General features: G+C 49.7%; 41 protein-coding genes across 41 annotated transcripts in view; 20 read left to right on the top strand and 21 right to left on the bottom strand.

Moving 5' to 3' along the window:
• VTN77DRAFT_4931 (uncharacterized protein) overlaps positions 1-20,576 on the bottom strand; it is a gene marked incomplete at both ends in the record, with an annotated part of 24,324 nt that extends 3,748 nt beyond the window's left edge. The window contains 10 exons of the mRNA XM_069421045.1: positions 1-611; positions 664-1,324; positions 1,385-1,764; positions 1,815-8,687; positions 8,757-9,807; positions 9,868-11,096; positions 11,211-19,125; positions 19,182-19,484; positions 19,540-19,956; positions 20,019-20,576. The exon at positions 1-611 is cut by the window's left edge and continues 1,023 nt beyond it. Coding sequence (XP_069277306.1) covers positions 1-611; positions 664-1,324; positions 1,385-1,764; positions 1,815-8,687; positions 8,757-9,807; positions 9,868-11,096; positions 11,211-19,125; positions 19,182-19,484; positions 19,540-19,956; positions 20,019-20,576 — 19,998 coding nt within the window. The remainder of the gene's footprint in view (positions 612-663; positions 1,325-1,384; positions 1,765-1,814; positions 8,688-8,756; positions 9,808-9,867; positions 11,097-11,210; positions 19,126-19,181; positions 19,485-19,539; positions 19,957-20,018) is intronic.
• A 1,693-nt stretch (positions 20,577-22,269) lies between these two features.
• Positions 22,270-23,007, bottom strand: VTN77DRAFT_4930 (uncharacterized protein; the record flags this gene model as incomplete). The annotated part of the gene is made up of 3 exons (XM_069421044.1): positions 22,270-22,336; positions 22,489-22,650; positions 22,712-23,007. The coding sequence occupies 3 exons, from the start codon at positions 23,005-23,007 to the stop codon at positions 22,270-22,272; spliced, it is 525 nt and encodes a 174-aa protein (XP_069277305.1).
• A 597-nt stretch (positions 23,008-23,604) lies between these two features.
• Positions 23,605-29,053, top strand: VTN77DRAFT_4929 (uncharacterized protein; the record flags this gene model as incomplete). The annotated part of the gene is made up of 15 exons (XM_069421042.1): positions 23,605-23,823; positions 23,895-24,432; positions 24,488-24,714; positions 24,785-25,064; positions 25,141-25,374; positions 25,428-26,242; positions 26,301-26,463; positions 26,520-26,870; positions 26,945-27,068; positions 27,126-27,197; positions 27,256-27,371; positions 27,485-28,103; positions 28,168-28,248; positions 28,308-28,682; positions 28,747-29,053. 15 exons carry the CDS (start codon positions 23,605-23,607, stop codon positions 29,051-29,053), a joined length of 4,521 nt encoding a protein of 1,506 aa, XP_069277304.1.
• Positions 29,054-30,972: 1,919 nt separating this feature from the next.
• VTN77DRAFT_4928 (uncharacterized protein) lies at positions 30,973-31,724 on the bottom strand (the record flags this gene model as incomplete). Its single annotated transcript, XM_069421041.1, has 2 exons — positions 30,973-31,466; positions 31,520-31,724. The coding sequence occupies 2 exons, from the start codon at positions 31,722-31,724 to the stop codon at positions 30,973-30,975; spliced, it is 699 nt and encodes a 232-aa protein (XP_069277303.1).
• Positions 31,725-33,675: 1,951 nt separating this feature from the next.
• VTN77DRAFT_4927 (uncharacterized protein) lies at positions 33,676-35,852 on the bottom strand (the record flags this gene model as incomplete). The annotated part of the gene is made up of 2 exons (XM_069421040.1): positions 33,676-33,873; positions 33,933-35,852. The coding sequence occupies 2 exons, from the start codon at positions 35,850-35,852 to the stop codon at positions 33,676-33,678; spliced, it is 2,118 nt and encodes a 705-aa protein (XP_069277302.1).
• Positions 35,853-36,304: 452 nt separating this feature from the next.
• Positions 36,305-37,299, top strand: VTN77DRAFT_4926 (uncharacterized protein; the record flags this gene model as incomplete). Its single annotated transcript, XM_069421039.1, has 7 exons — positions 36,305-36,316; positions 36,391-36,489; positions 36,564-36,660; positions 36,729-36,815; positions 36,877-36,940; positions 36,995-37,175; positions 37,252-37,299. 7 exons carry the CDS (start codon positions 36,305-36,307, stop codon positions 37,297-37,299), a joined length of 588 nt encoding a protein of 195 aa, XP_069277301.1.
• Positions 37,300-38,383: 1,084 nt separating this feature from the next.
• VTN77DRAFT_4925 (uncharacterized protein) lies at positions 38,384-39,900 on the top strand (the record flags this gene model as incomplete). Its single annotated transcript, XM_069421038.1, has 4 exons — positions 38,384-38,542; positions 38,624-38,709; positions 38,779-39,226; positions 39,295-39,900. 4 exons carry the CDS (start codon positions 38,384-38,386, stop codon positions 39,898-39,900), a joined length of 1,299 nt encoding a protein of 432 aa, XP_069277300.1.
• An 883-nt stretch (positions 39,901-40,783) lies between these two features.
• VTN77DRAFT_4924 (uncharacterized protein) lies at positions 40,784-42,410 on the top strand (the record flags this gene model as incomplete). Its single annotated transcript, XM_069421037.1, has 3 exons — positions 40,784-40,951; positions 41,107-41,469; positions 41,610-42,410. 3 exons carry the CDS (start codon positions 40,784-40,786, stop codon positions 42,408-42,410), a joined length of 1,332 nt encoding a protein of 443 aa, XP_069277299.1.
• Positions 42,411-42,591: 181 nt separating this feature from the next.
• VTN77DRAFT_4923 (uncharacterized protein) lies at positions 42,592-43,311 on the bottom strand (the record flags this gene model as incomplete). Its single annotated transcript, XM_069421036.1, has 3 exons — positions 42,592-42,745; positions 42,829-43,073; positions 43,180-43,311. The coding sequence occupies 3 exons, from the start codon at positions 43,309-43,311 to the stop codon at positions 42,592-42,594; spliced, it is 531 nt and encodes a 176-aa protein (XP_069277298.1).
• A 1,539-nt stretch (positions 43,312-44,850) lies between these two features.
• Positions 44,851-48,835, top strand: VTN77DRAFT_4922 (uncharacterized protein; the record flags this gene model as incomplete). Its single annotated transcript, XM_069421035.1, has 2 exons — positions 44,851-47,627; positions 47,995-48,835. 2 exons carry the CDS (start codon positions 44,851-44,853, stop codon positions 48,833-48,835), a joined length of 3,618 nt encoding a protein of 1,205 aa, XP_069277297.1.
• Positions 48,836-50,355: 1,520 nt separating this feature from the next.
• VTN77DRAFT_4921 (uncharacterized protein) lies at positions 50,356-51,903 on the top strand (the record flags this gene model as incomplete). The annotated part of the gene is made up of 1 exon (XM_069421034.1): positions 50,356-51,903. One exon carries the CDS (start codon positions 50,356-50,358, stop codon positions 51,901-51,903), a length of 1,548 nt encoding a protein of 515 aa, XP_069277296.1.
• Positions 51,904-54,806: 2,903 nt separating this feature from the next.
• Positions 54,807-55,957, top strand: VTN77DRAFT_4920 (uncharacterized protein; the record flags this gene model as incomplete). Its single annotated transcript, XM_069421033.1, has 5 exons — positions 54,807-54,950; positions 55,016-55,226; positions 55,295-55,483; positions 55,547-55,790; positions 55,852-55,957. 5 exons carry the CDS (start codon positions 54,807-54,809, stop codon positions 55,955-55,957), a joined length of 894 nt encoding a protein of 297 aa, XP_069277295.1.
• A 1,498-nt stretch (positions 55,958-57,455) lies between these two features.
• VTN77DRAFT_4919 (uncharacterized protein) lies at positions 57,456-61,064 on the top strand (the record flags this gene model as incomplete). Its single annotated transcript, XM_069421031.1, has 1 exon — positions 57,456-61,064. One exon carries the CDS (start codon positions 57,456-57,458, stop codon positions 61,062-61,064), a length of 3,609 nt encoding a protein of 1,202 aa, XP_069277294.1.
• Positions 61,065-62,577: 1,513 nt separating this feature from the next.
• On the top strand, positions 62,578-65,960 carry VTN77DRAFT_4918 (uncharacterized protein; the record flags this gene model as incomplete). Its single annotated transcript, XM_069421030.1, has 5 exons — positions 62,578-63,257; positions 63,324-63,587; positions 63,644-64,537; positions 64,612-65,683; positions 65,835-65,960. 5 exons carry the CDS (start codon positions 62,578-62,580, stop codon positions 65,958-65,960), a joined length of 3,036 nt encoding a protein of 1,011 aa, XP_069277293.1.
• A 761-nt stretch (positions 65,961-66,721) lies between these two features.
• VTN77DRAFT_4917 (uncharacterized protein) lies at positions 66,722-68,231 on the bottom strand (the record flags this gene model as incomplete). Its single annotated transcript, XM_069421029.1, has 6 exons — positions 66,722-67,609; positions 67,671-67,703; positions 67,776-67,786; positions 67,865-67,911; positions 67,978-68,017; positions 68,141-68,231. The coding sequence occupies 6 exons, from the start codon at positions 68,229-68,231 to the stop codon at positions 66,722-66,724; spliced, it is 1,110 nt and encodes a 369-aa protein (XP_069277292.1).
• Positions 68,232-68,871: 640 nt separating this feature from the next.
• On the bottom strand, positions 68,872-69,916 carry VTN77DRAFT_4916 (uncharacterized protein; the record flags this gene model as incomplete). The annotated part of the gene is made up of 2 exons (XM_069421028.1): positions 68,872-69,852; positions 69,911-69,916. 2 exons carry the CDS (start codon positions 69,914-69,916, stop codon positions 68,872-68,874), a joined length of 987 nt encoding a protein of 328 aa, XP_069277291.1.
• Positions 69,917-70,711: 795 nt separating this feature from the next.
• Positions 70,712-71,117, top strand: VTN77DRAFT_4915 (ribosomal protein P2; the record flags this gene model as incomplete). The annotated part of the gene is made up of 2 exons (XM_069421027.1): positions 70,712-70,870; positions 70,938-71,117. 2 exons carry the CDS (start codon positions 70,712-70,714, stop codon positions 71,115-71,117), a joined length of 339 nt encoding a protein of 112 aa, XP_069277290.1.
• Positions 71,118-71,690: 573 nt separating this feature from the next.
• Positions 71,691-72,646, top strand: VTN77DRAFT_4914 (40S ribosomal protein uS19; the record flags this gene model as incomplete). Its single annotated transcript, XM_069421026.1, has 5 exons — positions 71,691-71,708; positions 71,793-71,811; positions 72,004-72,061; positions 72,192-72,488; positions 72,577-72,646. 5 exons carry the CDS (start codon positions 71,691-71,693, stop codon positions 72,644-72,646), a joined length of 462 nt encoding a protein of 153 aa, XP_069277289.1.
• A 1,110-nt stretch (positions 72,647-73,756) lies between these two features.
• VTN77DRAFT_4913 (uncharacterized protein) lies at positions 73,757-74,320 on the bottom strand (the record flags this gene model as incomplete). The annotated part of the gene is made up of 1 exon (XM_069421025.1): positions 73,757-74,320. The coding sequence occupies one exon, from the start codon at positions 74,318-74,320 to the stop codon at positions 73,757-73,759; it is 564 nt and encodes a 187-aa protein (XP_069277288.1).
• Positions 74,321-75,073: 753 nt separating this feature from the next.
• Positions 75,074-76,741, bottom strand: VTN77DRAFT_4912 (uncharacterized protein; the record flags this gene model as incomplete). Its single annotated transcript, XM_069421024.1, has 3 exons — positions 75,074-76,021; positions 76,080-76,379; positions 76,460-76,741. The coding sequence occupies 3 exons, from the start codon at positions 76,739-76,741 to the stop codon at positions 75,074-75,076; spliced, it is 1,530 nt and encodes a 509-aa protein (XP_069277287.1).
• Positions 76,742-77,678: 937 nt separating this feature from the next.
• On the bottom strand, positions 77,679-81,436 carry VTN77DRAFT_4911 (uncharacterized protein; the record flags this gene model as incomplete). Its single annotated transcript, XM_069421023.1, has 3 exons — positions 77,679-77,786; positions 77,855-80,907; positions 81,073-81,436. 3 exons carry the CDS (start codon positions 81,434-81,436, stop codon positions 77,679-77,681), a joined length of 3,525 nt encoding a protein of 1,174 aa, XP_069277286.1.
• Positions 81,437-82,407: 971 nt separating this feature from the next.
• On the bottom strand, positions 82,408-84,081 carry VTN77DRAFT_4910 (uncharacterized protein; the record flags this gene model as incomplete). Its single annotated transcript, XM_069421022.1, has 1 exon — positions 82,408-84,081. One exon carries the CDS (start codon positions 84,079-84,081, stop codon positions 82,408-82,410), a length of 1,674 nt encoding a protein of 557 aa, XP_069277285.1.
• Positions 84,082-86,299: 2,218 nt separating this feature from the next.
• VTN77DRAFT_4909 (uncharacterized protein) lies at positions 86,300-87,052 on the top strand (the record flags this gene model as incomplete). The annotated part of the gene is made up of 1 exon (XM_069421020.1): positions 86,300-87,052. One exon carries the CDS (start codon positions 86,300-86,302, stop codon positions 87,050-87,052), a length of 753 nt encoding a protein of 250 aa, XP_069277284.1.
• A 2,213-nt stretch (positions 87,053-89,265) lies between these two features.
• VTN77DRAFT_4908 (uncharacterized protein) lies at positions 89,266-90,431 on the bottom strand (the record flags this gene model as incomplete). The annotated part of the gene is made up of 2 exons (XM_069421019.1): positions 89,266-90,219; positions 90,294-90,431. The coding sequence occupies 2 exons, from the start codon at positions 90,429-90,431 to the stop codon at positions 89,266-89,268; spliced, it is 1,092 nt and encodes a 363-aa protein (XP_069277283.1).
• Positions 90,432-91,381: 950 nt separating this feature from the next.
• VTN77DRAFT_4907 (uncharacterized protein) lies at positions 91,382-93,173 on the top strand (the record flags this gene model as incomplete). The annotated part of the gene is made up of 3 exons (XM_069421018.1): positions 91,382-91,609; positions 91,703-92,050; positions 92,103-93,173. The coding sequence occupies 3 exons, from the start codon at positions 91,382-91,384 to the stop codon at positions 93,171-93,173; spliced, it is 1,647 nt and encodes a 548-aa protein (XP_069277282.1).
• Positions 93,174-93,379: 206 nt separating this feature from the next.
• VTN77DRAFT_4906 (uncharacterized protein) lies at positions 93,380-96,191 on the bottom strand (the record flags this gene model as incomplete). Its single annotated transcript, XM_069421017.1, has 2 exons — positions 93,380-95,836; positions 95,895-96,191. 2 exons carry the CDS (start codon positions 96,189-96,191, stop codon positions 93,380-93,382), a joined length of 2,754 nt encoding a protein of 917 aa, XP_069277281.1.
• A 199-nt stretch (positions 96,192-96,390) lies between these two features.
• On the top strand, positions 96,391-97,616 carry VTN77DRAFT_4905 (uncharacterized protein; the record flags this gene model as incomplete). The annotated part of the gene is made up of 5 exons (XM_069421016.1): positions 96,391-96,442; positions 96,495-96,617; positions 96,674-96,734; positions 96,790-96,926; positions 96,988-97,616. The coding sequence occupies 5 exons, from the start codon at positions 96,391-96,393 to the stop codon at positions 97,614-97,616; spliced, it is 1,002 nt and encodes a 333-aa protein (XP_069277280.1).
• Positions 97,617-97,768: 152 nt separating this feature from the next.
• On the bottom strand, positions 97,769-100,234 carry VTN77DRAFT_4904 (uncharacterized protein; the record flags this gene model as incomplete). The annotated part of the gene is made up of 8 exons (XM_069421015.1): positions 97,769-98,747; positions 98,802-98,923; positions 98,971-99,244; positions 99,293-99,432; positions 99,488-99,722; positions 99,779-99,852; positions 99,909-100,112; positions 100,178-100,234. 8 exons carry the CDS (start codon positions 100,232-100,234, stop codon positions 97,769-97,771), a joined length of 2,085 nt encoding a protein of 694 aa, XP_069277279.1.
• A 219-nt stretch (positions 100,235-100,453) lies between these two features.
• On the top strand, positions 100,454-103,045 carry VTN77DRAFT_4903 (uncharacterized protein; the record flags this gene model as incomplete). Its single annotated transcript, XM_069421014.1, has 1 exon — positions 100,454-103,045. The coding sequence occupies one exon, from the start codon at positions 100,454-100,456 to the stop codon at positions 103,043-103,045; it is 2,592 nt and encodes an 863-aa protein (XP_069277278.1).
• Positions 103,046-103,549: 504 nt separating this feature from the next.
• On the bottom strand, positions 103,550-104,483 carry VTN77DRAFT_4902 (uncharacterized protein; the record flags this gene model as incomplete). Its single annotated transcript, XM_069421013.1, has 3 exons — positions 103,550-103,933; positions 104,008-104,318; positions 104,384-104,483. 3 exons carry the CDS (start codon positions 104,481-104,483, stop codon positions 103,550-103,552), a joined length of 795 nt encoding a protein of 264 aa, XP_069277277.1.
• Positions 104,484-105,334: 851 nt separating this feature from the next.
• On the bottom strand, positions 105,335-110,452 carry VTN77DRAFT_4901 (uncharacterized protein; the record flags this gene model as incomplete). Its single annotated transcript, XM_069421012.1, has 3 exons — positions 105,335-105,795; positions 105,857-108,292; positions 108,346-110,452. 3 exons carry the CDS (start codon positions 110,450-110,452, stop codon positions 105,335-105,337), a joined length of 5,004 nt encoding a protein of 1,667 aa, XP_069277276.1.
• Positions 110,453-111,642: 1,190 nt separating this feature from the next.
• On the top strand, positions 111,643-112,182 carry VTN77DRAFT_4900 (uncharacterized protein; the record flags this gene model as incomplete). Its single annotated transcript, XM_069421011.1, has 3 exons — positions 111,643-111,807; positions 111,891-112,017; positions 112,127-112,182. 3 exons carry the CDS (start codon positions 111,643-111,645, stop codon positions 112,180-112,182), a joined length of 348 nt encoding a protein of 115 aa, XP_069277275.1.
• Positions 112,183-112,435: 253 nt separating this feature from the next.
• VTN77DRAFT_4899 (uncharacterized protein) lies at positions 112,436-117,105 on the bottom strand (the record flags this gene model as incomplete). Its single annotated transcript, XM_069421008.1, has 9 exons — positions 112,436-112,917; positions 112,982-113,129; positions 113,208-113,661; positions 113,721-113,796; positions 113,850-114,048; positions 114,108-114,467; positions 114,522-114,692; positions 114,756-115,057; positions 115,113-117,105. 9 exons carry the CDS (start codon positions 117,103-117,105, stop codon positions 112,436-112,438), a joined length of 4,185 nt encoding a protein of 1,394 aa, XP_069277274.1.
• Positions 117,106-117,657: 552 nt separating this feature from the next.
• Positions 117,658-119,576, top strand: VTN77DRAFT_4898 (uncharacterized protein; the record flags this gene model as incomplete). The annotated part of the gene is made up of 3 exons (XM_069421007.1): positions 117,658-118,207; positions 118,264-119,271; positions 119,383-119,576. The coding sequence occupies 3 exons, from the start codon at positions 117,658-117,660 to the stop codon at positions 119,574-119,576; spliced, it is 1,752 nt and encodes a 583-aa protein (XP_069277273.1).
• A 1,031-nt stretch (positions 119,577-120,607) lies between these two features.
• On the bottom strand, positions 120,608-121,608 carry VTN77DRAFT_4897 (uncharacterized protein; the record flags this gene model as incomplete). Its single annotated transcript, XM_069421006.1, has 2 exons — positions 120,608-121,460; positions 121,520-121,608. The coding sequence occupies 2 exons, from the start codon at positions 121,606-121,608 to the stop codon at positions 120,608-120,610; spliced, it is 942 nt and encodes a 313-aa protein (XP_069277272.1).
• Positions 121,609-121,800: 192 nt separating this feature from the next.
• VTN77DRAFT_4896 (uncharacterized protein) lies at positions 121,801-122,427 on the bottom strand (the record flags this gene model as incomplete). Its single annotated transcript, XM_069421005.1, has 4 exons — positions 121,801-121,850; positions 121,908-121,972; positions 122,030-122,088; positions 122,161-122,427. The coding sequence occupies 4 exons, from the start codon at positions 122,425-122,427 to the stop codon at positions 121,801-121,803; spliced, it is 441 nt and encodes a 146-aa protein (XP_069277271.1).
• Positions 122,428-123,156: 729 nt separating this feature from the next.
• On the top strand, positions 123,157-124,779 carry VTN77DRAFT_4895 (uncharacterized protein; the record flags this gene model as incomplete). Its single annotated transcript, XM_069421004.1, has 2 exons — positions 123,157-123,763; positions 123,815-124,779. The coding sequence occupies 2 exons, from the start codon at positions 123,157-123,159 to the stop codon at positions 124,777-124,779; spliced, it is 1,572 nt and encodes a 523-aa protein (XP_069277270.1).
• Positions 124,780-125,405: 626 nt separating this feature from the next.
• Positions 125,406-127,085, top strand: VTN77DRAFT_4894 (uncharacterized protein; the record flags this gene model as incomplete). The annotated part of the gene is made up of 3 exons (XM_069421003.1): positions 125,406-125,451; positions 125,645-125,836; positions 125,902-127,085. The coding sequence occupies 3 exons, from the start codon at positions 125,406-125,408 to the stop codon at positions 127,083-127,085; spliced, it is 1,422 nt and encodes a 473-aa protein (XP_069277269.1).
• Positions 127,086-127,591: 506 nt separating this feature from the next.
• On the bottom strand, positions 127,592-129,059 carry VTN77DRAFT_4893 (uncharacterized protein; the record flags this gene model as incomplete). Its single annotated transcript, XM_069421002.1, has 5 exons — positions 127,592-128,110; positions 128,188-128,680; positions 128,742-128,817; positions 128,880-128,929; positions 128,995-129,059. The coding sequence occupies 5 exons, from the start codon at positions 129,057-129,059 to the stop codon at positions 127,592-127,594; spliced, it is 1,203 nt and encodes a 400-aa protein (XP_069277268.1).
• A 415-nt stretch (positions 129,060-129,474) lies between these two features.
• Positions 129,475-132,693, top strand: VTN77DRAFT_4892 (uncharacterized protein; the record flags this gene model as incomplete). Its single annotated transcript, XM_069421001.1, has 4 exons — positions 129,475-129,494; positions 129,550-129,692; positions 129,748-131,976; positions 132,131-132,693. 4 exons carry the CDS (start codon positions 129,475-129,477, stop codon positions 132,691-132,693), a joined length of 2,955 nt encoding a protein of 984 aa, XP_069277267.1.
• Positions 132,694-132,972: 279 nt separating this feature from the next.
• Positions 132,973-133,690, bottom strand: VTN77DRAFT_4891 (uncharacterized protein; the record flags this gene model as incomplete). Its single annotated transcript, XM_069421000.1, has 2 exons — positions 132,973-133,346; positions 133,453-133,690. The coding sequence occupies 2 exons, from the start codon at positions 133,688-133,690 to the stop codon at positions 132,973-132,975; spliced, it is 612 nt and encodes a 203-aa protein (XP_069277266.1).
• Positions 133,691-135,382: the final 1,692 nt, after the last annotated feature.

Raw genomic sequence — 135,382 nt, 5'->3', positions numbered from 1 at the left:
GAGATAGTTGTTCCGATCCCGAAGCTGACTGAGTAAGATCCCCTCCTGCGTAGGAGTGCAAGGATAGATATCCTCGACCTGATCCCGGTGCGTGATCCCAGCTTCGGGGAAAGCTTCCTTGACCAGCCTCCTTAATCCTTCGTACGTGATCGGCAGCAAAGGATAGTCGCTGAGAGTTGGTTCTGCAGCGCAACGCCGTAGGCGTATCACGATCTCTTCAAGAGTCCACTTGCATTCAGAAACCCAACGACGGATGTCATTCAGGCGTTGCATGCGACGGTTGTACATGAAAGAGAACTGGAGCTTGCCGTGCACTACAACTGCGGAGATTTCAAATAGAGCAAGTCGGACGGTATCAGGGCCCATGTCTCCCGCCGTCAGGGCGTCTGCACTTTCTGTTACCAAGTCCACATTCTGGAAGAGAGAATCGTCACGCTCGAGCTGCTGCATAGCTCCCAGGTAATTGAATAGTATTTCCATGGGTACATCGGAACCTGCAAACTGAGACCGTCCATTCGACGCCAGGAAGCGATGTGGAAGATACCGTCGCCCGTTGTCAGCTATACTTCGTCTAGTGTCTTTGACCCGCCGGAGGGTATCCAGAACATCATCTTCAGGACAAAATTAGCATGTCCAGTAAAAAGGGCGTTTTTAGAGACATACCGGATTCTAATGTCACCTGCAAAGGTGATATGTTGGTAAACCAGCCGACCGTTCTAGAGGGGTCAATATCGGAATCCCAGGGCTCGCGTCCGTGACCCTCATTAAATAACGTCGGTAGATATCGATCGTTAAACGTTCGACGGAATGAGTGAACTATAGCTGAGATCAGAAGGTCTATAGGTTCAGTCCGGAGGGCGTCGTGGCAAGTGGTCATAGTGGATGTCGTCATCCCTTCATCTAACACGAATGACTCGTACTCGACTTCGCTGTAGGAATTTGGTACATTGTCCATCCCCCAGTAACCGATGTTGGCAGGGATGACTTGGAACGGCAGCTTGCCTCCATCGACATCACGTTTGATGTGCTCTTCTTGCAAAGCACACCAAGTCTGGAAGGACAGTGGTTTGTCGCCTGGGAGTGAGCCAGTCTCGAGAATGTCCTGGAGATCCTGAATGATGACACGCCAAGATACCATGTCGACGCAAAGATGATGGGCAACCAAGAACAAGAACTGTTCTTTGTTTCGAGTCTCGAAAAGATCTGCCGCGAATACTGGCCCGTTCTGGATGTCTAGACTCTCTTGGCTTTTGCCAATTAGGCGAGGCGCCTCACGGGTACTATCCACGTGGTGAACTTGGAAGCGGTAGGAAGAGTTGGCATCCTGGAAATAAGGTGTTAGCCGTTGCGTCTTGAAGAGAGGCTGGGATTCTCAGATACGTACGCTTGTGAAACGCTGCTCCCAGCGTCCATCTTTATTCATACCAAAGCGTGCCCTAAGCATTGAATGCTGATTAACGACTGTTCTGATCGCAGATTCCAGAGACTCCGGTTTAATATATCGAGACAAACGGAGGGTGAAGCTCTGGTTGAAACGACTGCGCCCCTGGTACCCCTTCGCGGCTTGGAAATACAGTTGTTGAATAGGGTACAGGCCGAAAGGTTCATCCACTTTCTCTTCGTGCTGAACAGAGACAAGACCGGATTCAACAGTGCGTGCTAACTGCACAATCGACTCGCTTCTCAGAACATCGTGAAGGGACAACTTCATTTTTTGTCGTCGGCTTCGGGACACAACAGCCATAGCGGTTATACTGTCGCCGCCTGAATCTCAGTCAGCACCGCAAACGTTTTTGAAGTATCGAAAAGCTCACCTAGACTTAGGAACGACTGATTCAGTTTGACTTTCTCGCGCGGAACGTTGAGAACCTGAGCCCATATCTCCTGCAGCATGGATGCCACACCAGTGGCTTCCATATTGGATTCATCGTTTTCGACCGCTCCCACAATCTGCCGATATGTTTCCTCGGGAATGTCCTCGACCCAACATTGAACCTTCTTTCTGTCAAGCTTGCCAGAAACTAGCATTGGAAGGTGTTTAACGACTGCCCAAGCTTGGGGGACCATATAGGACGGCAGCTGTGTTGAAAGACGATTTCGGATCTCGGCCAGCTCAGAATCGACTCGGGCGTCCTTGTTCACCAACTCACATGCTCCGGCTGAGAGGACGGTATACTCTGCAGACAGGCTATTCAGGGACAAGACTGAGATCAGTCGTTCCTGGAAGAAACCCGTCTTAGGCATCAAGACAATGACATGGCGAACGCGAGGATCTGTGTCTAGACGGTGTTCAATCTCTCCGAGATCCATGCGCTGACCGTGGAGTTTGACTTGGTTGTCTTTGCGTCCAACATATTCGAGCGAACCTTCAGGATTATACTTGACAAGATCTCCAGTCTTGTGGATCCTTCGCGGAGCTGAAGTAGGAGACGGGAAAGTCGCTGCCCAAGCAGGGTTCTCAACAAATGCTGCAGTGGTCTTAAGCACGTCGTTGAGATAGCCTCGTGCCAGAGTTGGCCCTTCCAGGGCCAGCTCACCAACGGTGCCCAAAGGACAGAGCTGATCATGATCTTCAGGATCCACAACCCAGGTAAGAGTAGGAGATATGCCGTAACCGATGCATGATGGTTTCTCGCTCGAGACGTTCGCATTGACAGTCGCAACAACTGACGCCTCAGACGGACCGTAGGCATTTATTACTTCGACATGGCCGGTCCACCTTGCAATGACTTCAGGAGACATGGCCTCGCCACCGCACACAAGGACCTTTAGACAAGGGACAGTAGCAGGATCAATGAGGTTTGCGACGGAAGGTGTCAACAAGGTCCACGAGACATGCATTCGACAAATTGCCCCTGAAATGTCTCTGAGACGTTCTTCTTCGCTAGGTACGCATACACAGCCCCCAGTCGTTAAGGTCGTGAAGATTTCCATGAGTGCAGCGTCGAAACTTAGAGATGCAAATTGAAGGACTCGGGACGTTGAATTCATCTTCATGGCGGGTCCAAAGGCCATAGAACTGCTGACGAACGCCCGATGCTCAATAGTGATTCCCTTCGCGCGACCAGTGCTTCCCGAGGTGAAGATAGCGTAGGCTGCATTGGAACTCGTTGCAGAATTTGTATGACGAGAACGTCCGCTGATGGACTGCAGACTCTTAATCATACCTTCATCAATCGGCACAGCCTTTTGGACAATACCAGAATAGCGGTCGCTGTAGTTCGGTGAGTGGAGAATGACATTGGCGTCGAGCTCTTTCACAATCTCCTGATGTCGTGATAATGGGTGGCTAGGGTCAAGCGGAACAACAGCTCCCCCAGCAATCAATACACCCATCATCGTGACAATGGTCCACGCAGACTTATCGAGACACAGCGGGACAAACACTTCTGGGCCAACTCCGAGAGAGCGCAGATGCATGGCAAGCCTAGAAGCGTATTCGTTCAACTCACTATACGTGAGTTCTCCATCCCAAGCACAAACTGCTGGAGCTCCGGGTTGAGATAGACATCTCTGCTGGAAAATCTCGTGGATGCATTGCTCAATGCACTGCGGCCTTCGTATATTCCACAAAGAGATCTCTTCTTTGTCTTCTGGGCTGATCATATCAACCTTATCGAGCTGTCGACTGTCAGACTCTGTGACGGCGCTAAGTTGTCGCAGCACATAGGAGAATTGTTGAAGCAATCTTTCGACCTCCCAGCCAGAAATAACTCCCTCATCATAGTGGACACTGTTTTCAATTTGGGTATTGGAAACTTTGCATTCCACAACAAGCGGGTACGTGAAGAAGTTTTTCATTTGCGCGTCATTTTGAGCTTGCCAGAGTTCGTCATTTGCCTCGTCTTCCGCCGTCTGTACGATCAACAAATTCTGGAAGTCACATGCAAGAGCGGCATCCTCGCTGAGTCTCCTTATGTGCTGCAATCCCGAGTGCTGGTGAGGTATCATCTCAGTTGAGATTCGCTGGACCTCCGCCAAGTAGTCAGTTATCTTCGCCTGGGGGTTGACTTGGATTCGAGTTGGAACAGTCGTCAAGATTGGGCCCGCTATTTCAGTGATACCAGACACATCAACATTCCTCCCGGTGAGCGTTTCACCAAAGCAGACGTCATTAGACCGGGTACGGTTTGCCACTACAAGAGCCCAGGCTGCTCTGATCAAAGCCGGAGTTGTCAGGTTAAGACTGAATATACTCTGGGATATCTCTGTGGCGCCGCAAAGTGTCTTCGTATCATGATCTTGACCCGACGACGGGCGCGAAATCTCCTGTGGGAAGGACACGGGTGATATTGCCCAGAGATATGATGCCCAAAACCTGTCAGACGCGGCAACGTCTCGCTGCTGAAGATAGTCGATAAATGTCGCATAGGATGTGTTGACCTGACCCGAAGATCTCCCGAAGTATATGTCTTCGACTCGTTTGAGAAGGATTGATAGACCCCATCCGTCGTAAAGCGCATGGTGTATTGACCAGACGAAATGGTATGCACTCGAGTCCTTTTCTTGAACGAGTGTGTACCGAGTTAGCAAGCCGCCTTCATGTTCCGGTACCCTGGTTGTCTCTTCTGCGATCTCCTCAAGGCTTTCTGCGGTGTGCCAGGTAATGGGCTGCTCCCTGAGGACTACCTGAAGGAAATTAGCAGAAGCAGTGTGCACAATTCGAGTCCGCAAAATGTCGAATTTGTCAACAAGCTGTTGCCACGCGGCTTTAAATTTCGGGATGTCCACTCCATTGGAAAGTCGGAGCACATTCTGAGCAACGTATGCTCCAGGCTGCTTGATCGAAAGGGTGATAAGGCCTTCTTGCAAAGGACTGCAAGGGTATATATCGGCCACCATCCCCGGGTCAATGCGGCATTGAGTCGAAACTTCGTTAATGATCAGGTCTATTGGCTCTGCTGCTTTCAACAAGCTGAACGGCTCTAGTTGAGACTGGCCCTTTTCCTTGAACGACCCACATTTTCCAGCCATATCTTTGAGAACTGGACAGCGAAAGATATCGACTACGCTTAGTTCGATTCCACGAGAGCGCGCCAGTCCCACAAGTTTCATGGCAGTTATTGAATCACCCCCAAGCTTGAAGAAACTATCGTCGATGCCGATCGAACTGCTGGGAATGTTTAGGACGGCCTCCCATAGACTCTGAAGGGCCTGCTCCATCTTGTCTCTCGGGGTTTCTCGCTTGACTGAATTGGACAAAGTATATGACTTCAGAGAATCCATAGACAATGCTTGAACCTCTCCATGGAGCTTCCGGCGATCCAACTTTCCCGAACTTGTGCATGGCAGGCTGGAAACAGGGAAAAATAGCTGGGGTATCATATATGATGGCAACACCCCAGAGAGAGACTTCTCCAACGTCCTCACCGTATCATGGATTGTCTCGCTCATTGGTAGTAACAGTTGGTCACGATGTGTAGAGCGACCAAGGCCGCCTTGCGTGTCGTCGTTGATCTGAGCCGTAAAGAACATGGCCAGTTTCTTCGCATAAGATTTCGTTCCGGCAGCAACCAAATCTACCGCTAAATGTGTGTGCTCCGGCAAATACCGTCCACATTGATATTCAATCTCTCCGAGTTCGATGCGCTGGCCATTGAGCTTGATTTGCATATCCATACGCGCCACGTAGCTCAGTGTGCCATCTGGATTGTAATGAACGAGATCGCCAGTGCGGTACATGCGTGCGCCCTGCTTGACAAGGCCTCGCAAGCCGTCATGCTTAGTCCACTGGGGATCCTGGATGAAAACTTCGCTCGTCTTCTTTTCGTTGTTGAGATACCCACGCGCAACTGTAGGGCCCTCAATGACCAGCTCCCCAATCGCACCAACTGGTACAAGACGATCAGTACCCAGAGGATCTACGATCCAGGATCGACCGCCGAGAGCTTTTCCAATCGTTGCGGGGTCTGTATCAAGAATTTCTCCGTTCATATTGACCTTAGTGCAGCCTGCACAAACCACCGAACATTCAGTCGGCCCGTAGGCGTCGATGAGACAACGGGATTTCCATCTTTCGATATTGCCTTGTGTCAATTTTTCACCTCCCAAAGTAAGAACCTTGACCGTAGGCACGTGTTCTGGCTTCAGGGTATTTACGACGGAGGGTGTCATGAACAGCCAATTGACGTTCATCCTTCTGATCGCTCCTTGTATGTCATTCATGCGTTCCTCGTCACTCGGCACGCAAACACAACCACCCATAATCAGGGTCGTAAGAGTCTCCATGATACTTGCGTCGAAAGTGTAAGACGCGAATTGAAAGACACGAGAATTTGAATTGACGTGGAATGCTTCGCCATGCGCGAGGGCACTTGTGCAATATGCAGCATGCTCAATGACTGTTCCTTTGGGCTTGCCCGTGGAGCCGGAAGTATAAATGATATACGCGGCATTGGAAGGGTTCGCTGATGCTGACAAAGTCACAGAACGATGGGGTAATTGAGAGACTGTGTTTCCGTCGACAATGACTGCCGTCTTAGAAATCCGGGAAACTTTGTCATATTGCTGCGCTGAGCAGACGACAATATCAGCCCCAACGTCATCGATCAGATTCCGCAGTCGATCCTCAGGGTGCGAAGGGTCCAGTGAAACGAAAGCTCCCCCTGCTTTCATCACAGCGACTTGAGCAACGATAGCCCACGCAGACTTCTCAAAGCACAGGGGAACAAACACCTCGGGGCCCACTCCGTATTGTTGGAGACGACTAGCAAGCCGACTCGATACCGCATTAAGTTCCTTATAAGTGAAGCTTGCATCCCAACCGTGGATGGCTGGAGAAATTGGCTGACGAAGACCATGTTCTTCTATGATTACGTGGATGCACTTCTCGACCCTATTAGTCGCCATGTGATTCCACTCGCGCACTTTGTGGCAGCTGAGGGGCCCAAAGAAGTCGATGTCTTTGATTCTCAAACCAGGGCGTCTGCTCTGGACCAATCCATACAAGACGTGCTCAAACACATCGGCAACGTGCTCAACCTGCTCTTTGGACAGGTAGTCCATCCAGAAGCTGAAGTGGACTTCTGTGGATTGGTCCGACATTTCGACATTAACAGCAAGCTTATACTCGCTCGGGTCGTGAGAATCGAATGACTCAAATGAGATGGCAGGGAGAGCGTCTCCTTCAATGCGCCGCCGTCTCTGGAACGTAAAAGCCGTATTGAACAACGATGTCTCCGAGAGACCCAGCTCGTGCTGCACCTCAGCTAGTGAGACTGACTGATGCTCCATGCTCCGGATAAAGTCCTCTTGCGTTTTCTTCAGCGCCTCTTCCAGCAGAAGATCATCCTTCAGATCAATTCTAAACGTCAGCATGTTGATGAATGCTCCAACAGCGTCTTGGATGCCTTTGACAGGAACATCACGTCCGGAGGAGAGATAGCCAAAGCATATCTCATCAGAGCCCGTGTAGCACCGTAGAACTAAGCCCCAAACAAGCTGTAGTAGATTCGAAATTGTCACGCCAGCTCGTTTGCAGAATTCTTGGATCTCAGACGTTTGCTTTAGAACTAGGATCTGAGAGCCCAGCTTTTTCTCGCTCTGTCGTGCATCCAACAATGATGGGAATAGACAAGGCTCAGTTCCCGCAAGGTACTCTTTCCAATAGAGTGCTCCTCTCTCTTTTGGAACGGACTGTAAATGTGCGATGAAATCACTGTAGAGAGGACTTTCCGAGTCGTCCGGAGCGACATTCATGTAAGCACGAGACAGATCTCGTAGGATAATGGGCATGGAGGAACCGTCAGAAATGGCATTAGTAATGTCGAGTCTGCAAAATACCCTTCCAGACTTAGTCTTGCAAAGAACGAGGCGATAAGGTGGTTTCCCATCTCGGTAGTTCAGAACTTCGATTTCTGACAGAGTTTTCCGGGCATCCGTGTCATCACATTTATATGTGAGTATCCGTCCTTTGGCCGACTTGAACACGACTTGATCCATCAACGAAGACTCGTGAATGCCGTCGATGAAAATTGTTCTTAATGTTGGATGCCGCCGTATGACTGTTTGCCAAGCATCTGCTAGCCGTTGCAGATCAATTGAATGGTCTTCTTGTGGCGATCGAACCTCGAAGATGGATCGATAGCTGTAAGTTTTGGGGTCTTTGAGCTGACTGAGCAATATTCCTTGTTGCATCGGAGAGCACGGATAGACATCCTCAACTTCATCCAAAGAAGAGATGCCAACATTGAGCAAGTTCTGCTTAAGCTTATCAAGACCATTGTATGACAGTGGCAAAAGAGGGAAATCGCTCAGACTTCGCTCGGGTTGGCGGCCTTTCAGACTGGCAACGGCCTCGCAGAGCAGATCTCGACAGTCGACAGCCCATCTCCGTATGCTGGTTTGCCTTTTCATAAATTTGTTATAAGAGAACGACAAGTTCAGGCGGTTCTGAATGACTGCTGCTGAAATTTCAATAAGCGCGAACCGAGGAACACCGGGGCCGATGTCAGAACGGGAGTTCACAGATTGCCCTGTCCCGTTAACTGGTTGCAACAACTTTTCCGTCAATTCCGAACTCTGATGTTGGCCCAAGTAATTGAAAGCCATCTCCATTGGCCAGTGCTGACCAAATTTCTCATGTCCCTCCCAGGTTAGCAAACGGTATGCGAAGTAGGGCAATCCCTTGCCGGGGGTGCTCTTGCGAAGATCCTTGACCCAGGTGATGCACTTGAGCAAGTTACCATCTGTTGGAAGAAATGTTAGTGCACAATACCTGCAGAATTACATTGCGAGTGCGGAATAGTGTGTCTTACCTTGATGAACAGTATGGTCCTTTGGAAGATGCACGGGAGCCATGGTGGTGAACCAGCCGACAGTACGTGAAATGTCAATCGCTGAATCCCAAGGCTCACGGCCATGTCCCTCATTATAGATTGCCGGTGGAGTCGAGCGGTCAGGGAATACATGACAGAATGACATGAGGAGAGTAGCGAGCAGGACATCCACGAATTCGATTTGGAGAGATCCATGGCAGATGGCGAGGAGTTCACTGCTGGTAGTGGACTCAAACTCAATCTCCTCCGTCACGACATCCCCATAGTAATTAGGTCTGCCTTCCATGCCCCAATATCCCAGATCAGCTAATGGAACGTCCTCGACTGGAAGTGTTTTGATCGACTGGTTGCGCTTGGCGTTATCGGATAGGAGTCGGCACCACTTCTGGAAGGATGTTCCAGTTCGACCTGCGATGTTCTTGTGTTGGAAAATATCTTCCAAATCCTGCAAGATTATGCCCCAGGAAACGACATCAACCACCAGGTGATGTACACTGATGAAAAGCTGGAGATCCCCTTGGGAGCATTCAAATAAGCCGACGGCAAGAATTGGACCCTTGACAATGTTAAGACTTCGTTGAATGTCTTCAATCGTCTTCTCCATGTTTTGGGCTTCATAATCTTGATAAACGCGGAAAAGATACGATTTCTCGACATCCTTTGTAATGCGTTGCTTCCAGACGCCGTTTCCATCTCGAGAGAAGCGGGCACGCAGCATGGAATGCCTTTTAACCAGTTCAGAGATGGAATTCCGCACATCATCTGCAGTTATTGGCCTTGTGAGACGAAGCAACATGCTCTGGTTGAAATGTGTCCAGTTTCCTTGCATGCATCGGAAGTAAAGCTGTTGGATTGGCGAAAGATCGAATTCCTGATCGTCTTCCTCTTCATGCAGTACCTCCTCGGGACGTGTCACAAGCGAAGCAAGGTGCCGAATTGACTTGCTCGTGATGATATCCTGAACAGTGACACCCAGATTCTCCGATCGACACTTCGACATCACAGCCATAGCTGACATACTATCACCACCCTGAATTCCAATATTAGCAGTCGTCCAATTGTAAAGCTTGGGAGATCCTTGGGAACTTACGAGATGGAGGAAGGAGCGATCCAGACCGATGCTCTCGGGAGGAAGGTTCAGCACAGATGCCCAAATTGTTCGAAGACGAGCCTCAGTGTCTGTGATCTCCAAACCGATGTGGCGGTCACTGTCCTGTTGAACAGCCATTATCTGTTGATAGATATCATCATCCATAGTCTCAACAAATTGCTCTATTTGCCTTCGGTTCAATTTTCCAGATGGTAGCAGAGGTATCTTCCTCAGAATTACCCAATTCGATGGTATCATGTAAGCAGGGAGGTATTCCCTGAGCCTCTCCTGTATTCGCGGAAGAATCTCCGATGCATCCTTTGAGGTAACAACCTCGAGGCCATGGCTATTGGAAGTTGGAGTTGGTAAATCACGCAGGGATAGGACCGCCACTAGCTTCTTCGCACAGTTACCAGCCTTTGGCATAGTAACTAGAGCGTGCATAATTTTGCCATCCCCATTGAGATGGTGCTCAACTTCCTCAAGTTCAAGCCGCTGTCCGTGAAGCTTTGCCTGGTTATCCTTGCGACCGATGTATAACATCTCGCCAGAGTCTCCTGGCGCGTACTTGACCAAATCCCCTGTTTTGTACATTCTTCTTTCTGGCACGGGGGCATACGAATTACCCGTAGTCCATTTCGGGTTCTTGATAAAAACTTCAGACGTCTTCTGTTCGTTGTTAAGGTAGCCTCTCGCCAGAGTTGGCCCTTCTATCAAGAGCTCTCCAATAGCACCGATAGGGACCAGTCTGTCGTGGTTGTCTGGATCCACAATCCACGAAGTGCCAATTGCAGTTCCAATATTAGTGGGACTCGTGTCCACGGTCATGTAAGCTTTGGCTGCAGCAGCAACTGAGCATTCGCTTGGTCCGTATCCGTTGACCAGATCAACTTTCTCGGCCCAGGTAGAGACGTGGCTTGACGACATAGCTTCACCACCAAGGATTAAAGTGCGTAGACAAGGAACATCTGAGGGTTGGATCATTTGTGCCATAGATGGTGTCAGGAGAGCCGTATCAACCCGCATGTCGTTGATAAAATCCGCGAGTGCATTTAGACGAGCAGTTTCATCTGGGACACAGACACAGCCGCCCATGATCAATACTGTTAGGATCTCAACCAGACTGGCGTCGAATGTGTAAGATGCGAACTGCAAAAATCGACATTTTGGCCTGACTAGAAGAGCCTGCGCGTGCTTGCTTGCTGCGGAACAGAAGGCGGCGTGTTCAACTGACTTTGAATTAGCAGATATTACCTACCAAAGGAAGGCATTGCATTGACATGGGCATATTAAAGGGAATACACCTGATCACAATAAGTTTCAAGGAGGAATAAGTTGCATACCTATGCATCCCTTGGGCTTTCCAGTAGTACCCGACGTGAAGATGGCATACGCTGTGGCCTTTGTGCTGCACGAACGAGGAGGAAATTTCTTAAACGGGAGGGCTTTGAGCATCTGAAGATCAACGGCTAGAGCATGAGCTGCAACCTCTCTGCAAAGAGGTATGTAATGAGGTGAACATAGGATAAGCTTGGCGTCAAGATCAGTGACGATCTCTCGGAGACGAGATGTGGGATGTTGCGGGTCAAGGGGAGCGAATGCACATCCGGCTTTCAAGATCGCTAACATTGAGACCACAGTAAATGCCGACTTCTCGAAGCACACTGGTATAAAAGTTTCGGCCTTGAGGCTGACTAGTTCGTGAATGCGGTGCGCCAAAGACGTCGATAATTGGTCAAGTTCTCGATAAGTAAATGTAGCATCCCATGAGCAAACTGCCATGTCATCGGGATGCGCCCGTGTCTTGTCATCAATCATGTCGTGAATGCACCTGTCAACAACTTTCAAGGAGTCCGCGTTCCATCTCTGTATTGTTGTCAAATCTTCCACACCAACCAGTTCCATTTGGCCGACTTTTTCTTCTGCATTGGCCTGAGAGCATAGATTTGTGAGTAATGTTTCGAATTGAGAGAGTACCCTTGCGAGTTGAGATGTTGGGATGAGGTTCTCATCATAATGAGCTTGAACTTCCATCTGCCCATCCTTTATTGTGCATGAGACATTCAACGGATATGTGAAGAAATTGGATCCTCCAGAGTTCCCGCTCAAGAGCTTCAAAAAACCCCCAGTTATGTCGTCAGCATCATGTTCAATCGCTAACAAGTTCTGGAAATCACAAGCTATTTTGGCATCTTGACTGAGCTTCATGATGTTCTGGAGACCGGAGAATTGGTAAGGAATGATGGCAGCCGCTTGACCTTGAACATCTCGTAAAAATTCGGCGACGTTGAGATCCCGGTTAATCCGAATTCTCATCGGTACTGTTGCTAGGGCTGGTCCGATCATGCCAGAAATTCCAGGCAGTGGAGCATCACGACCCGTGAGGATTTCACCGAAGACGACATCATCAGAGTAGGAATACACAGAGATGGTCAACGCCCATGCCGCGCGTATGATAGATGGTACAGTGACTTCCAGTCCCGAAGCTGCAGGCAGTCGTAGTGTTCGCGAGAACTGGCTTGTTGGTGAGGGCTTATAGGATGTGCCGAGAGACGGCGGGAACTTTGTAGTCGTTATATCCTCCAGTCTTTCTCGCCAGAACGCATTGGACTGCTCGGGATCTATGCCGGCTAGGTACTTGACGAATTGAGGGTAACGACATCCAGGTTCTCCGTCGGACTTCTTTGCTTGGTCATAGCACGACTCCACTTTGCTGAGAAGCGTAGGCAGACTCCATCCGTCGTACACTGCATGATGAGCAGTCCAAACGAAACACGGGGAATTTGTACCTTCCCCGACAATTGTATACCGACTAAGAACTCCTCCGTTGGCCGAGGGTAATTGCCGCTGGGTTTCCGGAATGGCTGCAACATCATCTGCTGACTCCCACAGGAGCGGCTCTCGGACCACGACCTGAAGGAAACCATGCGTCTCTGAATGAATGATTCTTGTCCTTAGGATAACTTCAGATTCTGAAGCCTTCTGCCATGCAGCTTCAAACTTGCGAATATTGGTATCAGGCGATAGTGCGTAAATGTTCTGTGTCACATATGATCCAGGCTGCTTGCTAGAAAGCGCGATGAGTCCCTCCTGGAGTGGAGTGCATGGGTAGACGTCTTCAATCGCATCTGTAGAAATTTGACAAATCGAAGCGATCTCACTCTTGAGTTCAGATACAGAAATATCTGGGCTCAGCAGAGAGAATGGTTCGACAGAGCCACCAAACTCGTCTGCTAGTGTTGCCGACGACAAACCAGATATGCTTCGCGCCATTTCGGAAAGTCTGGGAGCTTTAAAGATATCTGCAACACTGAGACTGTAGCCCTCCTGACGAGCAGAAGTTACGAGCCTCATAGCAGCTATAGAATCCCCACCGTGTCGGAAGAACGTGTCTTCAGCACTAATGGTACTGGCGTCAATTCCCAACACGGAGGCCCATAAAGCTCGTAAGACCTTCTCAGGCTGGGTGGAGGGGGCTCGCCCACTTTGGCCACCAAGTCTGTAAGCAGATGCGTCTTCTTCCAAGATACTCTCTGCCAGGGTCCGTAACATTCGACGATTGAGTTTCCCAGAAGAGGTCAGCGGCATAGACAAGACCGGTATGTACAGACTGGGAACCATATACGCCGGTAACGAGGAAGCCAGAGAAGTCTGCAAAGTCATCGCAAGCGACTGGAACGGTTCCGACATTGGCATGATGATGCGTTCCCCATCTCCTGCAGAACCAGAACCATCTGGCTTGAGACATAGAAAAGCAACCAACGCTTTTCTGCTTTTTTGATTCCGACTGATTACCAGATCCACAGCGCACTGGCTTTCCGAGGATAAGGTCGCCTTGATACGATGCTCAATCTCCCCTAGCTCGATACGTTGCCCGTTCAATTTGACTTGCGTGTCCTTTCTGCCCAGATATACCAGCGATCCATCGGAATTATATCGCACCAAGTCGCCAGTCTTGTACATTCTCCTTTTCGTCTTCGCGGTCTCAGCGTTAGTCAAATCGTCGCATGGGAGCTTGGATATGAACGCGGGATCCTCGATGAAGTTCTGTTGCGTCTTCTCCGTATCATTCAAATAACCTCTTGCAAGAATTGGTCCCTCGACCAGCAATTCGCCCACGCAGCCAACGGGAAGGAGAAGGTTATGATTTGCAGGATCGACGATCCATGAGACACTTCCAACGCTGCGGCCAATATTCGTGACATCACCCGAGTCCCCAACATTAGGGTTATGGGCACAGTTAATTGAGCATTCGGTTGGTCCGTATATGTTTTGGAGTCGAAGGACCTTTCCCCAAGTGTCTCTGATTTCTTTTGTGGGAGCTTCGCCACCAATTGCGAGTCCCTTCAGCTTCGGAACATCTGATGGATGGAAGAATGCCGCCACAGTTGCTGTCAAATCCGTGAAGTTCACATCCAATTCATTCATAGCTTTCGCCAGGTTATTCATCCGGTCGTGTTCTGAGGGAACGCACACACAACCCCCTCTCATAAGAGTCGTGAAAATTTCTTCCAAACTGTTGTCGAAGGAATACGATGCGAACTGTAAGAATCGAGTATCGGGGCCCACCCCCAGGGCTGCGCCGTGGGCTTCAGCACTGGTCACAAGGCCGTGATGCTCAAGGACGACGCCTTTGGGCTTTCCAGTACTGCCGGATGTAAAGATAATGAATGCCGTATTGGAGGGTTGCACTGCGGTAGACACCAACTCGCCGCCCTCCGGGAGATTGCTTAGGAAAGAATCATCAACAGATATGACATAAGGAACGACATCGTCAAGCAGACTGGCGCGGGACGGGGAAGCAAGGACAATTTGAGCGCCAGTCTCAAGAACTCGCAAGTCAAGAGCAGCCTTGGGGTGTCCTGCATCTAACGGGACGCAACCACCACCTGCTTTCAGAACGGCTAACATCGAGATGATCGTGTATGCCGATTTATCGAAACAGAGAGCTACAAAAGTCTCAGGGACTACGCCCAGCATGACGAGGTAGTTGGCCAATCGTGATGAGAGCTCGTCAACCTGGACATAACTGAAGTTTCCATCCCATGAGCAGATAGCGGGTGAGTCGGGGTGCATTTTGACTTGCTCCTGGAACACATCATGAATACATCGATCGATAACTGACGGCATGGCGCTGTTCCACGCTACTATTTGCTGCAAATGACTGTCGCTCACGTAGTCCAGCTGTCCCAACTGTTCCGTTGGATGAGCAATAATATTCTCAAGCGCTCTGAGGAAAGTACTGGCCATGTTTGCTGCTTGGCCATCGGAGAGACTATCTGTCCAGTAGTCTAGATCGATAACGGCGTCCTTTTCTGAAGCCTCGACATTCACGGTCACGAGATACTCGGTGGGGTCGTGTAATCCCGCGAATTCAGAAAACTCAATGACCGGCTGACGGTGACGTTCAGGAGGCGGGAGCTTCCTGTATGAAAAGCAAGTATTGAACAGAGCAGTTCCCGATAGCCCCAAAGCGTGCTGAACATCCGCAAGGGAAGTATGCTTGAATGGGAGGCTCTTCACATAGTCTTCCTGGATCCGCTCCAGGACTTGCCTAACCAGACTGTCCGAGGGCATGTTTACACGGCAAGCGAGTATGTTGATCATCGGCCCAACCGCATCCTCAACTTTATCCACTGGAACATCCCTCTCAGATAGCAGATAGCCAAAGCATACCTCCTCGGAGCCAGTGTAGCAACGAAGAGTAAGAGCCCAAGCACCGTGGAGAGCATTTGCGACGGTCAGCCCGTACGTTTCGCATAATGATTGCAGCCGAGCAAAGTCCTTAAACTCCAACCGCAACGTTCGATACTGCCTTTCGGCAGTGAAGCCGTCATTTAGTATGGAAACATGGCAGGGCTCCATATCTGACAGGTAAGATTTCCAGTATTCAACACTGGCCTCTTGCGGCTGCATCTGGAGGTAGGAGATGAAGTTGCTGAAAAGAGGCCGCCCAGCCTGACTGAGGTTGCCGCAATACGCCAGCTCTAGGTCCCGCAAGATGATAGAAATTGACGCCCCATCCATTATCGTATGACTTATTTCTAGTCTGCAGAACACTCTGCCGGTCTCCGTTTGACAAATGGTAAATTGGTGGGCTGGCTTCCGGTCGCTGTGCACCATGAGGTGCCTGTCTAAAGTCGGCAAGACCTCATGCTCGTCGAGGCAACGCACAATCGGAGGTTGGAAATCGTATCTATGAAGCACAATCTGGCAGTATAGATCACTCGTGGCCAGGTTCTCCGCAAATACGGTTCGAAGCATTGAGTGACGGGCAACTACTTGCTGCCATGCATGCGCGAGTCGTTCAATGTCGACTTTTTGGCCATTTGCCGCTTTCACTTCGTAGGTACCATGAACCGCATAGAAAGAACTGTCCCGTGTCCTGCTGATCATGAGACCACGCTGCATGGGAGAGCAGGGATATATGTCCTCCACTTCGTCCAGCGTTCTGATTCCCATTTGAGGCAGGGTCTCGGCAGTCATTCTCGAGAGGTCCTCATAAGTCAAAGAGAGGAGCGGGAAGTCACTGATTGTCGGACGATGTTGGATCGAGGGCAATTCCTTTGCAAGTTGCCTGAGTGTTCTGCCACAGGACGTAATCCACTGTCGGATACGTTCTTGATGTCTCATAGTCCCGTTAAACGAGAATGAAAATCGAAGAGTGTCTTGAACCACGACAGCGGAAATCTCGAAAAGTCCAAATCGTGGAGTGGTTCGTCCGACGTCCGCTGCTCCACCTCCCTGGGTTGTCTCGCCAGCCAAGCCTTCGACTGGCTGGAATAGGCCTTCTGTCCTTTCCAGCTGCTGGTACCGTCCCAGATAGTTGAATGTGATCTCCATATAGCGGTATGGCTCGTTGTTCCGGCCGGTAAGTATGCTGTGCGCAAAATATGCTCTTCCGTTATCTGGAACGCGTCTGCGGTGATCTTTCACCTGTACCAATGTCTCGACTATGTCACCCAAGGCTTGAGCCTGTACGAGGACTGGGTAAATTATGGTAAACCAGCCAACCGTACGCGAGATATCGATTGAAGGATCCCAAGCTTCTCGACCGTGACCCTCATTATGGACAACTGGTGCAGAACGATCCCTGAAAGTGTGGCCAAAGGAATATATCAGTGCCGCTAGAAAGAGATCCACCGGTTCTGTTCGAAGGGCCTCGTTGCATTCAGTCAGCAGCAGTGATGTAGCAGTGGAATCAAGTTCGAAACCGTGACAAACAACATCGCCGTAGACATTGAGACGGTCTTGCATTCCCCAGTACACCAGGTCACAAAGAGGAACATTGTGCACAACATGGGCCTTTTCTAACCGATAGTTTCGGCAGTGCTCAGCCTGAAGACGGCACCAGCTCTGGAATGGCAAGGTTCCTTCAAGAAGTGCTGGCGTCTGCGGATGAAGCAATAATTCCTCCAAGTCCTCGAGGATCACTCGCCAGGAAACTAAGTCGATAACGAGATGGTGGCCAGTCATCGACAGTAGTTGACCGTCACCTTTGAGATGGAAGAGATCTATCGCCACCACAGGTCCACGCACGGCATTGAGGGAACCCTGGCTATCGGCAATGGCATCTTTTACTTCATCCAGAGTACTCAGTGTGTGGACTCTGAAGCGATACGATCTGTCTCTTTCACGGGTGATGCGTTGTTGCCATTTCATTTCAGATCTGTTGTAATGGAATCGAGCCCTCAGCATAGAGTGGCGCCAAATGATAATCTCGATTGCTTTGCGTAGATCATTCTCAGCGATTTCACGGTTGACACGGAGGAAAACGCTTTGGTTAAAATGACCCTTATCGTCGTCACGAACTTGGAAGTGGAGATCTTGTATCGGCGATAGGTCAAATGGTGTCTCCAAATCTTCGTGGTAATCGCTTCGATGGCTGACTAATTTCACGCAAGCTGCGAGTTCCCTTATGGACTTGCTGCGCAGCACTTCTTGTACCGTCACACCGATCCCCTTCATTTTGCACTGGTTCATACAAGTCATTGCTGTAATTGAATCTCCTCCCAAGCTCAGAAAACTGTGATTGAGGCTGGTTCGGCTGAGAGGGATGTTGAGAACGCGACTCCATATTTCACGCAGTTTTCTTTCCGTATCAGTCACTGCTTCCTCGATCTCTCCGGGGGCAGCTTCGGGTTCTTGAGCAGTTTGCAGCAAGAACACATCTTCCCGTATAGTCTCCACCCATCTGGCTACTGCCTTCCTATCCAGTTTTCTGGACGCAAGAACCGGCAGCGCTTCCACGCAAAGCCATATAGAGGGAACCATATACACCGGTAGCAAGGAGCTCATCCTCTCACGGATTTCTTGAACACATTTGTCTTTGTTCGGCTGATCTAGGAGCTTTAGAGAGGTTTTGTGCTGCAACACAGACTCATCAAGTAGCTTGTCAGACAGAGTTATGACAGCCACGAGCTTGTGTGCCAGATGGCCTGACTTCGGAAGCAGCACCAGTCCATGTTTGGTATTAGGATCAGCTGCAAGGTGAGATTCAATCTCTCCCAATTCAACTCGCTGACCGTGGAACTTCACTTGCGTATCCTTTCTACCGACAAAATTGAATGACCCAGAATCAGAGTTATAGCGAACCAGATCACCGGTTTTGTAGAAACGCCGGCCACTACCGCAGGGATTTTCGATTTTTGTCCACGCCGGATCGTATATAAATGACTCAGTCGTTTTCTCTGGGTTGTTCAGGTAACAACGAGCCAGTGAAGGACCTTCCAGCAGCAGCTCTCCTGTACAACCAATTGGTAGAAGGATGTCATGATCGTCTGGGTCAACGACCCAGCAACGAACTCCGACAGGGAAGCCAATGTCTTGGCAATCCGTATCCTTCGTCACTCTGGGGTTGACGACCGCTGCAACAGAGCTTTCGGTAGGACCGTAGCCATTGGCTAGCTTGATCTCAGACCATGTTTCCACATTCGCGGGAGACAGAGCCTCTCCAGCTAAGACCAGGCTTTTCAGACCTGGAACAGCGGAGGGCTGGAGGAATCGAATGAAGGATGGTGTGAGAACTGCGTGATTGACACGCATGTCATTGATCGCTTGAACAATGTTGTTCAGGCGCGCTTCCTCACTCGGTATACAGACACACGCCCCATGCATCAAGGAAGTGAGGATTTCCACAAGGCTGGCATCGAACGTGTGCGCCGCAAACTGCAGCACCCGTGAATCGGACTCGATCAGCAATGGGGACGCATGGGCCTTGGCACTAGAGCAGTATGCCCGGTGCTCGATGACAGTACCCTTGACGTGCCGGATTAGACATTGAAGCCATGTTTAAGGATCAGTGCATGTCTTACCTTAGGTTCTCCGGTTGACCCGGATGTGAAGAGGATATAAGCTGCATTGGTACCTTGTGGACGAGGTAAACAGCGTTGTCCTGTCGGTCTCGTTTGGAGAGAGGCAACCCTCTCGTCGTCAACGGCCAGAACCGCCTCCGCAACGTCTGCAAGATGAGCAGCATGTGGGGAGGAACAAAGCAGGATTTTGGCACCCACAGCCCGCACGAGAGCTTGTAATCGAGGGATTGGATGGCTGGGGTCAAGAGGAACAAATGCTCCCCCTGCCTTTAAAACTGCAAGCATAGCGACGATGTTCCATTTCTTATGCAGAAAATTAGCGAACAAGGTCCTTCAAGCCATCTCCAGGGTTAATTACCGATTTCTCGAAGCAGAGAGATACTCGTGTCTCGGGACGTACCCCGAGTTCCACGAGGTAATGAGCAAGTCTGGAGGCTACGCGATCAAGTTCCAGGAAAGTCAAGCTCCCATCCCACGCACAGACGGCCTCAGAGTCAGGCCGGAGACGGACCTGATCCTCGATAACCTCATGTACACATCTTTCCACCGTCTCTGGTATTATTGCGTTCCATTCCAGAATTTGTTTCCTGTCACGCTCGGTAATAAAGTTGAGGTCTTTGACAACGGAATTGGGCTTCGTCAAGATATTGCTGAGCATGCGGTTGTATACTTCTGCAATGTTTGAGGCGAGCGACGGAGAGATGTCTGGATGCCACCACTCTAAGAAGACGCTGAGGGAGTTGTTGAGGTACTTGGCTAGAACTCGAACCTTGCACTGGATGGATCGTCAGTGTCAATCAATTTGTGGAAATCTCGCTAGCCATAATGACAACATACCTCCTCAGGGAGAGCAATTCCAACCTGCGGTTGCACGAAGGTCACCGCAGCAGGCGCGATTGGGGAAGAACGCCGGACGCGAAGCATCACTGCCGTGTTGTAAAGGGATCGAGGACCATTGCGCGAATTGCCTGCAGCTCCAGAGAGTCCATTTTCTTCAACAAGGGGAAACTTACCTTTTGTTTGCTCGAACACTTCATTCAAAGACATGGTATCTTCGATTATGACCCTCGCGACAGATGTCCGAGAAGACGGGCCCGGTGGTTCTGGCTTTTCAGCGACAGAACCACCCATGTCCAACTCGTCATAACCGAAACACACATCCTCTGACCTGGTGTAGTAGTGCAGGACCAAAGCCCACGCCGCTCGCAGCACGCAGGAGATCGTCTTTTTGTAGTCTTCAGCAGATTTCGGGATGTCTTGCAGGTGATCGAGACTCATCCGGGACGACATGCGACGCTTGGCCGCTTGAGGTCCAGCCCGAACGCTTGAAAAGTAGCAGGCAAACGACCCCGCGCTGCTGTCGGGATCCTTGCCTCTTGAGACCTGTGCTGCCATTGTGATAGTTTTTTTTCGAACGTATTGCGTTTTTCTATACAATTTTCGACTTTGAATCAGCGCTGTTCGATATCACTTCAGTGACAGCCAATGCAAACCTACGGTAGTGATCACCGGCGACGCTTGTGATGCGACTGGGAATAATCACATGTAGTGATGGTCAATTGAACCTGACAATCCAGTTTCTGTAGTACGAATGATGACGAAGGGAAGAAAAGGGAGTGCTCAATACTGCTAAGGAATTGGAAATGATGGAAAAGTCCACCACGCTATCAAGGTGTCTACACGGAGTCTATAATGCCTTCATCTGCCTTTGCGAAATTCAGATCAATTCCTTTAATCGTCACCAGATCGCCAGGGGGAAAAATCAGCTGAATGCCCGGAACAAAAACAGCCGCAGGGTCGGATAGATAGAGCGAGATTTGTCAAAGGCTGAAAGCACGAACGCCACTATTCTCAGACTATGCTTCCACACACTCGGCGGCTCGGCCAATATTGAAACGAGATCCCCGAAGAAAAAAATTGCCGGCCACTGCCGGCTGTCACCTGAGACATTTTTGTCGATACGGATGGGTAAGCTGGCTACCATCGTCCAGAGGAGGAGCGACCTCTCTGAGTCGTTCTAGCCGGGAAATCCGAAGACAATCGGCTCAGTATCCCGCCGGGATCTCAAGTTTTCGATGATATTCGCTTTATTGTCACGTACATGTACATCATACAGTAGTTTGAAGTTAACAAGAATTGACTTTCAGGATCTCCAGGGATGCTGCAAGGCCCCCCCGTAAGGCGACGCCACGCGGCCCCACGGGATGGCAGTCTACCAGTCCCTCCGCACAGAAATTCGCATTTTAGGCTTATTTATTGCCTAGTCTCTCGTTAGCTACCTGGGGATCAGCTTAGATTAGGTAGGTAAACTGCATTAAGGCCCGCGGTTATTTTTGGTCCCACCCTTGTCCCTGGTAAGGAGTAGGCGAAAGCCGAGACCATCTGCGGCTGCTGCAGATGGGATGTCGTTTAGTAATGATAATAATAAATAATAAATATCACATACCTTAACCGAGCAAATAGTGACCTAGGAAATGGTTAGTTTCTCAATCTGCAGTTTTACCTTTTGGTTTTGGTCAGTTCTGTGCAAACCCATTCGAGTGCCTGTCGCTTGGGATTTCCACTTCGGTGGCCTCGCGATTCAGGCGATTTCCCTTTTTGTCTACATATCCTTACAAGGGGTACCGCGCCATAAGGCGGTCTAGAGTCGACTGACATATGTCATCTTTCGTAAGTTCGTCCACCCTTTCTGCTTCTGTTATTGGTCCCCATTCGTTATTTTTTTTTACTTTCCCGCGACATAAATGCGAAGTCAATCTGATAATAGTGTCAGCCTCGTAACGTTAGTCATAACCTCAGTCTCATGACTACTGAGTAGAATCAGCCGGACTACGGGTTCCAGTTTCGTGCGGTGAGTCAAAATTCAGTTCACGTTCGATGCGAGGGAGTTCGCATCCCCAGACTTTGGCGGCGGTGAGAAATCAGTCTCTGATCTGGGGTACCTGTCATGTGGTAGCAGGCCATTGGACGCTTGCTGCAGGAGCTATGGCATGATAGATGCTAAACATCGGATGATCAGAACAAACAGAGGCATTGTAGGACCCATGAGACATAACCAACGACTCATCATGAAAGCTGGCGGTAAATATCAGGTCTGCAGATCGCCCCATGCGCGGAGGGAATGGCGTTGATGCTCCACAGGGTCTCTCGGGAGTCTAGATCTCATCAGTATTATCAACCCTGGACTTCCATCTCCCCCAAGAAAACTCCGTAGAGAAACTGCCTACGTAGTTCTCCGGCAGAGCCTGAGGTTGAACCTGTCATTATTATCCCGGTCGGGGGATAATAGTGAGGTGTAAATGCAAACCTGCCAGACAGGGCATTGACACGAGACCTCAGGCCCAAGGACCGCTCCGGTGGTGAAGAAATGCCGCATTCGGAGCCACGCAGATCAATATCTGCGGTGTAACCATCCTCCGGAGCATCGGATGGCGAGGCAAAACTTCCCGACAGCGCCTCTGCAGCCGTTCTAGAAGGATGGCCGGGGGAATCGCCAGGTTCGGTATTGCGAAATTAAGGAAGTCGGTGACCTGATAGGCGTTCGGCGGGGAGGCTGCAAAAAGCAAGGAGCGGATCTTATATTGCTTTTGCTGCGATGCGAAACGAGGCGATGTGAGGATGCCGTGTTGTCGCCGCTAAGCCCGAGCGAGCTTGGCGTGACAGGCCGGCGATCGCTTCCTATCGAGTCGTCTCCGCACCAGAGCTCGGACTGATTGAAATCGCTGGATTGGAAGGGAGAAGATCTGATGCAGAGATCTGCTCGGCTCATTGGGCCCCTGGAGCCATCATGGCCCTCCGGAGGCGCCGATCTTCCGCGTCGAGCCATGCCGAGGCACACTAGCGATGACTCTGGATCTTTGGATGCATCCAGTCACTGACTGTGCTGGCAGCGACGCTAATCGTTCTTCCATCGCATGACATCCATAATGATGCCCTCGACGCCAACCATGGCAAAAGAAGACGCAGGGAGTCTGACTCGCTATTGAGAGCGTCGCAGAAAGCAAGAAAGCAAGGATCTCGTCCTGACTCCAGACACGAGGTGTGACCAGCAAGCTCCACACTTCGGCTGGCAGCCAAAATTAGAACGGTCCCTGTACCTGCACCAAACCTCCATCCAGTACAGGACAATGTGGCGCCTGGATTTGGAGGCCTCGGGCTTCGATCGACATCCGATGTCCAGTTCGACTGATGCTCGCTTGTTCGGTGAATTCAGCCCTGCAGAACCTGCCCCTCGCGGACCAATTCATCTCCGGGAAGGGCTGACGGCACTAGGAGCGTCCTGGATGGCAACACGAGGATTCTGTGACGGGCAGGTGTAAAAGGAGGGACCCGTTCCCGGCTGCCGTGTATACCACCCACCGGACGACGCAGCGACCCTCATGTTCCTATCCTGTTGCTCAACCGATCCAGACGGGCAGGCACAATGGCATCGTACAGCCCATCTTGTACGGAGATAGATAACACATTTCGTCTGTACGCGCTCTCCTGTCGGGGTGGCTTTGATTTTACTCTGCTGTTTGAAGAAACCATCCTCACGGTCCTCCCGCTGGCCCTCTGGGTGCTCTTTGTCCCGTTTCGGATCTCCTATCTCTTCAGGAGGCCCAGAAAAGTCGTGCACAGCGTGTTACTGCCTCTGAAAATTGTATGTCTTCTCCCTTCACATGGCTTGATGCCATGGCTCGTGTCTATACTCACGATTTCTTTTCCCTATAGGCAACCTATGCAGGACTTGGTGCCACCCAACTGGCCCTTCTGACGCTATGGACTCTGCCATCAGCGGCGAGGACACGGGCTTCGATTCCGGTACAAGCAGTGTCCGTTGCGGCCACTCTGGCTTTCTGCCTGCTTTCGTACTATGAGCATACCCGTGCCGTGCGGCCTTCTTTCTTGCTAGACATCTACCTCTTCGTCACCCTTCTCTTTGATATTGCCCGTTCGAGGACGTTGTGGTTGCGCGAGATAGATGACTACAACGAGACCATTGCCATTGTCTTTACAGTGGCCGTAGGCTTGAAGGCCTTAGCCCTGTTGCTCGAATCGGGGGAGAAGCGATGGATCCTTCGTTCAGAGTACAAGGCCTATCCGCCGGAAGCCACAGCGAGTATATTCACAAGGAGTTTCTTCGCGTGGTTAAACCCACTCTTCGCAAGAGGCTTCTCGAAACTGCTCTCCGTGGACGACCTCTTCCAGCTCGACAAGCAGCTCTTGTCCGAACGAGTCCACGCCAGAATGGAAGCAGAATGGGCCAAAGGTATGCCGATACTCACTTAACGACAGTTGTTGAAGGATCACTGACCCATGATTAGTGACGCATAAGGGAACTTATTCATTGTTCTTTGTTGCGCTGAAGACGTTGAAGTGGCCCCTTCTAGCCGTTATTCCCCCTCGAGCCTGTCTCATCGCGTTGAATTTCTGCCAGCCTCTCCTGATAAACAGAGCTGTCTACCTTTCCGTTGATGATGTGACAACCTGGACAACACAGGTGGGGTACGGGCTGATCGGTGCTTATATCATTATCTACGTGGGCGCAGCGGTAGGTGGCAGAATGACTGACCCCCTTTGACTCTCTCGGACATGGCTGATAAGCGCCGCTCATTTATTAGATTTCAATGGGCCAATACCAACATCAAACATACCGAGCCATTACCATGGTTCGAGGAGGACTTGTTTCCATGCTCACCAGGAAGACAACCGACCTGAGTGTGCGTGATATTGACCCGGCCGCCTCCCTGACACTCATGAGCGCCGATATTGAGCAAATTGTTCAAGGCTGGCAAACGATGCATGAGATTTGGGCCAACTTAATCGAAGTAGCCGTGGCTATCGTCCTCCTCGAGGGACAGCTCGGCGTCGCCTGCGTTGTCCCGATCGCTGTGTCACTTGGTTAGTGGTCCATTTTCTTTGTCTCAAAGACCAGGAAACTTGGTTGAGCTCAAATTCTTACCTGTCCAACTTATAGCTTCGCTCGTTGGGTCGATCATCGTACTAGGGTTTGTGGTCTCCCGCCAGTCGCTATGGCTGGAAGCCATCGAGAGGCGCATCTCTTCGACGACCGCCATGCTTGGCTCCATGAAAGGCATCAAAATGACAGGCTTGAAAGACATACTGTTAAAGAGCATTCACGGTCTTCGGATTGAGGAGTTGACTATCTCCAAGAGATTCAGGCGCATTTTAATATGGAACATGGCTTTCGGTGCGTGTCCGCTATTCTACGTCACAGGTCAATCACACTAACCCATTGTTTAGCATATCTGACGCAGATCTTTGCCCCGATCATCACATTTGCGGCTTTCGTGACCATTTCCCACCACAGGGGTGACGACGTGGCCCTCAACACTGCGCGGGTATATACTTCTCTGTCAATTTTTGCGCTGTTGACTGAGCCACTAGCGTCGCTGGTCATGTCTCTGTCGGCCTTCATGGGATCTATCGGCTGCTTCAATCGTATCCAGACGTTTCTCGATAAAGATGTTCTCGTCGATAACAGGGCTATGTCTTTGTTGGGAGGTTCAGAAGAATCGCTTCTGCAGACGGAGAAAAGCGAGAAAAGCGAGATGGCCCAGAATCTGTCCGAAAAATCCAGCATCGCAACGAACGAAGCTGAAATGCTGAAGCAATCGGCAAGGTCGCTGAAGAAGTCGAACGGGTCGGGTGATGCGATTACGGTCTACCGTGGTGAATTTGGATGGGATCGTGAAAAAACACCCTTGTTGAAATCCATCACTATGTCAGTACCGGAAAGCAGATTGACCATGATCGTGGGTCCTGTCGGCTGCGGTAAATCCACCTTGCTGAAGGCAATACTTGGTGAAGTGCCCTGCATGGGTGGCACGGTACACATGTCGTCCGATCGCGTCGCATTCTGCGATCAGACTCCATGGCACATGAATGAAACCATCCGGAATAGTATAATCACCACTAGCGAGTTTGATGAGCAGTGGTACGCTACTGTCATTCATGCATGTGCCTTGGAGGAAGATCTGCGTCAGCTCCCTCGCGGAGATCAGACAGTGATTGGGAGCAAAGGTGTCGCACTCAGTACGGGGCAGAGTCAACGAGTGGTGAGTTTCGGGTTGATGAAGATTGAGTTGCTATTCAGAGGCTAATTCATAAATCAAGGCATTGGCTAGGGCCGTCTACGCTAAGAGGGAGATTGTCATTCTCGATGATCCGTTTAGTGGACTGGACACATCGACCGAGAATCATATATTTCACAGCTTGATCGGCAAATCAGGCATCTGGCGTCGTATGAACGCAACAGTACTCGTTGCATCCTCATCTGGTAAGCTCTCCAAGCTGACCGGAGTATTCTTTCCCACACTAACAATTCTATTACAGCCAAACGACTCCCTTACGCCGATCACATTGTCGTGCTGAATAAAGAAGGCAGGATCGCAGAACAAGGGAATTTCCACGTCCTTTCTGCGACTGGGGGCTATGTGTCTAGCTTCAACTTGCCGCGCCCGGATTGGGATTACAGCGTAGAGGAATCCACGTCAAGGAGGGTGCCCGAGCCCTCTGTTGAAAATCAGAAGATTATTCAGACGAACGAGGATCTCGAGGCAGAGGCGAACAGACAGACTGGCGATTTTTCGATCTACCGCTATTACATGGGGTCCGTCGGGTGGTTCTCTATCATAATTTTTGTGGTGTGCATCTCGTCGTTTATTTTTTGCATTTCTTTCCCGAGTGAGTATTCCAATGTTCCCATTCATGATCCTGCTGGGCAGGCAGGGTACGCCGATGCTAATGGAGGCTGAAAGGCATCTGGCTGAAATGGTGGGCTGCATCCAACGTACAAGAGCCATACCTAGAAACACCCTACTATCTCGGCATATATGTGATGCTAGGCGGGCTTGCACTTATTTCGCTGGTCATCAGCTGCTGGTCAGTATAACATAACAACACTTGCAGAAGATGCAAAGGCTGATCTGGTGATGCTAGGCAATTGATCATCACCATGGTACCAAAGTCCGGAGAGAGATTTCACTTGGCGCTACTCAATACCGTGCTCAGGTAAATTTACACACGGTGTGAACTTTTCAGCTGTCTCTGGAGTCTAATTCTATCACAGTGCCCCGACTTCTTTCTTTTCCACAACAGATATTGGCGTAACCCTCAACAGGTTTAGCCAGGATCTCCAACTGATCGATATGGATCTTCCAGTCGCTGCGCTTAATACCTTTGCCAGTGAGTTGCCCTGTCTGTCTACACTGTGTAGACTATTCTGGTTTCGGATCTATCAACGCGTAGCAAATTTGTTGCCTGGGAGTCACGGATGCTAAGGAATGGTTTGCCATCAGCTTTGGTGCTTTGCATTGCACAAACGACCCTCATTGGCGTCGCATCACCGTACACAGCTATCTCATTCCCATTCGTGATCATTGCGCTCTACTTCATTCAGAAGTTCTATCTCCGGACTTCCCGCCAACTCCGTTTCATGGACCTCGAGGCCAAAGCCCCGCTCTACTCTCAGTTTACGGAATGCCTCAGTGGTCTCGTGACGATCCGGGCGTTTGGATGGCAGAAGGCCATGGAGGAGAAGAGTCGCAAGCTGCTTGACCGGTCTCAGCGACCTTTTTACCTTCTCTTTGCTGTCCAGCGCTGGTTGACGCTCGTTCTGGACCTGGTGGTCGCTGCTATCGCGACCATCCTGATCATTCTCGTGGTCGAGTTACGCGGGACCATCAGTGCAGGATACGTGGGCGTGGCCCTGCTGAACATCATCCAATTCAGTCAGAGCATCAAGATGCTGATCACGTTTTGGACGAATCTTGAAACCCATATTGGGGCGATTGCGCGCGTCAAGGTGTTCGATGAGACCGTCAAATCCGAAGATCTGCCTTCGGAGAATAACCATGTTCCGCCATCCTGGCCATCGCAAGGGGCAATTGAGTTTAAGTCTGTCTCAGCCGGATACAGGTACGTGCAGACACTACTGAGCTGGCGCAAGAGAAGAATGGCTGACGTTTATTCCTTCAATCAGGGCTTCCGAACCCGTTCTGCAAGATATCACGCTGTCAATTAAAAGTGGTGAGAAGATTGGAATTTGTGGGCGGACAGGAAGGTAAGCTCCATCCTCATCGGCGTTCTTCTGGCTTGATTCTCACTCTGATTCTATTCTAGTGGCAAGAGCTCTTTGATCCTCACCATCTTCCGCATGATCGAGCTTTCGTCCGGATCCATTACCATTGACGGTGTGGATCTATCGACCATTCCCCGGCAAGAGATCCGATCACGAATCACGGGGGTCGCGCAAGACCCGTTCCTGATCAAGGGCAGTGTACGAATGAATGCGGATCCTGGTAGCACCTGTACGGACGAGGCTATCCTCGATGCGCTGAAGAGCGTGCAGTTGATGCCCCTTGTCGAAGAGAAGGGCGGTTTGGACACCGACATTGAAGAACTGCATCTCTCGCACGGGCAGAAACAGCTCTTCTGTCTTGCCCGTGCGATGCTCCGTCCGAGTACGATCCTCATCCTTGACGAAGCCACCAGCAAGTAAGCTGCCCCTACATTCCATCATTTTTTATTGTCAAATCTGACCAATCACTCCATCAAACAGCGTCGATAGCAAAACAGACGAGATCATGCAGCGCGTGATCCGCGAGAAATTCTCCAACCACACCGTGCTCGCCGTCGCGCACAAGCTCGACACCATCCTCGACTTTGACAAGGTCGCCATGCTGGACGGCGGCAAGCTGATCGAGTTCGACGACCCTTACACGCTGCTCTCGACCGACTCGGCCTTCAACAAGCTATACACGCACACGATTGCCGAGGAGGAGTCTGAGGAGGCGAGCCGGATGGATCAGGTGGAGATTATGTCTGTGTCGCTGCGGGTGTCGGGTTCGTCGGAGAAGCTGAGCTGAGCACGTAAAGAACAAAATGCTTGCTTTCTTTTTTTTTTCTTCCTTTCTTTCTTTCGTGATGACCCCCGTTTAGGTTTATTTCCTTCAACCTTTAACTCTTGACTCTTGATTCTTTCTCAGAATGCCTGCTTCTTTTTCCTTTCCTTTCTTTTCTTTTCTTCTCTTCTCTTCTCCTTCTGCCGCTTACTCAACAAAAGCAAGACCAAACGTCGAAAAAAGACGGGGCATATTCTCTACTTCCTTCTAGTCATCGACTTCATGACCATAGTTTTGATGATTATCTATCTATCTATCTATATATTTATTATTTATTTTGTTTGTGATTATCATTTGTCCTCCCTGGGCTCCAAAAATTGAATTGACATGGACAAAAAGGGAGCAGAGCAAAAGGTGGTCACAAAAAAAAGGAAAGGGGGCAATTGCTTAGCATGGATATAAAAACAATCTCCATTTATCTATCTGTCTACATACAGGTATTCATATTTAGTATCGCAACTTTCACTCGCACTCTCTATCATAATATAATATCATAACACCATTAATAATTCGTCTCGGCTCCTTGGTCTTCTTTACAAAGACTATATATAAGTCCAGTACGTATATACATACCTCCGCAAAAGTATCCGTCCACCAGAGGCCCATCCATCTATCCAATTTCCCTATAAAACTGTCATAATAAAATGTCCCTCAGGTCCGTAGGTCCGTAAGAGTCTGTGAGAACCCTCGATCATCTTCCTTCCTTGATCTAAAAATTGTTATTATCAGATTAGGTTACTTTTGGCACTGTTAGTATGTGTCTATTTCGGATGCCTTGGTGCATAGAGTGTCGCATGGCTGGCGTATGTAATATTTTGGAATGGATCTGATTTTCCTCAGAAAAATAAATAATTACGTATAAATTCTATTATTATAATGATGATTAAAATGTAATCCTATAAAAGAAAAGAAGATAGAAGCTAATTAGCTATTATTAATTTTTGGAGCTTAAACTCAGTCTGTTTTTCTTTCCCATCTTCTTTCTCATCTTCTTGATCTTTTCGTAGTAATCGTCGTTGTTTCTTCTCTTCATGTCATTCTACATAGGAGTTCTAGTCGACTAGTCGAATTTCAATTGTTTTATCTGTCTTTGTCGACAGGAACATACATATATACTGTAGTAGAAGGATAACTCTATCCTAAAATTCAAATATATATATATTAATAGAAACAAATTTATTTTTATTTATTAATTTATCTTTTATGAAATCTTAATTAATTTATATTTCCGTCGAAAATAATCCTCAAAATCAAATTTACTATTTAATATGCCATCTTGGGATGAACATTTTATTATGATTATATGCAGATGATCTATCTCGAAAATATATATCTTTATTTTATATACATATATATATATATACATATATTTTCCCGAGAAAAGCCTCTCTTGAATTAAAATATGCCGGTTTTTGCAAATTGGCTGGGCTGGTGGCGGATACTTCTGCGTTGGTATTGTTGTATTGGCAAGAACTTTTCTACGATATCGTCACATGCGATTTGATTTAATTCCACCCTCATTTTTCTCATTTTTTTGTAAACCACGACAGTGCAATCCTCAGTTATAACTGTCAAAGCGTCATCAAATTAATTCACCAACTCATGTACTGTAACTGGTACTGTACATCCTGTACATACATAAACATTACATGTACCAATGGGGAAAAAGAATAAAACCAGTGCGATCACGGCATGCCATCTCATCTTGTTTGGTGTTCACATCTGGACTGGACTGGCTATAGATGGATGCATTAACTAATGAAAATAAAGAAAGGGGGAAAGAAAAAGGGGGGATACGAAGGGGAAAACAAAATGGTACAGATCGAAGAAGAGGAAAACAGAAAAAAAAAAGATTTTTCGATCTGGTGGCGCCGCGGCACTCTTCACATCAAGGCCATCGCACCCAGGACCAGACCCATCAAAACGCCTGGCACATTCAGAGACATGGCCGGGCTGCCGTTGAGTTTGGGCACGCTCGTAGTCGTGCTCGCCGACGTGGAGGTAGGAGCGGACGAAGTGGTGGTGGTGCTGGTGGTGGTGGTGGTGGAAGAAGACGCCGACGAACTCAAGGTCGAGCTGGAGGCGGGAGTCGACGACACAGCAGACGAAGAAGCAGTCGAGGAAGGAGAGGTCGTCGTGATCAGGGTGGTCGACGCAGCCGAGCTGCTGGCAGCAGTTGTAGAGGCGGCGGCGGACGTAGCGGTGGAAGAAGCACCAGTCACGGAGGCGGTGGCCGCGGCGCCAGCGACAGTGAAGCGCGGCAGGAAGTTGGCGTCGCTGGGGTCGGCATCGTCGATGATGCGGATGGTGAAGTCGGGCTCGCTGACTAAGTTGGATGGCGGAGTCCAGGTGAAGGAGCCCGAGTTAGGAATGTTGCCTGCAGCGGTCAGCACTCTGCGCAGTTGCTGCTTGCGACGAATTCACACTCACTCGCAATGGTGATTCCCTGATCAGGGGTGGTGACGGCTCCCCACTGCAGCTGCAACGAAACAGTGCCCGAGGTGGTCGGGGTCCATTCGAGGGTGGTGGGCTTGCCAACGGTGAAGGTATACCCGCCGTTGGGGATGAGGAAAGGGTTGTCCGCAGCAGCAGCGAGGGCCGCGAGGGCGCTGAGAGTGAGGAAGACAACACGCATGGTGGTGGTTGATTGCTTCAAAAAAGAATTAATTAAGATGAACGATGTAACCCCTGAAGAAGAGGGCAAAGAGAGTCACGAAGCGAAAAATAGATAATAGATAACGATTGTGGGAAAAGAGTGGAAACCGCGGAGGGTGTCGAATCGATCGATCGAAGATCTTGATCTCGCACAACACGGGTTGAGGAGACAAGACAAGAACCAAGAAGAGCGAAATAATGATTAAAAGGCGAAGAGAGGAGGCGAGAACAGAGGCTACGGGGCTGGGTCGGCAGCCTAGGCTCTATCAGGCGAGCAACGCAGCTTGCGTGGTGTACGAACTAGATAGGCTGACTACTAGCCTGCTAGGTTGGAGGGAAATGACGAGCAACCAACGGGGGGCTGTTCTCCAAATGGGCACAATGCCTTATTAGGCTGGGATGGATCATGCTAGACTTCGCCCGTGGAGGCGCGGAGAGGGGTCCGTCGGCCTAGTGCGCCAGGAACGAGCAAAGCGTGGTGAACAGCCTGCTGAAAGAAGCATCGCGTCGCTCCTTAGCGTGCTAATAGCCAGGATAGCCGGGTAAATTACGATACTCTAAGAGGTAATAATAGACCAAGATCGCGCAGATGTTGGGTAGTTGGCTAATTTAATTTAATTAGAGCTGCCAGTAGCCTGATAGAGCTAAGTTTGATAATTTAGGCTTTTAGCACAGGAAATCTATACGGAGTAACGAAAACCCCTCCAGGTCACATGATGATGGCAAGCACCACAAGCACCAAAAGGAGAAGAAAACGAAGAGGTAACCGTGGGAGCTCCTTGCTTCCTGGTCGAGAATACTGGGAAATGACAGCCTAGGGGAAAAATAGCAGTCCACATAAAATGCCGTGAAGAGACACGCTGATTGGTGGCCCGAGGAAAAGATCGATCTGATCCACGGATCACCGTCCTTATTATTCGGCTCAGGGACAAAAGAAAAAAAAATAGTGGCCAACAACAACCAAGATTTAATAATAATAGGAGAGACAGCAGGCAGACAGCAAATTCTATCACTCGAGTCAGTCGAGTCAGTCGAGTCAATCTGCTGATATCACCAAGTACGGAGTACCTAGGTGCCTACCTACCTACCTAGGTAGGTACCTAGGTAATTAGTCTTGAAACACCGGTATACAACGAAATCACCTCACCTCTCTCCTCTTCTACAAGAGAGCATAAGACTGGTGCCTGACTAATAAGTTCATACGTACTAATATCTTATGTTATGCCGTGGACTTCCCAATCAATTTTGAATTTTGAATTCCAGGGTGATTCGTGATCACGTGATGTCAAACAGTCACGAGTCGAGCAATAAATATTGTGGTTTAGGAAGTTCACATATTACATTGGAATAATATATCCGAAACAATATGATATAGCACCAGGCAAGGGGCAAGGGTCAAGGGGCAACATGCAAGGAGAAGAACCCATGTCGATGTCTGTCTGTCTGTCTGTCTGTCTGTCTGTCTGCGTCTGGCATGCGATCGATCGGTTATTATTCCCCGAGACAGTGACGTCAGTCCGTCGACGTCCGAGACATGCATCCTCCGCAGACGGAGTATTCCGTACCATGTCCATGCGGAGGTATACTACCTACCCTACCCACACTACTCCGTACATCTTTGTAGTACAAGGACCAGATTCAATCATCATGGTCATGGTCATCTTGGCTATAGTGATGCTGATGCTGCCGACGTTGTACAGGACAGAGTTTCGTATATCCTACATACCTCGTTACTAGCTACAGTACTCCGTACAGAGTCGCACCAACTGATGGCGTGCTCGGTAGATGCGATGGTCCTGACGATGGTTGCGACGGCAGCAACCATGATTTTACCCAAAAGTAAATGTAAGAAGAAAAAAAAAACATTCCGATCCCACCCACGTACGGGTGATACACGAGCAACCTTTCCCAAGACTCTTGGCCTTCGGCGATTATAAGGCCTTCGTCTCTTCAGCCGTCCTAACTCCGGCGGCATCGCTCGTGTAAACCTCTTGGTGAACCGGCGGAATCTCAGAACTTGGCTTGCTTGTCGCCTCGTTGGTCGGTTCATCCAGCAAGCCATGCTCTCCCAGCCAGGCAATGGCCTGCATCACCCGGCGATCCCGTTCTTCCGCTTCACGCGCCATGAGCTGGATTGGAGAGAAATCAGTATTTGTCAAAATGACAGAAAAAAAAAGCTTTCACTCACCAGTTGGAAGAGTCCCCTCTTCGCGGTCTGCCCCCGGCCCTTCGTCTCGCCCGGTCGTCTGACCGCACCACCCTCAGGCAGCTCGTGCGAGAACCGGCACCGATCCCCGCGTGAACAGCGTCCCGTCCGGGCAAAATGACGACATAACCTCTTTTTCTTCTGTCGGTTCTCTCGCGACGGCGCAGGGACTCTCTCAGGTCCGTCGCGACGGGAGGAAATTTCTTCGGGCGCCGAGCCGTCTTCGTCGTCATCATCATCATCATCATCACTGTCATCGTCACTGTCAGATGACGACAGGTCAGACCCGCTAGAAGACGTCTCGTCGCTGGTATCAGGCCCTGGCGATGACACGGACAATAGGACAGACGCGTCGACTGGGGGAGCTAAATGATTTTGGCTGGAGGAAGTCACCAGATCTGTCTCCTTTCCATCCACCGCCTGGACCCCGTCGGTGCCGTTGACGACCGGATGCGCTGCATCGCTCCCAGTCTGAGCTGTATCCACTTGTGTAGAAGAATCCCCTCCAACATTCTCAGAGATCTCCGGTCCAGTCTCGTCTGGCTTCGCTGCCTGGCCCTGTTGCAAGGCTTCAGCTCTAAGCCGAGCCCGCTCAGCATCTGCCTCAGCCTTGGCCAACCGCTTCTCCTCCTTCATGAGCTTCTTCCGGAGCTTCTCCGCCTTGAGCTTGGCCTTGACGGCCGCATCGATCGGGTCGATGCTCTGTTCCTGTTCCTTGCGTTCTGATTTCGCACGTTCCTTTTGAGCTCGGGCCTCTTTCTGTTTTCGCCGAGCTTCCTCCCTCTGCATCTCCTTTTGTTTCCTAGCCTCCTCCATCGCTTTCTTCTTCTCTTCGATGCGTGCCTTAGTAGGATACCGCTTCTTCCGTTCCTCAATCCAAGCGGCGATTTCGGCCGGAGACTGCAACGTTGAGGTCCGTCCTTTGTAGGTAAATTGCAATGGCCCAGTAGCGGTGCCGGGAGCTAACCGAGCTTCCTCATCCACATCATCTTCCTCCTCACTTGACTCATGCTCTTCGGTCTTGGGGGTCAGACCGAGCTGATTGAATCGACGTTTCTTCTTCTTCGGTTTCCGCGCTGCGTCGGCAGGCGGGGGTGGCTTCGCTGGGAGGGGATTGCCAAAACTAGGCACTGGAGGCGGCGCCGGCGTGCGTGGAACGGTGTTCGTTGGCTTTTCAAACGCAGATGAAAAAGCACGTTTATGTCCATGCTTTGTAAAATTGTTTCCTCCAGGATGGGTATAGCCAGGACGAGACAAAGAATTGGATGTAGAGCCGTTCGAAGGACCCGGATAGAACCCTCCAGCTCCAGAATTGTCGTAACCCCAACGCATGGGCGGCGCTACCAGGGGAGCACCTGGAGGAACATGAGAAGCTGGCGACGAAGAGTGCGGAGGCGGGGAGATAGCAGGAGCATATCCTGCCGGGGATTGAGAAGAGTAGGACGGGACCTGAGAATGTGCAGTGGACGACGAGGCGCCGTAACCCGCATCGTAATTAGGATGAGATGAATATGGCGGCAAGGACGGAGGTGGCTGAGAATACGGCTGGCCCGGTGGAGGATAGGCTGGCTGCGTCTGAGGCGGTTGAAATTGCGATGAGTGGTGGTAGGGCGAAGCACCCGTCACAGTCGACGGCGTGGAGAGCGTAGAAGCTGCGGAATATCCGCCATAGTTCACTGCTGAGTTGGCATGGTAAGGAGCCGTATGACTGCCTCCTCGACCACCACGGTTTCCATTTCCCCGTCCCCGGCCCCTGTGGTAACCGCCCGAGGGGCGACCGCCCCGCGGACCATAGCTGGTATTGTTCTGTCCATAAGACGCGGCGGGAGTCTGGAATCCAGGCGCGTGTTGCTGCGGAGGAGGTGGCGGCGGAGGAGGGAAGGAAAACCCACGGGATGCCATCGTGGGAGAGAACCCGCTGTATTCGGAGATTCTAGGGCTCTTTCATGGCGACGTTCATTTTGATTCTGTCAGAAGCCGACAGTCGTCGATCGAGCGAGTTCTTTGTCTGCTTCGGACAAGACTTAGGCATCGCAGTAAAGCCGCAGGGCGATGATGTTGTTCCGTTCCGATGACATCCTGGGAAAAGCCCGTCAATCACGTGAGGCAATGCCTTTTCCAGTCGTCTTCCGGGTGCTGATTGGCTGTTCTGATGATGGATTGTCCGAATTTGCGTTGGATCGATAGCCCAGATCTTCTACATCCACGGCTGCCAATTTAGTCCTGATGGATCTCTAAAACCAACCTCTTCAGTTCTTCTCGTCCTGTCGATCAGGATGGCAGTGGCATCCAGTCCCACTTTTGATTCTGTAGATCAGCATATCAACTAGTTCTTGTGATACCCGGCAGACACCATGTTTCTTCTTGTACGGAAAGATTTCTAAGTTATCTGCTCTTTCTCTACTTCAAAAATCATCCGTCTAACCATTCTCTTCTGAAGGCTACCCTTTCCGATCTGATTCAGATCTCTCCAGAGGATTTTTCCAAATTCAGCGCGGTAGCGATCGAGGACAATATCAACGCGAAATATGCGAACAAAGTCAGCTTCTTCCCGTCAAAGCCCTTTTATGGCTGTCTGGTATTTGACTTTACTGATCCAATCGCTACTTGCAGGTTATTCAGAAAATCGGCTTATGTATTGGATTTTATGACTTGCTCGAATCTTCAGATGGCTTGATCGGGCACGGTACCGGTCTCGTCAATGTCAATGGTGTGTTCTTTCTGGCAGATCATCAAGACGAATTCAAAAAGAGGCTGCCTGTTAACTTTTGATTTCAGTCAAATTTCGTCTTATAGTGTTCAGACCATTCAAAGGAGAGATTATCCTTGGCAAAATCACCAGCTCCAGCGAAAATGGGATCAAGAGTACGTCTCTTCCGGCAGGAAAGTCATACGCCATTTGCGGCGTTTGCTGACAGTGATAAAGTTGGGGTAGAATTCTTCAATGACATCCTCGTGCCACCGGATCTGCTGTTGGAAGGCTCCAGATTGTGAGTTTGATTCCCGAGTCTGCTTTCAGTTCCACCAATTGACCACTTGCACAGTGACTATAACGATCAGGTTTGGGTCTGGGAGAACGAAGAAGGAGCAACATTTTATTTTGATATCGGTGAGATTGTGAGGCTCCGGGTGGAGATGGAGGAATGGCACGATCAGATTCCCAATGCGCCCGATCAGCAAGATGCGACGACCGTGTCGGAACGGAAACCTCCGTACTCGATCATGGTATGTAGATATGCAGATCTCCATGTGTCCTGCTTCTTCTCATTGCTACATACTGACGTTTTTCCTTCTGGTACAGGGTTCCATGCAGATGGCAGGTCTGGGGCCTATATCTTGGTGGCAATAGCTATCTCGTCTTCACCGGTTTGAAGTCGTTCTGGATGGAGAAGTGGTCGATTCATCATACTCAGACGATCTGAGATATCATTTCGATGCGTGAAAAGGAACATAATAGCTGGCCTTGATATCATTGATTTACGTTGTTCCATTTAGCATCACACATAGAAAATAGATCAGCTAGGCTAAGCCACATGGCGAACAATCTGATAATACTGATGATGAATCAATCATTTGTCTGTGTACAGTACATTCCTCATCGACGTAGATGATGCTGGAAGCACGCTGACATATAACCCCGCCATTCCGGTGATGACAAATTACGATGGCAGGCCCTGCAATTTCCTGTGTCGGTTACCGACGGAGTAAGAATGACGGGCCCGGCTCCACTACTGATTCACTAATTTTTATAGTCCTGAGCGAAGTGCAATAACGATGGCATCACGAGATCTTCCAACTAGTTAATCTAACTGCCACTAAATTAGTTGTCAGTAAGACCATTGACCTAGGTATTGTACTCTGTAGGTATTTCTGTACGAGCTTCAATCGTGCCAAAGTCGCAGATTACCAAGAAAATCAGTGTGGCATCTGAAAATAATTTTAAGTTGGTAGCCGTTGGACTCGGCGGGCCGCAGGAACATTTCGATGACTACAAGAAATGCTCTGATGGCGTGCTAGCAAGGGACAAAAATGAGAAATCATAGGTCAAAGCTGAGCTCCGGAAAGTATGTGACAAAATGGTACGGGAAACTCCGAATCAGAAATCACCAGACCTGCGGCCGTGTCCATGGCAGACTTTTCTTGCCCCTTTCTGTGACCAAAAAAAAGAGAAGATTGGTAATATTGTCTGGTTGTGTGTTTGATTTAAAATCCGCAGAAAGAAGGCATGGCTTCTAGACTAGATTGTCACATATTAACTAATCCGAACCCTGTCTAAATCTTATCTGACTCTCCTTCCTCTAGACTAGATCATTGCTTTCTTTCTATAAAACGTCCCTTCGAAGTCAGGGACAGGAGTGTCGATTTCTAGTCTTCTTGTTTGTTCTCCTTTTGTTCTGCAGCGGGAAGCTTGTGCTACCCCGCCAAGCGTCAAGATGACTCTTCCCTCCAGCAATCCTCAATTGCGGCCTCTCGCACACGCCGACTCGGTCGAGACGCCTCCTCGACCTCCGTCGCCAGAACAGCGCTTTGGAACGCTCGCTGTTCATGCTGGGGCGCACCAGGATCCGACCACAGGAGCAGTCATTGCACCGGTAAGTTTGTTGTCGGGGGTTCTTTCTGTGCCCCGCAATTTGTCTCGATATTGAGCTGACGAGCGGAAAAACTACGAATAGATATCACTTTCAACAACATTCGCTCAGACCGGTGTCGGCAAGCCCGTTGGAGCTTACGAGTACACGCGGAGCGCGAATCCAAACCGGTACGTTGTGGTGTGGTGATATCCGCTTGCAATTGCACTCGTTTGCGCACTGCTGACGACTCCTCTCAGAGACAATTTTGAAGAGGCCATAGCAGCGCTGGAACATGCGCGATATGCTCTTGCCTTCTCATCCGGTTCCGCAACCACAGCGATCATCTTACAGTCCCTCGCGGCCGGATCGCATGTCATCTCCGTATCGGATGTCTACGGCGGCACACACCGGTATTTCACCAAGGTCGCCGCGGCACACGGCGTGCACGTTACCTTCACGCCGTCCATTGAGATCAATATCGAGGAGCTCATCCGACCGAACGACACGAAGCTGATTTGGATTGAGAGTCCGTCGAATCCCACCTTGGGACTGGTTGATATTCGCAAAGTGGCCACGGTCGCACACAGACATGGCGTTTTGGTCGTGGTGGACAACACTTTCCTCAGCCCGTACATCCAGAACCCTCTCGATCACGGTGCAGATATTGTTGTCCACTCCGTCACCAAGTATATCAATGGACATTCGGTAGGTTGCCTTCAGATATTTTATCCTACGTGTGAAATTGCCGGGATTGACCTGTTCCTTTCTACTAGGATGTTTTGATGGGTGTTGCTGCTTTCAATTCTCCCGAACTCAAAGAGCGGCTCTCGTTCTTGCAGAACGCCATTGGCGCCGTTCCGTCTCCATTTGATTGCTGGCTCGCCCACCGTGGCTTGAAAACCCTGCATCTGCGCGTCCGGGAGGCTACGAAGAATGCGACTGCCGTTGCGCGGGCGCTCGAGGCGTCGCCGCTGGTCAAGTCGGTCAACTACCCCGGCATTGAATCACATCCGCAGCGTGCCATCGCACTGAAGCAGCACCGCGACGGCATGGGCGGTGGGATGCTGAGTTTCCGCATCCAAGGCGGCAAAGAAGCGGCAGAGCGGTTTTGCCAGAATACCCGCGTGTTCGTGCTGGCAGAGAGTCTGGGCGGTATCGAGAGTCTGTGCGAAGTCCCGTCGAGTATGACCCACGCGGGTATCCCTAAGGAACAGCGTGAAGCGGCGGGAGTCTTTGATGACCTGGTTCGCCTGAGTTGCGGCATTGAAGATGTCGAGGATCTCAAGGCAGACGTGCTTCAAGCTCTGGAGAAAGCGGTGGCAGGGGCTTCTTCGGCGAATGGGACTGGAGCAGCCCAAACTCCGGTCAATGGTTGTTGATGATATTTCTACTTTTTTTGATGTAAATGGAAGCTCATGTCCGACACCGATAAAGTCTTTCTGGGTTGGCATTGTGCTTTTTGCAAACAAAAGAAGCAAAAGAAAAGAAAGAAAGAGAGATAGAAATCTTCCCTGGGTCCATGGAGTTTTGTGGCATAAATATAGGCAAGAGAGAAACAATCAGTTAGTTCTACGATTAGCTACATAGACAGACGTTTTCTAATGCTACGATGTAATATTTAAGACTTAATCAAACAATGTCAAGGAAAATAGAATATCATTATCATTGTCATCAATAGTTATTTATATCATGACCATGGATTATACCCTGTGCCATGGATCTGTTATCTGCTTAGTCATCAACCCACCCCACATAAAATGGACGGGTTCAATCAATCAATAGCAGCAGAGAGATGGAATTGGTGACATTTTCCTTATGTAGATGGTACACCTTTTTTTTATTTTTCTTTATGCTTATCTATGAAACTTGTCTAGAGGAAGAATTTAATCGGACTTTTCTTCCTGTTTTTACTTTCTTCGCATTGCTACATAAATTTCCCAACGTTGCAGAAGATACTCCCGGTGGGTCATTATCAGTGTCGCAACTGGAAAGGGAGGGGATTTATATATAATTTTCGCGATATTATTCAACTACATAATCTCCTCCAACATTATTTCCAACTTCAGCTTCAATTGGTGGATGGAAGGATTGCGTTTATAGCAAGGACTCCCGCTGTTCGCGATCTGCACCTTTCCCCTCATCCCTCGTTATTTTCTCGTCCTCTCTCGCCATTATAGATTTTTGTGTCTGTCTTTTCCTATTTCTTTGTCTTTTTTTTTTTTTGACTTCTTCTCGACTGGGTCTAGAGCTATAGGAAAGGACATGACGTCAACGTTCAGTTTCGGCTTCTCAGGGGACGATATTGACGTTGATGTTGATGTCGATGAACAAAACGAGCACGGGATCGAGAACGGGAGTGAGAATGAGCTGAGGAGGGACTCGTCGCTGCCGGAGTTGGTTGAGGCGGAGAGGCATCTTTTGCATGAATGGGTGGGTACCGTATCTGATCTATCTATCATCTTTATATTTGCTGTCGATGTCATATGATCTGGATGGTCCTTTTTTTTTCCTTCTTAAGATTCATTCTTGCTTATTTCCTCAAAGACCAAGTTCAGAAGTAAAGCACCTACTAACACCTAACCTAGACGCCCACTCTCCCATCGCAAATATCATACAACACGCTCAAGCTCAACCTTAATGTTTCCAGCCACCTTGTCAATGGAGCAAGCAGTACCCCATCGGAGAGTACCCGTTCACTTCGTCTCGGCAGACGCGAAGTCTTCGACATTCGCGCGCAGCTGATGGCCGAAGATGACGACGATCACGAAGAACTCATCGCCGGCCTCGAAGAAGGAGATATCAAACCCCGCTTCTATGAAGGCGGGTTCAAGACGTGGGAGTGTGCTCTCGATCTTGCTAAGTTGATGGCCTCGGGCGAGGAAGTGGCTGCTTTGCGATTGGATTCTGATGTTGGTGATGATGATGGGGAAGATGTGCATGTCATAGAGGTGCGTTTTTTCTAGGTTTTATTTTGATATCTATTCTATTTACCTATTCCATTCTATTCTACTTAGACACATCGGATTTTTTTTATTTTCTTTTCCTTCCCCCCCTTATGCAGCAGATCCTAATCTGACAACTTGAACAGCTCGGATGCGGCACTGCCATGCCGTCCCTCGCCATCTTCGCACAACTCCTGGCCCGCCCAACACCGACATCTCCGCCCCGACGAAAGTTCCATTTCACCCTGGCAGATTATAATGCTACTGTGCTCCGTCTGGTGACCTTGCCGAATCTACTGTTGACATGGAAATTGAATACCCGTCACTCCTCAGCGGGAAATCCACAACAAGAAGCAGATGCAAACCGACAGACAGAAAAAGAAGAAAAAGAGGACGACGAAGGAGAACTAGACATCGATCCGGCCCTTCTAGACGCGTTCCAGGACGATCTCGCCCGCCGGGGGATCTTAATCGATTTCGTGGCTGGCGCGTGGTCCCTTCACTTTGTGGATCTGGCCCTGACGTCGCGGAACCACAGCAGTAGCAAGGGCCAGGTCCACAGCCAAAGCGGCCCCTCTGCGGGGAACAGCAGCAGCAGCAGACCCTGCAGGACACTGCTTCTGGCCAGTGAAACGATCTATTCCCCATCATCGCTGACCGCATTTTCGGAGACGGTGCTGGGGCTCCTGCGGAGATCTGCTGTCCCCGATTCCATTGCCAGGAACAGTAACTCCTCGTCATCAAAGGCACTGATTGCCGCCAAAAAGGTCTATTTCGGCGTGGGAGGTGGCATTGATGAGTTTCTGCATGTTCTTCACCAGCAACCACTGCGGGAGAATGAAACTGTCGATGTGCGGCAACGAGTCGAGGTCAAAACTGAAGGTGTGGGCAGGGTGATTCTGCAGGTTGAAATTCAGGATCGTGCTGCACAGGAGGCAGCATCATGACTGGTAGATTCACCAGCCAGGTCATTGTTGGCATTCCTCTTCTTCTGATCCTAATGGAGCAAGCATCTCCAAGATGGAACGAGAACGAGACAGTGATGAAATTCTAATGAGTCTGCTCCATGTATGTACAGTACACATTTCAAGCCCGTTCACCAGGAGAAAGCAAAGAAAAGCAAATCCTCTAGTCGTAGATAGAAACCACTTTTCCGTCCTTCATCCGAGCCACCCGTCGCTCCTCCATCTCCTGGTTCTTCTTGTGATAATAAGCCGCAACAGCGGACAGATCCGCCTGGGAGCCTGCGGGGACGTTGTAGGGGGAGCCGGAGTTGAACAACCTGCGAAAGAATTAGATTAGAAGATTGCCATTTACCTCACACCTTTCTTCATTGTCAAAATTCAGAGAGCTCGGCGAACGTACTCGGGATCCTTCAGCTCAATGTACTCCTTGCCGGGAGCACTGATGAACAGGTGACGGTCGACGGCGGCCTTTTCAAGGGCAGCCGTTCGGATAGCATTGCGCTCTTCGAAGATCTTCTCCGATGGCATCCACTTTCTGATGAGGCTGGAGATCCAGGACTCGGATCCAGACTCCTTCGAGGCCTTGTCGATGCGGTACAGGATATAGCCAGCCGCAAACGTAGACACAGCAACGTAAAAGCTGGGCTGTGAGTGGAATTGTTAGCTAACATTGGCCATTGTGCTCCTGACAAACCCATTGGCCTCATCCATGCGGTGCAGAAACGAAAGTGTGGCTGAAGAAGCAACATACCCCGAACGACTCGTTCACAGGCGCAGCATGATGGTGGTGGTCCCCATGGGCAGCATGAGAGGCGAAACGGCGAGGCTGCTGGGGCCGCAGCAGCTGCCTCGCCGGAGCCACTGATCGCCTGGCAAGGAACATGGTTGTGTAAGACAAAGCAATGGCAGACGTGGAAGAAGCTCCCCTCCAGCGGTGCTTGCTTTAATTCATCAACGGAGGTTCACTGCTGGAAGTTCGGTTGGCCGCCAAGCAAGGCGGACAGGCTTCCCCGCACGTGACCGGGTTGCCGTTTCCGCCAGCCAATCCAACTTCTCAATTCAGCGCATTATCATCTCGCTGCCTTGCTTCCTTTCAGGCGACAAGATTGCGCAGGGCTGATCCACCGAATCCACCAAATCTGCATGTCTATGATATGGATCGCATTCGCAGACTCACTAATGTGAATCGATGATGCTCAGATGCGGATCCTCCCCGGATCATCGACGACCCATCTCAAGCTTCATCTAACAACTGGGAACTCTTGCCTGGATCCCCGCCATGCACCGGCAGCGTCACCCGTGACCCGCCACATCCTCGCATTCTCCGTTCCTGTAGCGAACTGATCTTTTGTTCGAACAGGCGGGATTTTGTTTCCTTCATAGTTCACTACTAATTTAGTTACATCTTCCCCCCCTGCTGCAAGGAAGGAGATGGTGGCGGATGTCGCGCCAAGTTCGGAGTACCTGCCTTCTAATTCGGGCTGCCTCACAACTCGGGCCAGCAATCCCATCGCGACAACTGTCGAGGCCGCCAGCATCTGCTTATGTTTAACAAAGAAGGAGGGGGGAAAAAGAAAGGGAAAGAAAAGCCTAAACTAGAGTTTGGCTACTGCTAGTGTTTTTTTTTTTTCCCTGACCTGCTCCCAACTGCAAGAAATGAATAGCGTTATTGCTAACCGCACCATGGTGCTGCAGCCCAGGATATACGGAGTACTTCGTACAGGAAACAAACGACCAATTGATACCCAATTGGTTGCAGGATGAACCTGTTTCTCATGCAGAAGCAAATCACCATCTCCCGCCCTGGTCCCGCTGTGTCTGACGGTCTGACGTGGGACCATCTCTGTTGACGCCTGCAACCTTCTACAATAGTTGCTGGCAGAAAGACAGGGGTTGGGGTCGCCTCTCGCATTGCACCACATTTTCCGGAATTAGACTCCTACTTGAACTATATATGTTTCTTCATTTTCATTTGCATGTCCGGCAGCCCGAAGTTATCGTCCCGTGTTTCATCCTTATACATGTAGTCGTCTTCGTGTATGTTAGCTATTTGTGCAATTCCTCTCTCAGATAACCAGTTGAATCCAGAATTTTCTCCTTTCTCCCGAACCTGACTCACATCCTGCTTTGTGGTTCGTGTCCATCGTTCATCCTAGAGAAGATTCCGCAAACACTCACATTCCTTTGGACCTTTATTGGGCTCATACCCTACTCTCGTTCGCTCGTTTTGTTTTTTGCTGGGCAGCCTTGCAAATGGTCCCCCCTGAAACGACAAGGATCTGATCGGTTGATGGCTCACCCCCTTCGACATACATAAACCATAGGAGGACTGCCCCAGTTATTCGAAACACGTTGGCACAGGCCGGTCATTGTCTCCCTTCCTTCTCCTACTGCAGCAGCAATCTTTATCAGTTCCATCACAATGGCGAAGAAGGGGAAGAAGAACAACAAGAAGGGCTCAAAGACCGCCAATGCCCCGTCGGAGAGTCGTCCTTCGCCGGCTGCATTACCGACCTTAGATCCACAAAAGCAGCAAGTCACCATGGATCCGGAACCTTTACCACCGATCTCTGATTCGGCATACCCTGTGCCAGAGGTGACTGAAGTTAAGCTCGATCAGGATGGCCCTCAGTCACCACACCAACCCAACGTGGAGAATGAGACGGGGCAGGGTGAGGTCGCCGAACCAGCACCCTCCTCCCCCAAACTAGAAGCCTCCGCAGACCCGCCGATGACACCGGAATCTCCTGAGATACATATAAGTGAGGGTCCGGAAAACAAGGATCCGCTCAAGGAAACTGCGGAAGCCATTCCCGAAGAACCACAGCAAGAGACTGTGGAACCCATCCTAGAAGAACTACAACAGGAGCCTGTCGAGGCTGTCTTCGAGGAGCCACAGCAAGAGACTGCCGGGACCGTCCTCGAAGAGACACAACAGGAGGCTGCCGATCCTGCATTCGAAGAGCCTCAGCAGGAAGCTGCCAAGGCCATCTTCGAAGAGCCACAACAGGAGGCTGCGGAAGCTGTCCTCGAAGAGTCATACCAGGACGCTGTAGAAACCGTCCCCGAAGAGCCACAACAGGACACTGTCGAAGTTATCCCTGAAGGGCCACAAGAAACTGTCCAAACTGTCCCGGAAGAGCCACAAGAGACTGCCGAAGTTGTCCTCGGAGAGCCACAACAGGACACTGTCAAAACTGTTCCCGAAGAGCCATACCAGGACGCTGCTGAACCCGTCCTCGAAGAGCCACAAAAGGACACGAGCACGGCCAATGAGCCACGAATCCCGCCAGCTGAGCCGGAAGCCTTCTCCCCGGAACAACCAAAGCAGAACACCTACAAAGCGCACATCTCAAACCCCTCTAGCCCACCACCACGGCGACCACAGCCGGCTCCCATCCCCTTACCATCGCCTTCCTTGACTGAGGCCCGTACAGCTGCCAGTCGATCTCCCAGTCGATCTCCGGACCATCATCGTCTCCCCCACCCTGGCTCGCCAGTGGCCTACTCGTCACCGGTGTATAAATACACCAGTCCGCGGGTATATCCTTATAGCCCATATGGGATGGGTATGAATGGCACCGGTCCCGACATGTTACCTCCTGGAAGTGTCCCTCCGTCGTCCGGTAGCTACGCTACCGCGTTCTGTTCGCCCGTCATGGAGCATCCCCATATGGGTTCTCCTTATGGCGGTTATCCAAAACGAGTGGGAAGCATGGGAGCCAGCGGACGTGAGTATTTTCCTAGCCCAGGGGGACCTTCCATGATGAACGGGCACCACCGGATAGAGAATGAAAACGGACTCTTTGATGAAAACGGGGGCCACGGGGGCCACGAGCCCTTTCACCTCTTGTCCCGGATTGAAAAAGTGATGCCCGACCTGACCCGCTTGCTGCACAGCTACAAAGAAGTGCAAAGCAAGCTCTCTGCCAAGGAGGCAGAGACTCGACAGCTGGAAGCCCAGCATGAACAAGCTCTCATGCACAAGGACTTCTACATCGAGGCTCTGCAGTCGCAGATGAAGAAGGTCGCGCACGAGAACGCCCAGGAAGTTTCCGAACTCAAGAACACCATCAACGAACGTCGAATGGAACTCGGAAACCTGCAGGAGAAACTGAAGGACCTGGAGGAGAACCTTGAAGCGTCCGAGAAAGAGAACGGAGAGCTGTTGCAGACCAAGGCGAAGTTGGGGAAGGAGATTGAAGACTTGCAGGCCAAGATCCGTGATCTGCAAGAGGCACATAAGAAGGAACTGGAGGAGCAGAAAGAGCACGAAAAGGCTGCATTGGAGACCCAGAAGGAAGAACTTACCAATCTCTTTGAGGACATCCGGAGTGAGGACGAGAAGGCCGCGAACGACAAGCTGGAAGAACGCGAGAAAGAACTCCTCGATGAGCAAGCTGCCATGAAAGCTGCTTGGGAAGAGGAGAAACGGCAAATGGAAGAAGCCCGTGCCTCCCTGCAGAAGGAGCTTCAGGCAAAGATAGAAGAGCTGAACGCCACACAAGCAGATCTGGAGACGACGCGTCAGGAGCGTGACACCAAGATCAGCGAATTGGAGTTGATGAAGGCAGTGTTGGAGTCAACACAGGCCGAGCTGGAGACGACCCGTCAAGAGCTTGATACCAAGATCGGCGAATTGGAGTCGACACAAAGTGAACTGGACGCAACGAAAGCAGTGTTGGAGTCAACCCAGGCAGAGCTGGAGTCGAAGGTCGCGGAGCTGGAAGACAAGCAAAAGGAACTCGAGGAGACTCGCCAGAAACACGCGGAAGAGCTGAAACAGCTGGCAGACTCGCACCGAGGAGAACTTGTCAGTCTCGATAAATCACACGCAAGCGAACTTAGCAGTTTGCGGGAGTCGCACGAGGAGGAGTTGGCCACCATGAAGAAGGAGGCCGAGGAACGACTGCAAGCTCTGGCGACGGACATCGAAGAAAAAGCAAGACAGTGGGCAGCTGACCGGGCCGATTTCGAAAGACGGCTGACTGAAAAATCGGATGAGCTGGCGAGTCTGGAGAGGGAGAAGGAAGCGTTGGAAAGAGATGACATTGCCAGAGAGAAACAGCTGCAGAGCGCCGTAGATGAGATGCGCAGAACGATTGACAACATGGAGCATGACCGCGAGAAATTAAGGAGGACGTTGCAGAGCCTCGGAGAGGCGACTGACCTGAAGACCTCAAAGGGTGATGCATTCTTGTAAGTGTCTGTGTGCTTGAGAGCATTTCTGGCATGTTTGCTCTTGGGATTTATCACCGTTGTTCTGTTTCCTTTTATTCTTCCTTTTCTTTACTTGAGGCACTCATTTTGCCATTTCCTATATTTTTATGATTTACGACTCATGACCTCTCATTCTGACTCTTATGATTACGACTTATGATTATGACTTATGATTATGTTTTATGTCATGTGTTAATGTCTACTTTACGACCTTCTCATTGTTACGACTGGACATGTCTCTGTTATGACTGTGTACGCATTGCATTGTTTTTATAGAATCATTGCATTTATGTGGATAAGAAAACAAAGAACCTTTTCTAATGCATCCTTTGCGGATATGCTACAGCCTGGAAGCCTTCGGCCAGCTATCTCGGCTTATCATCGATCTGTCCAAAGAGCACTTTGCTTATCTTCCTATCGACCCGCCGAAGGACATCTTGGAGAAGATCCCACCTGAGATTCCTTCGTTCTTGGACAATACGCCGGCCTCGCGCGAACTACGTTCGGCTTATGTCCAGCATGTCATCTCGAAGACCTTGACGTATCGCATCTTCCAGCCTTTCCTCTTCACGCTGGGCAGACGGTACGACAAGGCGGACACCTTCTTCCAGGTGCTGTCGTTGGACATTCGACGCAAATCTGTCCGCCGGGAAGCATACTGGAGACAGCAAACCCTCAAGGCAGCTTATACGACGTCCGATGCCAAGCAGTCCATTAATGTGGTGGCTGCCGTGATCGTGGATGAAATTGTCGATCATATCAAGCACTTTGCTGACCCCAAGAAGCTTGATGCTCTCCTTGCGGGAGTCCGCAGAATTGTCAAGCTGGCTGCCGAGACCTGGAGACATGCCCGTGTTGAGCGAGAACTGGTGCTTGCCACCATGCCTGCGCCGGAATCTGAGGGTGTTTCCAACGACGAGTGGGACGAATACACCTGTGGGAGACAAGTTGAAAACCACGCCGCGACTGACCCGGCCCGTCATGTTCTCCTGCGACTGTTCCCTCGCATCTATCGTGAAGCCGCCCACGAAGACTTTGCCGACGACAAGGAGAAGATTAACGCGTGTATCTACTCGCCGGGCGTGGTTTTGTTTTCGAACTCACCGTCCGTGCTGGCTCGTCGGGAAGAACTTGCACGCAAGGCGACCGAATCTCCGACCTATTCCCGCTCTGGCGGTGACTACTGATCTCAGACTCCATCCGGAAACTATTTGATTTAAGCGAACTGAACATCAGCATTTAATGTTCAGCTGGAATTATGGCGAACACGGCGTCCAGACGACAGTGACATTTCCTTTGTATGTGATTGCATTGCATGTTGCTTGTTTTTGCCTATTTTATGTTTTGCGCATTCCCAAGCCACGGCAAGCTGTATATTTTAATTGATGTATCATCCTAACGACCCAGCCGATGGCATTCTCATTTCAACCGCGTCTCTTGCGTCTTCAATTTTTGGGCATGTATCTCCTTTTCTCTTGTTTTGATTCGTTTTTATGTGCATTTAACTCACTGACATGACGAATGACATGACATGAATTTGTATGATATGGCGATGACGATGGACATGAAGGGTTTGGATAAGTATAACGACAGTCTATGGATTCGGTATAAGTTAGATTGATGACTGCATGACTAGTGTGATATGATGTTTTTTTTTACCCTCCTACTGTCGTCACTCATTGCTATTTCCTTCATTGTCTTAACTCTATTGTTTATTCATAATGACGATTTTCTTCATCTCCTGTCATTAGTTTATTTTATTTGAATTGAAGATCTCAGTCTTGATTGCAGTGCCTTGAATTTATAGACTATCATTAGAGCTACGTAAGCCTCGCGCACGCCACCTTAGAATCCAGCATATGTCCATCCTTTAGTCGGTTAATCTTATTCCTCGGTAGTCGGTAGTCATTATCAAATCACTAGATATATTTTCTCAGCATCCTCCATCCGCGCCATGTCTAAGTCGCAGTCACACAGTATGGAGTACGTTGAACTTGTTTCCCCCACAGTCCCCCACATTTCCTTTCTTTTCCCTTTTTGCATTTTTCAAGTTGAAACCTTAGCAATGACTAAGATTAATTCCAAGTCAACAAGGTAATGGGGCTATCGTGGCCGTGGCGCAAAAATGCAGGTGTTCGACTGAGTTTCCCCGCTTCGGATAACCTCCGGCAGTCGAATTCCATTTGTTTGTCTCCCTTCCCACGGCAGTCGGATATCCAGTCATTCAGTCATCTACACAGGAAAGGGAAACGAAGCAATTTGATTAATCAATCAATGATCAGTCCGGACTCCCGACGTATATGTTAGGGACCTGGCACGCTTTCCCCACATGCGTCCCAACCTCCACCTCCACCGCTTTCAATACATCTACTGTGCATACCCTAGGCAAGATAACAATGATGATGTCGCCAGGTTTCGGTTTGCCAATATGGCGCGTCGATGATCATGATCGTTGCCTATAACTATTAATTGTTTTGCTCAACTTTACAGTTTACTACAATCCATACAACTTTCTTCCCCTTCAGTCTCCGCTCGTTGGAAGTCAGTCCGGATGTTTTCCCTTTTCATGGGGACGTCCCTGACGGGTCATTTCACGATTCTTTTTTTTTTTTTCATTCAGCTGTGGCTCTGATTGATCTACATCTCCTGCATTGACTCCATTTGGACGTCTGGGCAGATCTCCACTGACACGACAACACGCAGCAACATGACAACAACAGCAGCAGCAGGAAGAGCGATGGTGGAGGATCAATCCCAGTCTTTTTCTGACAATGCGTCCAACTTTAAATTGGACGATGATGAGCTACCGCACATTACAAGATCTCTTGCCTCCTTTGTGGCAGACACTACTTCCGTTCAGATACCAGATGACGTGAAACGTTGGCTCAAATTGCTCCTGCTGGATTATATCGGGGTCACCGCATATGCCGCTGCGAGGGCTGAGTCGAGTGAACCTTTCTTCAACGCAGTCAAGGCCCTCTACCCGGAGGTTGGCAACGTTCATCATCCTCTGAAATCTAGCACGGTCTTTGGGAGAGGGTCTACATGGCCGCCACAAGCGGCAGCCCTGCTTAACGGTGCCTTTGGGCATTCCCTGGACTTTGACGATACGCACATGGGCGCCGTGGTCCACCCCGGCGTGACGGTCATCTCAGCCGCTCTGGCGGAAGGCGAGCAACGCGCGGCAGACGGCGCCAAGTTCCTCACGGCTCTAGCCGTGGGATACGAGGTCGTCTGTCGCCTGGGCCTGGGACTGCGAACAGGCGGATTCGAGCGAGGCTTTCACAACACATCGACAGCGGGGATCTTTGGGGCCATTGCGGCTATTGCAAAACTGCGAGACTTGGATGCCGCCACCGTGGAGGGCGCCTTCGGCATTGGGGGGTCCAAAGCCGTGGGCTCGATGCAGTATCTTGCGAACGGGGCCTGGAATAAGCGATTGCATCCGGGGCTTGCGGCCCATGATGCGTTTTTGTGTATAGCATTGGCACAGGCGGGTGTATTTGGTGCGGAGAAGGCGATTGAGGGTGATCACGGGTTCCTACATGCTTATACCAGCCGGCAGAATAGTCGTGATGATCTTGAGAGCATTGTCGACGGACTGGGCAGTCAGTGGATGCTGATGGGCACGGCCATCAAACCGTACCCGGCATGTCGTTGCGCTCATCCCGGCATCGATCTGGCTGCTGCACTACGCCTGTCGCCGAAGAACCAGCAGAAGCACACCGGGAACGATACGGGCCAAAGTCATGACAAGATATCTCACATCGAGTCTCTCCGCCTAGACCTCTCCCCATCATTCTACAACCTAGTCGGCGAACCACTCCCCAACAAGATCCACCCCTCGAACATAGTCGACTCTCAATTCAGCGGCTACTACCACGTGGCCGTCGCCTGGCTGTACGGTGCACAGCCCAGCTGGGCCGTATACGACCATCTCCGCGACGAACAAGTCCACGCCCTCGCCGACCGGATCACCATCACCCGTGATAATCCAGACTTCACGACCCCTCTGCAAGCCCACCTGACGGTGTGCTACGTCGATGGCTCTGAGGAGAGCAGGTTCCAGGATGCGCCGCTTGGCGAGCCTGAGAAGAATCCGATCCCGCTGGACGTTATCTACGACAAGTTCCGTTCTCTAGTTGAGCCGGTTTGGGGGGTGGATAGGGCGAGACGTGTAAGGGAGATCGTTGAGAGTATTGCTGATGACAAGGGCAGTATGACTGTGAATGATTTGATGAGGTTAGTTGCGTAGTATAGTGTAGCGTAGTATAGCATAGTATAGCATAGCATAGCGTTGTACTTCATCCTATGTTGTCTTCACCTCCCGCATCTGCCTGAAGTGCTGTCAAATAAATCTGTACAGTACAATCACGAAAACCTGTTGAGTACCCAAAAAAGATATGAGACCTCGATCCCGGAGGAAATATTCCAGGCAGAAGGAGAGGCGGCTCAAGTTCGTTATTGATTTTTATTTAGGATATGATGTACTCTGTAGGAGGCATTTAATACTGCATACCTAATATACTCGCGCCCCAAATTGAACATAGTTCGCGACAGGTTTAGTTCTGCTCGGGCAGCATGGCTGCTCTAAAGCATCGCGTGACCGAGTGCAGCAGGAGCAAAGGACAGCCACAGACAGCTTGCAGAAGCTAAGGAGAGTAGTAAAATAGCCAGCGTCAGCACCACAGCAGGCTCCGGGAGCTAACACAAGCATGAGAAAGCAATATGGCAGCAGTGTAGCAGCCCAGAACAACTAAAGGAAGTCCAAGCTAGCAAGGGGATGCGGTTGGGCCATCTGTGAAATGAGGTCTATTTTTAGTGAGAGGGGCTTCAGCGAAAGTTCCCCTTATATTCCGACCACTATTTTGCAACATTATTCCATCAAACTTCTCTCTGTGAATTTCGATTTGGCTTGGGACTGCCTCTTTTGGCCGCAGATGATGCTGAAAAGCGCGTTGCCGGCCCCAGTATTCGCGCCAACGACCTGTGCGCGGTTTACCCACATACCCGTCCTTTGAGCGCATGATACAGGCAGGCGGTTTATTCCTGAGCTCTTTCCCCCAGCGATCCCCTAATCTCAACTCACCTCATCAATCACTTAAGAACATGATCGTTACACTCACCCTCGCTCACCCTCCCCATCGCTTTTGTGAGGGTGCCCAAAATGGATTCTTCCTGCTGCTGCTACTGCTGCCGCTACTATAGCCGCCCTCCCCCATATGATGTAGCCCGGTGCTGCTCACGCTCTCACTCCGCTCTTTTCTCTCTCTTTGTCGCTCGAAGGAAATGCATACATTCTCGTCCCTTGGTCCATCTCCTTCTTTTGCGATCTCTCCTAATTGTTTGGCTCCGTTTTTCCTTTTTATGCCAGGCTAGCCCTGACTGTGATAGTCCTTATGGACCAACATTGCCTTCCCATTTCTGCCTGACGCTCTTCCTCCTTTTATTGACCACGATCCCAGCTCTCTAAGTGAAGGATTGGTCAATATTAACGCTGTTAGAGTAATGTTACCAGCACCAGTAGTGAGACAACTAGTGTGTCATTCCGCATAGACACTGACGAGTCCAGTGTCAACTCTAATACTAACCAGACGGACTCAGACGTCTCTATATCTCAAGGCCGGAGAGGCCAAGGCCAAGGTCAACATTAGTCTTGCCGTGGACACTGCTTGCCCAAAAAGGCCTCAACCAGACAGATCTGGAGGCAGCCTGGCTCAACCACAAGCTCTGCAAGTCCAGCAGACGATTAGTGAGTTGGACTCTGAAGTAAGGATTCCTACTCAGACCTCAATATTAACACAGATGGCGATTTATCATCCAACAGTAATGATAATAGCTATATTAACTCAACCAAGGTTAGGATCAGTCAGATATATAATTAGTGAGAATAGCAAATTGAGACCAGTGCCCTTAATCACTAATAATAATAGTATCTAATAGAATCTTACTGGTTGTCTGCATCAAAGCGTGTTGGTCGGACATTTTGGCACGATCTTTTTCTTGATAAACCCCGCAGAGTAAGGATATCCCATAGAGGTAAGGCAGTCTCCGAGTTAGCCAACGACAGTTTCAACGACGTTAAGGACTTGTTTCTGTGGTGATTTAGTCAGTATATCTGTCTTTGTACTTCAGTAGAGCCTCTGATTACCTCGATAGTTCTACAGGGATCCTGTATAACCTCTTCCTGGGTTTCTTATTAGAAGAAAGAAAAGAAGATTCTCTGTGACTTTCCTATCTTCTTTTTCCTGGCTGACAAGGGTGTGTAGCGACGGTAGGGTGAGGTGAGGCGAGGACGAGGTCTCAGTCCAGCGACAGGTGTGACTTAGTGGCCTATAATCTCTCCACGATTTCCATCCTAGAGAGTAAAAAGCAAGGGAAAGTCGACCAATTGAAGGATATGAGGTTCGATGATCTGAGGTGAACCTGACGGTATGGTGACGGGTTGATGTGAGGCCCTTTTGGTAGGTGGACGGGGAGCCATTTAGACTAGCTTGAGCGAAATAGAAAAGGTCACGGTCATCCACACGGTAATTCCAAAAGATCAATTGTTCCTGACCATGGTCGAAAACCAATGGTCAAGAAAAATCAATATTTTCCAAATTGAATTTTTAAATCAGGTGTGGATTTCGATGCCTGAAGTCATGTGACCACCTCTATGCCTTCACTCATATGCGTCTTCACTTCATTTTCACTTCATTGATTCTTCTCTCTGTGCTGCAGTCAGGCCCAAAATATTAAAGATGAACCAAAGAGACCTGCTCCAGATACTGAAATTTCATCAAAGAAAGGCAGGACTCGTCGTTCGCAGGCATCGCAGAAGGTAGAAAACAGCCCCGCTTGCCCGGGTGTCGTAAAGAAGCGCGACCAAAGTTCACTATCGAAATTGCCACCAGGGTCGGATATATTCGACGCCTTTGCGAAAGTCAGAGCCGATAAACAGCTATCCGATGAGGGAGCGTTTCTCGAGTTTCTTGCGTCTTACGATTTCCCCTCGCGTCGGTGGCAAAAATATACGGTAACCTCTTCTTCTCCCTAATCAAATTTCATTATGCTGATGTGACTACAGCTGAGAAGCTTGAAGTCTCCTTCTCAAATGTCACTTACAAACAAGTCGCACCTTATGTTTGGCTGAATCCAAATGATGCCGGTCGAGACATGGGGCGTCTAGAAGTGTTCCGTTCCCGTATTCCCACTGATATGTTCCGAGAGATTATCGAGGATGTCGAACTGGCTCTCAAACAGTATGGACCGTTGGAGTCTCATGACAATGAAGAAACCAGATCTCGTTTCCTTGCATCAGTGGGTGGAAAATTAGCCATTTTAACTTTTTTTTTTTTAAAGCTGAGATTGCTAATGGTAACTAGTTGTTCAATAGAATTATCGGTCTTTTTGAAAGCATCATAATAAACAAGCCCGGGGGCTTGCTCGAAAGCGAGTTCAGTAAAAAAGGCAGGATCGAGCATCATTTTGTTGCTGTCGACGCAATTAGTATTGTATTTATTGAGGTGAAGAAAATCCTGACAACCGGAAAACATGCACTTGACACGAAAGGCCAGGTTCTAGCCGAATGTGCTGGTATGTTGGAACTGTTTCCTCTCATTTCGTCAGTATTATAAGAGTTTACCAATATAACAACTGTATAGCATGCGACTATGCAAACTATAAGGACGGGCACTGGGTCCCTATCCTTGCAATTCTATGTGACGGCAACAATTTTGAGTACTTTGTTTACGACTCTGGGGACAAGCGCATATACACGTCTGGGAGGGTAACAGGCATCATTTCTGACGAACAGCAGAGCACAGCAGAGTTTCTTTATTCTACTAAGAAAAGTAGGTTATTCCATTATGCTCTCAGACCATGGGACCATCCATATACTAACTATGATCCTTTAGCAACGGAATACCTATTTGACTGGTTTATCATGGCTTACATAAATGGCATTCGCGCACTTGGCGATCGGTCATCTAGTCGGTCCAAGGTGAAGAAACGATCATCTACCGAGAAATGGGCGAGCGCCCTGACTAGGGCAGAAAATGCACACTGGCTTCTAAGAGAAGCTGCTAAAGCAGCTCAAGAGGGGCACTTCAAGGAATCTGAAACCATGGCAAGCAATGGTGTCGAACAGCTGAAGTTGAGGTTCGCGGTTTAAAATCTTTTCAATTTAAGGCCTCGCTACTAATGACTTATGAGCCTGTAGTGTTTCCGAGTTGCTGCGTCAGCTGTATAACACAGGGTTTGATACCGTGCGGGATGGAACTACGAGCTTAGAAGAGGCTCTCAAGGATCGTGGCCTCTTGATCTAATAACATCCTGCAATCCGCGACAAGCTATGCAAACAGGAGTTTCTGACTCCTGAGTCTTCTGAATTAGATTGTTAATGTATCCAGTATTATACATTACAATCGAATCATAGTTTGGTCAATGAAAGAAACATATTTATCAATCGACGCTCCTCGGACATCACTGATGATAACGAACTCGACTTCTCTTGGGAACGTAGACAATATCAGGCTTGCCTATAAACCTGTAACAGGGGACTGAGTCACAAGCGTAAAATAAACCACTAACTTAAGCGTCAAATTGTTTGTTGAAATCAATTCAATCTCCGTAGATGGACCAGGGTCCAGACTGCGATGGTGCACAGCCTCAGTAAGCTAACGCTAGTTCGAAGTTAGCCTTGCGCCACACCTGATACTGTCAGCGCAAAGAAAAAGAAAATACGGAGTACTGCGTACAAGAAAAATAGAAAAAGAACTAGACAGGAGCTGAATGTACGGAGTACATCATGTGTCTAACATGTTTAACTCTGACCTGAGTGTCCCTTGTTGAACGCTGCGCCCCGCTTTAAAGCTTCGTTCCGTACCAAGCATCATCCATGGAACGCTCTTTCCTTCCTCGGAACGTTGGATGCACTGCACATTCCCCATCATTGTTGCATGCGCAATTCTCTATAATGATGTCTGATGATCCCCATAGCCAGAAATTCCCTCCCTTCGAGAGCGAGATTCGTCTTTCAAGCAGGCGTCTCGCGAGGCTGGAGGTGTCCACACTAACCAGCAATGACTCTTTCCCACTGGCCGTCGAGGCGCCGTCCCTCCGCTCGTCACAGCAAGGCGCTTTCCATCTTATCAGCCGCATCGGGCCACCAATCATGCTCGTCAAATAAGGCTAAGAATCATTATCTGCGGTGCTGCGGACGGATGGCCCGCTGTGGGGGATTCCTGAACCGCCGCTAAGTTGCTCACTACAATCAGGCTCATTTCAAGAACTGCCACATTCCTCTTGCCAATTTAGAAGAGAGACATTTCTACGGAGTACTGTACGACCATCACGTCCACCGCCACACCTGAGGGGCGCATCTCAGCCTCCTTCCCTGACATTGACTGACGGACTGCTGGTCTTCTTCAGCGTGCCGCCCGCCGTGTTAGCGTGCCTCTTCTCATATCTCTCTCCCCTTGTGTGCTGCTCACACAAGTAGCATTGTCGCGTTTGGTGTCTGTCGCAATTAATTATATACCTCTGACTGGCAGAATTCCCATCATTGTCTCTGTCCTCTTTACTTCACGTATATAATTGACAAACTAGATTCTGTTCTGCCCCTCCACTTATCTTATTCATCCCCGCGTCCACGACATGGCAGTGCAGCAGTCCTGACAACCCTGCGTCCATTTCGCCTGTCAGGCTATCTACGCCTTGCAGACGATCCATGTGATTTGTTCTCAACTGTTTGAGGCATTCCTCTCTCCACTGACGACTTGCTGACTGCACATTCGCCTCGAGCTTGACTCGCGACTACAGATCATGTCGCTGACGGTCCCCTCTAACAATTCTACCCAGAATCAACTCTCTCTCTCCCACTCGGCCTTCAAGGATCAAGCCACTGAAGATCCCTATCTGTCCGCTCCATCGGATCTGGAAGAGTTTACCCCAGGGTTTGGCATCTCGCCCGTCTCGCCCGCCGCCTCTGCTGACGACCGCTTGATGGGGGACCACGAGCACAACGAATATCGGCTAGATGCGTCTAACGTTTACGATTTTGATTTGTCCGTTTCTTCTTCCCCGGGCGCCGATGATTTCTTGTCTTTTGATGGGTTAGACGCTCAGTTAGCTTCCGAGTCGGGTAACAGCGTTGAACAGGGCGCCACAGTACATAAGGACGAATCGTCCAGGACCCAAGGCCATGCGGAGATGTGCTCCCAACTGCTCAGTCCGGTCCTAACCAATAACCCAAGCCCAGCTTCAGACTTCGCTGTCCATGACAGGATGCTCCGCGGCAAACAACCGACGAGACTTCCCATCCCCGACCGTCGTCCCGGCGTGGTGTCCCTCCCAACGAGTTCTGGCACCGACAATCTGAACGTGGATCCCACGCCGGTGTCTGTTCACTCCACCAGTCCGGTGGTGAAAGTCTCCAGCTACTCTCGTGGGGATTCCCCCACTAGAGATGACGAGCCCGCAAGAGGTCGAAACAGCAATTCATCCAACCATTTGTCTCCCAGTCGTGGATCCGATGAGGCTGATGAATTTGACTATGGTGACGGCCATTCGAACCATGCGTTTCCAGCCGTCTCGGCCGTGCGGTCTGAAGACGGGTCCTGGATTCCCAATCCGATCACCGGCCAAGCCGGCATCGATCCTTCATCCCGCGGAGACATCTATGTCCCAAGCCCAAAGCAGATGGAGGAGGAGCGCCGGCTGGCTGAGAAGAACGCAGATATTGAAATCTGGTCTGCCTCTGTCAGCGCTGCGACTAGCCACGGTGGAGACGAAATGACTCTTCGGGGAAGAAGGTCCAGGCGTCGGGCAAGAAGTGCGGGAGACGCATCCCAGCAAGACTACTTCAGCTACAACCGGGGTGATTTGTCCTTCGATGATTCTATTATTCCCGGCCCAGGAGTCCTCATCAACGAGGACAGCGAAGAGAGCGATTTGGGAAGTGAGTCCGAATCTACCGGCTCGCGTCCGGAATCCCCTGTCGCAAGTGCTCTCGACCTGATGGGATCACAAAAGGAGGCCTCTCCACCTGTGGACTCGGGGGACGCCCCAGAAGATGAAGAGCCACTGCCCAGGCAATTTATTCGGCCGTATCCTTGGCAGGACTATCCGCGTTTCTCTGACCCCGTCGGAACCAGAATGCAACCTGCAACGTCGCGAGATGCGATGGCGCGATTCTGGCTACAGGCCAAGAATATTGAAACCGCGTCTCGTTCTGCGACTTGGGGAACCAAAAAGCTGAGCGACTCCGAGGTCAACAGTCTCCTGGAATCGGACACCTTCTTCAAAAGCCTGTCCATCAGCAAAGGCAAGAAGTCAGATGTACGAAACAGCCTGTTGAAACTCTTGCCCAAGAGAAGCAGCAGCAATTTGAAACGCAAGATGTCCCTGACGAGTCAGCGGCAATCAAGCTGTGAATCTGACGGCCACGACGTCCAAGACAACAAAAGTGAATCTTCTGCAAAACCGAAACACCAGCGCAAGCTGAGCTTTGGTCGATCCAAGTCTCCCTCGCTCGGGACCGGAAGTGCCGTGGCGGCTGCAATTGCAGGGCAAGTGGCTGCCAGCATTGGTGGCCATGGTTCATTCCAAGCGACATCACCTGCGGGTATGGCTTCTCTCAGTGCTTCGTCTTTCACCAGGCGCATTCGCATGCGAAGCAAGAGCGAAATTCCACCGAGCTCGAAACTCCGGTTGATGGACCTCACAACCCGTGGCGGCGAACCAGCGGTTGAGAAGACGACGTCGCCCCTATTGAAGTCTCCTCTGGCTGCTGAAAGGCCGCCACACCGACCCGAGGGAGCAGACGAAGTCCATGATGATGCGGAAGATGACGATGAATTGATGGATGAAAAGGGCGTGGTTATGGACTTTCCGCTTCCGTCGCAGCCCCTCATACCAACGTTCGAGGGCTTTAAAACGCAGATTATCCAGCTGAATCCACGGCTTGAGCCGGCCCTAGCCCATCGCTTTGCTCAGGAACAAATGCGTCGATACACGAAGCTGGTCCAGGACAAGAAGAAGCATGACCAGGCGGTCAGACAAGGTACTTGTGCTTCAGGCAAGTGGTGCTTCGCTTCAGGCGGCGGGGCTGAGTTGCTACCTCCTCGACCCGACGCTCGGGATCCCAATGCGACATACTGTCAGTTCCAAATACCGGGCCATGAAGCCAGTGCCGATGAATCCAACACCTTCGTCGAAGGCTCCGTGCTACCGGCGGTTTTCCCAGCGGGCGTTCCAATTCCACCAGTGAAGTTGTTGCCCGCTGAATTCGAGTGTTCTCTGTGTTTCAAGGTCAAAAAATTCCAGAAACCATCGGATTGGACGAAGCATGTTCATGAAGACGTTCAACCGTTCACATGCACCTTCCCCGACTGCACCGAGCCGAAATCGTTCAAACGCAAAGCTGACTGGGTGAGGCACGAGAATGAACGTCATCGGCAGCTGGAGTGGTGGACTTGCAACATGCCGGACTGTGTCCACAAGTGCTTTCGAAAGGACAACTTTGTTCAGCACCTCGTCCGCGAACACAAGAAGCCGGAACCCAAGGTCAAGAAACTGAGGTCTCCAGCGATGGACAACCCTCAGTATGAGCAGGAAATTGAACAGTTGTGGAGGCAGGTGGATGAGTGTCACCATGTTACCACCAAGCAGCCTCAAGATGAACCTTGTCGGTTTTGCGGGAATATCCTCAATGATTGGAAGAAACTCACCGTTCACTTGGCTCGGCACATGGAGCAGATCGCGCTGCCTATTCTCCGAATACTTGAGGACAGTCCTTCTGCGAGCAAGATCACCGTCTCAAGTGCATCTCGTATGGTATCACCCATCAGCCCGGCTAGTCGATCCAATGTTGCGTCCGACGCAATTACCACAACCTCGGCAGGAGTCAAGGTCGAGCAAGCATTCGATGGGAATGTTGCTCGGGTGCCTTACTACTCAGAGAATTCCGCTAGAGATTCCGGTCTGTCTCAGACGCTGGCCCAGTTGCCCAGTCAAGGCGACCTATCCGCACATGCTCATTATCCCTCGTCGATGATGGGTGGGACATCTTTCCTGAATCCTCATCTCTATACGCCTGTCCATCGAAATTCGGTGTCGTATCCCCCTCCGTATAACACCATGCCTCCTCGACCGGACGTTGCGACCCAAGACAATCATCACCTCTCTGCGGCCAATCCGTTTAGATTGACCGTCTCTACTCTGGGCGCCAACGCGATCTACGACCCGCAACGAGAGCTGTATTCGTCCCCAACGACTGAGAATATGTATCTCTATCAAGACGGGATTGTTTCGACCATGCCTTACGACAGCTCTGGAGGCATGAATTATCAAACCACCGCTCCCGGTCAGGACGCCTTGTCTTCCGCAGCCTACATGCCACATGCTCAGCCATCCACCTATCAGTTCCAATAGCCTCATTATTTACACTAATCTTTAGATACCCCTATGATGCTTTGATATGATACTTTGACGTATTTACCCTTCCCTTCTTTTTTTTTTCTGCCCTCTTAGAGAGGAGATGACTTGGGTGTTTTATGGTTGCATTTTTGGTTGTCTTTGATTCAAATATTTCAAATCTTGCCACCTTTTTCTGCCTCCTTTTGGAGTAATGGGATGTTTTGCTACTTTTGACTTTACATATCAATATAAATATATCAACGCTTTTTTTTTTTTGATCTCGCATAATCTTAGAGCATTGTGCAGGCGAACTAAAAAAAGCTCAGTGTGGCTCTTATCTATGTCTGATTTGCTCTCAATGCTTGCTTCATCGAATGATCCTTTTCAGATGGTTCGAGGTGAGCACAGATTTCGGAGATCGACAAGGCGACAACTGGTAAAACGAAGATATTTATATATTCCCTGACTGCTGGTGACACATATCCCTCGCCTTCGTTTAAGTTTCAGCCTGAGATTTAAATCCCGCAAGCTGAGCTAGTTATACGGATGACGCATACTGCTTACTTCCATTTCAGCCTTCGCTGTACTCCGTACACGCATACTCGTACAACAGTCTATTTCTAATCTCTTTCTACCTCATTTCTGCCTGCTCCCGGGGCAATTTTGGCTGCACGTGTTGGCGTCCAAGCCGGTACTGTGTTTTGATGGAATCTGATTGGCTCAGCGTCGCATGCATGATGCAGGGCAAATTTACCCTTTGCCCGGGTCACCGCGGGGACAACAAGTCAGCAACCACGCCGTCGGGCATGATTGGATTGGGTTGCGCTGCGTTTCGGCTGCCTGAACTATCTAATTTCTAATTCATGCAGAGAACCGCTAGTCAAAAATAACCATCTCTAGATGATTCTAATCAGGTAACGAACCTGCCAGTAGTGATCGCTTTCATTGGTATGGACCGTCTCTCCCGTCGGGTCTTTCAAATTCCAGGGCTGGTCAATGTTGTGGAATGGATGTCATGATCCGATGTGGACGTGTTTCCGACAGCATGTAACTACGGAGTATAAGTTCTGTTTCCATGTACTTACTCGTATGCAAGCTACGCGCGTGATGGAACAGGACTGACTCTTCGAGAACTGCGATTCGATGTCCAAGTGACTTGTACCTGTTCAGTGATGCCTGCAGTCCATTTGGGAAACATCCATTCTGCGGGCATGGCCCCTTGAATGCTGAGTGGGATCCGGTGTCAGCGCCTGTCTCATTTCTTCCAGTTCGATAAAGAGGCTGATTAGGTATAACTCTGGTGGTGGCTTGTTTGTTTGCCAATTCAGGCTGAGGACCATTCGAATAAGGATCACACAAGGCGTTATGACCCATAGATCTCACCCATACTACATAAATGTCTGGATATGGTCCAAGGGTGAGTGAAGTAATTCAGAGTCATGCCTTGTTGATATTTCTACAGTCAATTGTCTAGCTGACGGTTTTCCCGGAACAAAGATCTTGGAAATAGTATATAAGTTGCTGCGACATGGAGAACCGAATTATTTCGTCCCCCCATACTCTGGGCCGCTTCCGGGAGACACGCAAGCCTGGCTCGGAGGTAGCTTCCAGATACTCATGCCCTGCTTCTCTCCTGGGCCTCGACCTGTCACAGATTGGACCAGATCCAGCATTGGATGCGTTCCGGAATGGTAATAACAATCCTGCGCCCCAGCTTCCCGGCTGGTTTTCGGACACGTCCTTTGCGTCCGTCAGTCTTTCTCGCTTTCACCGTGAACAGGATGCTTGGAATTCGTTGCATGTTACCGGAGCTTACAGGAATCCGAAGCCTTTCCCGGGACAGCATCTACCAAAGACATCTCCGGGATTTTCCCGTCATGGATGCAACGAACCTTCCGAGACCGACAGCCAGGTTATCTGCTCTGATTCGGGATATGGCAGCAAGCGTGGCGGCTCCGCGCACTCAGTGATCAGTTCCTCGTGTCCGGTCGAATCCATCCCGAGTCCCAGCAATATGTCTTCCTATAATTATAATCGATTGGACACGGGGTCTTCAGATGACACCAACCGTCCCGTGTATAATGCATCATCTTTCATACCGGAGGCGGTTGCCGCAGCTGGCGTCCACTTCCAAAGACAATACCCGCAGGAGATCAAGTGCAGTTATCCCAGCTGCACTTGGACTGGAAAGTGTCCATCAGACAAGAAGTTCGTTTCTCCAACTGACAAAAACAAAAAGGGATGAGGTAAACCCTCGCTGACGCACTGCCAAAGGAAACACGAGGCCAGACATAAGAGAGAATGGAAATGTGATGAACCGCACTGCACTCGTAAGGAGGGGTTCGGGACAATCAACGACCTGGAACGGCACAAGAAATGCGTCCATAGAAAGATCCCTGACCGCGGACCCAAGAAGGTGTATATGTGTTTTGGCAAGAATTGCCGGCGCAGTTCGAAGAAGTGGCCCCGTCTGGACAACTTCCGTCAACATCTGCAGCGTGTCCATCCAAAGGAGAATGCCGATGAGCTGCTAAGAAAGTATATTTTCCTCCCCAGAACGCAGGCAGAGAAACAGCAGCGCTGATAGCGATCAGATCGGACGAATGGTATTATTCCTGGGAGCTGCGGGTTGAAACGGCGACTTCGCTGGTCGATCTATCAAGCTTGTCGTCGCCTCGACAGTCGTCACCTCTCCCGCAGATCCAGGATAGTCATACCAGTCGCCCCGAAGAGGCTGTCAGCAGATATGCTCAACCTACTGCGGACGATCTAGTTGCGCCAAGCCAGACGGTGATGAGTTCTGATGGCTGTTCTATGCCTTTGGAAGAGCGGCTGACACTCAGCCCAATCAAGAATATAGATACTTTTGATTCTCAGAGTCATCGTGGCTATGGAGTCGACGGTGCTGTAACGGCTGCAGGGACTGCGCCAGAACAAGGCTCTGTTTCCCGTCAGCAGCCAGTGGAACTGCCGGGTTTGAGGTCCCTCAATCTGCCTCGTACACTTGATCATGAACCTCCTTCCACGGTTGCAGCAGTACCAAATCAGCAGACAGTGCCCCAGGCCAGCACTGGCAGGGCACTGGATGGGGTGGTAGCCAAGGCCGCGGTGGACATGATAAATGCTTTGGCTCGCAATCTGAACAAGACCTCCAAGAGGCAAGGCGTGCGTCCCGAGCAGGGCAGGGATCAGAATGATAATCATTGCAGTAAAACATCCACTGAAACTGCTGTTCCTACTGATGCTACTCCCGCGACGACTCCTCCTAGCAAAAGTACAGGCACAAACAACGACGGTTTATCTGACAGTCAGAAAAAGCTCCTGTCCAGCTTGCTGTCGGCTGCTTTGGAGCATCTGGGACAAGCACCTGGTCAGGTGGACAATACAGCAGCGAACAAGGCGGGCAGCGAGGAACCGGACTCGATAAAACAGGAAGGTTATCAGTGTGATGTTTGTCACAAGTGGAAACGGCTAAAATGCGAACTAAAGTGAGGCTGCGTCCTCATTTCCTTGACACCCATCATTCCTAGCTATTTTCTAACAGTGTGTTTTCTTTCTCTAGGAAACATAAGACACGGCACGAAAAACCTTATGGCTGTACATTTGACAAATGCTACAAGACATTTGGAAGCAAAGCTGACTGGAAGCGCCATGAGAACTCGCAGCATTTCCACCTCCAAACCTGGCGCTGTTCGTTGCCGAGTAGGAAGCATCCAGGCATGGAATGCGCTCACTTATTCTACCGGCAAGAGCTGTTTGTCAAGCATCTGAAAAAGCCGCACCCAGAGGCTCGAAACGACAATAACGATACCGTCGGCGATCCTCTGGTGAAGAACCGCATCGGCCGCAATGGACAGAATCAGTTCTGGTGCGGGTTTTGCAGGAAGATCATCCCGCTGACGACCAAGGGCCTGGACGCCTGGAACGAGCGATTCGATCATATTGACATGAAGCATTTTAAACAGGGACAGCGGATTGGCGACTGGCTTCCGGCAAAAGGCCATCGCACCAAGAAGGAACAGTACGAGCGAGCGAAGATGAAAAAGGAGGCTGGAAAAAGCATTACGTCGTCCACAAGCACGGCAGAACTGGTCAGGGGTAGTGACAGCCAGAGCGAGAGCGAGACTGAGAGCGAGATCAACAGTCTCTGCGATGAGAGCAGTACGACCAGCTCGTGCGGCGACAGTGACGACGAGGGGCATTCGCCAGTCTCAGTTGGCCTTGCCAGGAGTATTCGTACCGAAGGCATCACGGCCCAGAGAGCCGCTGCATCTGCCAATGTCAAGACAGGGAATGACTCGTATAATTCCCGAAAGCGAAAATTCTCACTGGACCTCTTTTCCCCAGAACAACAACATTGGCGTGAAGAGAATCAAATCTCGAACCAGTCCGCTGCACAACTAGCAGAGAGGAATACCGCCAAGAGAGCAGAAGTAGAGTTACTGTCGAAGCTGTCGCCGTCTCTTTATGAACATCCATCTGATGATGATGGCGATGTCCATCAGCAGCAGCACCATTATCATCGTCGGCGTCATGTGAGAACTACTTCCAATTCAACAGAAGGAGGCCGACATGCAGCAGGAAGCAGTCGTACCCGAGGAGGCGTGGGAGGGTGTCAGAAAAGCTTGTATTGTGTATGGTTACCCCCTCTTCCTTCATTCTCTGCACTTCCACTTGTTCGACAGACAAGACAACATCTATGACAACAAAAAAGAAAGAAAGAAAAAGAAAAAAAAAAAGAAAGAAAGAAAGAAACCAGCTAATGTTTGATTTCTTCAAAAACAGTGCCATTGCCACTACGGCCCCTGGAATCTCTCCCTCATGACAGGCTGTCTCAACTGCGACCACGAGTTCTGCGCTAACTGTAATTTGGAGCCTTCGCTGATGGGTTGTGAGAAAGAAAGTGAGTGAGTTGACGACATTGATACATATATATGGCTTTGAAGAAGATGATGAATTAATGAAAAAAAAAAAGGAAAAAAAAAAAGGAAGAAAAGGAAAAACTAAAAGGAAATGGAGATTGTATTGATTAAATACATATATATGAAAAAATGAGTGAGGATACTTGATCAGATCAGTTGAAGTCAGAGAGTGAGGAAATTAATTGAATTGATCAATGCAATTGATTGATGCATCCACCACGCCATTCATTATTTTCTAGACAGGAAAAAAATGGGGGGAAAAAAAGAAAAGAAAAAAAAGAAAAACAAGAAAGAAGAAAAAGAGTAAAACAAAGAATCGGGGGAAAAGGAAATGAAATGAAGTAGTTATTCACAGTCGCTCAGTCAGTTTACTTACTTACTCTACTCTATTGATTTGTGCTGAGGTCGAGGTCGAGATCGAGCGCCTTGCAAGGATTGGCTTGGATGTAAGTTTGATTCGATTTGTATTATTTTATCATGGTGATCATGGTGACTACCTAGGTGGAGCTCTTGTTTTGTTTGCCTGGGCAGTGAGGTATGTATGTATGTACTACAGAATTTCAATAGATTCTAATTGATTTCCTTTTTCGATTTCCTTTTTTTGTGCCTGTTCTTTTTTGTGACTCTCTTCTGTTTTCTTTTTCAGCTTCTTGTTTATGTATGTATGTATGGATGGATGGATATACAACTCATGTCCAAAGAAATAGATGCAGATATTATTATCATATGGTATTAATATATCCAGGATATCTACAGCTTCGACTCTTCCGGCTCGCCGATCAACGATAGGAAACTCTCGTGCACTTCATCCGTGAGATCGCTGGCTTGGAGACTCCGCCCCTTCGCTTTGAACGCCCGTCGCGAGCAATCTCTCGTCAGACTGCTGCCTGCAAACGCGACCAGAAGTAGCGTCGTGGTAGGAGACATCTTCTTGCTCTTGTCCTCCAGCTCCGCCTGGACCTCGGCCTTGGACTGGGCAACTTTCTCGCTGGGCGTCTCGCCTGTGTCCCACACGCCCTCGTGATATGCTGACCGCCAGGCTAGAAACGTTCCCAACGACCCCGTCAGCGTGTCTCCCTGCCCGCCACTCCGCTTCAGCCCCCCGGGAATGTCGCAGACGAGACTGGTGATGCCGTTAGAAATAATATCACGTTGTCCCTTTTGAATGATCGTAACCCCTCCAAGGGCCTGAGCCAGCTTCTCACAAGCCTCAGATGCCTTGCTCGTCTGCTCATCTTCGGACAGCTGCTTTGCCCCCTTCTGCACGTCAGCCTGACTGGGGATATCAACACCCAATGCTTTGGCCAAGCGACTAAACTCGACCACGTTCGGTGTCAGGATACACTCCTTGTACCCCTTCACGAGGTCCGGTTTCTCCGTCACAAGCAACAGCGCATCTGCGTCTAGGACAAATGGCACCGAGCGGGACCGCGCCTCTTTCATAACTTCCTCGACCACTCTCTGCGTCACCCCGTCGCGGCCCAGCCCGGGTCCTATTACCAGAACGTGTAGTCGCGAAAACATGGCAACGATGGGCTTGGCCAGAGCGGGAGGATCGATAGCTCCGGGATTGGGTACAGTTGCGCTACTGGGAAGGATGGGATGGACCATCAAATTCGGCGAGTAGGATTTAATGACCTGAATATGTAGTCTGATTAGCATAGGAGCTGCTGGCCTGAATCTGGAAGAATATACGTACGGGTGCTGCTGATTTCTCGCAAATCACATGGCTCTACCAGAGTTTAGCCTCGCAGATTTTACGAAAATGAATTCATTCGGACTCATTCAGTCTCAGGTCTCCTACCATATCGCACCCTGTCCATCTCAGTTAGCCAGGCTCGTAAATCAAGAAATTGCAAGGCAGAGACCGTAAGAACTTCCGGAGATACACACCTAACCGTGCAGAAGCCATTGCGGAGAAGTATGGAGCTCCAGTATAGCTTCACCCACCGATCCATCGGTCAGTCTTCTGCCATCAGGCTGTAACATCAAGAACACGGTCTTACTCTGAGCTTCCCCCAATGACCGCAACACGTCCCAGCTGCCCTGTATACTTACGATGTCAGTGAACAATTTTCAATCTGAGAAGAACGGCTCTAGATGGAGTTTGCTATGGCGTCCCCGGCGTTCTCTGAAGAAGTCCCAATGCAAAAATTGTTATCGACTAACCCTTGTGGAATTTCTCCAGCATGGGCGGCACTATCGCCCGCACGCGGTTGAGCAGCGTCCTGGACGAGGTCGAAATGTGGATAGGCTCCATGACGAAGAGCGGAGCGACGATGCTAGCCCTCTCAGTCTGGAAGTTAACCGATCTTGTCCTGTAAATTCGAAAAGCGGAAGAATAAGTAGGATTAAACCCGATTCAATTGCAATTCGAAGAGTTGTTGCGCGATATGGTAATTGCTATCTTGTGGAATTCCGCTTTGTTGAGGGGCTGGAGGGGATGACTTCCGACTGACTGAGCGGAGGATGATGTCACCGCATAAATAAATAAATAATCAGTCCGACTCGCCTACATCTGACGCTGTCTACCATGTATCCAGCTTGACTCCAGCTAGCTAAGACCGCGCTGCTCCTGCATATCACAGACCCATATTATTAATGTTCAATTATACAAAATTCTCCTCGTTAAGCTAGTTATCTACAACACCGGAATATGAGCAAGAAAGAATGATAAATGATCGCTAAAACAGCCCTCCAAAACTTGAAACCTCGCACTCTATCCAACACCAAACGCACGGAAATGCTAGCAATAAATAGAAATACGTACTCCAAAATAGGGTATCCCTCGCCGATGCTGTGAAAGAGAAACTGAAATAAATGTCAATGCATGTAGGAAACCCAGGAAACCCGAAATCCACCCCGCGAGCCCTACGCCAACCCACCTAGAAGAACTTAACTCATCGTTTGGACTTGGCCAGGGCAGCCAACTTCTTCTTCCTCTCCATCTTCTCCTTCTTGGCCGCCAGCTCCCTCTTGATGTCTTCTTCATCCTCTCGTCTAGCAGCTTCGAGCGCCAATGCTTCTTCCCTCTCCACATCCTCGAGACCAGCCTCCATGTCGGAGAGATCATCAGAGTAGTAATCATCGTAATCATCCGCATAATAGTCACCCTCGTCCTCCTCGTCAGTTCCAAGATATTCGTCCATTCGAGATGGCTTGCCGCGGCGGGGGTCGGCTCTTCCGCGACCGGCCGCCATGTGTCGCGAGGGTAAGCCGGCAGTTCCTTTATATTCAGGCTGCAAAGGACGTGCTGTCCCCTTGTACGTATTCTCTTCTGGCTCACGCCGTTTAATTGAGTGTCCTTCACCCGGTTTAGCGCCGGTCTTAGCAGCAGCAGACGGACTCGAAGTCAGTTTCTTAGCTGAACGAGCTTCCTTCTCCTTTGCCAGTGCCTCCATGGCTCTCCTCTTCTTTTCCGCCTTGCTCAGCTTCTCCTTCGGGACCGGTTGATGCTTCAGCACCCCGACCTTCGGGGCTTTTTCCTGCACCGCCTTAGCCTTGAGCATCAAATCAGCGAACGAGCCCTTTGGAGGAGGCCTGGAAGGATCTGCTGCCGGCGTGGGCTTCGGAGCCGGAGAATTATTCTGAGTTGATGATTTCGGCTGGGTTTTCGCCGCGGCAGATGTCGCAGAAGGGGCTTTTGATGTCGCTGGACCATTCGGCTTATCGGGACGGTGGAGCTGTTCTTCGGCTTTCCGCTTCGTTCCCGCAGACGCGGTGTTGGCACTCCGGGTGGGTGCATTCGAGGCGGATACAGGTTTCTGGGCGTCACGTTTGGGAGCTGCACCTGAGCCGGGGGGAGCTGGAGATCGTGGCGCTGGCGGTGGAATAGGCGCCGGTTTACCAGTCTCGATAGATGAGAGGACGGAGCTGAGGAACTGATCATCTCGTTAGCGGCTGATATCCTTCGGGAACAAACTTAAGCGGCGCACGTACACTCATGTTGGTGAGTTGTTTATCCTGACGACTGCCTTTATCGATAACCGGTCGAGGTAGATAATAGACGCTATTTTCACCGCCGGCAGATAATATGGCGAAGTAACTTCATGATTTCAGAACGAGAGCGCCGGCTATTAAGTACCAGCCACCGAGAGTTGAGTGATAAGGGTCCGTCCGAATTACCCTGACAGCCCAAGAAAATCCCTGGAAACGAAATGACCTCTGGAATGAGATCCACCGGAGGGTCTTCCTAGAGCCTCCAGAAGTGAATCTGAATTGAGAGAAGTCTCTCAGAAGGGCGGGGGAGGGGAGATGGAAGAGATGAGCCAACGGGAGACAAGGCGATTGTGAGACTTCAATGACGGTCACGTGGGGCAGATGGCGCCTGTTGGGACCCTTCCCGGAATGCGGTGAATCCTGGCAGAGAAGCTGCCAAGCATGATTATCACGCAAGCCTGCGCCACATTTGCTGCTGCTGCTCGCTTAGCAGGCCCCCGGCACCAGCCACACCGGCCGCCGCACTTTTTCTTTTGTGGGATTGCGGTTCATGAATTTGCTCCTCATCCGCGACCAAACACCAGGGAACGAACGCAACCCTTCAATCCTCGCGAACTCGACGTTTCAGTCTCCGCCCAACTTGCGGTTAAATCGATTGACTCTCTTGTTCGCATAATTCAAATCTTCTCCAGTACGTTTGCGGTCACCTCGCCTGGCGCAATTTCTATACGATCTTTATTATGATTGCTACTATGACTGCTGCTAACACGACTTCTGGCCTACAGAAAAACCCCATTCAAAATGAAGCACCTCGCCGCTTACCTCCTCCTCGGCCTTGCCGGCAACACCTCTCCTTCCGCCGCTGACATCAAGGGTGTCCTTGAGTCTGTTGGCATTGACGCTGACGAGGAGCGTCTGGAGAAGCTCATCTCTGAGCTTGAGGGCAAGGACATTCAGGAGGTGAGGAACTAGCATTAGATTGTATATCTTGGCTTACTACACATTATGCTGACACGAAATCTCCTAGTTGATCGCTGAGGGTTCTACCAAGCTTGCCTCCGTTCCGGCTGGCGGTGCTGCTGTTGCTGCTGCCCCTGCTGCTGCTGCCGCTGGTGGCGCTGCTGCCGCTGAGGAGAAGAAGGAGGAGAAGAAGGAGGAGAAGGAGGAGGAATCCGACGAGGACATGGGCTTCGGTCTGTTCGACTAAGCGACTCATTCAGACCAAAATGCAGCATGAACATGTGGAGGAGTGCTCTGGGAGCCAGCTGGAGTGTTTGCAGTCTCGGGGGACCTTTGGTCAATTGTCTCTCAGGATACCATTATCTCCAAGTTATGTGATGCAGTTACGATCGTGCATGTATTATGTGAGCTGAGTTAGCTCTTGGCGAATCCAGATGCCGCTACCTCTACAGATATCGTTTTCCTGGTCAAGATGTAAAAGATTTCGGCCTTAATATCTACAATTTCTACGTCCAATGAGGAGTAGACAACTGCAATCAACTGTAGAGAACAGCCAACAATAATAGTTAATCCAGTGGAGCCGCATGCCCTATGGTCCCTACCAACCCGGGAGTTACTGAATGTAGTCTAGTCTGGTGTAGGGCTAGGGTTTGTAACCTAACGTGGTCGCTTAGCCGAACCCTGTAGCCCACCTCTCAAACTTGCAGCGCAGAAGAACAAGAACCGTCTCGACGAAGCCTTCAGCGACCGACACGACAACTACCTTCCTTCGCTTTTCGAACGAGAGATCGAAAAGCGCCCTGAGGAACAATCCGCAACCATGGCTGACACCGAATACGTAAGTCCTCGAATTTCTTTCTGAAGTGCAATCTGTGATCCGCACGCCATGTCTGAAAGCCAGTGCTGACAATTGTGACTACAGAACCCCGAGGAGGCTGCCGGTACGTGTCGAAGTTTTCCCGATCCTGTCCCTAAGTCCTTCTTTTCCCCAATGAGGTGTTTGTGAGATGTGCTGGTTCTGGGAAATGATGCGCTGGTGCATTGATGACAAATGGATGGGAATGGGAATCACGATACTATACCGACGAAAGAACGAGAAGTGGACGAGCGCTGACAGATTTCGCCGACAACAGAGCTTAAGAAGAAGAGGCAGTTCCGCAAGTTCGCCTACCGTGGCATTGAGCTCGAGCAGTACGTCCGATACTTCCCTGAACAATGAATGGATTGTGTCTGCATGCCTGATCTGTTGCTCTTGTCAACGAGCGAAGAGGCATCGACACTTCGACAATGGACTGGTTTTGACTTGAATATATCTCAACAGACTCCTCGATCTCTCCTCAGAGCAACTCCGTGATGTCGTGCACGCCCGCGCCCGTCGCCGCTTCAACCGCGGTCTGAAGCGCAAGCCCATGGGCCTGATCAAGAAGCTGCGCAAGGCCAAGCAGGAGGCCAAGCCCAACGAGAAGCCCGAGCTCGTCAAGACGCACCTGCGTGACATGATTGTCGTCCCCGAGATGATCGGCAGCGTCATCGGTATCTACTCCGGCAAGGAGTTCAACCAGGTTGAGATCAAGCCCGAAATGGTTGGCCACTACCTGGGAGAGTTCTCCATCACATAGTATGTTCCTCTGCCTCCGTCTGCCTGCAATTCATCGCAAATGAACTGGCGATATTCTTGGTTCAATGCATTTCTAACACCCTCACAGCAAGCCCGTCAAGCACGGTAGACCCGGTATTGGTGCCACCCACTCTTCCCGTTTCATTCCTCTCAAATAAACAGAAAGCATATACCAATTGGATGGAACGGATGTATTGTGGATGTTTTGATTGATGGGGGCTGGTTGCTGGTTGCAACGGTTTAAAAACTTTTTTTTCATGTCATCATGTCAACATAATGGAATGGGACTTGACTTGACACTATACGGCGTGAATAAAACTCGGAAAAGAGACTTTCCGGGGGGAAAAAAATGAAATATTTTTTTACTTTAAAGGATGAGAATAATCCTCCACCTCGGTCTGGTCCGGTCAGGTCAGACCGTGGGGAAATGGCCAACACATATACCACACCCAGTTTTTTCATCTATCTCGAAGAACGCTACATAAGCCTAGAAGTGATATCTTTTTCTGGCCAAACTCATAATTTTTCTTGTTGATTTCACCATTGGTATCATATGGCTATAATACACATACAGTAAAAAGACATATCTAGGTATGTATGTATGAACAGTACATACATAGTAGTAGTAGCCAATCGCAGCGTACAGGGTGAAGTTATGTAGATTCTTTCTTTCACCCTGTGGTCTTTCCTTCCCTCGGAAAGTTTCAGGTGATCTGACGGAGAAACGAACGTTGGGTAGATAATAAACCAGGGTTATGTACCCTAGAAGGCCAAAGTTGTATCGCATTGCAGCGCAGACGGTTAAATCTCCGATGCTCCCATGCGCCTCGTCTCGTTTGAGCGACGCGGAATGGCCTTCGCTCTCACTCTCCACGAGGACAGCAAAAGATTGACTTGATTAGTACTCCATCCACACTCCACCCCCAATAGATACTGCATCAATATCATCACTGTCATTGTCACTGAAGAAGACTCCACTGTCTTGTCGGTTTCTGCTGCTGCTGCTGCTGCTGCTGCTGCTGTTGTTGTTGTTGTCGCTGCTGTTGCTGCTGTGTGGGGACGCAACCGATGCACCAAGGTCGTAGGAATTATACCCATCGATGTAACCAGAGTAACCAGAGGAAGAGTCGAATAGTAAGGCCAGAGGAGTTACGTCCCTCGCGCGAGAATATCGTGCCGAGTCTGATGTCCCGCCACCAAACCAGACACAGTCGCCCATAGATGATGCCATGCTGCTGGTGTCGTCAATGCTGTATTCGTCTGTGTCATCACCACATGCATGGGGGTATTCCAAATAGTAACTCCGGCTTTGTACTGGTTTCAATCCAAAGATATTTTCTGTAGCCGCCGCTGCCGCTGTAATAGGTGGATTCATCGGCCTGCGGGAGATGGTCGTCTGCAGACAGATCGGGGCATTCGTAAAACCGGCTCTCAGACTGCACTGCCGGAACAGAGTAATTTCTTGTAGAGGTCATGTCTATTCCTTTCTCATCGTGGCAATTCTGATATTGGCCAGATATTTCTGCCGCTGTTGTATCATCAACATCGTGTACTATACGTGGCGGCTGTTTCCGAAGCTGCTGTGACAATTCAAGAAGACTGGAAATGCTGACCTCGATGTCGGCAGACGTTGTCCACAGGTCGGGGTCTGGTAGTCTGTGGCTCAACTCAGACATTCTAGAAAAGTTGAGCTCGAGGTCCGGATGTGCAGCAAGCACAAGAAGGAGGATGAACTCTGGGTCACGCTGGGTCATGCATTGAGGGGGACCATCAACATCGTTTTGACCTGCTTCGTTCGAATATGGGCGTGTATAAGAAGACACGTCTGCCATGGTGTGTTACCCACGACCCAGCTGCTTTGGGTCCAAAGACGTGTTAGACAAAATCAACCATTCGGCTCATGTTCCAGTATAAATACACTGACAAAGGTTAAGCAAATAAAGGTGCTTTCAGAGGAAAGAGTGATTAATGCAGTGGAACATTCACAAGCAGCACCACAGTAGTGAATATGGTCCCTAAGAAGAGACAAATATAGCTTTGAAACAGAGATATGGAGGCTTGGAGATATGCTTGATGGCAAAAAGCGTGATCTGCTATGACTTTCTGTGTGCTCGGCAGATAAGTAGCAGATAGATCACCAAGGCAAATAGTCAAAATAAGAGTGTCACGAGGTAAACAAAAAACAAGAACCCCCTCCCAAGTTTCTAAGTTCCAAGGCACCAGAAATCTGAGGCACCAATGAAGTCTCTGTGTTTGCTTCCGCGTGTGACCTGATGCATGGCTCCAGAGAAGTTGCATAGTGGTGAGTTGCAGGAAGCAAGGTGAGTCAACAAATAGGGAATTCACGGCATACAGGCATTTCTTCGCCTCAACCAGCCCTAACACTAGGAGTGTCTCAGGTGAGACTGATTATTGGCAAATCATGAGTGTATGAGCAACAAGACCAGCCTCCACAGGTACAGACGCCTTTGGGTAGTCACAGAGCTCTGATAATGGATTATATATAACCGCCTTTCTCATAAATATGTCCTCATGAGAACTCCGCATGGTGTATATCATCGAAATCGTATATTTTGATGCGCACTTCACCGACTCTCCTTACCAGCAACATACCCTTCCAGCTCCAACACGTGATCCGCGACTTTCTCCATCTTCGCCCACTCGCGATTTGCCTCCTCTGTCATCTTCGTCGGGTCGAGTCCGTTGTTTCTGAATTCATCATATACCTCCTTATAAGCCGCCCTCACCATGCTCTTGAAGGTCGAACTAGTGCAAGCTTCGCCTTCCTTGTCAATAAGCCAGGCAAGTAGGGACCAGATGATCAGCGCGAGATTGACCTCGAACTTTCGAATTAACGAGTCGCCTTCTCGGTCGGGTTCCCCCTGGGAAATATGTATACCAAGTTTCGCTAGTGCCCACACGTGCAATAGTCGAATTGGGTGCACCTCATGCGGATATACCACCGGGTCAACTCGCAAAAAGCGGACGGTCGCCTGTCCGAAAGCAGCTTCGAATTGTTGCGCGGAGAGCAGGGACACAATTAATTCGTCCCGTACGGAGACATACGGTTGTCGAGTGATCGGCCACACGGAGGTCTTATTCAATATATCTATCGCAGATTTCAGCGTTTTGACCGCGTTGAATGGGTCATCATCAGTCGAAGCAGATCTGACCCGTTCCCTCGCTATTGTCTCGGCTGATGTGATCGCTGTCGCGTCGAGAAGCGGCTTCAAAAAGGTATCTTCATGTGCATCTTTGCCCTTCATACACTTCGAACAGTTACAATCGAAAAAGTACCGGTCCGAAAGCTCTTTACGACGAATGTCACGAGGGTTGGTCGCGTCGATGTATGATATAAAGATCTGCTCGTCCTTCTTGATCCGCCGAACTGGCTTCACAAAAAGTCTATCACCTTCAAATCCAACGACCGCATTGTATTCGCAACTGTGATTCATGAAAGCGGCATAAGGATGTAGATACAGCCCAATTCGCTCATAAAACGGCGTGGTGAGGTTGAATGAATTCAGGTCAAGCTAGCAGAAGTGAATCGTCAACAAAAGGCATACTTCTTGAGCAGGGGCCTAGCTTTACCTTTGCGAAAAAAGGGGATATTATTTCTTCGTCCACGTTAACTCCAGAGTATTCTCGAATAGCTTTGGCTGAAAGTAAGATCCGGTTCCATTGTTCCTCATCCCTAGCACGGATCTCCTGGGCATGCGTTTCGAGCTTAAGGAATGTCTCAAACTCGTCGCTATTATATTTCTGATTACTATGGCGGAGAACAATTCGCAGAACCGCCCTGACACTATTTGGCAAGATCTTTGGATACAACTTTGAATAGATCGAGCATTCCAGTGAGTGTGCGAATTTCCAGTCCTTGGATTGACAGCTCTGGAGCACGTTAGCAGGTGGTGTAACGGACGGCTTGTATATAAAATATATATATAAACAACATTCAGAAAACCCCCTACCTTATCACAGTACCTAACAACCTGACACCTCGTACAGGACTTCAACTTGACAGCCTCTTCCGGCGTCTTCTGCTCCTGCTGCTGCTGCTTCAACCCAAAGCAACCTGAGCATGTATCCTGGAGTCTAAGGGTATCCAGCACGGCCACAAACGGCTTCTGAATGCTGAGCAGATCCTGGCCCATCTCGATGTCTGTGGCGGCGAAGAGGCCGTTGCCCATGCCATTGCCTGCTGCACGGACGGTGGTCTTGCAATTCACACCCGGCAGGGGATTTGAAGACATTTTGGGAGCCTTTTTCTATTGTGAAGCAAAATAGATGAAGAGAAAAGAAAAGAAATGGAGTTCTCAGGGGTGGGATGGGGAGAAGAGAAGAGGTTAGTCAGGAATCAAAATTGACCCTCACTCAGATTGTAGTATATGTGCCAGCCATGCAATTGCAATCGCAGGGGGGGGAATGAATGCTTTCTAACAACTCTGATATATTAAAAATATGAACAAGGCAATTCGCTTCTTCGACGCACAACCACTCTATGTATGAAGTGGAGTTGGGCACGAACGCTTCCAAGGACAGGCAATTACCTGTCACATCGCACTGGGCGAGTCAGGCTATGCGTTGAAGTTTGCGATATCGAAGACTTAGAAGGTTAGTTGGATGTGCAACAAATACTAAAAGGTTAAGCTCGATAGCTGGATTAGTTAAGTCGTTTAGTGCTAGTTAGCGCTTCTGATTGATCTCGGCACGCTGAAGCGGGGCCAAGGACGCGGTTCATCAGAATCTTGGCGCACGGAGGAATGACAATTATGTCATTCATGATGACCGATTAGAGCTTAATCTATGAGGACTCAGTAGTATAGTATATATGGATTTATATTCATGAAATATTTCAAAGCAGGATATTTCCATACACGACACGCGGTTGCTCTTTTCTATTTTTCGTCCATGCACATAACCGACGTACTTAACAAGCAAAAAAAACAATGTCGATGAGAAACAAAGGACATCTTATCCGACTCCTTCATACCCTCCACATTGACCATAGTAACGTTTATAAGTGACAAGCAGACCATCAACAGAGTCGACTCTACAGAAAAACTGCAAAGGATAACTTTTTATTGAAATAAAACCCAAACCTGAAAGGGTATGTTTTCCAGCCATTAACTAGAAGAACAGGTTAGAGGGAGAGATAAGAGCAAGGGGAAAAAAGTTGCATGCAACGTTTTACATCATCTTGCCGCCGGCGAAATCAGACCAGCTGCGGACCTCGGGCGGGATACCCTCTGGTCGGGGCAGCTTCTCGTTCATGCACTGCGCAAAGAGAAGAGCAGTCTGCAAACAAATTATCGATTAGTTGAATGCCATCATCGACAGGGGCAATGACAAGATAAACCACATACCTTTGGCTCCATGAAGAGCGGGACGCCAAAATCAACTGCGTTTCGCCTCATGACATAGTCCTCGTCCAGGAGAGTCTTACCCCTCTGCTTAGCAAGGTTAAAGACACCCCGAATGTCATATTTCTGGAAGATCTCGCGCAGTGCCCTCTTGTCCTCCTTGGGGAACTCAATGACGTCGACGCTCACGCCCTTAGCACCGCTTTCCAACTGGGCCTTCACGGCAGGGCTAGCCGCATAGAACTTATAACCCAAGGGCTGGAGATACTCGACGATCTTGGATAGCGTAGCGGTGTAATCACCGCCCAACAAGATTCCCTCGCCAGGCTCAGGGACTCGGAAGTTCATCGTGGATTGAAGTGAAGCCCAGTAAGCCTCAATTAGATCCTTTCCAAAGCAAGCAATTTCACCGGTACTAGCCATCTCAACGCCAAGGAAGGGGTCAGCCCCAGCAAGACGAGTCCAGCTAAATTGAGGCACCTTAGTTGCGACGTAATCACGTTTCGTAGCCATGAGATCGACCGGTTCAGGAACGTCGCGTCCAACAAGGGCTTTGGTGGCAACATCAATGAAGTTGGTGCCCAAGACCTTGCTAACAAATGGGAACGATCGAGAGGCGCGAAGGTTGCACTCAATCACTTTCAGAAGTGGTTCACCACCCTCGGGATTGTCGGCCTTGATGATCTGCATGTTGAAAGGACCGGTGATGTTCCATGCCTTGGCGACTTTCTCGGCAATTTCCTTGACACGAGCCATGACCGACTCCTCGAGGGAAGTTGGTGGAAGAACGAGGGTGGCATCACCGGAGTGAACACCAGCATTCTCAACATGTTCGCTGATAGCGTGCAAGAGGAGCTTTCCGCCAGAGGCCACGGCGTCGACATCGATTTCCTGGGCCCCTTCAATGAATTTAGTGATGACGACCGGGTGATCGGGAGACACAGAGCTTGCATTGACGAGCTTTTCTTTCAGCTCATCCGGACTGTAAATCACACTCATGGCGGCACCGGACAGAACGTAACTAGGACGAACGAGGACAGGATATCCCACAGCTTCAGCGAAACGCTCTGCGTCGGCAACCGAGGTGAGTTCCTTCCACGCAGGCTGGTCAACACCGATGCTGTCCAGGATCTGCGAGAATTTGTGACGATCTTCGGCCTTGTCAATATCCACAGGATCAGTACCGAGAACATGAGCACCGCCCTTCTCCTGGAGGCGCAGGGCGATGTTCTGCGGCAGCTGACCACCGACAGAGACGACGACGCCGCTAGCGTTCTCGAGTTCGTAGATATCCATGACACGCTCGTAGCTGAGTTCTTCGAAATACAGTTTGTCGGCAGTGTCGAAATCGGTCGAGTACGTCTCCGGGTTGTAGTTGATCATGACTGTCTTCTTGCCCATGTTTCTCAGGGACAGCGTCGCGTTGACGGCACACCAGTCGAATTCCACGGAGCTGCCAATTCGGTACACTCCACTGCCAAGGATGATGATTCCATGGTCGTCAAAGGTCACATCGTGAGAGGTGGCATTGTAAGTCGTGTAGAGGTAGTTCGTGTCCGCAGGGAACTCGGCAGCGAGAGTGTCGATTTTCTTGACCCAGGGTCTGATACCGAAGCTCGTCCTGCGTGCGCGAACATCATCCTCCGTGGCTCCAACACACAAGGCGATTTGCTTATCAGAGAAACCCAATTTCTTGGCCTTCAACATCATCTCCTTGTTGACGCCGAAGAGGCTGCCGATCTCCTTCAGCTCGTGGTGACAGTCCACGATGTTCTGGAGCTTGTACAGGAACCATTTGTCGATTTTAGTCAGCTCGTGAACCTTGTCAACGGAGTAGTTTTCGTGGAGCATTGCCTGCCCGACCGCCAGCCATCGTCTGTCGGTGGGGTTCTTGAGCGCCTCATCCAGGTTCTCGAAGTGATCGCCCTGGAAACCGACGAACCTGGGGTCAACCTGACGAATCGCTTTCTGGAACGATTCCTCGAACGTGCGACCGATAGCCATGACCTCTCCCACTGACTTCATCGAGCTTCCAATATCACGCTTGACATGCTGGAACTTGCTCAAATCCCACCGAGGGATTTTAGTCACGATGTAGTCCAGACTGGGTTCGAAGTTCGCCGTGGTGGTCTTCGTGACTGCATTGGGAAGTTCAGGAAGAGTGTGTCCGAGACCGATCTTGGCTGCAGTGTAGGCGAGAGGATAACCGGTAGCCTTGGACGCCAGAGCAGATGAGCGCGAGAGACGGGCGTTGACCTCAATCACCCTGTAGTCCAGACCGTCCGGCTGCAAGGCGTACTGAACATTGCATTCTCCGACCACGCCAAGATGACGGACAATCTTGATGGCGGCGGTACGGAGCATGTGGTACTCTTCGTCAGACAAAGTCTGGCTAGGAGCAACGACGATACTGTCTCCCGTGTGGATTCCCAGAGGATCGAAATTCTCCATGTTGCATACGGTGATACAATTGTTGGCAGCGTCACGGACGACCTCGTATTCAACTTCCTTCCATCCTTTGAGAGACTTCTCAACGAGGATTTGGGGGGCAAGACTCAGGGAGCGGGATGCCAGGTTCTTCAGTTCCTCTGGATTCGCCGCGAAGCCAGATCCGAGACCACCCAGAGCGTATGCAGAACGGACAATGATCGGGTATCCGATCTTGTCTGCCGCTTCCAGCGCCTCGTCAACAGTGTTACATGCGACTGACTCCGCAATGGGGATGTTGATCTCGTTCAGAGCCTTAGCAAAGAGATCACGGTCCTCACTCAACTCGAGAGTCCTAATGCTGGTTCCCAGGACCTTCACACCATAGCGGTCGAATATTCCCATTCGGTTCATCTGCACACCAAGGTTCAGAGCGGTCTGACCACCGAAGCTCAGGAAGATACCGTCCGGGCGCTCCCTCTCAATAACATGAGTCACATATTCCGGCGTAACCGGGAGATAGTAGACCTCATCCGCAAGTTTGTGATCAGTTTGAATTGTGGCAATGTTCGGGTTGATCAGGATCGACTTGACGCCAGCTTCTTTGAGAGCCTTGAGCGCTTGAGAGCCTATATGTCGCAGTTGGTTCGTTAGTAAAGTAAAATATACTTTGTTTTCGGCCAAAATGCACTCCTCAATCGGAGTTTCTTCCGTTATAAATTACAGGAATCGGCCTGCTAGCGCAACTGAAAGTCGTCCAAAACAGCATGCGGAGATTCCAAAGGCATACATACCAGAGTAATCAAACTCTCCAGCCTGCCCAATGCTCAAACCACCACTTCCAATGACCAGAACCTTTTTCACATCAACCAGATCAGGCGCACGGCCAAAGGCTCCACTGGCCAGGTAGGACTTGGAGGGAACCGTCTGAGCCTCGGAGGCCAATCGACGGAGACAGCTGGAGAAGAGTCGTAGCTGCTGGGATCGCCATGACGACTGAACCACCTGCTGTTTTAATCGGAGAGACGAGACGGCCGATCGAGAGGAGGTATGCGTAGAAAAGGAGCGCAGGGCTAACGTGGGAGCGCGCGATTCAGCCAAGCAGCGTTGACGCAACAAAGAAGCTGCTTGCTGCCCGCATCGAGCAGAAAGAGCCATTGCGCACAGCGCGGGGCGGAAGAAGGGCACCGAATAAGAGATCCGAGAAGACGAGAGCAGTCAACTGAGCTCAATTGGATGCGTGCAAAATCTCAATTGGAGACACGCGATAAGGTTAATGGGATGAGTGCTTCTCCTCAGGCCCTGTTGCCCTCTTCTCCTGTCTCGCTTCAATGTCGAAGGAAGAATTGAAATCCAGGCGGCGGAGAAGGAGAAGAGGAGGAGGAGAAGAAAAGAAGTATTAGCGGCGTATGAGTCAATGAAATAAAGCACAGGCACGCTGGGGAGGAGAAAAAGAGGATAAGAAAAGTGGGCTCCGATAAGAGCTCCGGTGTGCGGAGCTCAAAATTTCCCAGAACTTTTTTTTCTTTCCATCTTACTGGCGTAGTCAGTGGGCCAGTTCTTTGGAACGGCGTTTGATCCGCATGAGTCAAAAAGGACAAAAAGAAAAGAAATATTCTTCTCTCATTGGATTATTTACCTATGGAGCCATATAATCTCTGTGGTTGCCAGGCTGGGCTATCACTGTTCAATCGCCTAAGTTGTAACTCTGAATATGCCGGCATTCATCTCTCCCCACAATTTCTGCAAGAAAATCAAAAAAGTAGCAGATGGACGGCGATCAAATTCCCCAACAGAAAGTAGCAGACACCGAGAATCTCTCTCTCTCTTTCCTTCTCTCCTTCTTTCCTTTTTCTTTTCTTTTTTCGTTAGTGGGACCTCGCAATGAGGGATAGACTGGAGCACCAAAATGATAAATCAGTGCATCCAATTAACTTAATATCAAGTTGTCTTCGTCTTCAATGAACACCAACTGAATTGAGCTGGAGATCACGATCTCAATATTAAACTAAATAGTGTGTCAGCTTCTCCTGCTGGTCCGTCTTGTGGCCATTTTCCCTACTTAGAATAAAACAATGGCATACTGTAAAATGTCTATCAATGTCATTTTGGTATCAGTGTTAAGCAAATTACATATCTCCAGTAATTCCAACCTTTCCATTAAGGCCTGACCACGGGCCTTTGGGTCGTTTGTCATCCCGGTGCTGTCTCCCCCGGAATCGGCTTGATCGAACCTCCGCGGCCCAGATGTCGCCATCGTTCTGTTCCTCGTCGTTTCCATCTTTCATGACCTCTTTGTAGTCTTGATTCAACAACTCGTAGACTTGTTGGAGGGTCTCAGAAGCGCTTTCCGCCATCTCCCTGCCACGTTCAATCTTCTGTTCAACATAGTCGATTACATTCGACCGGGCCGCCTCAGAAGCAAACGCCCAAGCTTGGGCCTGTTCCACAATTTCCTCTGTCTTGGTCGGTCCTGACCGATCTGGTCGCGACCCAGCGGAAGAGGTAATATGCTGGAATCTGGACTGACGAGCTAGGATGGGGTATTCTGGGAGCAAGTGACTCTCGTGGCTTAAACGATCCAGAGCCTGACGCATGGTAGTCTGTTCTTTGGTCAAAAGGCCAGATAGGTAGGACCTTTGCAAAGCCAGTGATTTCTGGATCTTGGACAGCGGATGGAGAATTTCATTCGCATAGGCGAAAGAATCAATCGAGTCCCAATTAGATGATAGGGCTTTCTGCTTCGTTTTTGACGTAGGCTTGGACGGTGATTCGACCTCCGCACCAACATCTTTCACAGCAGACTGTGAAGTAAGGGAGAGTGCGTCGAGAAGAGATTTGCGCGCTTTCACATAGGCCGCATACTGCTCCTTTATCTCTGCCTTACGCTCCTCAATCAGTTTCGAGGAGTTTTCGATTTCCGTCAATGATAATTCCTGGAATTGCCCATCTTCGTCGCCATTCGAAGCGGCCAGCTTCTCTTCCACCCACTGTACAAGCTCGTCTCTTGTCCGCTGCAGAGCGGCAACCCTCCGAGCTGGAGACGTGTCATTGTTATCCGTCGTGTTGGACGACTGTCGCTGGGCCTTCAATTGCTCGAGCATTTTCAGTTCCCTATCCAGCTTCTGTTTTGCCCGGATGACCGTCCTTTCCAGTTTAGAAATGAGTTCCTGCACATTCTCTGCTGTTTTCTCCGTCTCTGGACCATCTTGTTTCAAGAGCCCGTCAAAGCTGTCTTGCCCAATGTTGTTTCGATCTCCAGTTTGAATAACGTCCGCTTTCTTCGCATCATGCTCGTTCAATTTTCTCAGATAGTGGTCGAAGACCTGCAGTTTCTCATATCGCCTGCGCTCACGAAGAAGTGAGATGTAATCCTGCAATACCGCAGCCGTGGCGTTGTTTTCAAGTCCTTCGGACGCCGCAACGTTCGTTTCGGAGGCCGTCTCATTCATTAGACGTCTAGATGCCACCTCGTTGGCAATATCATCGTATTCTTTCCTTGCAGCTATATTTTCCTGTAATGCCTTTAGGTACTCCTTTCTCACGCCTGTCAACTCGGGCGGAATACGCTTCACGCCGACGGCAGCATCGGTCGGAACGCAAAGAGATACGTGCGAAGAACCACGGCTGTATGATTTGGTGGGATCATCATCGGCGAAGACGATATGCGATCGGAGGTACAGGGTCAGTGCTTGGCGAATACGCAGAACTTCTTGACGGCTCTTGAGGTAAGGCGCCAGAGGCTTCGCGAACGGTGGAATATGAGTAGTGGCGGAGGTCGTGGTGTCAACGTGACGGGACATGTTGCCTTGTGGTTTGTTTCATGATTCCCTCGATCAAGAGGAATAATAAGGCTGCTTGCAGAGGCTGCATTCCTTCAAGTTGGCATATTCACATGTTGTCGTTTTGTCGGGGAACAGTTCACACGCTTACGTAATCCATATCTTATCACGGGGGGAACGGTACCAGATATTGGGATTGACAAGTATTTTCATTTATCGTGGAAGTAAACTAGTGAATCTTTGGCCTGAGGAACCTCGCCACTGAAGAGGTCAATATCGCAATGTTTGTGTTCAATTTCTTGATTATTTCTGTAAGATTATTCTGACAATCCTCATCTAAGGGAATACAAATGTACCACCAGCAAAAAAATATCGAGACAAATGGAAATGCTTATATCAAAAGCATTAGATGAGACCTGGAATACACAACTATCAGTTTGGAGGTTTAATACTTGCTGTGAGCTTTGGCTTAATAAGAAGACTTTACAATTACCTCTTCAAATCCGATGGTTTTTTGCGTTCCGAATCAGTTCAACGATGAGGTCGTCACAGAGATAGGATTCCGGTAATTAAGTGAAAGGCAGCAATCATGTACTTATGTATTCTAATTCTAGCGTCTCCGTGTTGAACTGGTTCCCATGTAGGCAGGGCTGACTTCGAAGTAAGACTGGCAACATCCCATGGATACCTGACCACACCAATTTTCTTATACTACCAAGTCCAAATAAATAAAAACACGCCTTGAAAACCAAATACATAGACAAAACAATCTCTATGAGTGACATTCAAGTGACTTTTTTGTAGCAAAAAAATGCACTGGCCGCGAATCGAACGCGGGGCTTCAGCAATGGCCCTCTAAGTCGATTGGTGGAACTAAAATGTTAATTACACCGTATGTTAGAAGTAAAAATAAAATGCCTTTAACACTATTCTTGTTTTTCGGGATACCCATATACCCCTTTCTACCAAAAAAACTAGTAGCCGAAGCAACTGGCGCATGCTTTTGTTGCTATGGATTGATAATTTGATCCGTACTGTACATGTATGTGAAGCCAAGAACAATATAACCATACTTGATGCAACCGGCCCCCCTCAATAACAATGATGAATCTCCTGGTCCTGCAGTCTGTGGCTGTCCATGGATCGTGATAGCCAATCGTTGCAGATGCTCATGGCAATGGGTGATCCGTGCTGCCAACCTGATTGGCGGCAGGAACACACGGATCTGCAGGCCATCAGCACTTTCTGTCTTTGCCTCCGTAGCAAGTTTCATCAGAAATTTAGAATCCTCTCAGCCCAGATCGGAGGGAGGGACATCCCCGATGCAGTTATTATGTGGCCGTGCAAAAGGTCCCACTCTGAGCCGTGGTTGCGGTATCCAGGAACCATCCCAATCATCCACCGTGTTGGGTGCAAGAAAATACGCAAGTTGTGAAGGGAAGGCACAGGCATCAAAAATCAAAAAAAAAAAAAAAGAGAGAGAGAGAGAGAGAGAGAGAGGAAGGAGAAGGAAAAGGAAAAGAAGAAAAAGGATTCCCTCTCAATGCGTGATGGTCGCCAAGGACAATCAGACTGCCCGCGTTTCCAATCTCTCACAGCTGAATGGATAGCTCATGCACTTGCACCCAACTAATACTCCGTACAGTCTTCGCTTCAACTTAATAATAATAATACCAGCCTGACTTGAGATGGCGCTTTCGGACATCTCACAATGCTAGCTTATTCTCAGCTAGCCTTGTCCAGACGGGCCAAGGCCCTAAGATCGAGCAATTTCCCTAAGGTGCCAATCATTTCACCACCTCCCATGGCTTCGCCCCAGCTGTGAAGTCAGAGCCGGGAGAACTGGTGGGACTTGACGAGATTAGATGAGCAGGATGGCGTTAATGCCGGCGCCCTGATGGCTCATCTGCCGATCAGGGAATTGCCAATAAATAGCTGTCGACGAGCAAACCTTGGTTGGGGTGGATGGGTCGTCTCCTCGCCGAACTGGAACCCTCCATGTCTCCTTCGACGACGAGTCTTCTTACTTAACCACCTGCTCCCATCGGTCCCGCTGGCGGGGGTTTTGGGGCCAACTGTCTCATCGTCACAGCCCGATCAGAACTACCAACAACGCGGAACCCCGAGAATATCGCTGAGGTCTTGCGCAAAGCGTAGCAGCAGCGCAAGAACACGGTGCGACCCTCTTCGTGTAGAGGAACAGCCGATTTCTTCCAATCTGAGGTCTGCGTCAAGCAACATGGCGACACTGTCGGAGCCGCGCATGCAGGGCCTACGCCGTCCGGGAGCTTCACTAAAAGGCCTTCCGACGAGGCCGGATGAAGCTGTCCTGTCAAGAAAGCCAGTAAACACAGCAAATACCGGTAGCGCAGCACCTCTATCTGCTAGCCCTACGTCCAATGGTTACCGCTCGCCAGGCGTGGATGAGAAGAGCCTGCCTGCAAAACCATTGCCTCCTCCTCCCCAATCAAACACTGTCAGCCACCCCGTGCGAGTGTCGTCGCTGAGTCCGCGAGACGAGGAGGGTCGTCAACAGAATCCAGCCAGTCGGCCTCGATCACTACAACCACTCGACCAAAGTCGACCAGTCAGCGAGATACCGCTGGAAGATTTCATCCCAGAACCAGCCCCAGAACCAGAAGAGCAACAACCGCTGCAAGAACCATCCAAGCTTCCAGACGGCATACAAGAGGGTGGTGAGAGCGATGGTATTAGTGATGCGAATGCGCCCTATGTTCCTCCGCTGCCAGAACCTCAGATCGTGCCCCCCTTGACCAAGGTGCACTTCTCCTGCTACCAGTCGCACCGTTCCATGCCGGTATCGAACAATGTCTGGTACCCGGTGGCTTGCATGACTTGCCACAAACTTGACCAGGAAGTCCGCTATCGGTGCACGTTTTGTTGTCTGCGTATCTGCACCAGTTGTTTTCAAGCGCTTCAGAAATGCAAAGACCGCTCGCTGGCTGAGCTTATGTCGACAATCAAGACTTAATGATCCAGATGCGCCACCCCATTTGTTTTTATTTTTCATTCTTATGGACGAGTTGACTTATTTGTTTACTACGTTTCTTATCGGAACGCTACCTATGATGTACGGATATACGGAAAGACAATGTCGACATGCATGGCTTGAGGACTCTGATGGATCAGATACTACTCTGGAGAGGGTCACAACTCCTTTACACCTGGACGATTTTAATGTTTCTGAGTTCCTTCGCTCAGAGAGTGGCCGGCATCTGGAGAGGGTGATCTTTCAGGGAGCTTTCTAGGAAATAGACAGGATCTAAGATCAGGTCTTGTGTTCAACCCACCAGGACGCACGCATATACCGGGGTATCGATTGGAGTACTGCACTCTACCAGATGGTCTCACGTTTGCATGTGGCAGGGTCAGGGCCCGGTCCCCGTGCTCAGTCCAAGCAAGACAAGCGAAGAGCTGGAATCGGCTCGCTATCTCGAAGAGTACATATATCTCTAACATATGGACTGGACATACTTACATATGCTGGCATTATTTTGGTTTCGGATCATCTCTCTTCTTCAGGCTTCTCGCCCTGTCCTGTACATACATACTTACAACTGTACGTGGCAAGATGTGTGTGGGCATGACGTGTTTAGATGATACCCTAAAATGTAGATAGGCAGGCAATAAAGAAGGGGTTTTTTTAACCAGGAAAAGAAGAAAGAGAAGAGAAAAAGGGAAGGAAACAAGATAGGCAGTATTCTGAAACTGAACTAATCCTCTCTTCTGTTCCCAATTGGACAATGGTCGATGGCTAGGTAAACATGCTACTACTGCATCCCTGCATGCAGGTGACTGACGTGTCTCTCAGAAAACTGGAACTCTTGTCATTACCGGCTGTAACAATATTAACAACAATAATAAACTATTTGGCAGGATCAGAATTTTTGCCAAGTCAAGGAAAGAAAAGAAGAAGAGAAGAAGAAGCCTAGGTGTGCCAGAATCAATCCATTGCTCTCACGCCCGTTTGGTGAGTACAGTACAGAGTGAGCTCCTGCTGCTTTGCTGCCCAAAACCCTCTCTCTCTCTCTCTCTCTCTCTGCTCCTGTCTGCTCACCTTAGGCTATGTATGTACATACATACTTTGACTATATGAGGGACATACTAATGTGTCTAACAATTTGCCGAACAGTATCGTCTTCGTCCACGAGCTGGGATTCAGACACGGTTCCATCGATCTTCTGCCCCATGAGCTAGCTCCAAGGACAAAAATTGAGAATCTTGGTGCACCTAATGGTTATAAACCATCCCTCCCTGGCAAACTTCTCCGATGGTGTACTGTACATATATGTATCCAAACCCTAAGTTACACAATCTGGCGAAGCAAATAGTTACCAAGCTGTACGCAAGCAGATCAGTATATATAGTTCATTCAATTTCGAAAAGTCTCCTAATAAAGGAGCTGGAGCTCGTTCTGACCTTCAGTTTTCTTTCTCGTGCAAAACCAGCGATATTGAGGCTGTAAGACATCCAATAGTCTTTTTAATCTTTGTCTGCCAAATCCAATCACCAGAGGCTGTTGATCTTTGATAACTTGCTGGTCTGAAATATATTCTCGGTACCTACCTTACTTTGTATGTATATATACATAGCCATTCATAGTGAATTAAATTGAGCTTCCTTATGAGGTCCTATTCTGACTCAAAGATACATATAGAAGATTAAGAGTGATTAAAAAAGAAAGCGGAGAAAGGATACCAGCTAAAAGTTTTAATAGTAGATATTTTAGCGGCGATCTGACAATATCGCTGTAAAAGCTATATACAGAAGTAGCACTCTATATAGGTACCTACCCAAAGGTCAAGTGGGACAAAGCGATTTGATCAGTGTCGACACCGCTATGCGGCCGCTAAATGATTTCAGACTTATGCCTATTTTCCCACTCCTATGGTACCAAGGCTAAGGCAAATTGTGCTGATTCATATGCTAGTATGGACTGTAAAGACATTTCAAGGAGAGCGACTATTATTAAATAATGATGAATTGGGGTGCATGTATTTGTACATCCTAATACTAATCTACATGTCAATTCCCCTAGCATGTTCTTTCTATATCTACACAGTCAGTAGAAGCCAACAGGCTTGTTTATCATCAAGCATCACGACAACGCCTTACCCTCCCGAACTCCGAACCTCTAGACCATTTATCTAATTAAAAAAAAAACAAAAGGGGTAATGCGTCTAATCAATCATGATCCTCTTCTGTCACCCCAGGACAGCCCTCCATCTCGTCCGTCTCGTAGCGGTATTTGCACCAGAAGCAATACCGGTGCTTCTCGCGCAGGTACATGACCAGCCTCCGAAGCCGCTCCTTCGCGTCCAAGGCATTAAACTCGTCCAATTCTGGATCCTCCTCTTCGAGTTCCTGCTCGACAAACGAGGAGTCGTGCGGGTCGAGCCCGACGGCGTGTTTATCGTCACGATCGAGAGTGTCATCTTCGTAGCCAGGCAACCGTGGATTGGGAACGAATGATGATGGTAATGACGTCTCTAAAGCGCGTCGACGTAATAAATCTCGTTCCCTTTCCTCGCGTTCTCGGACAAGGCCACGATAGAGCACGGGGATTTTTGATGTTGGCTTGATCTTTGGTCTTTTCGCTGGCTTTTCTCCAGCATTGGGATCACGACCCCGGCTTCCTTCCGGTGCGCTGCTCGACTTCGACTCTTCCACATTGTCATTTTCTTCTTCCGCCTCGAGATCCAGTTTCTCGGCGACCTTCTGCGCCGCGTGGACCTGTGCTTCTGTTCTTCGCTCTTCCCGCTCCAGCCTCATTCGTTCTCTGTATTCTCCCTCTTCCGCCTTCGCCTTCTTAGCCACGTCTTCCACTTCTTCCCTAAACTTGCGCTTCTTCTCGTTCTCCAGCCCAATCCCCGCCCGATCTTCCTTGACGACCAGGCGCAACGGCTCCGCACGCGCCTGCGCCCAGTTACTGGCTGCTGCTGATGTATCAGCTTCCGACGCAGAACCGTCAGATCCTTGTTTCCCGAGACGGTCTCCCGGCTTGAACCCAAGCTTGGCCATCATCTTGTAGCCTTTGTTGGACGGGTCGAGGATGCTTGAGGAGAGAGCATTCTCGCGACGGGCAGCTTCCTCGGCAGCGCGTTCGGCTTTCGACGGGACTTTGGCTCTGGCTTCTGCCTGTAGATACAATGTCAGCTGCGTGTGGTATAATTTTTGGTAGAAGCAAAAGGGGACAATGAATGAGAGCCCACCTCTCTCTGCTGTCGGAGCTTGCGCTGCGCAAACGTCTCCTTCCCTTGGGGTTCCACAATCGTCATGGACATGTAGTCTTCTTCTTCGTCCTCGACATTTTGTGCGCCTTTGCCAGCAGCTGCGGGCGTCGAGGGCATATTCTGTGATTTCGATCCTTCAATGGCAAGCGTCTGTACGTACGTAGTTGTATGTATGTATGTACCTCGTACAGGAAACCAACGCGACTGACTGCCAAGCGCGACGCCGAACGGGGTGGCGGATGTCGATCTGCGGGGTAAGCTTAATAGTTTTAACTGTTCACCTGACACTAACAGCAACTACTCACGAGTCCAATATCACTACAATGCATTCATTGATTCATTCATTGATTCATTCTTGTTCTTGGTGGGGTATTGTTCACAAAGTGCAATAGTCTCCGCAACTCGTCTGCTAAGCCGCTCGATTCAAAATTCCCCGCGGTTGAAGCTGCCGGGCAGTTTGTTGATTTGCTGCGCCGTCCACGCTGACCGTTGATTGGAATGTTTCTGTCCGACAGGGGCTCGCTCCTTGCTTGGTTTATTGACTTTTCCCTTTTTACGCGTGATCCCTTTGTTAGGATATCAAGTGCCCTCATCAATCATGTCCGTACGAATCTATTGTCCAGATAATATAATTGACTGCAGTCAGTCAGGAGTACTGGTCATCCGGAAGGTCACCATGTTCACACACGATCTAGTTGCCATGGTTTTTCCTCTTTCGGCCTCTCCTGCCTTGACATAGGAGCGCCATTATTATTGTTATTACTATTACTTCTCTCCTAATCGTCCTGCATTCCCCATGTACCCTTGTCGCCTCAGTGTTTACCCGCTTTCCCCCACATGAGGCAGTCTGATGGTCTCTGCCTCCGTCCAGACTGAGATCGTCGATTGCTCCTGAACTTGCCTCGAACGATGCCTCGTTTCGAGCTTTGCTCATTGATTATCCCATGGGGGTTTCCCCGCACTGTTTGAACTGGCAGCGCCTTAAAAAGACGTGATGTGCTGTTATTCGAATCGCCCCTTGCTCGGTGTTATCTTGTGTCCCATTTGCTGACAACCACGATTTCACGATGTTGCTGCTGCCTCTCAGAACTCTTGCTCTGACCTTCTTCTGTCTCGGTGCGGTTACAGCAGACACAGTGGTGCACCTGGGCTATGCCAGCTACCGGGGAACCGCCCTCCCGAATGGGATCTCCCAGTGGTTGGGTATGCGTTATGCTGCGCCTCCAGTCGGAAACTTGCGGTTCGCAGCTCCTCAAGATCCTCCTGTTATGCCGGGAATCCAGGATGCCACAACGGTACTGTACATACAACTGCATCTCCTGCAGTTACGATGTTTTTTTTTTGTGTTTATCTGCTCCGAAGGGAAAGACAGGACTGACGACAGTTAGCATGGACCTCTGTGTATTTCCACGAGTGAATATCCTATTCCTAGTGGACAATCAGAGGATTGCCTCTTTCTGGATGTCTATGCCCCTACCAATGTGACAAGCTTGACCAAGCTGCCTGTCTTCTTCTGGATCCAAGGAGGCGGATTTAATGCGGATTCCAATGCCAACTACAATGGTACCGGCCTGATCGAGGCCTCCGGTATGAACATAGTAGTCGTAACGTTTAACTATCGCGTTGGTCCCTATGGCTTCCTTGCGGGAAAGGAAGTCCAGGAGGGAGGAAGCTTGAACAATGGGCTCAAGGACCAGATCAAAGCGCTTCAATGGGTCCAGCAGTATATCAGCCAGGTGCTTCCCTTTTGCCTAGACAAGGAAAGCGTTGACTGACCTTTTTCTCCAGTTTGGGGGTGACCCTGGCCATGTCGTGGTGGGAGGTGACAGTGCTGGAGCGGCCTCGATAACCCTCTTACTATCCGCTTACGGCGGCGATGGTCAGCTGGCAAACCTATTCCACGCGACAGCTGCGGAGTCCCAATCGTTTGGGACTATCCTGACAGTCGAGGAAAGCCAATTCGCCTACGACAATCTGACTCTCCGGACCGGTTGTGCAGACAGTGCCGATTCATTGGCTTGCCTGCGCAGCCTCGATGTCGCAACATTGCAGCAGCAGAACTTCAACATCCCGTTTCCCGGAGCTCAGATACCGCCGCTCTTTATGTATAGCCCGACAATCGACGGCGAACTGGTCCCCGACTACACGGACCGCCTTTTCCAGCAGGGTCGCTTCCTGAAAGTACCCGTCATCTTCGGCGACGACACCAACGAAGGCACGATCTGGGTCCCGCAGAGCACCTCCAGCGTCGCAGAGGCCGACACGTTCATCCAGGCGCAATTCCCCTTCATTACGCCTCAACAGCTCGCCCGAATCAACGCCTTGTATATGGAGGGCAATAACTCGCAAACGTCCTATCCGGGCGCGGGACCCTACTGGCAAAGCGCGAGTAACGCTTACGGCGAAATGCGCTACATCTGCCCAGGGATCTTCGTCTCATCCGCTTTCTCGCAATACGGTGAATCCACCAACAGCAACTGGAACTACCACTACGCTGTCGAGGATCCCGCAGCCGAACAATCCGGCTACGGGGTGCAACACACAGTCGAAGTCAACGCCATCTGGGGACCCCAGTACGTCAGCTCACCTGCTCCAGCGTCGTACTTCACGACGAACGCTCCCATCGTGCCGGTCATGCAGGCGTACTGGACCAGCTTCATTCGCAGTTTTAATCCGAATACGTATCGGTATCCTGGGAGTCCGGAATGGATCCCTTGGGGGGGTTCTCCTGGGGAGAATGGCGATGGTTATAATCGCCTTTTCATCCAGACGGGAAATACGACGATGGAGACTGTGCCGCTTGATCAGAGGTATAGGTGTGCTTACTTGGCTTCTATTGGGCTGGATCTTAGGCAGTAGTAATAGTAACTAAGTTGATGAAAGAGTGATTGAATGATTGGGCGAAAAATAGTATCGTGTATTCGTGCAGTACCTAAATGCGAAACAGTGAAACCATGCCAACTTTTGCCTTGATGATGATAATGATAGATACCAGACGACATGTTCTATATACATGATCCAATTCAAAACAAGCCATAAACAAAACCAATTTAAGTACTTCGGATCTACCGCTTTCCTTGTCTCCATCTCTTCTCCCTCTCGTACGCGTTTGCCTCTCTCCCCTCTTCGGACTGGATCTCGGCAATGAGGCGCTTGAACTTCTTCTCGTATTCCGCGTCGCGCTCCTTCTTCTCGCGGAGGGCCTCCCGGGCGATGAAATTCGCGTCCTTGCGAAGCTCCCGCATTGCGCCCTTGCGTTCGCGCTTGTACTCCGCCTTGAGCCGGTTGAGCTCTGCGCGCTCGCGGTTCGGGTCGTAGTGCCGGTCCGGGTTGAAGTCCTCCTCGAACTTGGGGATCGCGGTCTTGATGGCGAGAGGGCGGTGGTTGTGAAGCAGAAGAGGACGGCGAGCCAGCCGTGCTTGAGAACAGAGCCGGTCGACCTTGTCGTGAGTAGACATGATCTGGTCCTCTAACGGGGTAGGGACTCGTTTTGAACAGACTCGGCTCAGATGCCGAAGAACCGTTCGAGCTGGTTCGAATATCTCATAGAACGCGGACTTGATGCTCCATAAATCGGCGGCATAGTCGAGAAGAGAGACAAACGTCCCAACTAGACTAATTTTGAGCTCTTCGGCGGACTTCGGCGAGAGATCTTGCTTGAGAACGTCCCAGAATTCCGGTTTCCGCAATGCAGTTTCTGTCGTACCCTTCAGCCGCAGGGATTTCTCTGGTTGTCGCAACAAGACAGTCCTCAAGTTCTCCTTGATCTCTGATGGCGAAAGTACGCACAGGGCGTTCAGACAATAGTTCATGAATTCCGGCATATATCTTTTGGCGAAACTTTGGTACTGTACACAAAGACTGGCAACGTAGGCCCCGGTAGCTAGGTCAGAGAGATCATTAATAGTACTTTGACCCAAGTATCGAGCCAGACAGAGATTTGCTGGAGTCACAACAGCATGAAAGTGGTCTGACGTCGGGAAAACAGTCAAAACCCCAGTCAAGATGACTAGATCTCCCGGTGATAAATTCAACGGTCGTTCAGCAGCCATGCTACGGAGATGAGCTCTGAATGCTTTGGCTACAACTTCACTGTTGCTTTTTGCCATGGAATGAATATGCCGCAGCAGATTTTCCAATATGGCAAATGGGGCGCGCTCTTTCTGATTCGCGAGGTATGCCACATGCTCGACGAGGATGGCGGAGAATCGGCCTAGCTTCGCCTTATTATCGCTGTGCAGGCGAGGATGATGCAGCGCTCGAATTCTTTGAACGACAAGAGGCAAGTCCTTGATTGCAACATCTTTGATGATCTCAAGGAAGTGTTGATGACTCTCGGGACAAGGGTATGTGAATGCTAAGTCACCATTTGCCGGAGCTGAATTTGTTGTAGTGGCACTTTCAGTCGGATGAGCATTGTCAGTCGGAAGAGTTAGGCCGTTGATCATTTCATCATCTTCATCATCATCATCATCTTCTTCTTCTTCCATCTCCTGCTCTGACTCTTCGTCTTGCTCTGAAAGATCTTCCTCGTCACTCTCAATGAACGAGAGGCTAGATTTTGATTCCATATCCACGAGATCTTCATCAATAATGAAATCGTCCTCGTCCTCGACGCCGAGTTCCGGGTTCGTGTGAATCTGGTTGACAGGCTGAGAGAGGCCAAAGGCCTTGGCATCGTCCGGCACTGACTCCTCCTCTGACTGATCCCCATCGCTCTCTGCCTCTTCGTCGCTCTGGTCCTCGCCGCGCATCCGCCGAAGACGTTCCTCCTCAAGAGCTTTCAATCGCTCCGCCTCCTCTTTCGCCTTTTCCTCCTCTGTCTTTGTACGGTCTGTCGGCTTGGACCGCTTATCAAATGCCATTTGCTTGAGCCGTATATCATATTCTTTATCTTTATCTGCCTTGTCCTTGTCCTTGCCCTGTGAAAGCGCTGCAGGTTCCTCCTTCGGGGGCTCGGGCTGAGGAGGCGGTTTTGTACCACGCATCACTTGAAAAAGGTCGGGAAGGCCCTTGTCAAGCTGGGCCCGCAGCTCAGCATCGTCTTCTCGGGCCTTTTTTCGCTCATATCTGTAGAACTTGGACTTGGCGATGATCTCCTTCATGACCTCAGCCTTTGATTTTTTCCGCTGTGGCTCTTCTTCCTCTTCTCCCTCTTCAGGAGCCAGACCCTCCATATCGTCACTATCATCAGCGGCAGATTCGCGCTTTCGCTTGCGACTCAGCTCGTTATCCGAGAGATCGTCGTCGGATTCGGCGAGATCATCTTCTTGGAAGTCGTCTTTCGCCGCATCGTCGTCGAAGGAAATGGATCGCCCCCCGTGTGTCAGTTGGACCTCCTCTTCCTCGTCCTCCAGATTGAACATAGACTCTTTCCTGAACTTCCTTTGACTCTCCCGGGCAAACCGCTCGGCGGCCCTCTCCTCGGGAGTCATAGTCGGGTCATTTTCACCGAATCGGCGATCCAAGATACCACCAACTTTATTTCGCGAATGCAGCTCCTTGAGAAGCGTTTCACGCCTCTGTCCGACAGCCATCAGAATCTGCAGTTGTATTTAATCTATATATGGTGTTCCTTACCTTCTCTTCTCCCAGTGACTTGGTCACACCCGGTCTCACATAGCCCACAGCTCCAGCCTTTTTGGATGCACCATCCTTACTGGTCACATCGAATTTGACACTTTTCACCGTCGCCTTAACATCAAAGGGATTAAAGCGTTCTCGGATTTCTTGTAGCACCGCATTGCGCTGGATTCGGGCCTGCGCACTGGCACCGGACTTCGCATTTTGGCGTCGTTTCTTCTTGGACTGTGGAGGCCCAATCAGCCCGCTCTCACGAAGAGAGGCCTTGAGCTGTTTAAGCTGCGAAGGCGCCATTGTTGTATCTGGAGGACCTGGTAAACGGTACGGTAGATTTTTTGTGATTTTGGTTCTGAAAAATTAGTGCTCACCGCCTCCGCGATGCAAAATTCTGCCGGTGTCACGCAGCACAAGAGCGTTGGCTTTGCTGCTCCACCCGCACGGTACCTTTGCTAGTAACCTTCTCCGCAGCTCCAACGAACACACCCCGCAGGCAATGGCAAACATGGCGTCGCTGTACAACAGTCCAATACTATGGCTGTGTCTAGGTAGCTGCATTCGTTGGATGTGTCTTCAGGTGAATTGATCTAATCTGTGCAGGAATATCGCTTGGGTATTTTGCGGCGCGTGGGATCATCGCCGACCTTCACCGGGTCCGCGAGTTGACGGAGATCAAGCATGACGATAATGAAGAACGCATGATAAGTCAGGGAACTGAAGATGGTATGGAAATCGTTTGATTCCAAAAAATCTATCATTCAGCTAACACTTTGCCGAAGCGCTCAAGCTCGAGACCCTCCAGAAGCTCTCCGAAAGCAGCAACTTCGACCTACGAGCAGCGTATGATCCATCGAGGAGCATTCGCCATGCATAACCCGTTCTAACCATTCTCTAGAGCTCTTCGTATTGTTGCAGAACGATCAACGAAAGGATCCACGCGGGATTTACTGCTGCGAGATTTGGCAAGCAAGGACAAGGAGCGACGAGACAAAGCTCTGACTGCTATACACTTTCTGGTTTCCAATCGTGCTCGTATGTCTGGCATTGAGAATCCGGCCATCGTATGGAACCGCTGCTAATATCTTCACCGCAGTCTCGCGATCAGCCGTCTCTAGCCGACTAAAAGATCTCCCGACCTACGCTGCCCTTATCGACTGCCTCTGCAATTTCCTCGAAGAACATACCGAAGAAACCGGCACAACTCAGTCCCCCATTCTGCCGAAAACGAGACCGCCCGGTGAAAAGAAAGCGTTGAGCACGCTGAATATCATCCTTGCAGAGAATATACCCGCTGCTCTGGAAGCTGGCATCGTCAGTCGGTGGCTTTGTAATTACCCCTTCCCCTGCCGTCGCGACCCGGAATACCGCCGCCGTGATGTTGTCCGGCTCATGAAGAATTGGTGGACCGACGACTCGATCATGAGTTCGATCATCAACACGCTTATGTCCCACCAGGATGGGATTCGGCAGCTACGGAAGTATGGCCTTATGGGCAGTGTGATGGAGGAAAACGATCATGACGATGACGATGGCGATAGCGACGTGTGGATGGTCGATGGCGACGACACCGCAGGCTCAAGACGCTTCTCGGGACGACGCCCAACAGATGATAGTACTGAGGAACAGGCTCTCCGGAGGCGAAGGAGAGAAGCGATGGTCTTCAGTGAAGGAGGGCGACCTCTGGGAAATGACAACATAATCCAGCCGGCCCCTAGCGAGTGAGCTTAGTGGATAAGATGTGCCGTATATGGTCGCGTCGACTCCGTCAACACTTGGTCTTCAATGTATTATTACAACTGTTTTATTATACACATGATACCCCGTCTGTTGTAACTAGCGTTGATGTGACATTAATTGGAGATAAAATCTTGAATTCAAAGTCCTTTCCAAGCCGATTTGCTCACATGATCGATCTTCTTGCGGCTGCTTTTCACCATCCCCAAAGCTTTCAGTTCGGACAACGCTCGATAAAAGAGCGTCAACGCCGAACGCTCATCGCATGACTCCCCATCTTCACCACCAATGATTGTATAGAAGGCCCTCCACAGGTCGTATATGTTCACCAGAGACCCGGATTCGAGGTACAGCTGATAAAGTATAGCTGTCTCTGGCTGTCGAGTAGAGAGGTTGCTCTCGATTTTGTCGGATGCTGAGATCAAGTAGTCGAACGGACTAGACAACGCCCGCTCAATGGCGAAACGGGCTCTTGGCGCAAATGTATCCTTGAGAGGTTTCCTTAGGTCAAAGAGGAAGATCTCGTTCAGAAACAGGTCCTGCGGGTTAACTAAGTTCTGCGCCAGATATTCCTCAAGAGCTCCATAACACCGCTCAACCAACTTAGTGTACTGAGCGTCTTGCTCTGACAACTGGACCTTGGCTTTGCTCAGATTGACCCGCTGTTCGAAAATGGTTGTTTTTACAGTGGCGTTCTGGGCATCATACTTGCTTCGCAGCGGTCCCGCTGCTGCTTGGGATTTCACGAGGTCGGCCAGCTCCTCTTGATGCTTTTGAAAATCATGCGCATTTACTTCGCAACTCTGCAGGGTGGTCAAGAACCTCGAAAGACCTTCAGAGTCCAGTCTTTTCACCGCGACAAGAATATCTTCGACTGTTGATGAATTCCGCAATTCGCCGGCAACAGCCTGGAGGGAGAGCTCTGTAGCACTGCTCACTCTGGGAAGTTTCAAAACTCGCTGGATAGCCAAGATGGCTTTGACTGTACGGAATAAGCTCCCCATCTGGTACTGACAGGTTTCCAGATTCTTCATCACCTCACGAAAGAGGAATTTATCGTCACTCAGTAAATCGCGCACATACTTGGAATGCCCAGCATCGAGCAAATTCTCGCAAAATCTTCCGGGTATTAGCAAAGAGATAAAGCCTGTCCGAATAGTACCAGTCTCTTACCTGCGGAAAGAAAGCAAATTCCGAATTGCCTGACACAATTCTGTCTGCCGCAAAGTATCGGAGATGTCATCTGAGAGGAAGACACTCAAAGGGTTTGCAAAGAAATGCGACATGTACGCGTACTAGGGATATTAGAAAGATGAATTCAAGTATTCCAAGATTATCATACCTTGACTTCACGAATAAATCCCTCGGGGCTTTGAAAGTAGTCCCTTGCTCTCTCAAAGAGAAAAGAACTCAGGTGCGGGCCGATCCAAAGCCTCACATTCTGGCTTGTCTGCACGGAGTCATAAATTCGATCGACTGAATCCCCGGCGTCATGAATTTCAAAACATCTGCCTTGAAGTAACGCTACTATGGATCGTGGAAGCCTCCCTTCAAATAACTCGATGGAGGTTGAAATGCCAAACAACAACGTAAAAGGTATCCGGTCAAGCCATGAGCTAAGAAGCATATTAGTAATAGCGAAGCAAACAGGCGTTTTATCATACCTAATCAATGAAAGGAGATCATTTAGGACACCTTGATCGAAGGCCTCGCTGTCACGGAAGGCTAGGATCAGTCTCTTGACACCGCGATGTCTAACGTATTCGTGCAATACGTTTAGATCGTATGGAAGAAGTCGAGGTCCCTTAACCTAGGATCAGTCACGATTCCACTTGGCTGACACAGATGAGTATGCATACAGTCCTGTCTGTGAAGAACTTCTGGTAGCCTTCATTTCCTTCTGTATTGGTGACGGCAGTTCTGATGATATTCTTCAGGACCGTCTTCAGGTTGGGCGCATCTCCAGACTCCAGCAAAACTACTTCGCCCTTCCCTTCCTCAATCAGACGGTGATTGAGTCTCTCTAGAAGCCTGGTCAGGGCGGTTACATTGGATCCAATTGTAACCAAAGCCGTGGGAATACGGTCACTGCATCTAGATTTGAGTTCAGGACGCGAGTAATACAGAATACGGAAAGAATCTCCACGTACGTTTCAGGGGATGCCGTGTTGATGAATGATGCTATATCCTCCAAGATCCCCGAGTCAAGTTCCTGGAGGATATCCTTCACTGGCAGTTAGTGGAGTCATCTTCAGAATCGTAACGTGCTTCTATACAAACCTTGCATCTCTCCTCCTGTTCAGACCACAACTGCTGGAAGGTAGTCTGCCTCAGCTTCACGAGCTCTGGGCTCTCCTTTCCATTGAGGAGTGGTAAAAACGTCAATTCGTCGTCAGGAGGCTGTGTACTGTTCTTTGACGTCTTACGTCTCTTGGAAGATCGCTCCTCCTGATCCGCCGTCGGCGGCTGATAGATATACACGCCCTTTCATTCATTCTTGTCAGCATCTGAGAGGGTTGGAAGACAGAGCGGAGACTAATTTCCTGTACCAGGTTATCTATCCCATTCTTTACCGGCTGTGGACGATCATCATCGTTCAGTTCCATCGTGCAATGGCCGACATATACTTCCAAAGTCGTTGGCGGAGGGTGTAAATAGGCTCGTCCACTGCAGTTGGGCGCGTTTAGTGGCGGACTCCGCGGCTGCGGATGCTAAACCGAAAATGGCTCCCTCCCGGAGTATCAAACTATCAACGCTTTTTGCAAGAGCAAGATTCTCGCATTTATTCTTTATTCTCCCGCCCATGACCTGAAACTGTTTCCTTCATGCTCCGTCAGGTTTTCCAGGGAGCTCAGTGGTATCAACATGCGGCCTGCGCGAGCCACCATTTCGGCGCCTCGAAACCGCCATCTTTGCGCCGTCCATTCTCCGTTATAGCATCGCGCTTTGTCGACCATGGCGACCCGAAAGACAAGATCCGCTTTTTCGAGCAGGATACCATTGGAAGTAAACGGAGAATTGAAATTGATCCCAAAGCCGAGGAACATGCGGAACTGGAGGAAATGAGAGGCCATCTTGCGGCGCTGGACCGAGAGTTGGAAATTTTGAGGCAGGGACCGTATAGTCCGAACAGTCCGTTTATGAAACAGCTGCCGGAGAAGGACAGGAAGATTGCGCTTGAGGCTCTTCGAAAATATGAGGCCGAAAAAGGCCAAGACGATGAACAAACCGGACTGGAAGAAGTCTTTGACCAGGAACTGGATGATATGCTTAGAGAGGAGTTTGAGGGTCTAGCCAAGGAGGAGGAGGAGGATTGGGACCCGACAAAGCCTATCGCGGAGCCAGAGCGTCGACCAGAGAAGAGAAAATTGGAAGGGAGTTTGGTATCAACGCACCCTTACGTGGATCGATTCAACGAATGCCTAACGAGAGTCGTCGACAACTCGAATACTTCCACCAGGCAGGAGCTTTGGAAATGGTATCGACGTTGCAAGCAGACAGTTCCATCTTTTCTTCAGTCTATAACACCGGAGTCCGCTCGGATTCTCTGGGACTCTCAGTTTCGGGATGAAGCCCCTCCTTCCACTCGCCTGTCTCATCTACGGACTCTCGTCGATGATATGAGGTCTGTAGGTAGGACGCCATCCACAACTCAGATGCTCATGTACATTGAAGCACTATATGAGGGAGGGGAAACGGGGAAGGCGTTGGATATGTGGGAGGCACAGCAGACAGATCTCAGTCAAGGAAAGGGAGACTTGGATGCCTACTGGAAACTAGGTGTCCACCTCTTTGCCGCCCACGGAGACCCTCAGAGGGCTCAGGATATTGCATTCGCCTTTCTTCTCAACAATAAGTCTCTTCACTCTCGTGTCTTGATTCCAGTAATCATAGCATGGGCCAGAGAACCTGGAAAGGCCGCGGCAAACAAAGCCTGGGCTTCGTATCTCCAGCTCAAAACTCTTCTGGGCTCCGAGATGACGATGAAAGATTACGATTCGATCAGCATCGGCCTTTTAAAAGCTGGCAAAGTCGATCTTGCCGTGGCAGTTTTCAAAGATATGATGATTACAGGGAAGGATCCCTCGAACGACTCTACGGCTCTCTTCAAGAACTCGCTTGGTCTCGCGGGTAATCTCCAAGCTTCCAGCATTACTGAACACGATGTGAACAAGGTATCACTGGCGGCATTGACGATCTTGCCACACGAGTTTCAAAATAAATTCTTCTATGCCAGCTGGATGAAGAAGCTCATTGGAATGGGGGAAATTGACTCAGCCGCAGCAGTGGTGGAGCTGATGTATGAACGCGGGGTAAGACCGGATGCAAAGCATCTCAACGGCCTCATCGCCGCTTGGCTTCGACAGGGAAGCGCCACCGCCAGAGATAGCGCCGAAAGGCTAGCTTGGGGCATGGTTCAGCATCGAATCGACTTGGTCTGGGCGAGGGAATTTTCGAAGGCCCCTTCCGACGCCCCTCCGAAGCCATCCGTTTCCCATGCTGCGGATGGCGCTCGCGTTCCGAAGTTCATGAAGAGGACTCTGCCTCAAGCCAATATTGAGACATTTTCCATTCTCCTCCTCCATTATACCCGCCGAGGTGACGATGACATGGTTAAGTACCTAATCAAGTGCCTGAATGATGCTCGAATCCAGCCAAACTCGTATTTCATGAATCATCTTCTTTACGCCGAGCTGCGGAGGCATGATATACGCGCCTTGTGGCAGAGATATCAAGCTATGAGGGTCTACGTGCAACCTGACCTCGAGACCTTTGCTTGCCTCTGGGACTGTGGCAAGCTTCAGTATGATCCTTCCAGGCCGGCGTTTGATGAGAGCTTTCCATCGGCTCGAGGTCTCTTTTGTGAAATGATGCAGTGGTATTCCAACCTCACGCCTCGCGGCAAAAGGACCGCCCAGGAAGAGTTTTCGAAAGATATGTATGACCAGATCACGCGCTGCTTCTGTCTTTCGAAGGACCTCTCTGGCACACTCGTCGCACTGTACGCGATGAGAGATATGTTCGGATTTTTCCCAGACGATCACACCGCGCGCATGCTGGTATTACAAGTGGCGCGGATGGCTGGCGTTCCTCCGGGTACGCCCAAGCACAGACTGCGCAGATTGTCCACCATGCCAAGGAGCAAAGAGAATATTGAGCAGGTCTACAAGTTACTGGAGCTGCTGAGTGATCGGAAGGCGTCGATGCTGGAAGCTCAAGGCCTGCGTGTCGAGCAACTGGACGAGGAGGAACGGAAACAGTACCAGCTTGAAATCATGGCCGATCTGCTCATATCCGTGATGGAACGCACGGCGTCGAGCCCGGAGCAGGTGAAGGAGCAGATTGCGACTACCATAGTCGACATGGGCGTCAGTGGTATCGATGTAGGCCCATATTCTCCAAGAAATCATACATAATAAGGTTCTTGGGGTCCATCTTGGTTGCCCCTCTCTCTTCTTCCTTCAAATGTAAAATATATAGTATACTGCTACTCATGGACATGACACTTTGCATTCTACTGTACTGTAATTTCTCCGCTGAGGAACCATCGTCATAGAACAACTAGATTTCTAATTGAAATATAGAAAATGACAAAGGCGGGTAACATGATTGTTTCATGAATTATGGGTATATATGTATGTATAGAGAGCAAGGCTTGATGATCCAATTGTGATCCTTTGCTTAGAATTAAAAATCATAGTATATTGATACAAGGCGTACAGTACAACTGCACGGATGACGCATGTGAAGAAGCATTTGATCAAATCAACCGCATCTAATGCCGCCTGTTTTTCCCCCAAGAATAGAAAACACTCATACCATGCCTCAAGTCTTTCGGATAGAAAAGGATCAAATCTAACAGAACCCGTGTGATCAGAAATGGAGCGCAACGCAATACTATTGATAGCACCGGATATTCCTCATTTCTTTCCCTTCTTTTTCTTTTTCGAACTAGGGCTACCGGTCACCGCCGGGCCGCCAGCTTCAACCAAGACCGCATCGTCGTCACTACCGGCCGTTGCCGAAGCTTGCGTTGATCCTTCGTTGCTCAGGTCAGAAGGAGCATCGGAAGGAGCGGGTTCCGGGGGGTTCTTGCCAATGGCTGCCTTCTTGGAGCTCTCTTCCTGCTCCAACTCTTTCATGAATCCTTCTTGGATGTTTGCCTTCTTGCGCTCCCACCATTCTCGCTCTTCTCCCACCTTGGATTGGTATTCTTCAATGCGCTGACGGAAAATGACGTTACTGTCCATCTCCCTAGCAGATTGGAAAATCGTCTGGCCCCAGTTAGGGACATAGGCATTGGCCTAAGGATTGTGCTAATCAGCAACGCTTCCAGCTGGCAGAAAGCTTGGAGAGAGAGCACATTGCATCAACTAACCTCTTGAACGACATCACGGACTTCAGCCTCCATCTCTTTCTCTGCTCTTAAGAACCGCTGCCACAAGTCATCGCCCACACTACCCCGTTGTAATAGCAACGCCAGTGCCTGCTTCTGATCCCGGATCGCCATTATGCGATTTATATCCTCCGTCGCACGCCGCAAAAGTGCAGCCTTCAGCACCGTCTCCGGAACAGCGGGCGCCTTTTTCTCCTTGCCGGATGACTGAGGCTGATCAAGATGCAGAAGGGAATAATATATGTCCCTCTGGAGGTGAGAGGGGAACCATGGTTCTAGGGACGATGCTTTCGCTATACGTGGCCTTGCGTCAGAACCTCAAAGCTGAACACCCTCCTCCCAGAGATGAAGCACGTACCAGCTTTTCGCTTACGGTATAGGGACGAGAAAGTTGCCAGAGATCCGATGAGGATGCCCAAATAGGCGAATGGCACGGCAAGACTGAGCCAGTCCACCATGTCGAGCTCGGTACGCGTGGATAAAGAGAGGATAGGATGAAACCAGTAGTCCGATCAAAATCAACACGTGAAACTGAAAGCAGCCAGTCGCATCAACAAATGAAGATCTTCAAGAGGAGGTAAAGAAGAAAAGGAAAAGACAAATGAAAATAGAAAAGTGGCCCGTAGGTCACTGCCAAGTATTGTTCAGAGAAAGCACATAGTAGTAAAGATCGGGCTCGTTGTAGGTGCTCGATCTGTGTTGCGGACTTATCTCACTATCGGGAAAGGACAGGTTGGTTTTAAGCAGTGCCATGCTTTCACGTCATTGGGCGCTTGGCAAGCTCAAGTCATGTTGTGATCATCATACAACGCAACCCACAGCACTAAGGATAATTCTTTTTCACTGTCTTCTCTCTGACTTCCAAAAAAAAATCAGCTATTAAAAATGGAAAATAAAAGCAAGAAAGCCAGGCAAGTGACACGGGACTTCTTTGAATCAGCTATTATCCATCCAAATCACTGCCTAAAATATCTCCACTTTCTACAGTACGTCTCATTCATGGGTAATTACAGTACAGAGAATTCATTCAAGAAAAAGAGCAATGAATGAATAACAATAGGATGGTCACTGACTCTCTCACTCAAAAGAAAAGAAAACATGCCAAGGGAGATCTGAGTACATAATAACACAATGATGGTAGCCGCCAGGAGTAAAACAAACAAACATTCAAACAAAACACTCAAGCCATCCGTTCTAAAAAACCGTGATATGCACCTTTACAAAAGAAGAAGCACTGGCCCCTGATATACAAAAAAGAAAAAGAAACATACGTAAGACGTAACAGTCAATTGCCACACCTACCCATTTATTAAATTTGGACCCTTGGTATGCCCGACCGTTGAGTGCCTAGCTGCTCCTTGGTCTTCTGACTCATGGACGAAAACTCCTGGGTGCTCAGCATATCTTCCAACACCTCATTGAATGTATCCTTGATGGCAACTGCGACCTTTGTCCTATCCCACTCCCCTCGCATCCTCCACAGGCAATCCATCAGATGTGTATTGATCTGCTCCAGCTGTTCCACAGAACAACCGCTTGTCTGTTGCGTCAACTGCTGGTGCAGCTGTTCCACATATTGATGATCAATCACTAACTTTGGAGTCGTTTCTTCGTTATTAAGGAGTGATTGGATGTTAGAAAACTGGTGTGACTGCTGTCTGACAGGGGTCGCAAACCGCGGAACTGGAGGCTGTTGCGATACATGCTGAAAATGTGACCTTGGCTGCGACTGGCTTCCATTCGGAATGCTTCCTTGGGAATAAGTCAAATCTAAGCGATGTGTAAGTAAGACCTGTGGGACATTCAACAGACTTGACAATGTTTCGCTCACCTTGCTGGGTGTCGGGAAGATGCTCCTCCTGGGATACACGGTCAGGATAAGAGGTAAGATCTGGATACTCGGCTCGAGGGACGCTGCCAGTCGCTGGACTCTGTGTGTGAAACTGGGGTCCAGTGGATTGGTCCGACGTCTTCTTGTCAGAGGTGGTCTGCGTGGTGGAAGCATCGTTCGCGTAGTCACCCGGTTGAGATCCAGGCGCCATCGGAGTCATGGGCCCTTTCTGCGACAGACTGGAAAGGCCTGACTCTCTCCGGATCTGTTGGGAAGGGGCAGTATGAGAAAGCGGCGGTTTAGGCTGAGCAGACGGACCAAATGAGCTATTCGCCGTCGCTCGCCCCGAATAGTCATCCGAATTGGTCATGTATGTATCGCCGTCACCATCTCCTCGAGAAGCATGTGACTCATTGCTGGTTGCGTTGTTTAGATCGGAGCCACCGCCGCCACCGTGAAATCCGTTGGTCATGAAACTGCCGGTGGATGGGCGCGACGGGGTGATGGGCCGCGCAGCGGCGTTTGACGTGCCGTTGGAAAAGGGTTGGCCCAAGACGACTGGACCTGAAGAAACGCTGGATTCCGTATTTCCATGTGGCACATTGGAAGGAGGCGGTGGTGCCATAAGGTTATCGTTTTCTGCTGCTTTCTTCGCTTTCTCCATTGCGGCCCTTTCTCGCTCAAGTTCTCGTTGGTAGACGTTCTCGCATTCAGCGACCAAGGCAGGATCGGTTTGCTCAATCGTGGCAATATCGACCTCAACGTTTGATAACAGCTCATTTGCTCGTAAGATTCGTTCCTGGTCTCCGAGCTGGCGCGCATCTTTCGCCAACCGCTTGATATCTGCAAGGAAGTCTTTCGGTCGCTTGTAGTATCCATTGGAAAGACGCTTCTCGATCGTCACGATCTCTAAGTTGTAGTAGAACTTTCCAGAGACGACTTCTCGCAAACCAGGAACCCCATGCTTGTCGTAATCCTTCTCGAAAGGACGGAAGGTCGTCCTCTGCTCCAGCGGCAGGTCGCTCGTTACAATTTGAGGATCCTCCTCCTCAAACAGATAGCGAATCTGGGATTCATCAATAACACCGGTTCTGAACCGTTTGTACTTCTTGATCTGATCCATGATAGGTTGGATCCTGATCTTCAGGAGATTCAAGGTCTGCCGGTCTTTCTTCTTTTGAGCTTTCAATTGCTCTTTGGTCGGTGGCGTTGGGGGTTTCGGTGGTGGAGGCGGTGCAACTTCTAACGTCTCTAGCTTTCTCCTCTTGCGATTGTCTGGATCAGGGAAATCTGCGGGTGATGTCTTGATATAGTCAATTAATTTTGCAAAAAACTCATAACGCGACGAGTGCTCCGGAGGCGTCAGAACGTAAAGGTTCTTCTTGGAATAACCGAAGAGCGATTTCAACATTCCTGCATCAAGCTCTCCACCATCTTCCTCGACAACGCCAAGAAGCAAGACTGGATCCGTCGGAGGAATGGAACGAAGCAGGCCAAGAAACGTCGAAATCACGGTCTGCCCAACGGTATCGTACCAAGTCTGGACATTCGGGATATAGATAACGCTCGGCTTATGCCGCTTGACCTCAGCGAAAAGCTGGACCACAGCAGTTTCCGGTGATCTCGTGGAATCACTTAGCAGTGTCGGGAGATCGAAGGACTGTACATGAAGGCCTTCAAAATGGTGCAAAATAGCCGCAGCTATATACTGTTGACCCATACCTTGCAACCCTCGGATGAGCAGTCGAGGTCGGAAAACTCGTGATGTCTCAAACTCCTGCTGCATTTGTTCCCTCCTGAAGCTTCCGCCGCCCTCTGGCTCTTCAAACTCGGCTTCCTCCAGAGCCGTTAGTCGCTTCCGCTGGGGTAAGATATCGGACAGTATATCCTTAATCTCAGCGAGAGGGCGACGTAACAACGGTTCTACTGTCTTCGGCAACGGTGACGCCCCAGAAGATGTGGATCTCTCCGACGAAGGCACCATCTTTTTAATCGACATCATGAAGTCTTTCGGCGTGACTTCAATCGTCTTCGGATCAATCAGCAACTTTTGATCAGACTTGTAGATTTGAGGATACCGCCGTTGCACCGCGTTGAGGGCAGCTTCGGTACAGAGAGCGCGTAAATCTGCACCTCCATAGCCTTTCGTTATCTCAGCTAGCTCGTCCTTGATGTGGTCGGGGAGTGGTGGATCCCAGCCTCTAGTGTGGATGTCCAAGATGGCACGTCGACCCTCCTTATTCGGAAGGGGAAAGTAGAATTCACGGTCGAAACGACCAGGACGACGAAGGGCAGGATCAATGGAGTCTGGTCGGTTTGTTGCACCAATTACAATCACTTGGCCTCGTCCATCCATACCATCCATCAGAGCCAACAGAGTCGACACAATAGAGGCGTGGATCTGCTCTTGTTTGCTCGATCTCACAGGTGCGAGTCCTGTTTTCCAGTCAGCATGGTAACGTTGGGAACATCAGCACCAGGAAGCTCACCATCGATCTCATCGAAGAAGATAATACTCGGTTGCGTCCTACGAGCTTCTTCAAAAAGCAGACGAAGCTGTCTCTCAGCCTCACCGACCCACTTGCTCAGCGCATCGGCACCCTTTCTCATGTAGAAAGTGACCTTGCGACCTTCCGAGCTCACGCTGGATGCCAGGGCACGCGCCATCAACGTCTTACCTGTTCCCGGAGGTCCATGGAAGAGAACTCCCCTGGGCGGAATGATGTGAAACCGCTGGAAGATCTCCGGGTATAGCAGTGGAAGGAGCACCATCTCCTTCAGTTGGTCAATGTGTCCTTGTAATCCACCGACACTGTCAAAATTAACGTTGGGATCGATTCCAAGGGGGTCAGAATCAGCTAGAGCTTGTTTATCTTTGATTCTGCCAAAATTTGCAGGAGTTCCCGAAAGGCCTGGAGCAGCAGCATCAGCACCGTGAGTCTGGGCGGACGTCAAGCCTACTCCGCCGGGACCCAGCGCCGAAGGCATTCCAGCACCAGCAGGGCCTCCCCTCGGGTTTTGCATGGTCTCATCATCGCTGCTGTCGCTGTCCACGCCGGCAGTCGCTGCAGGCATGCCAGGCGGGCCCAGAACCGCTGCTGGTCCACCTCCGCCGAACGGCCCCAAAGTCGAGAACAACGTCCGCTGCCAACCGCCGCCTCCGCCGCCTCGACCACGGCGTGAAGGGGATTCGGCGGGCTCGTTCTCTGCCTCCTCAATTGGGAGCGCAAGATCGGGACGAATAATGCGGTAATCGACGTCCTTCCGGCTGCGGCGAGGCTTGTTTTCATAGATGATTTCCGGCTGTGCTCTCCGTCGAGGTCGATCGCCTTTCAAATCTTCAAGCTCCTCAGCCAACTCTTCGGCGATGTCCACCTCAGAATCCCCACGTCCACGCGATTGGGATTTCCTCTTACGGAGACGTCTCCCGTTACTGCTCGCGTCATCATCGCCGGCCTGTTCTGCCTTACGCGGTGACGCATTCGACCGCCCCGATTCAGAGAAGTCATCGTCATCCGACTCATCTTCGTACGGCTCAAAGTCGCTACCATCGTCTTCCTGCTTGCGTTGCGAGGATCTCGTAGGTCTTCTGCGGCTGGAACGAGAGGGTCGCGAAACTTCTTCCTCCTGCTGCTCGGCTTCCTCGGTGGGCGGTTGCCGGCCAGGTCGATTCTTTCTCCTCGTCGTTGGACCTTCATCATCATCTTCATCTTCATCGCCCTTCGCCTCACCGTGCTCGGACTCTGGAACAACACCGTCATCTTCCATTTCGACCTCAACATTGTCCCCGTCTGCTTTCTCAGCGGCGGGCAAGGCCTCCTCAAAATCTCCTTGCGGATCGCTTTCTAGGATCTCCAGCTGAGAGCCCTTGACCTCTGCGACCTCCTCTTCCCGCCGTCCTTCTTCGTCTGGTTTGGCTTGAGCGGAGTTATCTTCTGCTTCTTCTTCAATCGTGCTCTTCGCGTGAACGGTTTTAGACCCGCGTCGCAGTCGCTGTGTCTGAGGTTCTGGACTGCGCGTACCTTTCTCGACAGTTTCCACATGACGTCCCGAATTCGTAAGGGCGAGAATATCCTCGGATCGATCACGATTATGCCGAGTGCTGCGCCTGGTCCCTTGTTGTACGACATCAGGAGTAGGTTGACGTTTCATTCCTCTGCCGATCTTCAGAGTAATCACATTGCTTCCTCTGCTCCGGGTTGGGGGCTTGGCCTTCTCCTGATTATCTTCTGGCTCTTCTTCCTCTATCTCATTGTCCTCCTCGCTGGAATCCTCCTCCTTGTAGACCGGCCGGTTCCGGGCCGCTTTCCTCAGCGCAACTCCTCGCGCATTTTTCTCGACATTAACATCTTCCTCTTCCGATTCTGGGAGAGACAGCTCATCAACCTCACTCAAAATGTCGTCGGACTCCAAGTCATCCTCAGAATCGCGACGTCTTCTTTTCTTCGCGGGCTTGGTCTTCTTCCTCTTCTTTTTGGATTTCGCCGCCGAATTCCGAGACGAGCGCACGGGATGGTCGCTGTAATCATCATCATCGGGGTCGGATTTATTGGCCAGCTCCTCTATGGTGCGCTTGCTGGCAGCTCCCCGCGCCATGATGGGATTTCAGTGTGGAGTCCTTTTCATGATCGCCATAGTCAGTATTTGTAAAGGAAGATGAAGAAGAATGAAAGCAACTAAAGATTGGAAGGGGGAAGGGGGGAAAAGTGTGGGCTACAAGGGACACAAGGCGGGCGTTGAACTTACAGCACCAAAGAAAAACGATGGGAATCTCTTCAGACTCTAACACACAATCCCACCTATGATACAAGACAGCAGTGAGGACACATAAACAACCTGATTTCGTAGTAACTCAAACAGAGGCCGTTGCGATGACCTTTTGGGGAGACGATACAAAGGAATGGCCAAGCGCGATGCGCCGACACGGCCGCGCCTAACGAGACTGGTCGCTAGGTATGACAAAACCCAGCCCAGTAGTGACCGCGATTGTCCAGAAAAAGCTGGTAGCGATAAGATGCAGACAAGATTTGTTGTAGGACAGCTCGGTACGGAGCAACATCCACGCGTCGTTATGTCTGGAAAGCGGGCACCAGCGCAGGGCGGCTGGATGAACTTAGGGAGCGAGCGAGAGTAGTGTTCCGTTCTTTTCCCTATCTCCCACCAGCCACAGGTGCACGTCCCAGCAACCATCGATGTGCCGCAGATGCCCAGCCACAACTATACCCAGATTGGCCTAGTATGTAGCGCTTGCGTCGATCAAGTTCACCTGGGCACGTGTGAACCCGCACTACTGCAATAATGACTGGGGCTCATCGATTCGCAGCGCTTGTTGAGATCGTTTTCAAGCACTTTTGATGCTCCATCAGAAGGTTCAAAAATGTGAAAATTTCTACAAGAGTGAGTTAGTGACTGGTGCCCCGGCTTCCTACTGAAAGCTCTGGCTTGGTGTCCATTGGATTATGCTTGGAAATCATGGTCGAAACTCTTCGATGATATGTTGATGGATCGAAGCCAGGGGTATCATGGCGGAACAAGGAACTTTATCGTTGTTTGGCTTCCCCCCGCATCTTGCCATCGCGCCTGTTCGACTCGGTGGCCGCCTCCACCTCCACAGAAGCGCGGTCAAAGGCAATGATCCCCAGGTTAACAATCACGTGACCGATGACTCAGCGGTCTGGGCGGCCTAGGCGATGAGTACGGAGTAATTACCAGAATTAGCTACCGAAGGGACTGAGAAAATAGACCAACTTCCATAGAGTTCCTGGGTTTCCAAGCCGGCGTCCAAAATGCGATTTGGAAGCACATTTCCACTTGGCCGCTCGGGCCTGTTATTATCCTCCCATAGATATCTGCCTGGTGGTCCGACCCGTTTCTCATTTCTGCGAAGGACGTTTGCTTCCTCATCCGCCCGTCACCAGGCCCAAGAAAACAGCAACTCCTTCAGAGACGGGGTCAGTAATTATCTCTCTTCTATTCCCGATTCCTGTCTTTTTATATAAATGTATGGGCTCTAAATAATTGTATGTATATATAGATCTCAGCTTTCCGTCCCTTGGTGCGCCCTTTTGCCAAAGTCTTTCTAGGCGCTCTCTTTACCTACCAGGTCTTCTACTGGGCTTGGTTAAGGCTCGAGACTAGCGAGCTAAAGCTTCAAAAGCATGGTAAGTTCCCTATCGTCGTTGCGTGTGGCCTTGCTTGCAAGTTCACTACCCACCCGCCTCTGTCAAGACCTGTGCACATACAAGAAGGGTGCTGACTTGGGCTGTTTAGAGATGATCAAAGCACTAGAAAGGAGAGCCAAGGAATTGGCTTCAAAGGAGGAATGATCTTCCCAGCCATACTGTATTGTGTTCTCTCCCTTGCCACCTGAACGAATAAGCTCACCTGCCTTTCCTCTTGCTCCTTCCCTTACACCCCAATAAATGTAACCCATATGATTAATACAGACAGCTTATGCCTCAATTAGATGATATTTTACAGAGGTTCATGTAAACTCCCGAATAGTCAACATTCAAATAATTTTTTTCTTATGCGCTTTATCGTAGGTGAGGCGTTTGCCATGAACTCTGGAACACCGCTCTATAGATAACCAAGTCCACAGCCCCCAATGGCCTCGAGATCTGCCCTGATTTCCCACTCATCTGCACCCACTCGACTGGCAATCTCCATCTTGCGTTGCCGGCTCAAGTCCAACCACCGGTACAGAAGTTTACCATCAATCATACCCCGACCACCGATACCATCACTTTCCACCGCTCTGTATGCCTTGGGATTTAATCCGCAAGGATGCTCAAGCGTGTTGCTTAGCTGAGACTGCAGAGCGGATAGACGACGATAAGACTCTTCAGACACCGATGTCACCAGCCCCACTGAGCCCGTTTGAGTTGTGATCAAGACTTGATGGAGGGGTATGTAAGCATCGATATTCATTTCGTCAGAATCGGACATTGCCAGCTCAGAAGAGACGGCAGTCCGTGGCAAGAGCGTTATGGTCGAGGCGAAATGACCCATATGGAACCTGCTACGGTTCAATAGTCGATCTCCGTTTGAAGATTTTGGATCTGCCACGAAGTAAAACGTAAATATCCGTCTCCATAGAATATAAAATTGAGACGTGACACATACCTTCCGGATCGTATTGAAGCACATGGAGATTGCAGTCGCTGTCGCCAACGACAATGTATAACTTCTTGCCATCAGGCAGGAAATCAGCAGCGACTACTTCCAGTTCGTCCATGTCTTTGCCAAATAGCGTCATCTTGTAGGGTTCCTCCTGCAGTGCCAACTTGTTAGCGTCGCTATGTTTTAAAAACATTGGAAAAGAGGCCAGCCAAACGGCGGGGGTTGATACCGAATATCCTGTGAACCATAGACCTTTCAGGGCATCAGCCAGGATACACATGCCAGTACCCCGGAGCTCCTTGAGGACGCTGACATAGCACTGCACGTCAATGAACGCAACAGGCGGAAGACTGCCATCGTCTTTCAGTCCTCGCACCATACATTTCTGTCCCTGAGCCACAATCAAGAAACCCTGGCCCCCAATTCCTGATACCGCAGTTACAGCACCTTTGACTGGCTCTTTCCCTATAAGTTTTAACTTGAGATTTGTCTCAGGCCTCTCGGGATCTGGGACAACTTCTATCACGTCGAATACGTAGACACATCCACGAGCTGCTATATCCTCGCCTCGTGCAAATGTGGTTCCGACAACAATCACATCCTTACGCTCACGTGTCTGTTCGGAAATTTCAAGATTGATATTCTCGACAGCCATAACACGTTCTGTTGGACTAAGTGGATAGCTGTTCCAAAGAAAGCGTTAGATCGAATACACTAGGTTCTTAACACGCAGTACCCATACCTGTCTATGACAGACCAATTCTTTGGGCTCAGTAATTTCACCGAGCTTTGGTAAATCTGTGGAAGGAAAGAAATCACTAAAGGTACTATCAGATTGTGTTCCTAGGAGACGAGGACTTGGCACACCTACCTTCGTTGCGCCACTCAGGATGCAGCTCATCGTCATCTGGGAGTTTGAAATCAGCCTTGTGGCTGGTCCCCAGGACGTATGTATCTGATGACGTGGAATAGGTCAGGTGATCAACTTGTTCACCTAGGGGAATCCTGCGCAGTGTCCAAGGAAAGTCGAATTTGGTATCATTTGGCAATTGACATGTTCGGACAACATTCTATAATTCATCGACTCAGCAAGACATAATCGCGGTTCAGTACTCATCTGGTGCCTTACATAATTGTCCACATAAATAAAACCTTTCTCACAGCTTGCGGCATTAAAACCGCTGAGGCCGCGAACAAACCCACCACGAAGACTCACAACGTGAGGCAAACTTTTGGAGGTTCGAAAAATGAAGCTCGGAGAGGCGCCAGGCATAAATACAGCACTGAACCCCGAAACATCGGGCAACCTTCGGAGCGTTTTCGTTCGTCGTTGACCTCCTGAGGAGGTTTTCGAAGACGCCACCGATGGCACTTTAGGAAGCGTGTGATTCACTTCCTTTAGGAACTTAAGACTGCCAGAGTCTTTCCCCAGGCCACCATTGATCCTAAAAGGCCTGTATATTACAAGGTCATCCGTTCCCGTCCGCAACTATATTCAGGTTAGAACTGAAATACCATATCTCCGCACGAGGAAGATACATACTATCAGATAAGGAGTTTTGCAATACGATTCCCCAATATCTGCCAACAAAATCTCTGTTATTGTCTCACGGGTGGCTGATCGTCTAGGGGGTGGATCGGTCGACAGGATGGGTAAAACGTAATCAACCCCCTCGATCACAGAAACTAGCTCTATGGTGGGAAGCCGGAATATCTAGAGAAGTATCAGTATACTCCGAAAATAGTCGCATGGAGTAACAGAAGAAGTTCCACTTACAAACAACTTGCATTCAGCGTTCAACAAGAACAGATGGATGTTGCCTTGAAAGCCCGTCTCAACTGTAGAGAACATGCCTGAATCATCCGCATAAAGACAACCGGAAAGCCAATTTTGCGAAGTAATGTCATCATTCACAGGCAGCTCATCTAAATCACCACTCTCGTCGGCTTGGAGGAGCAATATCGATGCGTCGTCTCTAAGAATGACAAGATAAGGATCTGCAAAGCTGGCGCTGACAGCGATTCGCTCGTCACTTGTATCCTCGTCCCATACAGGGTATATCTGTGCAAGGCCCAGATCTAAATAGTCAACACTATGCTCGCATGGAAATACTGCACTGATCCGTAAACTTACTGATATCGTAGATCCTCACTTCACCCTTGAGCACCTGAACAACTCGGGTGCCTCCTGCTAAGGTTCCCACATCGATCGTACAGTCTTCGTTGGGATTAAACTCTGGAGCCCTGAAAGCTTCAAGGCTTTTGCCCTTCACGGCATGAACTACCGATTCTTCCTTATCAGCAGACTTTGATTTGGCAAGTATCACATAAGAGTCAGCTCCTCTCTGACCCGATGAGCCAATGTTCGAGGTCTTGGACTTCGCCTCGCTCACGCTGACTGACCAAACGGACTCGGCATCATCTATCTCAAAAGAGGATATAATGCTTGGTTCGATCTCCCGTTTTAGCAGGACAATTCCGCCGCTCTTATCTGACCCCTGAGAGGCCACCAGTTCCAAGTCCGCGGCAACGCTATGGACGTTACGATCTCTATCAGCGGCCTTTGCAGATGATTTTCCTAGTGCTATATCCCTCAGGGGTCCTATGTTGGTCAACGTATCGAGCACCCTAAAGTTATAGTTTCCCGAAATAGAATTGTCGACCGACGGGCGGTGGTCTAAAGACACCTTCTGCGCGCCTGAGTACAAGTCGTCTTCATAGGTATCATTGTCATCCCCATCTTCATCTGAAAATTCGGGTTGTTGGTCCGCATCTTGCACCCGGGCTCTCTTTGTGCTGGAAGATACATCGGACCATTCAACAAGTATTGAATCTGCATCTTCACTGCCAAAGAAAATCTTGCCAGGGCCGAGCACAGCGGAGCAGGAAGCAGGAGCATTCATAATCGTCCCGCCAGCGTTCGTTGAAATAGGATGAACCGAAAGACCGGAAACTGACCGTCCATCCAGTTTGAAGCTGACAAGCACCATCTCTCCACTCGACAGTAACAAGATCACCTCCCCATTTTCATTACCGAGATGCTCGACAACACATCCTTCTAGACGGAGAGCCAGGTCGGACTGGTCTGCCATCGAAAAGGAGGAAACTTGTCTCGCAAATTCGTTGACGCCGACAGCATTTGTCTTTCCAGCTTGATCAACATGAATCAATTCATTAGAGCCAATGAGCAAAGCACCGCCCACTGGCGGCGGGAGAGCTACTATCTTGAAAAGGTCGCTAGGGAGTCTCGCAACAGACAGAAGAGTGGTAGATGCTCGTTGTTCGAGATCCAGCGTGAATACGGAATAGAAAACGACATCCTTTCGCTCATAAAGCAATGCAGATGAGGTTGCCACTTGGGAATATAAGATACCGAATGTCGGCTCTCTGTATTCATGCAAAAATGCCAGGCTGATCGGGTGGAGCAGAGCAGGGTCCAAGGCGGTCAACGGCAAGACAAAAGAAGCCGCATACGGAGTCTGATAGGTCACGGAATCTTTCCTCTCATCTTTCTTCTCAGATTGCACGGTATCTTTCATTTCGTGTTCAGCGGGCTCTCCATCGAAATCGGGGTCATAGTCATCCATGACCAGATCATCGCCAGCTTGGTGGAATGGTAAAATGGCAAGATTGCGCAGACCAAAATGCAATATCGCGCATCTGCTACTAGGATCCACAGTAAGATGGCTGCCACAAGTACTCAGATCAGGTACCCATGGACTACGAGTCACATCTTCTCTTTCGTAGTAATGAATCGAAATGGTCGAAATACCATGACGGTCAGGGTCCCACTCGATCAGGCTGAGCTTCGCGTTCCGGAAAGATAGGAGAAGAGCATCCCCGCCACTTTTGGAATCGAGAATCTTGACTCGACTGACATCAGTTACCGTTCCAGACAGATCATACTCAGCGATTAGGTGCAGCTTTGTATCCTGCGACGACTCTATTCGGGGGGCCTTGTCTTCAGCCTTCCTGCTGCCCAGGTCAGAGGCAACATTGACAAGAGTGAAGATCTGAAGAAGAGAGGTCTTGACAACCACAAGATTGTTGGCTGTCGGAGAAAGAAAAGGGACTGAGAGAGCGTGTGTGACCCCAGAAGGGGGTAAGAGTTCAGTATAACATTGCATCCTGGGGTATTAAAAGACAGGACCGAAAGTTTCCAGAATAAATGGAAGAATGCCCAACACCAATGTTTCCCCGCTGGAAGACCTTCACCGTCGCGAGGCCTGTATCAGTGCCTCATGGGCGGGGGCGTCTGGCAGGGCTGTTCACCTGTCGACAGGAGCTTTGTGCAAGCTCACCTTGAGTCCTGATCTATTTGCAGCTAATTGACTAACGAATAAGTTACAAGAGTCGATCCCGATTTGACGGAGCTTAGCAGCTTAGCGCGTAACTCTGCGAGCCGACCTGGTCACGTGGAGCGTTATCCTGTGACTTAGCGGGGTTTGGTGGAGCAGGCGGAACCATGACGACACGCGTCTTAACACGAAGCATGTACAGTACGGAGTAGTACATACCTACATAGTAAGCGAACTAATTGGAATGTCCCGTAATCATCATTCTCAGACAAATCATTGTTAATATTAAATTCCCCTGTCCTTCCTGCTTGTTTCTTTTGACTGTTGGACTTCCACTCCAACTGTTGGGATGTGACGTGTGCATGCTTGCTATTATTGATCATGGCATTGTTCCAATCCTCCCTTCTATGGATTGTATATGCCGCTGTTGTCGCAGTCTTGATTGGAGTGGCATCAATTTTCATCTATATCTATCAAACCCCGCGGGATCGCTCACCGTCTGTGACTGCAGTCTGCATCATTACTATCACTGCTCTGCTGGCAACGGTCCTGTTACAGCCAGTTGATGTTGCTCTTGTGTCATCGACTTCGTCGCCCCAACTTGGTCGACGGAAAGACTGGGCTTCTCAGGATGAGGTGGACAAGATCACTTTTTCTCTGACCGTTGTCTACTATTTCCTCTATGCTTTGGATGCTTTGCTATGCTTACTCGTGGTGCCGTTTACATACTTCTGGTATGAAGAGTATGACGAGGTCGCGATTCAAGAAGGAGAACAGACTGTCGCTAAACGCTTCTGGGGAGCGTTCAAATACACTATCGCTTTTATTTTGATAACTGCTATCCTGTTTCTTGTGGGTTTTTTTGTTCCGATCTCAGGAAATACTGGCGATCGGGACCTGGATTTCTTCCAGAAGTTGCTCACAGAGAACCGTAGGTGAATGTTGACTAGGCTCTCATGTGCAAAAGCTGACACTCCCCCCTTGCAGACGGCGAAAAAGCCCTTGCTTTTGCTTTAGGTCTCCTCATTGCCATTGGCATGTGTATGTATGTTCTATACACATCGTCCGGTCTTGCCTTACTTCCAATCACTCTCATCAAGACTGCTCCTTCCATCTCAAGTCCGACGTTGAGAGCCACCACAGCCTCGCAGCTTGAGGCAAACCGTGAACGACAACGCCAATTGGAAGGCCGCTGCGGGGGGAATCCAGATGCCTTATCCTCTAAAGACCGCAGGGAACTCGATGCCCTCGTGCGAGAGGAAAGAACTCTGATACGGCGACAGCGTCTTATTGAGGAAGAACAGGGAGAACGTCGGAGTTGGGTCGTACGGACATGGCTCAAGATCGAAGCAGCATTCAGGCCTTTCAAGCTTCTCGGCGGTATTGTCCTTCTTTTGATCGCAATCCTAGTATGGGTTTCTATGCTGCTCACGACGATTGATAAGGCGAAAAATTCAGTATGCAAGCAGCATTGCGGGTACATTCTTGGTAATATTAACGTTTTCAACCCAGTCAACTGGATCTTCGTCCATGCTGCGAAGGTTTTCCCAGTTGACTACGGGCTCTTTGCGCTGCTCGTCCTGCTGTTCTTTAGTAGCTCTGTTGTGGGAATCGCAACAGTTGGTATTCGATTCCTCTGGATTAGGATCTTCCAAATTCGCAAGGGTCATACGTCTCCACAGGCTTTGCTCATGGCGACCGTGATGCTCACCCTGATCACGTTGGCACTCAATTATTCCATCTCCATGATTGTTGCTCCGCAGTATGCGACCTTCGGGCCACAAACATTCTGTGATAGACCTCCTCTCTATCCTGGAGCGCAGCCGGATTGCAAGCATCACCAGGATCTCATCAAGCCCTGTTCCGAGCTCGCAGACAATCCGTCTGCGAAAGCTGTCTGCACTCCAAGCGTCGTCAGCACCTTTTTGAACCGCGTTACCTTGAACTTCCCCTTCTTTGGTATAGTGTTTTTCTGGGCACAGTTCGTATTTCTTGGTAAGACTCATAGGTCAACTCTTTGGCCTCCCCCACCAAGCTTGATCCCATATCTTGTACCAGAAGGATTGTTTCAACGAGCGACATCTAACAGGTTCCTTTTTACTTTAGGCATCTATCTAATTGTCTTCCTCACGGCGATTTTCCGCGCTCCAAAACTTGATGAACGCCAAATCGACGAAGACGCAGAGGAGGCTGAAGAGGAGAGCTTGTTGGCCAGTACTGGGAGACGCTTCAATGCCACCTGGCAGGATCTCACCGGCCAAGGGAACAGGAGGATTATTGGTAGCAATTCTGCTCATTGACGCCTTTAGCATAGTATTGTTTAGGATGGATCCTTTGCAATTTTACATTATATCCTCGTTCTATCGTTGTGGTCGGATACAGGACATATTCCTACCTTTATTAAACTTTGAGACGGAGAATTGTAATCTACATCCCCGGCCCCGTTCGCTGACAAGATAGGGAAATTGAAAGCCATAATATATGTCCTTGGTCCCAACAAAAAGAGTCTAGCTACTGAGGGGTGTAAGTTATTCTCAGCAGTTGACTCACTATGTTGTATTACAAGCCTTGCAGGTCTTGCTTCGCTCGACGGGCTTGAAGAGAAAAAAATACCTGTTCTAGAACATGCCAGGGAGTTTTGGCCTCCAGGCCTACCCTCCTATTATATATATATATATATATATATATTTTAATTATTACCTCCTTTCCAGTCGGTTTCCCTATATACCTATATTCCTTGCCATACTTCTCGTATTAGGCACATAGGTAATATTTATCATTTGCTTACCAGGCGGACTTCCTATGTACTCATATTCTTTGCCATAATTCATGTCCATCTCATACCCCTTTGTTTGTCTCCCTCACTGATACATATATATATATATCCCCCTCTATACAACAACGGCAAGGGCTATCTATCTATGGCGGGGAGGACTATAGTGAGGTCTATGTATGGCAGAAACAATGATATAGCTAGTAATGATGATAGTAGGTAGTGAAGTATACTATAGGGCATTAAATTAGTAATAATAATAAGCCTGTATTGAGAAACTTACTAGAAGGTATCTACAAGGAGCCTATATATAAAATAAAATCCCACGTAGTTAGGTAGGTAGGGCTAGGGGCTGAAGGTCCCTGGCATACTGAGGCATATGTTGTGAGCCCGGGTAACTTCTCTTTTTCTTTCTCTCTCTCTTAAAGCCTAATTGAGCGAAGCGAGTTATCTAAGGCTTGTATCTCTTACTAATATACAGTTGAGTACAAGTGGACAGAATAGATTATTATTATCATTCAACTTTCAGCTGATACAGTAAGTGCTTGGGAAATTGCCTCACGGTGGGTTATATTTGACACCCCTATGCTGTCGCTCTTCCCCGTCGGTGCCTTCGCCCATGTGCATCTCCCACCAGCAGCAAACACAGAACAGTTGGGCACCTTCACAGTCCAGGCACTTGGTGGTGGCACTATCATAACATATACAACAACAATCGGGTGCTGTTTCATGTGCCTTTTTTATTCCAGGAAGCTCTGCAGGGACGGACGGAAGATTGAGAGCAGCGAAACGAGTAGACAGACCATCATCATCATTTCGCTGGCATAGACGCGTGGGTGTCGCTGAGGTCCGTTCCAGTTTGACGACATCGGCGGATCCGAGTGAGTCTGGTTCAAGCGTTGACCGGGACGTTCTGTTAAAAGATGAGTTGCGTTCGAGAGAAGCCTTCATATCCTGCGCTGTGGACGACAGTGGAGAATGACGGTCCTCCGTGCCAATCTGTTTGAGAAGATCCTCGACATACTTGGCCGCTTTCTCATCATCAGATTCTTCGTTGCTTGCTGTTTCGTAGTTGCAGTCCCCCAAATCTGATGCAGGCATGAACTGACTATCGACAGATCCTCCACCAAGTTCGACTACTGCCGCTTCTGGACAGTTCAGAATGCTGCTTGGGTCGCTTAGAATCCCCCGCGAATCAGAGTCATCAACCCCTAATATCCGGGGTAAACTATCACCGTGGTCTAGACTTGAGAGTAGATCCTCAATGGCATCTCCATCCTCGAACAAGGGATCTGGTGGTATGTCATGTTCGCACCCGACACCTAAATGTAATCGAGAATTGCGAGACTGCGTGTCTAGCTCTGAGACACCTAACGAAGTGGAGTATTGGGAAGCAAAGTCAAAAGGCTTCCTAATGTGCTGCTAATTAGCAGTGCCCTTCCCAGAGCTCAGCGAGAAATTGATGCGCACTTTTGACGCTCTAGCTGCACACTAGATGGTTTAAGTGCATTTAATCTTTCAAGCAGATGTCTGTCTGCTTTTGCTGGTTCATCGTCCATATTCGCAATTTCATGGGGAGTATCACATTTTCTCCTGCGGCACAGCAACGAGGGTATTTTAAGGTACTGTACATCGAATCTTGGTTGAGGTCGACGGTATCGTTTGGGTAGGCTCAGGACTCGTCACTGGGAGGCGGGCCAGACCCCACATCAAATCAAGGACCGCCCAGCTGGATTATCCGCCTTGACAGATTACTTCAGCAACGCCAGGGCACTTTCGAAAGCTCTGACGACGTTGATGTCTGTGCAGTATTTTGTCAGCATCATGCATTATTACTAGAATCTTCACGAAATCGTACAGTGTTTTCTCTTCTCCTCAAGCTGGAGTTCCGAGTTCTGCACATGTTGCATGCGGGTTTTGAATCTATGGAGAAATTGTTAGCTGCTGCAAAACAAAGGAAGCTCCGCCGGAAAACGATACCTCTTGAAGGACCTGTCTTCATCACGGGAGATTGTAATTCGAGACCATGTCATAAATATCTAGCAGAGAACGTCAACATATCATGTTAATGACTGTGATGAAGATACAGACACGCCTAGAGAACGAAGTACCTTGAGCAGCTGCGTTGTTTGCTCTTGCAAGTCTCGTTCAACTCGGGCATGTTCCTCCATGGCCGCAGAAAACCTCTCTTGGAGTTGTTCCCAATCACAATTTTCAAGATCTTGAGCCGAGAAGAACGAATGAAACGCCTTATCCACATTCCGAGGTGTGGCGTTTTGTAACTCGGTTTTAGCATCGCCTTGTTCTGCTCCATCTGCTGTGGTGAGATCGGGTGCACCATGTTCACTGTCATAGGCTTCTTTGCGAGCCTTCTCCATCTCTAGCTTGTGGCAACTTCACTTCGCCCTGTGAATTTTCTTGGAAGAGGGGGAAAGGAAATGAGAGAGAGGAAGAAAAGGAAGAGTATAAGAAAGAGGAGATAATAGAAAAGAACACCGCGACTTCAGTTTTTTAAGAGGGTAATCATTATTGCATTAATAAANTAACTGCGCAGTTAGAAGAGGATGACAAGCTTTTCACAGCTTGATCTGCCAATATGGCATTATACAGTGCATATATAATAACACAACAAGCCGATGCGACAAAACAATACCAACCTTGTACTCAAAGAGCCTATGAAACAATAAAATACATACACATACGTACTCCTGGACATCGGTACCAGCAACAAGGCGGCATCGTGGTCAAAGTGGGACTGCCGCGACTCGGCCAGCAAATCAGACACTGTGATTTCTGGCGCCGTCAGGTGACGTTATCGAGAGACCGTCGGCGGTCAGATGTACCCCGGCGGTCAGACAGAGGCTGATATATGTCGCCTTCCTGACCTGCAGAAGTCTCACATGGCTCAAATTATGCCTTGAGTTTCCGATGTGTTTACGTTTTAAGTCATGAAGGCTTTCCAGCGCTGTGCCATCTGTTATTCTCCATCGAACGGTCCTGCTCGACAGCTCCATCTGCTTCCGGATATCCATCTAGGGATCATGGAACCGCACTCCTGCTACTTCTCTATGCTTCGTTAACAACGGACAGTGACCAAATCGCTTGAAATGAGCTGCCACATATGTTCTCGCACAAATAGCTCACGCCTGCCCTTCTACTGTCCCACCTGTGCTCGCAGCCAGCTGTATCTGTTGCGATATGAGACTGCTCGAATTTTACTCGAGAAGGATGCAGTCGGACGTGAGATCGAAGCTGCAGTGACCGGTAACACCCCTACACATGGAGGCGGAGAATCGCGACAGAACCCTCGATGGACCATTCAAGCGGCCCAAACCGAACAAGCCCGGTCGTCAGAGCGAACCAGGGCGATCCGTGCCCAAGTAGAGGTGTTGAAGAAGGAAATCAAAGAGAAAAAGGGTGAAGTCAACCAGCGCGCTTCTACTCTGAGGCAGCGACGTTCCGATGCAGAGTCTGCAAACTATCAACTAGCGGAGCGGCGTGAGTCGGCGCTATCCAGTATTCAGAACAGCATCAAAAGAACGGAACACCTGTGGCACTCATTACATAACAAGACTGCTGAATCCAGGATTTTTCTTTGTCGAGAAGCTGCAAACATTTACGGGCTTCGTCAGAAGCTGAGAAAGAGGGGCAATGAGATCACAGAAACCTATGTCATAGGGGGGGTGCCCATAGTCGATCTTCGGGAAATGAATGGCACGTGGCCCCGTCACAGATTCGGTCCATGAAAAGCTAACTTCAGGACAGGTGCCACGCCTTCTCAGATTTCCACGGCCTTTTCGAATATTGCTCATCTACTGATTCTCGTGTCTCATTACCTTTCCCTCAGACTTCCCGCCGAAATAACTCTCCCACACCGGAACTATCCTACGCCTACTATATTCACGCCCGCAGCTTCATACTCGTCACGCGACACGCTACATTCTGGGAAATCTCCGCCTCATTCTTTGTCAAGTAGTCCAACAGCATCAAGAGCTGCTGATACACGTCGACCTCCCCGTCCTCGGCCACTCTCCATCGATAAACCGCTTCCGAGACTCGCGAAGGAAGATCCCGCAACTTACGCACTGTTCGTGGAAGGGGCCTCTCTGCTAGCCTGGAATGTCTCTTGGCTGTGCCGCACCCAGGGGTTGAACGTCGGATCTGACTCGTGGGAAGAGATATGTAATATTGGGAAGAACATGTGGCAGCTGCTCGTTGCACCTCCAACTCAGAACTTGACGGTCATGAGGGCAGTTTCTGGCCGCGACCTTCAGTCGAAACTCAAAAGCGGCAGAGATTCTCCAAAGACCACAATCCAGCGAACTAAGTCCTTTCCAATGCTCGGTCATTACTCGCACGGCACCTCTCACTCGTTCCTGGGAGCCGCGGAAGGCACGGAGTTTATGCGGACGTGGAAGCTTCCAACACCTACGAAAGTTGCTGACAAACTCAAATCTGCATTATTGGGAGAGATGGCAAACGCAGAATGGGAGCTGCTAGAGGAGAGGGAATGGGATGAGGAGGGTCGAGAACAAGCTGCTGTGAATGCAAAGGGTTCTTCCCTCTCATCTGGGCCGGGGCCCGGGACTGAAGATGAAGAGGCGGATGCCAGGACCACAGAGCCTGAATGCAACTCTGATGTGGTGGAGAGTCCTAAGCTGCAGTCGGACCAGCGAAGTCCTGATCGCCCCAAAGGCACCAGCGGCTGGACAAAGCTTAAAAGTAGATGACAATTAGAGCGCTACATAGAAAGGAACAACTTTACTAATGGCATGATTATTATGCGGTCTCATCAGCTGTTGCATTGCTCTTGAGTTCGCTCCGCATCAGAGACGAAACGTTGCACGGTGTTGTATTTTCTGTTTCTGATAGATTATTGTTATTATGTAAATAATGATCGATTCCAGGCATGTAGAAATCTTGCATACGCCAGTTTCTATGCAGGTAACTTGATCAATTTCGGCAGACTGATAAGATAAGCTGCTTAGTGCCAAGTAAGCCGCATCTGCAATAGGAGTCCGAACTCCCGATGCATGAGTTAGTAATATCAACTTAAACTACCATGATTATCCAGTCCAGGCAGATTGGTGCTTCTTAGCCGTCATCATTCTCATTTCTTTTCACATACTACTTTGGTGCTTCAATTGGTGCTATGTTCCTGTCCTGTTCTGGATTTTCTTAGCACCGACGGTCCGTCTTCAAAGGACAAGTGTGAACGACAGTTTCGGCTTTCATACCGTCCTGCGAGAGAGTCGAATAAACCACAAATCGCCTATTGGCAGAAGGGTTGAATAACTGCGAATCCCATCTGGGCCATGGATGTGCAGGAAACATCTGTTTATTCAAAGCGAACACAATGAACACGATTGCCAGTCCGCATGATATCAACATGCCAATATCCGGTAAGAATACCGCTGCCGCCATAAAGCCTGTTGAGACTATAGATGTAAATGGCTTCGTAAATGGTGCTTTTTGGGTGCAAGCGGGCCATTTACATCTTTGAGTCAAGAAATCCTTCAAGTCTTCGATCTCTAGCTTCTACCCCGCCGCGATCCTGAGATCCTGATGTCTTCTAATCGTAGCGGTCATTCACAGACTTTGAACTCTCCATTCGATCACTGCACGATGTCCCCATCTCACTTTTGAAATCAGAGATTGCGAGACGGGCCGATAATGATGATGCGAATTCACCTGACGAGTCGACTTGTGGTTCAACCGAGTCGGGGTATTATAACACCTCGCTCCACGTTGCCGCATTGTTCCTGATCCTCGCGCTCAGCACTCTAGGTGCGCATTGCGGCCCCCTAAATGTCTTTGAGAAACACAAGTTAATGATGGTCTCCGCGTCTCAGCATGCTCGTTTCCAATCCTAGCACGTCGATTCCCGCGACTGCCCATACCACGCCATTTTCTTTTTATCTCCAGACACTTTGGGACAGGGGTGCTCATTGCGACGGCTTTTGTCCATTTGCTCCCGACCGCGTTCAACTCTCTCACCAACCCTTGCTTGCCCAGTTTTTGGAACAAGGGCTACCCGGCCATGGCGGGATTTGTGTCAATGGTTTCCGTCTTTGCGGTTGTTACGGTCGAGATGTTCTTCGCCATGAGAGGAGCGAAGCATTTGCACGGAAAGGAGTACGATGAGCTGATCGGAGAAATCGGAAGTGGAAATATGAATGGATACACAGATGATAGGGCCGAATATGTGCGATTGACGGCACAGGACAACGATACGGCTCAGGACAACGATACAGCTCAGCCTCGCGAGGTGCAGAACAATAATTCCCGGGAGACAAACATGGATACTTCAGCTACAGAGCCTGTTCATAGGGCTAGTTCGAGGTCCGCAGAGGGCTCCAACTATGGCAACGATGACGATGATGATCTGGATCTGGAGGAACTAGATCCATATACAGATGAGGAATCCCATCCTCAAGACCACCAAAAAAGGCAGCAATCTCACGCTCAAGGTCATCGCCATCGTGCTATACACCGCCAGCAACGCCAAGTCATTGATGGGGTCATGCTCCAGAATCCTCAAAGGCAGTTACTCCAATGTCTTCTCTTAGAAGCCGGTATTCTCTTCCACAGCATTTTCATTGGCATGGCCCTTAGTGTCGCGACGGGGACATCCTTCATCGTCCTTCTGGTCGCCATTTCTTTCCATCAAACATTCGAAGGATTCGCCCTTGGATCGCGCATTGCGTCTCTCATCCCCGATCTCTTCTCCCCCTCGTCACCGAAGCCATGGCTCATGGCCTGCGCATACGGAACGACAACGCCAATTGGGCAGGCAATTGGCCTTGTGCTGCATAACCTCTACGATCCCGCGAGCACCATGGGCCTCCTGATGGTGGGTTTCACTAATGCTGTCAGCAGCGGCCTCCTCATTTTTGCTGGCCTTGTCGAACTATTAGCGGAGGACTTCCTTAGTGATTCGAGCTACAAGACTCTTAGAGGAAAACGAAGGGTCGAAGCTTGCATCGCGGTGGCAAGTGGAGCGATGCTGATGTCTCTGGTCGGTGCTTGGGCATGATTTTTTTTGACTCCTAGGTGAGCAAGTTTGCGCTCACAGTTGCTTGCATCTTCCTCCAGGTCTGTCTGTATTCAGATGAGCCCGGTGTTGGTCACGTTCTATTCCGCAATTGCTTGAGACTGATAGAGATATCTCATGTGAAATATATAGCTTTTGTCACAATATGATCTTGTCCCTACCGTGCAATTCAATGTTGCATATCTTATTATTCTAGTCTTTGCCAATGGTACATACATATGTGCATACATCTTGATATATACACGAATCTTTCATTAATCGGCGATTCACGTCAATTATACCTCTATATTCAACAACCGCTACTGGAGCCAAGGTTCGAAACGTGACTTCAGGCTTGCAGCGTATGGTATTAATTTGAACTATCCCACGATAAGTATGTATATATGTGTGTATATGCAGTCACCTCATTACCACATTTTGACCTGGCATCATGATACCAGGAGATGCCCTATCCCGAACTCAAAGGGAGCCGACTAGGTAGTCTTTATTTACTGGAGCGACTCCACCACCAGAGCACTGGCACCGCCGCCTCCATTGCAAATACCGGCACACCCAATCTTGCCCTTCTTGGCCTTCAAAACACCCAGCAAGGTCGTCAGAATGCGCGCCCCGCTAGCCCCAAGGGGATGGCCGATGGCGACGGCGCCACCGTGTATGTTGACCTTGTCCTCGGAGAGACCGAGCAACTTTATGTTTGCAAGGGCAACAACGCTGAAAGCCTCGTTAATTTCAAACGCGTCAACGTCGTTCAGAGATACGCCAGCTTTCTTGAGCGCTTTGGGGATCGCAAGGGAGGGAGCAGTGGTGAATTTGCTAGGTGCCTGAGCGGCGTCTGCCCAGCCGAGGATCTTGGCGATAGGTTTCAGGTTAAGCTCCTTCAATTTTGCCTCGGAAACGAGGACGACAGCAGCAGCACCATCGTTCAGTGGCGACGAATTTGGCGCAGTGACCGTTCCAGTTCCAGGAATGAAAGCGGGCTTGATCGCTCGAAGTTTCTCGGGATTGAGCTGCCAACGGATCCGATTAGCTGTGAGACTCACAAACAGGGCTTTTCATAAACCGGGAGAGGTGGCTCCTATCTCACATTCTTGGGCTCCTCATCCTGTGAAACCGTCACACCTGGTTTTCCTCTGACGCCCGGCAGCTCAATAGGTACAATTTCCCAATCAAAAAGACCGGCCTTCTGGGCAGCTTGAGCACGCTCATAGGTACGGATTGCATAATCGTCCTGTTGCTCACGGTTGAATCCATGGTCTTGAGCGCACTCCTCGGCTTGCAGGCCCATCAGCTCCTGCTTCCCGTAGGCGTCTGTGAGACCATCCTTCATGACCCCATCCACAAGGGTCTGATGACCGTACTTGGCCCCAGTTCGCAAGTTGGGGATATAATGGGGAGTGTTCGACATCGACTCGGTGCCGCCAGCGACAACAATGTCGGCGCCGCCAGTCAAGATTGTCTGCGCGCCCAGAATAACCGCCTTCAAGCCAGAGGCGCAGACCTTGTTGACAGTTGTGCAAATTGTGGACTCCGAGAGACCAGCGCCAAGGGCAGCTTGCCTGGCGGGGTTCTGTCCAAGACTGGCAGGCAACTGTCAGAATTGAGGGGAACGTGAGGGGTTAAGAGAGGACAAAAGCGTACTTTGCAGACAGGACATTACCAAAGAAAACTTCCTCGACGTCGGCTGGCTTAATACCTTCAGCCCTTTCGACAGCAGCTGCATTTTGAGAAATCACATCAGTCTTTTCTGCAGACACGTCATGCAGAAGCGTGCCACACCTTTAATCGCATGAGAACCAAGCTGAGTGGCAGAGAGGCTAGAAAGGGAGCTGAGGAGGTATAAAGGTCAGTTCAACGCTGCGAGATATTCCCCGAGACTTGCAAAATTCCTTACCCCAGGAAGGAGCCAACAGGCGTCCGGGCAGCAGAGACAATGTAGACGGGAGGAAGGGAAGACATATCGGCGTAAATTAGTAGCGGGGCAGTCCTGAATTGTTGGAAGGGTGAGTGAGAGTGAAAATACTCTTGGAGCAAAGGGAAGCTAACTTGATGATTGAATTAAGTTGGTCCCAGAGACCTCAAGAAAATGCGAAGCGAACCGTGGGAGGGAAATAATTGAATAGTAATCGCAAAGTATACCGTAAACTTAGATTTAATAATCAGGAGGGGCATCACGCCAGGGCCTGCCAAGTGCCAACAAGGTACCGGCGGCGCCAGTCGTGGAGCGGTGTAATTGGAGAGGTCCAGCCTAGCTGCCTAATTGGACGGAGCTTGGGAAAGAGTTTTGAGCATCCGCCGACTCACATCAATTATTGCGACAAGAAATGTACAACGCGTTGAGATAACTCCCTAGAAGCGTCCACAGCGCAACATCATGGACGATCTTTATGATGAGTATGTTGTCAAGTCCTTCCATCGATCAATGGCCTGACTAATCTTTCCATTTTAGGTTTGGCAACTACATCGGCGAAGCTGGAGAATCGGAAGAGGAGTCGCAACATGGCGAGGTCCCGGCGCAGGCTTACACTTATGAGGAGTCTGAGGAGGGCGAGGAGGATGTCGTCAATGAACAACAGTTGATGGAAGTCGACGGTCGGTGCCCGGTGTTTTTTTGTAGTGATTGGCGTCGACTGACGGTTTTATGCAGAAGGTCCTTCCAATGCCGTTGTCCTCCACGAAGACAAACAATACTATCCAACCGCGCAACAAGTCTATGGGACTGAGGTTGAGACGTTGGTTCAAGAGGAGGATACTCAACCACTTTCGGAACCGATCATCAAGCCCGTGGTGCAGAAGAAATTCGCGATCCAGGAAGCCGATCTGCCCCCTGTTTTCTATTCGCGCGAGTTTATGACCGATCTACTTAACTTCCCAGATCAGATCAGAAATATTGCATTTGCAGGCCACCTACATCACGGGAAGACTGCTTTAATGGACATGTTGGTGATGCAGACTCATGATATCAGTGAACGACTAGAAAAGCGAACGGGCAAACGAAGAGACGAGCAGCTGCGCTACACCGATGTGCACGTCCTGGAGAGAGAACGTGGGTTGTCGATAAAAGCGGCGCCAATGACCCTGGTCCTTCAAGGGACCAAGGGAAAGTCGCATCTGTTCAACATCCTGGACACTCCAGGGCACGTAAACTTTGTCGACGAGGTCGCTGCATCGCTACGATTGGTGGACGGCGTGGTCCTTGTTGTGGACGTGGTCGAAGGCGTTCAAGCAAATACCGAGCAAATCATCAGATATGCAGTGCTAGAAGATCTCCCTCTGACGCTGGTTGTGAACAAGATGGATAGGCTCGTTCTTGAACTCAAGCTACCTCCCAATGATGCATATTTCAAGTTAAAGCATGTTATTGAGGAAGTTAATTCCGTGATTGAGAAAACTATCCCTGGCCGGGGAGAGAGCAGACGCCTGAGCCCGGAAAAAGGCAATGTCGCTTTCGCCTGTAGCTCGATGCGCTGGTGTTTTACGCTACCGTCTTTCGCCAGGATGTACGCCGAGAGCTATCCCAAACTTGATGCGGCCGAATTCGCAACGCGGTTATGGGGCGACATATTCTTCAACCCCAGGAGTCGCAAATTCACGCGGAAGGGAGTGGAGGAAGGGTCAAAGCGGACATTTGTCAGCTTTGTCCTGGAGCCGATCTATAAGCTTTATTCTCACACCATCAGCGAGAGCCCCGAAGATCTAAAAGAGACCTTGGCGACTTTGGGCATTTCTCTGAAACCTTCGCAGCTCAAGTCAGACCCCAAGGTGCTACTTAACCTGGTCTGTGAGCAATTTTTTGGCCCGGCAACAGGTTTCGTGGACATGATCATCCAGCACATCCCGTCTCCAGTTGAAGGTGCTCAGAAGAAATTGGAACGATACTATACTGGCCCTTTGGATACCAATGTAGCCAGAGCCATGGCAGCCTGCGACCAAGATGGGCCCCTGGTAATTCAAGTCACAAAGCTCTTCAGCAGCCCGGATGCCGCAAAGTTCAATGCGTTTGGGAGAATTATGAGTGGAACTGCTCGACCAGGCCAGCAGGTCCGTGTGCTAGGAGAAGGCTATACCATCGATGATGAGGAAGATATGGTTATTGCCACCATCTCCGACACATGGATTGCCGAGACACGCTACAACATCCCAACTGACGGAGTGCCTGCGGGTAATTGGGTGCTTTTAGGTGGTGTGGACAACTCGATCGTCAAAACCGCAACGCTCGTCCCACTCAAGTTGGACAATGATGAAGATGCGTACATCTTCAAACCGATCAAACATATGACCGAATCGGTATTCAAAGTCGCGGTGGAACCTATCAATCCCTCAGAACTTCCCAAGATGCTTGAGGGTCTACGGAAAGTCAATAAGAGCTATCCTCTGATCTCCACAAAGGTGGAAGAGTCCGGAGAACACGTCGTTCTCGGGACCGGAGAGCTCTACATGGACTGTGTGCTTCACGATCTCCGCAGGCTATTCGCGGAGATGGAAATAAAAGTTTCGGACCCGGTGACCAGGTTCTGCGAGACAGTAGTGGAGACTTCTGCAATCATGTGTTATTCTATTACGCCGAACAAGAAGAACAAGATAACCATGATCGCAGAGCCCCTGGATGATGGCATTGCCGAAGATATCGAAAGCGGCCGTGTCAGAATCAAGGATCCCATACGCAAAGTCGCCCAGTTCTTTGAAGAGAAGTATGACTGGGACAAATTGGCAGCCCGAAGCATCTGGGCATTTGGTCCGGACGAGACCGGCCCGAATATCCTCCAGGATGATACATTACCATCGCAGGTGGACAAGAAGCTTCTCGGGACTGTAAGGGATTCAATTGTTCAAGGTTTCAGTTGGGGCACGAGAGAAGGTCCCCTGTGTGAAGAGCGTACGTGTACAACCCTCACTTCCTTTTTACGTTGCCTACTTTCAGATGCCTCCGAACTGTATACTATGACTACGATTGCGTGGTTCTGCGAAATCTTTTCTTTCTCTCTCTCTTTTTCATCGTTCTTGGAGACAAAGCTAACCGTCATCTCTAGCTATCCGAAACGCGAAATTTAGACTCACGGATGTGACACTTGCCGATCAAGCCATATACAGGGGAGGGGGACAAATCATCCCCACTGCCCGTCGTGCCGTGTACTCATCTTTTCTCATGGCATCTCCTCGACTAATGGAACCCATCTATTCCTGTGAAATGATCGGGCCGGCAGATGCTGTAGCATCAGTCTACACAGTTCTCTCGCGCCGACGAGGCCATGTTCTTTCAGATGGACCCATTGCCGGAACGCCCCTGTACTCAGTGCGGGGCTTGATACCGGTCATCGACTCTTTCGGCTTCGAAACAGATCTTCGAATCCACACTCAAGGCCAAGCTACCGTGAGCTTGGTATTTGACAAATGGAGCGTCGTTCCAGGAGATCCACTTGATCGCGAAGTTAAGCTTCGACCATTGGAGATGGCCAGCGCGCAGGCTACGGCCAGAGATTTCGTGCTCAAGACAAGGAGAAGGAAGGGTTTAGCGGAAGATGTGACCATCAGCAAGTTCCTGGAGCCAGAACTTTGGAAAGGACTTAAGGAGAGTGGTGTCCTAGATGGGTGATCGTTTTTCTTTCCTTGTTCTTGTGTGCGTGCGTGTTATTGGCGGTCCAGGGTGGCCATAATGACCGATTCAAAACATTGTCTGCTTTCCATGAACGGTACTTGTTTGATACATTGCGGTCATAAGCGGAGTAAACGGATGCGTGGCTCAGAAGTTTTCTCGCCAATTTTGTCGGGGCATTTTAAGAGACGGTGGAAGAAGCGGATATCCCAAGCTGAAGAGCGGCGATGGGCATTGCGTGGCTTCGTCGTGTCATTCTATCTAGCAGTCGATAGCCAATCACTGGCAGGTTTCTAGCATCTTCCCGATAACACCCATCAACGTTCCGTTCTCCAGGGCCGCTGCTACTCTCTCCTTGTCTGCCAATTGTTTATTCACTTCCTCAGCCGTGCTATGTGTTCCCTGCTTTATGCGGACATCAACACGGAACCGAGGAGGAAGAGACTGTTCTAGGCGGACTCGTACACCGAGACCTATCACAGTGGCCAGGCTGCAATGTGTGATGGTCGGTGTGATAAGAACAGTGACGGTTCGAAGAGGAGATTTGGGATTGTTGGGTAGAGAGGGCTTGATAGATATGTCAGGAAGTGAGACAACGGCAAGAGAGCCTAGAGATATCGGATGTTCTGGGTCTGATATCCCGGAAATAAGATCTGGCTGTAGTTTAGTAAGGGAAGTAGTATGATTCAGGTTGGCCACCTGGAATTTTATTCTCTGGCAAAGAGATTTCAAAAGAAAGAATAGAGGGCTAAACCGTACCAAAAATCTCCTGCTCGTCTATGGGTTCTTCTAACAAGTTCTCGTCATCACTTTCTGATCCTGCAGAAGTGTAGGTGTCGACAGCGAAGGGATCGCTCAAATTTGTCGAGACAGCGTTGCCGAATATGCTGCCGTCATACGAGTCACCCAAGTAACGAGCAGACTTTGGTCTTTGGCGACTTGGGAGATCGGCCGCATTTAGAATCGTCGGATTTAGATTTTGCATTTCAGAAGGCATGATGATATTTTGTCAAGTTGCCCCGGAAGGTCAGCTATACAAGAGCGCTTTTCGATGGAGGGGATCATGATTGCGGTCTTAGGTTACTGTCCCCGCGATAACATAATTCCCGGCCGAGCGAACCACCCAACCGAGCGATCCACCTCCCGCACCCGCGAATACTATACAGAATTCGATGAACTTCAACGCGCCACTATGCCACCAAAAGTGCGTATAAATTCGCAAAATTTAGTTGAGCAAGAAGGCAGAATCCTATTGGCTATTTCTGCTATAAAAAATTCGCGAGAACCCGCTGACTATTCATAAAGCAGCGCGTCTTTATGATGTTCCTTACTCTACTCTATCTTACCGACTTTGCGGCAGGGTTGCAAGGCCTGAGAAACATGCAAATGGACATAGATTGATGATTACTGAAGAAGATATGCTTCTACAATGGATATTGTCTCTAGATCAATATGGAGCGGCTCCTTGGCCGGCCTCTATATGAGATATGGCCAATATTTTGCTTTCTGAGCACAGTCTGGTAGATATTCAATACTGCATTAGCAAGAACTAGGTTTCTAGCTTTATTAACTGCCATGAGGAGCTTAAAACACAATATTTATAGTGATATAACTATCAATATGCCAAATGCAAGGATCTAAAGGTCATCTATAAATGGTTTGACTGCATACAAAGCACTATTTAATAATATGGCATCATTGATGATAATATTTACAATTTGAATAAGATGGGCTTTGTAATAGGCCTAATTGCTACTGCAAAGGTATTTACTAAAGCAGAGACTTCTAGTCATCCAGTTCTTATATAGCCTAGAAATTAGGAATGGGTCTTAGTCATTGAATCAGTCAATTTGATAGGTTAGGTGCTACCACTATGTATTATATTCTGTGAAGGGCCAAAGCCTTGCTGTCTAGAAACTAGGAGGTCATAAAAAAGGATTCGCTGGGGAAGGAAGGAAGGAAGGAAGAGAGAGAAAGGCACGCGAGTTATATCAACAGGAGTCATGTGATGAACAAAAAATGGACCAATCAGAAAACGAGAGCGAAGCTGAGTCAGCAATATGGGCTTAGCCCGCAACATATTCAAAGCAAAGACCCATCTACAGGCTTGGTATAAGAATGAGGCCATACCATATTAAAGAATTAAGATAAGTCCTAATCGGTAGACTACAGACGACATTGGTATATCATGGCTTTAAAATCTCTTCATCCCATATACAAATGCTCATATAAAGGGAAAATATCAGATGTTAGTTCTTAATGGGTATGGAAGCCATCTGACTCCTCAATTTGACTACACCTATGCCCAGAATAATATTATCTAATCTATATGCCACCTTATTCATCTCATCTCCTGTAGCCTCTTAATGTCGGCTATTTTGCAGTTCTAAAGTACATATATAGCTGCCTAGTAGAAGACAATATTCAGCTTGGAATTAATTAGATTAATAAGCTGGATTTCCTTGCAACATACCCAAAAGCTTATATAGAAGCCTTCAAATCAGAGAATATCAAAAATGGCTTTGCAGTAACTAGATTAATACCATTTGACCTAGAATAGGTCCTTGGACAACTCAATATATAGCTTAAGACCCTATACTACTGTTACGAGACAACAAAATGGGAAGCTGTCCAACACAGCAATGCATGATGAAACAATACCCCGCAAGGCAGGACAGTTACACGGATC

Source organism: Rasamsonia byssochlamydoides (assembly GCF_041956645.1).
Source record: "Rasamsonia byssochlamydoides strain NRRL 3658 unplaced genomic scaffold VTN77scaffold_35, whole genome shotgun sequence".
Lineage (NCBI taxonomy): Eukaryota > Fungi > Ascomycota > Eurotiomycetes > Eurotiales > Trichocomaceae > Rasamsonia > Rasamsonia byssochlamydoides.
Note: the sequence above shows the minus strand (reverse complement) of the source record. Positions and strands in the feature narration are given on the sequence as shown.